Source organism: Talpa occidentalis, unplaced genomic scaffold (genome assembly GCF_014898055.3).
Source record: "Talpa occidentalis isolate TD23 unplaced genomic scaffold, MPIMG_talOcc4v2.1 talOcc4.8, whole genome shotgun sequence".
Taxonomy (NCBI): domain Eukaryota; kingdom Metazoa; phylum Chordata; class Mammalia; order Eulipotyphla; family Talpidae; genus Talpa; species Talpa occidentalis.
In genome coordinates, this window is record NW_023605194.1 from 54,524,409 (window position 1) to 54,668,587 (window position 144,179).

Genomic DNA, 144,179 nt, shown 5'->3' on the forward strand with positions numbered 1-144,179 from the left:
TGATTCAAAATACATATGACGGGGCCTCACCGGTGGCTCATTTGGGTTGAATATAGTGCTATGAAGCTGTCCGTAGCCTCTGCAGTGCGTGTTCGATTCCCAGCTGGCCAGGGAGATACCCACATGGTGCAGCAGACCTCTCTTGTCTTGCAGCTGCCCCCCTCAGCAGTGTATTTCGGTCCATCTGCCTGTTCTGCTCCCCATTCTGTCTCTGGTGAATCCTCTCACCCTCCCACGCCTCTGGCCTAGACCCCAGTTCTTGTATGAAAATAAAATAGATCCAAAAAAAAAAAAAAACCCAAATACATGTGAGTACTTTTTAAATTTTGTTTTGCCTGGCAGGTGATCTTCTGGTTTATCTTATTTCGATAGATTTACAGGCTTCTCAGTTTCCTTTCATTAGCACTCTCATTTCCCCTATCAGTATCCACCACAGCTTAAGCAAAATTAACTACAAGTTTGGGCGCTCAAGAGATATAATATTTATGAATTCAGAGGCAGATATATTGATATCTGCAGTTGGCATCAATGCGTATATTAAAAGTTTATGTGGAATTAAAATTTAGATTACTATTATTTGTAAACTATGTGAAGAAATGCTTGTTTTGGAGGAAAAAAAAATAAACAGGTCCTCCCTGGCGGTGCAAGGGGTTGGGTGCCAGCACTACGAAGCTGTCCTCAGCCACTGCAGCACGAGTTTGATCCCCAGCCTGGTTGCTGGCCCTCAGGGTGCAGCAGACCTCTTCTGTCTTACCCGCTGCTCCCCTCAGCAGTGTATTTCAGTAGATCTGCCTGTTTTGCAGGCAGATCCTCTCACCCCCTGTGCCTCTGGCCTGTACCCCAGTTATTGTATGCATATTTCTGACAAAACTTTGCCCGATTGCCTATCATACTTCCCAGTAACAGTTTGAATTGTAGATTTGAACAGGCATTTGAATCATTTAACATTTCCCTAGTAAGCATCTCTAAAAGATATACATTGGAGAAAGAGAGATTAAACAATTTGCCTGAGATGATTTAGCTTAACAAAAAAGAGATAAATAACTGTCTTTGCTTATATTCTCTTGGTAACGATCTCGTTTCTATTTTACATAAGCATGTCTTTTAACAGAATCAGTGGCCACATGGTTAGTTGTATTAGTCATTTCAAACATCATTAAAAGATTGAGTTTATAATTATGATAATAGAAGCCTGTTGACTGTTCTTCTTTACTACATAACTCTATCCCTTATTCCAGGAGTTGGATGGATGTGGAAGAAAGTAGGTGAACAAAATTAAAAACAAAGCAAACAAATTTTTAAATCTGGTCTGGATTTCAGTAGTTTGTAGTTAATGATAGACATTTAATATATGTTTAAGTACATTGAATTAAGATGGTATTAAAATTTTAATAGTTTTCAGAATCAAATTAACCTCTTCATTTTATTAGCTATTTCAGGGAGAAAGCGACAGTATAAATAATACTCTGGAATCCTTGCAATTTAGCAAGACTGATAAAAAAGAAAGGACTTTCCTTTCCATAATAATACAAATATGATGAAAATAATAGATACCACCTTCTATATGCCAACTACTTTTCTAAAAGCTACTTTGAGCAAAAACCTCATTAGGAAGCTATATGATTATTCATGTTCTACAGATGAGGATACTGAGGTTTAGAGAAGTTCATTAACTCACACAATGTTAAGTGACAGAGCTCAACCAGTGTTGGCATTTTTAATATAAGCATTTATTCGGTTGGTTTCACTTATAAGTGGAATATAAAGAAATTGAACAAAAGGTCAAGAAAAAAGACAAACTTGAAAGCTGACCATAGATCTGAGGCATACAGCAAGGGAGAGGGATCAAACAGGGGAGGGAGGAGCACAAGGAACTATGGTGATGAATCATGGGGCCTATGGTGGTGGGAGACTATGGGGACTACACTTGAGAGGAGGAAATAATTACAGTAAAAAATGAACAATATAAGAAGATATATAAATAAATTTAGGGGGGAAAGATTGACAGTTCCAAAAAAACCCCAAAGCAAAACAAACATTCATTTCAAATATAGTTATTTATTTGTAATACATGTGGCAGTATTTTTTCTCAAATAGTGTACATATATTTAATTCATACAGATATATTAGGACTTTAACATTCACTAGTGTAAGGGGCAGGAATGGGCACAGTGCATGTTTTCTGATCCAGCAGACTGGGTAAAGGAGGAGTCAGAGTCCTGGAGCCCTCAGTGGCTTTTGCAGGCTTTTATTGGGATTTACTGGGTATACAGCAGGCAAGGGTGCTGGGGGGCCGGGAGGCTGGCAGGCCTCCCAGCCCCCAGCCAGTCTTCACTGTGGGCTCCCCGGCCTTCTCTCACGTTCTCTTTGCTCGTCTCATGACACTGTTTCTCTCTCGGCGTCTGCTGCTTCTTTCTCGGCTTCTCTTTCGGCTTCTGCTGGCGTCCCCATGACGCCGCCCTTAAAAAGCCCAGTCTTAGCCCAGGTGAATCCCATCTACCTATGCCCACACCCTACTCCAGGTGCCCGCCATCAGGCATGCTTTCAGGACCGCAAGGATCCATCATCTATCCTGATGGCAGGAGGGCAGAAAAGCCTGACATTTTTCCTTACCCTACAACTAGGCATTGTATAAAATTTTGAAGCTATAATGTTGAACAAGATAGGTGGTATTTTCATTTAACCTACAATCTAGTGAAGAAATTTAAATTTTGAGTCCATCGTTAGATGTATGCTACCAGTAACCCTGATAACTGATGGCTGAAATGGAATTATTTGTAGGGACCAATATTACAAGGTCAACTTTCTCCTCCTTGTCTGATCTCATTTGTTCTACAAAACTTTGACTAACTTGTCAGGCTATTTTAGTCTTTCTTACTTTAAATTCGTTTGTGGTAAATTTCACTTAACTGATAGTCTTTGTATTCTGTCAGTACTGTTTTATATTGTTATCTGAAGGTTTTGTGTATGAATATCTTATATGTTCCCAGCGGTTACAGGTTTTTGGATATTTTATGATTCTTCAGTGTTTTCTCTCTACCTGTCAGAATAAATGGCAGAATTTTAATTAGGTTTGACTGATGGTGGCATCTCAGTTTAATAACACAGTTCCTTTATCATTTTGGCAAATGTTCTTTTGATTGAATAGAATTATATAATAATTATTTTGCATCACCCCTGATGCAAAAGCATATATGCAACAATAATGATCAAAAATGTAATTATCAAAGTTTAATTACTTGTTTTGAGTTTTCACTCCAGATTTATCAACCTGATTTTTAAAACAAATTAGCCCAGTAAAGCCTGGATTCTCATACAAATTAAATTGGTAAAGTTTAGGATAAATATTTGGTACAATTTGATGATTAGGATATAGGATATAAATTAAGCTTTTTGTTTCAGTAAGGCTACCAATTTCCCTTCTCTGTATACAGAGTAAAGCTACAAAAATAAAGCATAGGAAAATAGTTGCAATGAAACATGTACTTGAAACCTGGAAAACTTCCATGTCTTGAAAAGCAAAAATAAAACTGCTTTTTGAAGTTGAAGGCCTCAACAAAATTAACTTCTTTCTTTTACACCTGTCTGCTTGCTACTATAATTGTTTTCAGAAATAGATGGCACACATTTGTTTATACACTGGACTACTTGAGCAGAAAGCAGAGAGGCAGGTGGTCACGATTATAGTGATTGCTTAAATCTTGGACTCCATCTCTATCCTCCCTGACCTTGTTAAGTCTAATGCTGAGGGGATCTTGAAGATTTGCTTTGACTGGAGACCCATTCAGTGCCTTGGGGAGGAGAGTGCATGTCAGTCTTAATGAAAAGCACACTGCTTGTGTAGCTTGCATTAGAGTAGCCTTAATTTGACAAAAGTGACCTTGTGCTGCACATATATATATATATATATATATTTTTTTTTTTTGCCTGTTTTTTCTTTTCCCATTGCGACCTATTTAAACTCTGACTCCATCTAGAAGTCACTATTTCCAACCTTAAAAAATGTGTTTCTCATTTATATAGAACAAATATAGGGGCATAATTCAAAAATTAGTAGTATCTAAAGCTGAGTCCCAGTGATGCTAGTTAGTAGAAAGCTTATTAGACTAGAGCAAGAGGTAATTCTTGAATATAGACTTGGTGACTGATTATTTTGAGATTATCACAACACAACTGAAGAATCTACCAAAAACCTAAGTGTTCAGGAATTATGGATTAAGACCCTAGTTTATAATTAAGGCCATTTTGTAAAGAACTTCCATCCCCTGATGAATGGTATGAAAAAAAGAAGAGTGTGAGATTCATAAAAGGGATCAATAAACTTTAGATTGTGCATGTGAGACAGAGAGACAGACAGAGAGAGAGAGAGAGAGAGAGAGAGAGAGAGAGAGATGCTGAGAGAGAGAGAAGAGAGAAGAGAGAAAAGAGAGGGAGAGAGAAGGGGGGCCAGAAGGAGGGAAAGAGAAATGACACTAGAACAAAAATAAATTTTATGGGGCCTCCACTGTGACGCAGTGGGTTGAGCGCAGCACTGTGAAGCTGTCCGCATGCAGCCTCTGTAGCGTGGGTTTGATTCCCGGCAGGCCAGGTTGCTACCCACATAGTGTGGCAAATCTCTCCTGTCTTGCCCGCTGCTCCCTTCAGCAGTATTTTCAGTCATCTGCCTGTTCTGCTCCCCACTCTGTCTCTGGTGAATTCTCTCACCCTCCCGTGCTTCTGGCCTGTACCCCAGTTCTTGTAGAAATAAATAAATCTTTAAAAAATAAATTTTACAATATATGGTTTGGGTTTGTATCAAAAGCTTACTATATATTTAAAGTTTATGGTATATATTTGTGCTTCATTCAACTATGGTTTTTATACCTTATTAGATGGCTTCAAATTTTCTTAAACATGTTTTTTGTCCATAAGTGTTTGTGTTTCATTATCTTCTGTCTATTGGGAATACAGTCAGCTATAAGTGACCAAAAACTAAAAATTCAAGAGCTAAACAAGATAGAAATGACTCATTCTTACATATGTGAAATGTAGAAATAATTCATCTAAGACTGGTACAGAGAATTCAATATCATCAGGGACACAACTCCTTCACCCTTATCACTTGGCCACTCTCAACACACAGCTCTCCCCACATAGGGCAAGATGATTCACGAAATTGAGGCATCATATCACATTCCTAATATGAGAACAAAGAAGGCAGAAGGTACCCTAACCCTTTCTACCCTGTAGTCTTATGTGATCATTCTGCTGACATCATTGGGTCAGTCCTCAATTACATTCTCCAATTTGCTGACAGTTGTGTGTGTGTGTGTGTGTGTGGTTTTTTTTTTTAAGATTTATTTATTTATTTATACAAGAACAGGGGTAAAGGCCAGGTACACGGGAGGGTGAAAGGATTCACTAGAGACAGAGTGGGGAGCAGAACAGGTAGATCAACTGAAATACACTGCTGAGGGGAGCAGTGGGCGAGACAGGAGAGGTCTGCCGCACTGTGTGGGACCCTTGCAGGCTGGCCAGGATCGAACTGGTGCTACAGAGTCTGCAGACAGCTTCACAGCGCGGTGCTCAACTGCCTGTGCTACCAGAGGAGGCCCAATTGTTGTGTGTGTGTTTTTTGCGGGGAGGGTGGGGGATTCGGAAATGCCCTTTTGTCTTTTAGTGTCCTGAAGCTCAAGCAAAATCTGTTTTTCAGTAGTTGATTATTTTGTGGTATCTTCCCCACCAGGTGGGTTGTAATGCAGCATGGCTTGTCACTGCCAAATCACAATAGAAAACTAAATTTGTAATCAAGGGGGAAATGGGTGTTTTCGTCTGTTAATGGCACAGCTAAGTGAATCTTTTTAGAGTAGTGTATTGTTCACCTTGTATCAAGCCTGCTGAAATTATATGTTGGAAATAAAATGCTTGGAAGGTGAAAAAAAAATCTGTGTTTTCCCTAAGTCATAAAGAGGGAGAATAGATATTTGGGAACAAACTAGTCTCTGACATAGCTTCATAAATTTTTGGGATATATAGCTCCCTAGGATTTCCTAGTGACATGCAAAAATCACTCATACATTTTGCATTCCATAAACTACTGCAGACAAAGAAGAAAAGAAAGCTTTAGCAAAGCTTTCTCCTACTAGTTTTGCTAGATTTATACTAATATAAATCTCACATTTTTTATAATCTGTATATAAATTTATAATTATATATACTTATTAATACATATCAGATTGAAGAAAAACTAAACTGAAATTTTGAGATTTCTGGAACACAAGTTTATAGTGTTGCTGTTGCAATATAATCGTTTGCAATATAAGATACTTCTATAAAACACTGCATTAGAAATAGCCATTCTGCATATAATATTTTGAAAACCTGTAGCTAGTGCTTAAATAATAAATTTGAAAATTGCATATTAATCTAAAATTTGGTTTTGAAAAGAAAACATCCAACTCAAAACTTTAAGAATAGTATTCTACATCTCTCTCTTTAATCAGTAATATGGAAGACAATTTATGGCAAATGAATATGAGTGCTCTACCCCATTGGGCTTCTTTTACTTTGACTTCAATTTTGACAGTAAAAAACTCCAAATGAGGTACAGAATACTTAATCACAAATTCTATCAATATGAGCTAAATGTCTATATTTTCTAAAAAATTAAGGAAGTGAGGAAAATATTAATATCATATATACTGCAAGTGTGACTTGCTGTCTCTAGAGATTAAGACATTACAGTCTGAACCTTAGGGAAACAAGTGATGGAATTTTAAAGACTAGAGAACAAATTGATTTTGTAATGTTCTGAGAATACTACTCAAGTGACATGAATTATTTTAAAAGATTATTGTGAAATATGTGAAATTTAGAGGGTAGTTATGATTTAACCAGCTATTTATAAATGTTTTGGTCATTATAGGTGACATTATTCTCTGTCTCTCATTGGTGGGAACACACCTACTGAAGACCTCATGTCTTCTGGTGTTTTCAGTCCCAGAATGGCATATAAGGTGAGGGACTATTGGGGATTACGTATAGTATACCATACTCTTTGAAAGATAAACGGAAGATCCCTAAAATTTACCCATAAGCATCTCATTTTCTCAGGGCTGGTCAACTTCTTGGTGGATTAGTCAACTCCATACAGGTTGTACAAGTCTGATTTTATTTTATAGATATAGGAAAAAATAGAAATGGAGATTATTAGGGGGCGAGGGAGGGAGATGGATCAAAATGAGGGTGGGAAGAGCACAAGGGACTATGGTGATGGTACACAGGTGAATTGGTGGTGGAAATTCTATGGGGACTACACGTGAGAAAAGAAAGTAAAGATTGTAAAAAACAAAACCAAAAAAATTATGATGTAAAATATATATAAGCAAAATAAATTATTTAAAAAAAGAAAAAAAATGGAGACTATAATTTTATAGGTTTGAGGAGACCATACCTCAGGTCATCAATGTGATGTAACATCTTCATACTCAAAATTATAGCCAAAATTTCACTTTCATTTTCCCCTTTATTCCAAAGAATAAATCCTATCTAGTGTTAAACCCTACCACTTTGATAGTCTTGTGACTTGATAGAATATTAGAATTGTCATTTGCTGAGTCCTCATTTTGTGCTAGGCTGACAAATATAATTTTGTAAGTTACATTTCAATATCAGGAAGGTGTTTTCAGATGGGAGATTAAGACACAGTGAAGTTAGGAAACTTCTTGAACTGGGACTTTAGAACTTCTACTTTGAATCCAGCCAGGTCTGTCTGACACCATAGCTAAACACAGCATTTTTAAACGATAGCTTTTAGGGTAGAAAACACTTTTGAAGACTTTTTGAAATGAAGATTTAGAATGATAATATGATTTAGGTTCAATTACAAGGTGTCTACTGTGGAGATAAAATTTTATTTCACTATATTTCTCTTAATTTGTTTCCAGTCATAATTCATCTTCAAGAAAGTTTATCTAGAGGGGGGCGGAGCAACATGGCGGCGAGGAGACTCTGCAAGTAAGATCTCCCATTAAAAAAAGTTAATAGGGAGGAAAAGCGGCAGGTCCCAGTGAGAACCGGGACACGGAAGATAAACGGGTGACTCCAGCAAACTACCCGAAGAAGAAAGTGGCCATAAAAGAGGACTAGAAGGGAGGGAAGCGCAGAACCCTGCTCCCCTCTCCCGCCCACAGAGGCGGCACTCTCCGACCAGCAGAGAGGGAGAAAAACAACAAACCAAAACAACCAACAAGAACAAACGACGCAGCAAGCGGGACCGTGAGTGGAAAGGAACTATTACAGCCACCACACCCCGTGAACGGGAGCTGAGGCGAACCCTGCAGGATTCGCCGCGGCGAGCGAACGGCTCCGGGCGCCATTAGAGAAGAACAAAGACCCCGGGAGACGCGCACACAGCCCGGGCTGCCAGTAAGCTTGCGCGGAAACACGGCGCGCTAGGGGAGCTTGAAAAGCAAGTGCAGACCGGAATCGCGGCTGCCCAGGTCCCCGCGCCTGCGACCTAGGCTTGCGGGGAGACGACCTAGGCTTGCGGGGAGACGCGCGGAGGTCCTCACTGAGGTGAAGGTCCCTCCCTGAGTGAGCAGGAACCAGGCACCCGGGCACGGGAGCGGTGCAAAAGGCGCCATTTCTGCACCACTGAACTGGGCTACAGCCCGCATCCTGGAACTGAGGGCTTTGAACTGAGACCCGGGGCACGAAAATTCGGGGCGTGGGTTCTCCACGACGGTGGGGCACAAGGCAGACACAGCACCCCAAAGCTGTTGAGGTGTACCCTACCATTCCCACTCTGTTCCCTGTCCCACGGGGTGGGGGGGACGAAAAACAGCCCCCAAGGACAATAGGAGAGATCTCTGGCGCCACCTAGCGACCAGGAAAAAAAAAAGTCACTAACACCCTATAAAACAGGACATTTCTTAAGTCTGCTTGAAAAGGGCAGAAGGTTTCTGGAGGACCCAGTGGCCAGCCGGGAAGTTATTCCACGCCAGGCCCCTTCCGACCAGCAGTCTGAGCCCACAGAGGGAGCAGGCACCCACGTCCGGGGCAGACCGGGGGCGCAGAAGAGTGTGCCTGAAACCGGAGGCGCAGGGACTGCACCCCGCTTCGCCATTTGAGAACAGGGACATTTCTTCAGTAAAAACTGCCTAAAACCAGCAGAAAGCTCCCCCAGAAGACAGAGATGGCTCCTGGAAGAGCCAGAGGGGAGCGGAGAAGTTCACCCAAGATGTCAGTCAGTCCGAGCAACACAGTGTCCCAACGCATACGACAAATTAGAAAACAGACAGTAGGGAGTAGAAGAACCACACGCAACCTAACAACTCCTCAGGAAAGAAGCACACCACAAAAAGAAAACCACTCCCCAGATTGCAACGACAGCAACTTGGAAGAACTTCTGAGCCTTCCAGAAAGAGAATTTAAAATTGCCATGATTAAAAAAGTGATAGATCAGAAGAAGGAAATTGAGTCCCTAAAGAGGGAAGTAAGAGAAATGCAGGAGATCAAAGAATTAATGGAGGAACTAAAGAACTCTGGGAAAAGCAATGAAAGCAGAATAGATGAAATGGAAGAACGAATAAGTAATCTTGAAGACACAGAAATAAAAAGAACCAAAACAGAAAAGGAAAGAGAAGTACGAAGGAAAAAGAATGAAGAAAGACTTAGGGAACTATCTGACTCCATGAGGAAAGGAAATATAAGAGTTATAGGAATTCCAGAAGGAGAGGAGAGAGATGTAGGAACAGAGAAAATATTCATGGATATAATTGAAGAGAACTTCCAAATGAGAAGAAGGAGCTGAAAATTGATATACAAGAAGAAGAAGAACACCAAACTTCCACGACGAAAGGAAAAACACAGCAAGACACATAATAGTAAAGCTCCCAAGAATCCAGGACAAGGAAAAAATAATGAAGCTGACAAGAGGGAAGAAACAGATAACATTCAAAGGAAAACCAATCAGGCTGACATCAGACTTCTCTGAAGAAACATTACGGGCAAGGAGAGAGTGGAGGGACATAGTCAACAGACTCCAAGAAAACAGATGCCAATCAAGAATACTCTATCCCGCAAAGCTCTCTTTCCTCCATGAAGAAAGAATATGGACCTTCCCAGACAAAGAGAAACTCCGGAATTTCATTGCGACAAACCCCCACTCCAAAAAATACTACAAGGAATCCTAAAGCCAGAACCTCAGAGGGACGAATAACAACGAAAGAAGACCAAAAAAAAAAGTTATTAAAGAAGAAATAAATAAAATCAAAGGAAAGACAAACATAATGGCAAATACAGATGCTAACATATCAATATTAACTCTAAATGTAAATGGACTAAACTCTTCAATAAAAAGACACAGAGTTGCAGCCTGGATTAAGAAACAAAACCCAACCTTTTGCTGTCTCCAGGAAACACATTTAGCTACAAAAGATAAAAATAGGCTCAAAGTCAAAGGATGGAAAACAATCCTACAGCAAATGGGCCAAAAAAAGAAAGCAGGAACAGCTATACTTATATCAGATAAAACAGACTTCAAACTCAAAAAATAAAAGAGACCCCAATGGTCACTACATTATGATTAAGGGGACAATACTTCAAGAAGAAATAACACTCATTAACATATACTCACCAAACGAAAGAGCACCAAACTATATCAGACAACTGTTGTCCTCTCTGAAAACAGACATCAGAGAAAACATATATGTAGTGGGAGACTTCAACACACCACTATCAACAATGGATAGATCAACAAGACAAAAAATAAGTAAAGAAACTAAAGCTCTAAATAAGGACCTAGAGCATTTGGGCTTAACAGACATCTATAGAACACTAAACCCAAAAAAAACGGAGTACACATTTTTCTCAAGCGCACACGGATCATTCTCCAGGATCGATCACATACTGGGGCACAAGACAAACATCAACAGATACACCAAGATTGAAATCATACCAACCATCTTTTCTGACCACGAAGGCATCAAACTAGAAATAAATCATAAAAAGAAGGCAAGGAACTATCCTACCTCATGGAGATTAAAAGCCACATTACTGGAAGACCACTGGACTAACGAGGAGATCAAAGAAGAAATTAAAAAATTCTTTGAATTGAATGACAGGAGGACACCAATATCCTAAATGTATGGGATGCAGCAAAAGCAGTAATAAGAGGAAAATATATAGCAATAGAAGCTCACATCAAAAACAAGAAAGAACTCAAAGAACAACCTAATCTCGAAGCTCAAAGATCTAGAAAAAGAACAACAAAAAAACCCAGAACCAGTAGAAGAAAAGAAATAATAAAAACCAAAAGCAGAAATAAATGAAATTGAAACTAAAAAAACAATCCAAAAGATCAATGAAACCAAGAGCTGGTTCTTTGAAAAATAAATAAAATAGACAAACCCCTAGCCAGGCTCACAAAGGAAAAAGGGAGAAAGCACAAATACACAGAATCATAAATGAAAGAGGAGAAATCACAACGGACACAGCAGAAATCAAAAGAATAATCAGTAACTACTATGAACAGTTATATGGAAACAAGTTCAACAATCTAGAGGAGATGGACAATTCCTACAACTCTACAATCACCCAAAGCTAGATAAAGAAGAAATAGAACACCTAAACAGACCAATTACAAGCAGCGAAATTGAAATGGTAATTAAAAACCTCCCCAAAAACAAAAGCCCAGGACCTGATGGATTTACAAATGAATTCTACCAAACATTCAGAGACGAATTAGTGCCTATCCTTCACAAACTCTTCCAAAAAATTGAGAAGGAAGGACAATACCAAACACGTTCTATGAAGCCAATATTACACTAATACCAAAACCGAATAAGGACAACAAAAAAAGGAAAAACTATAGCCAATCTCCCTAATGAACACTGATGCAAAAATCCTCAATAAAATTTTAGCTATCAGAATCCAACAATGTATCCATAAGATAATTCACCACGACCAAGTTGGATTCATTCCAGGGCACAAGGATGGTTTAACATCCGAAATCAATCAACGTTATCCAACACATCAACAAAAAGAAATATAAAAACCATATGATAATATCAATAGATGCTGAGAAAGCTTTCGACAAAGTGCAACACCCATTCATGATAAAAGCCCTTGAAATTCTGGGATACAAGGAACATACCTCAACATCATAAAGGCCATCTATGACAAGCCACAGCCAGTATCATTCTCAATGGTGAAAAGCTGAAGCAATTCATTAAGATCTGGAACAAGACAAGGATGTCCACTCTCACCACTGCTTTTCAATATAATACTGGAAGTCCTAGCCAGAGCAATAAGACAAGAGAAAGACATCCAAGGAATCCAAATAGGAAAAGAAGAAGTCAAACTATCACTATTTGCAGATGATATGATATATACATAGAGAACCCAAAATCTCCACAGAAAAACTAATTCAACTCATCAGTCAGTTCAGTAAAGTGGCAGGATACAAAATCAACACGCAAAAGTCAGTAGCCTTCCTATACACAAACAATAAATCTGAAGAAGAAGAAAAAAAAAAAACCACCCCGTTTATTATTGAAACAAAAAAAATCAAATATTTGGGAATAATCTAACAAAAGAGGTAAAGGATCTATACAAAGAAAACTATAAACACTGTTAAAAGAAATAGAAGAAGACACAAAGAAATGGAAAGACATCCCTGCTCATGGATTGGAAGAATAACATTATTAAAATGGCCATCCTACCAAAAGCAATATACAGATTCAATGCTATTCCAATCAAAATCTCAATGGCATTCTTCAAAGAAATAGAACAATTATTGATGAAATTCATATGGAATCACCAAACCCCGAATAGCAAAGCTCTACTGAAAAAAAAAGAAGGAAATGGAGGCATCAAACTCCAGACTTCAAACTATACTACAAAGCCATAATCATCAAAACTGCATGGTATTGGAACAAGAACAGACATACAGACCAATGGAATCGAATAGAAAATCCAGAAATAAACCCACAGATTTATGGTCAACTAATCTTTGACAAAGGAGCAAAGACTATGCATTGGAGCAAAGAAAGTTTGTTCAATAAATGGTGCTGGGAAAACTGGGTCGCTACATGCAAAAGAATGAAGCTTGACCACTACCTCACACCATACACAAAAATCAACTCAAAATGGATTAAAGAACTAGACATAAGACCTGAAACCATAAAATACATAGAAGGAAATATAGGCGAAACACTACGGGATTTGCACATCAAAGACATCTTTACAGACACATCACCCAAAGCAGTGATAGTGAAGACAAAGATAAACAGCTGGGACTACATCAATTAAAGAGCTTCTGCACAGCAAAGAGACAATAACAAAAACAAAGAGAAACCCACCAACTGGGAGAACATTTTGCACCCAACACTAATGATAAAGGACTGATCACAAAAATCTGCAAAGAGCTGATGAGACTCAGCAACAACAAGAAATAATCCAGTCAAAAAATGGGCAGAAGAGCTAAAAAGAAACTTCTCTGAAGAGGAAATGCAAATGGCCAACAGACATATGAAAAAATGTTCAACATCACTTGCAATCAGGGAAATGCAAATCAAAACTACATGAGATACCATCTCACACCAATGAGAATGGCACATATTAAAAAAACTAGCAACAACAAATGTTGGCGAGGATGTGGAGAAAAAGGAACTCTTCTGCACTGTTGGTGGGAGTGCAAACTGGTCCAACCACTATGGAGAGCTGTGTGGAGATTTCTGGACCTACTAAACATAGAGCTTCCATATGATCCAGCAATTCCACTCCTAGGTATTTACCCAAAGGACACAGAAACATCAATTCCAAAGAGCACCTGCACCCCTATGTTTATAGCAGCACTGTTTACAATAGCTAAGCTTTGGAAACAACCCAAATGCCCAAAAGTAGATGACTGGATCAAGAAGATGTGGTACATATATACCATGGAATATTACTCAGCATTCAAAAAAATTAAACACATGCAATTTGCAGCAACATGGATGGCACTGGAAGGGATCATGCTCAGCGAAATAAGCCAAAAAGAAAAAGAAAAATACCGGATGGTCTCACTCATAGCAGGAATCTAGAAAACTTAAATAAGGGACCAGGAAAATGAATATAAGAAAGTGAAAATCAAAATCAACAAAAAACTATGAACCAGAGACACTTTTTGGGGGTGGGGGGCGGGAGGGGAAGGATTGGGTCAGAATGGGGCATTTGCAATTGTATGGGGGAATATAATAAAATTTAAGATAAAAAAAAAAAAAAAAAAAAAAAGAAAGTTTATCTATGTAAGCATGGTTTTCTCTAATATAAATCTGTGTGGTCTATTGATAATCTTAACAAAGAGAGTGGACTCTATATTGTGGAAGGAATCTTTATATTGAGATAGGAATCTTGAAAAATGAAAGAACACGAGTTACCCATGGTTCTCTGGCTTGTGTATTATTCCTATGCTGTTGTGCTTTGACCCCACAAATGTCCTCACTCTCTGTGGTAGCCTCAACTGTACCTTCATATTTCTAGGGTATGTTTTGGTTTTGTTTTATTTTTCCTTTGTTTTGTTACATTATATCCACATATGAATGACATTATCTGGTATTTGTCTTTTTTCTTTATGTAATCCCCTCCAGTTCTATTCATGTTATTGTAAATGTTAAGATTTTATCTGTTTCTTTTTTTAAAATAAATGGGTAGTATTACATTGTGTATAATACCAAATCTTCTTAATCCTCTCATTTGTGGTAGGGCACTTAGGTTGTTTCCATACCTTGGCTATTACGAATAGGGCTGCAATGAAGATAGGATGCAATATCCCTTCAAAATAGTGTTTTTGTATCCTTCAGGTAGATACTTAGAAATGGAATTGCTGGATTAGATGGTAATCTATTTTTAATATGTTGAGAAAATTCTATACTCTTTTCCATGGGAGTTTTACCTTTTTCTGCATATTCTCACCAATATTTGTCTCTGATTTTGTGATGGGGGCCATCCTTACAGGTGATAAATTATAATGAACATTTTTTTTCATGTGTTGGCTATCTGTATCTCTTCATTGGAGATATGTCTGTTTACCTCTTCTGCCTATTTTTTATCGGGTTTTAATTTTTTGTTGACTTATATGAGTTCTTTATACATCCTGGATATTAGCCCCTTTTCACATGTATGATGTGCAACTATTTTCTCCTATTCAATAGGGTGTCTTTTTGCTTTATTTTATATTTTAAAATTAATTTAATTATTTTTTAAAATTGAAGTAATATTGTATTATATTATTGTTGGTGTTTTTGAAGTATAGAATTCCCCTCAGTTATTACTACCTTAGTTTCTTTTGCAGAAACTTTTTCATTTATGTAGTCCCAGATGTTTAAATTTGCCTTTGGAACTCTTCTGGAGCAGTTGCTGATGAGATCTGATGTCTAGTGGGTTGTTCAGTTCACTCTGAGCTGCAGAATACACTCAATGTTGTGTCTCTGTGCTTAACTGTTGGATGTTTCTTTCGGGAGCAAAAGGTGTAACTTCCACTATTATCATCTTGGTGGCATTTAACCCCTAAACACTGAAAACATAAGTTTGATTCCAGGGCAATCTTTAGTCCCTGGAAGAACTTCCTTATATACTTGCTGCTGAAGTAGAGATCAATGGGCAATGATTGACTCTCTCAAGGACAGAGGCAGTTGTAAAAGTTTTTGATGGGGATGACCAGTCCCAGCCCTTTGGTCGTCTGCCCTTCCTCTACTCCATTCGCATGTCTGCCATGGCCAGGCAGGCTGCAGGGCCAAAGGCTTGCTGGGACCCCAGTGCATTGGTGGTGAAAGCACCATGTGTTGGGCCGAGGCCACCAATGGTGGATTGGTTTTGAGTCTTTATGGTTATTGATGATCCTGCTGTCACAGCTGGAAACCATCCTATTCTCATCCAAATGTACCAGATGAAGAACTTGAGATTGTAGAGATTTGTTGGTTTTGCTGGGATTCATTGGTCTCCTTGGTTCATAGCAGGACTGTATGGATTTTGAATGGTTATGACCAGGCTTTACCAGTATGCCAGAAGAGTTTTGGCAACAGTTGCTTTGTGTTGAGCTTAAAAACTAGACGAAGGTAAGGTTAAAGGCCAGTAGGTGAAAATACATAAACATTCCACATACTCTTATGTTCTTGATAATTCTTAGTTTCTGACAAAGGACTCAACTTTAATTCAATAGGAAAAAGCTGTTCAACATCTTTTTTTTTTTTTTTTAGATTTATTTATTTATTTATACAAGCACTGGGTACAGTCAGAGGCGCAGGAGGGTGAGAGAATTCACCAGGGCCAGAGCGGGGAGTAGAACAGGCAGACTGACAAAGCACACTGCTGAGGGGAGCAGCAGGAGGCAGGAGAGGTCTGCGCGCCATGTGGGACTCTCACCGGTGGCCAGGGATCTAACCGGCGCAGCAGAGGCTGCAGGCAGCTTCGCAACCCATTGCTCAACCGCTGTGCCACTGGGGAGGCCCTGTTCAACATTTCTTAAATCATATATTTATCACAGTAATAGTGAATACATTAATAAGACTATTGTATGGGAGTTGCCTTGAAGCTTTCTTTGGAAAGGAAAAAGCAGTATGAACTAAAAGAAAATATATCAATGCCCATCATTAATTACTCTATTTTTGTACAGAAGATGCTGATAGAGCCAAGGTTAAGTAAGGGGAAATCTTACAAAGGTTTGCAATACTAAGTAATATAGAAAGTAACAGTGTTATATAGACATTAGGGAAAATCTAATGCTAATTTTCTTTACTCTCAATATATTTAAAATTAGTTAAAGGCTGTAGAAGATGGGAATTCCATACACATAAAGCTTACTTCTCTTCACAACTGTAAGAAGTTATTCCATACTATGTGAATCAGTGTCTTGTGGGCTAATATCACAGGATATAAAATAATGAAGCAGGTAGTTTACGGACATGGGTGATTTGGTGGAGGGAATAAAAAAAGAAAGAATGTGACCTATACAACTTATGTCTAATTATAATCCTATTTCTGTTTTCAGCACTATAGCCCACAGTAACTGCTAGATTTCTTGGTGTGTGTATAATTAGAATTTTCTAACAAATATGGGCTCTATGACATATAAATTTACTTTAGAGGACGTTGGGGCAATAAAGGCATGCAGGGCAGCTGTCAAGGTGAAGTACTCTTTGTTACTGGCAGCTAAAACTGTCATCTGTCCAGAAGGATAGTTCTTTCTATTTGGATGAGACATGTCCTATAGTTTATGGTTTTAAAATAAGGATTCTAAGAAATCTGTGTGTTGAATTTCCAGAACTTGCCATCTTTGACAAGTCCTGAAAGTCTTATACTTTCCTACTAGTAATGTCAAATTGGAGCCAATATCCAAATCTCTGAAAAATGGAAATGTTTATGAGTGGAGATTGGGATTTGCAGTGTCTAAGGCAGATGTCCTGATCTGCAGAGTATGATTTGTGAAGAAGCTTGTTTGTACATAGGCAACTTCAACAGGATGATCCAAGATAGGCAGCAGCAGGGATGAATTTATCTTTGCCCTGAATAGTAGAATAACAAATGTGCCATTTAAAACTGAGGTTTACTATGAATTAGAAAATTATGTAAGACTATCTTAATGGTTAAAATGACAAAAGGATTACAATTCTATATTAATATTTAAGGTTGTTAATGAAATTTAAAATATTTGAAGATCATTACAAATTATTTCCTTGAATGACACTGGACAATAGAGCCAATTAGTGATAATTTTAACTGCTGACACACGAACTCAGACTACATGCCAGACTCTGTCCTGAGTACTTTATTAGCTTATTTATAATTGTCATGTAAGATATATTAGGGCTTTAAGAAATTAAATCGTTTGCCTATGATTATTAATTCAGTAAGTGATGTTCTGGAACTCACACTGGTCAAATTCAAAAAGCCCACATTCTTCATGACTACCCTGCTTATTACTTACATCCTATTATATACCTTCTGCTTAGGTTTTATAAAGCGATGCTTATAAGGCATGGAGGATTTTTGTAAATTGGATGGGATCAGATCTGTTTTACATAGGGATGGTGCTATTTGAATAATGACTCAAAGCTATCCTCTGCATTTTTTCTACATATATTCTCTCTTAAAACAGTGTAGTCAGAAGATGGCTATGTTGGCAAACTAAATGTATAATTTAGTTGTTCAATTAGATGCTGCTTATCCAACAAGGAGGTTAAGCATTGTGACTATCCCTTTGAAAGGATCTGGAGATGTGAGAACTTCTATACTGGCCACACCTGAAACCAAAGTTGAGGCTTACTTTTAATCTAAGCTACTTGACTGAGTCACTGCACCATACTACAGGATATATTTGCACTTGCATTTTCTTTCATTAGAAAATTTCTTTGCACATAGCTTCCACTTATTCACACCCTGAACATCGAAAGTGTGATCAAGTCCCATCGGCCTACTCTGATGGTTTTCCTATCTTAATTCTTATCACTGAAAGAATATGCCCCTGTGCATCTAAGACCTCAGCTAATGACTTTCTTGTATTGTTTTGACTTTTTATAAAAAGAAAAACACTGTAAATTCAGGAAATGTCAGGAACATATATGTGTCATACAGAGATATTGATAAGACATTATATATTTTGGCAATAGTCCTCATACAGTTTTAGACATATCATAAGGTAAAACAAAGACTTGTTGAATGGTGAATTCTTAAAAATGTGCTCATTTATATGTTTATTTCAAAACTGGACTCCATATAGCTTTCCCCTACCCTAGGTGATTTAGGCATAAATCCTTTGTGACCTCCCAAGATCTCATTCAGCACAAAGATTGCAATATCATGAAAAGCTGAGATATTTTGTATGAAGAAATGTCTTTTAAATGGATGCAATTTAAATCTTATATTCTTCCTCTCTGATTTTCTCTTGCTAAATGGGCTCTTAGTATATATTTCTGTATTGGGATGACCCTTGTTCCTTGCGCTTTTTTTCATACAAACTGTTTGTAGTATTCTGTTTATAACCTGCTATTCCCTAGGAAGAGGTAGTGGATTTTAAGTGAAGAGCTTTTAGAGACCATCTTCATGAGGAAAATTATTTCCACCTTTTCAAGTAACAAATTTCATTTTATTTTGATTCTCCAGGTTCCTCCTACATTAAATGTTTGCAATTACTTTTCTATCAACATATATGAGTGTTGTGATTTTTCAAGACACCCAAATCTGCTGAGCTGACAAGTCCTCAGTTATTGGCAAGGTAGATAAACAAACTCAGGTTGCTTTTGTGGTTGATAAAACTGCTCCATTTTGTTTCTTAGGCATCCCTTTTGCAAACCATCACTACACCATTTGAGAGTTTCTTATAAAACATGCACCATTCAAGGATCTGTGGCAACAACATTTCAAATCTAAAAAGGCCCCTGCCCTCGGAAGGCAGATGAACAATTGATGCCAACAATGAAAATATAATAAATCTCTACGCTCTCTTAAGCACTGTTCTGAAATTAAAACTTCTTTTGTAATTCATCTTCTGGCAAAACCTGATTTGAATTAATGAAAATCTGTTTATAATAATTAAATTATGATGCATATTCATAAATTTTATTGTAGAAATATTAATATGCTTGATTTGGGGTTGCTGCCCCGGGTCCTATAGGGATGCCACGAAAGTAGAATACATGTATTATATTATTTTTCTAAAATTATAGAACCCTTTTTCAGATATATTTGTAAGAGTTTCAGATAAATGATTGTGACCTGTATAATAGGGTAGTGCTAAATCCTATGAAGAAATATTAAGTAGAGAAAAATTATAGGAAGGACTCTTCCCTTCCTTGCATTTTAGTTCTTTGATGCTTGTTACTTTCACAGCTCTCTGATATCTTTCAAATAAGATTTAATTTTTATTATGCATTTTTGTTTCATAGTAGGAATTTTGGATTACTCAGAAACTGAATCCTGATACATGATATTTTAAAAATATGTCATAGATGAACAAAAGTTAAATATCGTCAAATTCAAACATGTGGCTATATCTAAGATTTATTTTAAACACCATAGCCAGGAGAGTCTTGATTCCCAATATTATTGATTTTATTTTTCTCATTAGCACTAAATATCACTAAGTCGCTCTAATTACAAGGATGATAGACTGTGTCTAATTTTTCTCTTATTCCTGGGATATTATTCCTCTGAGAATTCCCTCAGCAGGATTCAGGTATCTTGTGACAGATCTGGGAAATAGGGCTGAGTTCATGTTTTTTCTCTCTCTATTTGTGGTTGAGAAACATATTCTTGAATTTTTAAAATCACTCTATGTTTGTAAAGTATTCTTTACACTGAAGTTAGTTTTATTCTAAAATAAAATCCTCTGTTCATTTAAGTTGATATATATCCATATTCACATATGTGTATATATAGCCACACACACAAACATATGCACACATTCACACATATCAGCTCTTTGACCTTGGGCAATTCAAACTTAGTGAGTTTTTTTTTAATTCATCTTTAATTGAGAATGATAAATAAACTTTCCTGCCAATATTACTCTTTTTACTGCTATTACTATTGCATTTTAGTGATTTCTGCCTCACTGGACTGTTTTGAATATAAAATGCAGGAATGAATATAAAAATCCTATACCAATGCTGTTTTTTTTTTTTTAAAGATTTATTTATTTATTTATTTAAACACTGGGTACAGTCAGAAGCACAGGAGGGTGAGAGAATTCACCAGAGCCAGAGTGGAGAGCAGAACAGGCAGATTGACGAATACACTGCTGAGGGGAGCAGCGGGCAGCAGGAGAGGTCTGCATAGCATGTGGGACCCTTGTCCAGTGGTGGGGGATTGAACCCATGCTGCAGAGGCTGCGGGCAGCTTCGCAACCCAGTGCTCAACCACTGCCCCACTGGGAGGCTCCCAATGCTGTTTTTTAATGTTATTTATGGTTCTTGTGATTAGTGAAATAGATAAGTGAATTACCTAGGAATATTCCAAAAGACAAGGTCGGGTGTGGGTGGCATGGCTATAAATGATAATAATTATATAAGGAATGTTTATCAACTCTAGAAAGTAATGATTTACAACAGGTAACATATTTATAAATATGTAAGTGTTAAGGCAGCGACAATGTTAGAATTGATGTAAGGAAATAAAGGTTATTAGATCAGCTTACCAAATAGCATAAAACATAAAAACTTCAAAAATTTTAAGACATTTTACACATGCTTGTACTTCTTTGATGACAAAAGAACACAATTATAACAAAACATCAGAAAGATACAAGGGATTTTTATTCACTCTTACCTAGAGCCATTTTATATCAAAAAACAAAGATTAAAAGAATAGAAAAAAAGTCTGGTATATATATTTTATTTTCTTGTATTTTACAATACTGTTGTCATATCAAACAAAATAAACTTAAAAATCAGATATAGTCTAGATTTATTTTCTACCTAATTTTTAAGTATTAGACAGGTTAGTGATGAAATATTAAAAGATGGTTTAAACTCCTAATTTTGAATTCTGTTTATAATAAAACATTCTTTTTGTTTGTTTCTAGCACACTGAAGAGGCAAAAGTTACTTCGAACACCCAAATGGTATATTTTTAACATTAATTGAAAGCAACAATAATAGCAAATTGATTTGCCATAGCTGCCTACTTATTAAGCCTGTGTAAGTATATTCACTGCTATTTTGAAATGATAATTAGCATTGCAGTCATACGAATATAGCTTTTATAATGATAGCAAGACTGTTTCGCTGTTGTGGGAGAAAGAAATCTAAACTGGACAGACAGACACTGGGTTCTGACACTCTGCCACTAATTATATGGGTGTTTGTGCAAATCCCTTAACCTCACTAGAATTTTGCTCCTATGTTGAGCAAAAGACAAGCTTGCGTAGACAACTTTCAAAGTTTCTTCTGGTCTAAAATTGTTTTAATTTTATAAACCAAGTACCCAGATATGCAAATAAGTAATTCCCCACTCTGTGAATCAACTTAAACTCTATTAAGCACTTCTGGCTGATACTTGACAGTATAATTTTCATTTATGCTCACTAGATTTTGTCTTGTGACATTTAAACACAATTAGATAATGATTATCCCTTCTCTCTCATTCATTGTAACTCGGGTGGCATCTAAATTGTTACAGTGCCATGTGAGTTCCTTGATCATTTGTGTCTGGCAATGTCGGCATCTGCTGAAATGCACATGATCTCCCCACCTGGTTCATAGGTGTTGAGGAATTCTGTGCTGATGTCCGCTGAGAAATCTGAATTAACACCTACAACTTCCTTTATGCTCTCTTATAAAGCCACATGGAAACATGTTTATGTTGCCTGGGCAAGTTTCAGTTTACATACACCTCAGGATTATATTTTAGAACATGAATGTCCAATGAAAGTCCTGAATCTGGGTTTGAGAAGCAGGGCAAGACTTCTGCATTCTCAGGGGCTCAGGCTTCTTGGGGGATATTTTACCCCTGACTAGAGCAGAGCTGGAGGGCTAGGCAGGCAGCAGCTCTGTTCAGCTACTCTGTCACAGCCTGATTTTCTTGCTCCCTTGCTCTATCTCCTTTTTCTTCTCTTAGAAGGATCTCTGTTCAATCTGAGAAAGGGAGGAGGGTATAGAGAACAGCAGGCATTCTGTAATACTATTATTAGACCAGGGACTTGGATCTACGAAACGAAACATTTGTGACTCAAAAATCCTTTCGTTTTGAAATACGCTATCATGGGTATCAGAATTCTCTCTTAAAACTGAGTGTCGAGCAGTGACTCATGTATTACTGTGTATTTTTGTAGTAAAGATATTTTCCTGAGGGTACTGTGAGGGTGGAGGATTTTGCTTCTTAAAACTAGGAAGGGCTTTGTGTGTAAACAGGCATTTATATTCACATACCAGTTCATACTTGGAAATAATATCTTTTCACATAAATTTCAATGTTTTATACTTTTGTTTGAATTTTTTATTATAAGCTTCTTTTGATAAATGATTCCTTTTAAAGGGCTAATATATTCATAAGAGTAATAGAAATAGAATTTTTTTTTTGCTTTTCTATTTCATTTATTTGTCTACTAAATAAAATTTTTAAAAATATATTTCTGGCATCATGTGACAGACTATTTTATATTATAATGTATTAGTTTCTGAACGTATAAAGGCCTTGCAAAAGAATCTATAAAAGAATGCTTTAAAAAGTTGTTCATGGATACAAAAGAAATACAAGTATCAATTAAGAAATAAAAGTTTGCCAACATTATTTTTGGTCAATTAAAAAATATTGAAACTTCAAAGGCTGACACCCTGCAAGGCAATTTGCTACAAGTAAAAAGCTTAACAAGTTTAAACTCCCTGAATCTATGATTACTCTTCCAGGAATTTATCAAAAGGAAATAATTAAATAAGCTCACAAAGACTTATGTACAAGAATGGCTGCAGAGATAACCTAAATGTTTACTTACAAGATACAGATTAAATAAGTTCATAACATTTATATAATGGAACACCAGTAGTGTTTCAATGTAATGATTTAAATCTAAATTTATTAGCTTGAAAAATTCTTTCAAATATAAGTGAAAAAATTTAAAAGGTATATATCAAAAGAATATGTGTGGGATAATTTAATTTTACTAATAGAAAAAAGATGAAAATGATTTTAAAAAGTAGTATTATGGGTTAGTTTCACTTTATTCTTTTTTTCTTTTTTTCTCTTTATTTATTTATTATTATTTATTTATTTATATATTTTTAAACAATATTTGCCTTCTCCTACCCCCTCAGATTGAGTCCCCATAGGCACCCTCGTACCTTCACCACCGTCCCTTCCCTCTGATCCCTCTCCCTCCTCCTCCCTTGCAGTATGTCTCTGATTTATAGTTATCTGTTTTTGCTTTGTTGTATTTTGTTTTGTTTTTAAAGTTTATCAATAGTGCAAAATTCTGAGGATAACTAGTCATAATAAATATTATCTTTTATGTTGTAGTCCTGAATAGACATTGGAAATTGTGAAGTTATTTCATTTTCAATACTTCTGGAAACAGAATACTTTATACACTCTTTACCATATAAAATTTAGTGATTTGGGTCTAAAATATTGCAAATTAGAATTATAACTAAATGCCATTTAGTACTCAGAATGACCAATGAAATGAAAAAGAGTGAAAATAACAAAATTCGGTAAGGATGAGGAATAATTGAAGTTTGCCTTCATTGCTATTAGAAAGGGAGACTGAAAAAAAAAGCTTTGGAGAATTCTTTTGACATTTTCTTATAATGTAAAAAATATACTTACCTACCCATCTATTCCCAAATTTTTATTCAAGGAAAATGAGTACATACATCATTAAAAAAAAAACCGACCATGTGTGTGGTTCATAGTGACTTATTTATAATGGTACAAACTGCATATACCATAAAATTTTCAGCAGTAGGAGAATGAATAAGCAAACTGTGATGCATTTATATAATAGAGTACTATTCAGCTGTGAATATGAATTCTATTGGCATAAATAAGAATATGAGTAAACCTCAAAATATTATGTTGAACAAAAAAGTCAATTGCAAGAGTTCATTTATTATGAATAAATTTATGAAAACATCTTTATATTATATTCACTTACAATGTGTCATATATTTTGATCATATCAGTGACTTTTTAAATTTAAAATATGTATGCAATATATATGTGTGCATTTGTCAAAACTCTTCAAATTATACTCTTAGGATGTTTTTGGATTTATTTTATGCAAATCATAAAAGTTAATAGACTGAAAAACATTTTAAGTGTGTACATTCATTTTTATATACTCACACATACACACTTAGCTAACTAAGTACAGTTAACAAATTTTATATGAATAGCTAGGTAAATGAGTCAGTATCGTTAAAGAAATCTGATTTGTGTGTTTGGGCAAAAGACTTAGCATTTTTAAGCTCAGTTTCCACCAACTCTAAAATGAATAAAATAGCACTTTACTTAGTTTTTGTGTAATCATTGTTCTCAGTTATAATGGACAAAGTGCTGTCTCTGGCAGTAGTTCTCAGTATATCACAACAAAATCTATTGCAACAATGTAGTATTTCTAGAGCTCTTCTTTCCCATCTCTTACTTCTGCTCATTTCTTGCCACAGTGCTAAGCATGTATTTGATAATAAGTATTTATGGAATGAGTAATTAACTATCAGAAAATTGTGATGAAATTATATACAATATATGTGGCATTTGGGAATTTTAAGGTCAAAATGGAGATAAAGTATGACTGAAGTATGTACAATAACTCACTACCCAAATTATCTTATTATATATAGAAGTCATTAATGGGTATATTAACTAATGTAATGAGTTAATATACTATGTGACTCCCCGAGTAGTGCTGTGAAAAGTACATATCAATTAACAATTTGTAAAAATTAAAAAGAAAACCTTCAGAATGGCATCATTAAATATGTATAAGCCCCTAATAAATCAGAGATAATGAATGCTATACTTCAAACAACCAACTTTGAAAATCTCAAGAGAATATTTATAGTGAATTATGACCATCTTGGAAAGAGAGGCCATGGCAGGGGCCATGGGCAGTGATTTATTAAAGTCCTTACTTTGTGTGAGAAGTTGTGTCCTTCAGTCAGATGCTCATAAAAATAAGGCAACTTGATTTTTCTGAAAACTTTAAGAGCCTGGCTACTGGTCATTTCCTGTTCAAATATTCATATTAACAGACTGAAGCTTTAATTCTAAAAATACACACTAAAGTAAGCTACACAAATTCCAATCATAGAAACAACACTTACTTGGAAATTTAAATTACTATAAAAGTGTAAATGGAGTAAATAAAATATTTGAACACCTACAGGATTCAGAGGAACAGACAGAAATTAGGAAAGAAAGGGAAACATGCAGGGAGAACAAGTAGAACACTTTTGCATTTACTTCTTTTAAATTCCTACAGTGTGGGAAATATTTAGAAATGAATGTAACTGTTGTAATCATGGTGTGGGCATATCACTCTAGAGCAAAAGCTTCTTTAACCAAAGCTCCCCAAATGAAAAGTGTTCGGTGTTGAGCACCTGAACTCCAATTAATATTTCAATAGGTTCTCTTGACTCCATACATAAATATACTTTTGTGAAGTGATTGAAGAAATAGACTTTGAAGACAGTACCTATCTTTGGTTCATCAGAAAATGATACATTTCTTCTTGAGTAGAATGGGTGATGAATGTGAACAAGGTGCTTCAGTTATAAACAGTGAAAATGTGAGTACAAGAACTATAGCAGAATTAGCAGGAGTGCAATTCGATCTTAGAACAATACGTTGTTACATTGGTATGGGAAGTGGTTATTACAATAAGCCATTCAAGATTCAATTTCAATATTTGAACTTGACATATATTTTGTAAAGTTACTTATCACTAAGTCTCAGTTACCTCAATCACAGAGTAGGAAAGAATAGTGCATCTTATGACTACTGTGTGTATTTGTGCATATACTATGTATAAAATTCTTAACATAGTGACTAGGATTGTATCAGATAGTTATTATTGCTCCAGAACAAATGAAAAACCCAGTGGCTACAAACAGCAGTCATTAATTACCATGAATTGCATGGCAAAGGGTCAGGTGATCTCAGCTGGACTCAAAGATTTTGTACTCTTTGAGGGAGGTCAGGTCTTCTTGGACAGCCTTGAGTGACATGAGTGTGGACACTTGGTTATGCTCCACATGTTTTTCTTCTTTCAGAAGATTTGTTCTCATGGCAATGGCAACAGTGCAAGAAGGGAGGCAATAATATACAAAGTCTCTCAAATCTTAGACTTGAAAATGGCATTTAAATATAGCAGAAAATGGCATTTAAAGATTTATTCATTTATCCATACAAGCACTGGGTACAGTCAGAAGCGGGGAAGGGTGAGAGAATTCACCAGAGTCAGAGCGGAGAGCAGAGCAGGCAAACTGACAAAGTACACTGCTGAGGGGAGCAGCGGAGGCAGGAGAGGTCTGCATGCCATGTGGGACCCTCACTGGTGGCTGGGGCACCCTGCACTGTAACCCCAGTCCCCAGTGCTCCTCCCCCCCTCCCTCTGATTCCTCTCCCACCTCCTCCCCTGCAGGATGTCTCTGATTTATAATTGTCTGTTTTTTGTTTTTTTGTGTTTTGTACTGTTACTGTTTTTTTTTTACACTGGTGTGTTATTTGGTTCCCCTATATTCCTCTTATAAGTGAAACCATCTGATATTTTCTTTTTCCTTCTCACTTATTTCACTGAGCATAATTCTAGCTCCATCTGCGTTGCTTTGCAGGCTCCGTGGGAACTAAGATACATATTGATAGATTGGGAAACTAGGCACCACCTCCTTAATAATAGAAACTAACAAGTCATATAGAAGGGTAGGCATACTCAGAGATAGAAAGAAAAGGAGTCATTAATGTAGTCAGTCTACCATAAAGAAAGTACTCAAGAAATCATTACCATTCCTGCAGAACATGGATTTTCAGTAAAATCTACTGTTGATGACAAATTTGGCAATTTTTTTCATATATCTATGAAAATTTACTTGTATTACTCTTTTAATTGGTATTTATTTTGATCATCACATACTTTTTTTTCATTAAAAGTGCATGGCACTGATATATAAGAGGAAAAAAATACATACTTCTCCCCAGACTGTCCCTGGCCAGGGAAATGCAAATCAAAATGACAATGAGGGCCTCCCAGGTGGCGCAGCGGTTGAGCTCTGGGTTGGGAGGCTGACCACAGCCTCTGCAGTGCCTGTTTGATCCCCAGCCACCAGTGAGGGTCCCACATGGCATGCAGACCTCTCCTGCCTCCGCTGCTCCCCTCAGCAGTGTACTTTGTCAGTTTGCCTGCTCTGCTCTCTGCTCTGACTCTGGTGAATTCTCTCACCCTTCCCCTCTTCTGACTGTACCCAGTGCTTGTATGGATAAATGAATAAATCTTTAAAAAACAAAACAAAACAAAAACAACTGTTAAAAAAATGACAATGAGATACCACTTAATACTGATGACTATAATAACAAATGCCAACAATGATATACGTGTTGGTGAGAATGTGGAGAAATCTAACTAACATATTGTTGGTGGGAATATTAAACACTGGTTTGAAAAACCAGTCTAGAAATCCCTTGAAAGTTAAATATAGAGGGCTTCCCTGGTGATGCAAGGGGTTAAGCACAGAACTGTGAGGCTGTCCACAACCACTGCAGCAGAGTTTGATCCCCACCCGGCCAGGGAGCAACCCATATGGCACAGCAGCACAGCAGACCTCTCCTGTCTCATCTTCCCCTCCCTTACCACCCCCTCCAATCCCCCCAGCTCCAGTCCCCTCAGCAGTGTATTTCAGTCAGTCTGCCTGTTCTGTTCCCCACTCTGTTTCTGGTGAATCCTCTCACCCCCCGCACCTCTGGCCTGTACCCCAGTTCTTGTATGCATAAATAAATAAATCTTTAAAAAAAGTTAAATATAGTTATCATGTGACCCAATGTTTCAGTCTCCTATGGCTGCTGCAGAAATTATACAGACTTACTTACTTTATGAAAACAAATTTATTATCTTAATTTTCTGTAGGTCAGAAGTCTCACATTGTTCTCACCAAACTAAAATCTAGGTGTTGGCAAGTCTCTATTTCTTATAGAAGCTCTAGAGGAGAGTGCGTTTTCTTGGCTTTTCCAACTTCTAGAAGGTGTCCACATTCTTTGGCTTATGCCCAGGCTCTCAGGCTCCCATCTTCAAAGCAAGTAATATTGGATTGAGTCCTTCTCACACTGAATCATTTTAATCTCATCTGCCACTTTTTTTCACTTTTAAGCACTCTTATTATATTGGACCATTTGACTAATCTAGGGTAATCTCCTGATTTTCAGGTCAAATTATTATCAACCATAATTTTATCTGTAACCTTAATTCTCCTTTTCCATTTACCATAACATAGTCATAGTTTCTAGGGATTAGGACATGGACATATTTGGTGGACCTTTATATTATGTCTACTACAGTTGTAATTCCAATCCTAGGTGTATATGTGAGAGAACTGAAAACATATATCCAGTAAAACTCATACACAGTTGTTCATAGTAGCATTATTCAAAATAGCCAAAGATTGGATACAACCAGACTATGCATTCACTGATGAATGGATAAACCATTTATGTAGTGTGGCCTTTACACGATGAAAAATTCACATTCAGAATTTGGACAATCACAGAATGCTGCATGGAGGATATAAAATTTAAGCCGAACTTTGGAAGAAGCATAAAACAGATGGAACAGAATTAATGATTTTTTTTCTTAAACTAAATGAACGTTTTAATTATAAGGTGTTATCACTCAAAATTACCACTGCACCAAGACTCTCAATATAGATATGACAGTGTAAGTCATTATCCAATTTCAGTATACATGTGTTTTCTTTAATAGAGCAGTATATTATTATTCACATCAAATAAGATGTGTGTTCTGTGATTGGGGTGTTAAGGGATAATAGAAGCCAGAGCTGCTTCTGTTTGTGAAGAGCATCTTAATCCTACTTCCTTTAAATAAAATAGAATAGATCAGCTATTGTTAAAGAAAATATTCACAGAATCTACTCTTTTTTCAAACTATGCATTTTGTACTTTAATCACACTTTGAGTATTTGCAAATGTCTGTAAATCTGACAAATACAGATAGTTATTTGCATTTGCCCTTTTTTTGTTCTTTCACCCTTTCACAAGCAAGTACTCTCTTTACCTATGGGGAACCAAGTAAAGATTCATCTATTTATTATTTATTATTTTTTATATTGTGGCTATTTTTGTTCAGTTTGCTCAATTGTGTTTGTTCTTCAGCAATATAGAGTATTTCTGAAATTTTCCATGCAAATGAGAGAAAAAAAAACACTGATGCAATTGGTACTTGGCATAATCTTGGAAAGGGTGAATATATATGGCTTTCTTGATATCGTGAAAGATGAGTAAGTTGTAAGACAAACCTCTAAACCTGAACTTATAAATCGGGAATTGGTAATTGCTCCATTTTTGTTGTTACCTGCTTCTTCAGTGGTAGTTGATTTGAATCTTTCACTGTTTCATAAAAACTTTATAAAGCAGACTTCATGAAATTGAAGTTAGAGTAGCAAAAAGAGACAAGTTACATCACAGTAAAGCAAATGGTGAAGATACGGAGTAATTCATCGACTCATTCTTTCTGTGGAAGTGAAACTATTATTATTTCTGGCAGATTACCTAACCCTGCAGAAAATGCAGACTGTGTATTTGAAATCCAAATGAGTTTTCTGAAAATTCATCACAGAGGTTCGATGAAGACATGCCTCATCAGTATTCAGCACTTCTGTCTTAAGATGAAAGAGTAGAAGAATCTCCTCAGGTGGAGAAAAAATAGAAGTTACTTTATCTGAGCACAAAAGCTGCCACCGTTTACTCATACTCAACTCCCATTGACTTCAATCAACTTCACCCTCTCAGCAAGAACTTGTCTGCGGGATAGAAATTTGTACTTCACTAATAGTATTACAAGGGGATCAAGGCTTTCATAATGAGTTTAACAATTTGGACACAGAAAAAATTCTTTGGGCAATGGAAAGTCCTAGAAATTCTGCTGGTTTTAGTGAATTTTATCTTTTCTGGAGATGGAATATTTTAAAGTAAGGGGTTATATTCATATGAAAGTTTAGTTTCTTGGACCGCCATGCTCTAGTACACAAATGGTTTCTGCTTATAGGTCGAAGATGGGGTATTTGTGTTTCCACATCATGAATTTGAATTATAATGGATTTGATGATAAGAACAGCAACATTCTTGACTTCAATTCTCTTAGCGTCCTTGCTTTTTTCTCTTCCTCCCCTGCCATTCCAATTTATTAAAAGAGAGTGAATAATAATTATGATTTTTGAATTTACCCTGGATCAAGTAGTGTGCTAGTTAGTTTTATATTTATTGTTTTGTTATTTCTTACTAAATCACTTGATGTAAGAAACTCAAGGCCAGAAAGCAACTTTCCCATTCACATACCAAGAGATATGGGATATAGGAAATCAAACTTAAGTCAACTTGAAATCAGCCATGTTAATTTATCAGTTAATTGAGGCAACTTTTGGGCCTCCCCGGTGGTGCAGTGGGTTGAGCGCTGTGCTGTGAAGCTGTCCGCAGCTTCTTGCAGTGCAGGTTCGATTCCTGGCTGGCGAGGGACAGACCCACATGGTGCAGCAGACCTTTTCTGTCTTGCCTGCTGCTCCCCTCAGCAGTGTCTTCAGTCTGTCTGTCTGTTCTGCTCCCTGCTCTGTCTCTGGTGAATCCTCTCACCCTCCTACACCTATACCCCAGTTCTTGTATAAATAAATAAAAGTCTAAAAAAAAAAAAGAAAATAACTACAACTGATATTAAAAAATTATTTAAAAAAATTGAAGCAACTGAATCTCTAATTTCTCTTCTGTTTAGATCAGTTGAATGTAAGTCCTTTTTTCCTGATACCCAAGTTTATATAAAGGAGCAGCACCAGTGTTTTAAGTACAGCTCCATAGGTGGACCTATCACATCTAAAGTACATGAAGTGGTTTGAACAAAACTAGACCAAGTTTCAGCAGAGGGGGTGGGCTCTGTGCAGTGAATAGCAGAGCTGGACTCTGGATCCCAGGCTCCCTGTCTTAAGTGAGGCTATTCTTCAAGTCAGGAGATGTGGAGCTCACCACATAGCCACCTTGGCAGACAGCAAGACGGCAGCAGTCCTTCCTGGTGACGTGATGAGGTGATGCAGTCTCCTGGATTCTGGACACGGTGTCTTCCTGTCTCCTACCAGACCAGACACCCCTCGGGCTGTCAGGATGTGATGTTCTCCCAAGCTGAGTAGTAGCAGGGCGAGAATTACAGCCTCCCAGAAGCCTTGGAAAGCCTTGAGGAACCTCCAGGACCCAAGCTCAGACCCCTCACTTTTAGGCATAGGACTTATAAACTAAAACCACCAGATAAAAGGTATCCTGTCTGATCTCAACTATGGGATATGAGAGAAAGAGCCAAGGCATAGCCAAATTTGCCTTTTGAAGAAGCTATATCAACAACAACAAAAAAGTTTTCTCTGGGCAAATTAGTATCTTCAAAGAAAAGACAGATGTCAAGGTTTATGACATTGCTAAAACTTCCAGAACCCAGAAGATAAGGCTGTGATCAAGAGTAAATTTTAACAAATCTCCTGTTTTTCTCAGTGCATAGACAACATTAAATAGGTTAACTGAACACCTTTCCAGATTCTCTGTAAAAAGTCCTTGAAAATGTAAATTGTTTTCCTTGAAGGCTATGTAAAATTATCATCCTGATGTTCAGAGATCAAGCAGCTTTTCACAGAGCAATCCAGAGGCTGTTCATGGGCTTAAGTCCTCAGTCTTGATTCTTTAATAAGCTCACTTCCTTTTGTTTGGCTCAAATTATTTGTCAGCAGGATAACTAATGGGGGTGTGGGGAATGACTATACTCCAACTGGACAAGGTATCATCTCATCCTGACAGTGCCAGACAAAAGACCTCATGAGACCTGAGGGTGAATGGAGCTCAGAAGCCCCGATGGAGAAGAGGGCATTGGCTAATGTGCTTGGTTCCACTGGACCTCAAAATTGAGAGGGAGAAAGGGTAAGAAAAATATTCTGCATTTGGTCTAAGCCAAGTGCCCACCACCTTTCAGGGTGATTTACTGGCCTATATACATGTTATGAAAAGCCATTGTAAACCTCTCTATATAAAGGAAGAAGTTGTATACATTGTAAAAGCCGTTTTATAAATGGCAATTAACAGCAATAATAATCTTATAGAAAAGAAATGTCCTCTTTCAATATGGACTGATTAGACTTTCTAAATGCATATTTTAGTGGGTTAGAAGAGATGGAACACAGGCCCTAGGGAAGGAGTTTTACCTTCTAGACTGGTCATATTTAGAGATATAATTTTTATGTTATTACTGTTGCCTTACGCATGAATTTTTATACCTAGGTTATGTTACCCATCATCTTATCTCATATGTTCTATGCATTTCATTTTACTTTATTGTGCAAATAGTATATGTAATGGACAAATGAATCCTACTTTGCATTTAATCTTTCTAGATATTAATGAGGTTGCCAGGCGATGTAAGAGCTATTGTAAACTAATACGTTTTGTCAACTTTGTGTTAAAATGTTCAGGAAAGACTACCTTCTGAAAGGAACTGTGGAAGTGACAAAAAGTTATTTTTTGTCAGATTAATTTTAATACCCATGGATTCTATTAGAATTTCTCCTAAATTTCTTAAAGAATTTAGACTCTGGAATTTGGCTGCTTAGATTATAGTCTTGGTTCAATAACTTGCTTAGAACACTTCAAATCTTTCTTAACCATGAAATGAAGATGATAATATTACCTGCCTCAGTTATTCTGAGAGTTAAGACAAAGTATAAAATAAACCTAAAGACTTAAAGTGGTTACTGGTTTATAGTAACTTCTCAGTATGAATAATCCATTCTTTCAGTTCTGTGTGGCAGAGTGTAGCATGATTTTAGCAGAATATAGCAACAAATGACTCTGAGAAATAGACTCTTAACCCGTTAAGAGATAGGATCAAATTCGCTATGTAAGACAGAACCATTTATGGTTATCCTTCAGAGGAGAAGTGTGCATGAGGAATCTTGTGGCAAAGCTTGTATCAAACTTGAGGTTGCTGTGATAGTTCAAGAAAGCTTTGATGTGATCCCACATGAAATGTTAGAAATGGGATGTATTAGAGTGGCATGAACATGAAGGAACATGGCCCGTGATGCATTGAAAATAGGTGTTGAGAAAGGGAGTGAGATCAGAAATAAGTCTTTTTTTTTTCTTGTTTGGATAACTAAATAGATACAAGTGCTAAGACAGTAAACGCAAAACACAAGGCAATTTTGGTGCATTGATTATAAATAATACAAGTTTTAAATATGTTAAAATATGATTCCTAAGAAACCTTCAAACAGATATGTGCAATACGCTGTTGGAGGTAAGTGGCAGGAGTTTGGAAGACTGGCTTGATGTAACTGATTGAAATTCATCCAGAACATAATGACAGCTAAAGAATGGATCAGACCACTGAACTAGTGAGCACAATGCAGATGAAGGGTGGAATTGCAAGAGGTGAGAGGAAGAACATGTTTAAGAAAATTCTGAGCCATCCCTTACTCAGAAGAGAATGAGGTTATAGAAAGTCAAAAGTGTGAGCAAAGTTTTAAAATTAAATTAGTACACAATTGTGTGAAATTTTGCAGAGAGGAAGTAAGATAACTGAAAAGACCCATTGGATTTTGTGACAATAGATGTCACTGATCACCTTAGTGAATGCAGGGCCAGGGAGTGAGATGAACAGAAAGCAGATTGCAGAATTTGTGAAGGAACAAGAAGGAAGCAACTGGAAACATTAATGAAGATCAATAATTTTTTCAGAAGCTTAACAAATGAGAGAGGAGTCATTTGCTAGACGAAACCTCACAGTTGAGGATGTAGTTTTATTCTGTTTGTTTTATACTTTAAAAATGAGTGTACAGACTATGGAAATGAGACTGTCAGGCAGATCAATTCACAGGAGAAAGGGCTTGTTTTATCATATCAGTGATATTTAAAGAAATCATTTTATTTTTATTCAGTTGCCTACCCATTTTCTTCATCTCAATATTCCCTCCCTCTTCTTTAATTCTTTCCCCCTTAGCTCTTCTTGGTGCATTTATGCTTACTGTGGCACTTATACTTTGCTGTTAACGTGTCCGTTAGTACCCCCATTCATTTGGAGCTCTCCTATTGCCTACCCTGCTCTCTCAGAGATTTTGCAAGATTCCTATCACTATTTTGATGATTTTTTTCCCTGCCGTTGTGACATTGTTGGTAATGTTGAATTGATGGTGATGGATAATACTGGTATTTTATTCCGGTAGCACTTGTGTGGTTTATCAGTTATAGTCAGTGCTTGTACTCAACCCAGTGACCTATGGAGAAACCTGGTTGCCAAATACTTGAATTAAGGGTGGATATAGTTGCATAGTATTTTGATACTATTTAAATAATAGTTTCGAAGCAAAAAGACACACAGCAAGGTATACACAAAAAACCTGAAACAGAACCTCAAGGGCAAAAATTATGTAACAATTCAACACTGCTATCTCTATTTTCACTTTCAGATCATCTTTTTTGGGAAGAATATGGCAGTCTTAGCAGTAAAATGCTTAAACCATCAGGGGAAATCAAAAGCTCTAAATGGAAACCCATTTTATAAGTGCTTCAGAAAGTGATCAGAAAATAATGTTTTTAATATGCTCTTGTCTCTGAGATTGTGAGCTGCTGATGTAGATGGAAGACAAATAGCTGCTTTTTCTCTCTGGACCATTGTGCTGCACATTGAGTACACTAAGTACATTTCACTGCTTTGCAGCAACAGAGGAATTGTAGGACACTTTCTTAGTTTCAGAACAGACACCCCATGACCGTCAGAGCCACTACTCATGATTACATACAATTTCTAAGAAAAATGCGGTGCTCAGATGCAATTCAATTTCAACCATAGGATGTTTCTCCTAGCAGCATGGTCACATACTATTGTGGGGGATATTGCATGTTAGCTAAAGGGGCAACCTGTAACACAAGCAAATAGGAAATACATCTCTGATGAAAAAAGATTCTTAGAAAACCTCGTCTATGTATATTTATTTTTACAGTTAAAAATATACAGTGGAAGACCTAAATTTATGGTCTGGAAGAAATGGTAAAAACCAAGTTTAAACAGCAGGCGTGCATTCATCCCGGTCTAGTTCCCAGTGTGGACTTTGGCTGTTACTCTGTGGGACCCAGGGCTAATTACCTAACCTCCCTGTGCTGTAATTTCTTCAGCTACATAAGACTATGATATTTATCTCATAGGGTTATAATGAGGCTTATCATCTAGTATGCAATTAAATTCCTCCAATTATTCCTGACTCTTTCTCCCATGCTATTCATTCGTGGAGATACATACAGAGAGATGAAGAAGGTGTGGTGGGACTCAGGAAACAAGAAATACAGCCCTAAACAGTTACTAAAGGAGATGGCAGGCTTTAGGAAAACCAGAAAGATCTTTGTTCGCTTCTGCATCTGCTCTTACTGAATTTTGCATGGTAATTCTCACATGCTATACTATTATTTTGACATTCAGACATCATAGGACATGACATATTTATTTTTGTTGGGGTAAAGATACCTTGGCTCTTGGCCCTTTCTCGGAAGTATTAACACTTTTTAATTCCCTGAACTTGATACCAAAAAGACATATTTATCATTGGTGTAGGAGGTTTATATCTTTGTTCCCTATATTAAATGCTGGAATCAATCAAGTGAAGTCTTTGTAACATACAGCCTCTTATACCAGAGACCTATTTATTAGAGTGGAGTGGACATGCTTCAGGCTCCTGTTCGTAAGGTGAGATATGGTCTGAGCATCCATCTTTCCCCCAGTGGATGTGTCTGGTGGTTAATATAGTGATAGTGATTCTTAAAATCAAGTTCAAAATGTCATGCAAATGAATAAAATTTGGATTGTACTAACCTCAGCCAAAACCGTTGTCCAAAACTGAGTCTTATCATGCTACTATGATATTCATTTTTTTTGCATTATATTTTATTGTGGCTATGTAGGTTTACTATGTATGACTTAGAGATATAGGTTCACGTATCTTGAGATGTATGTTGCTTCACCATGCCCACCACCAAAGCACACATAAACCTACACCATAGGGGCCTCCCTGGTAGTGCAAGGGGTTAAGACACAACCTATGAAGCTATAGGCAGCCACTGCAGCATGAGTTGATCCCTGGCCAGGGAGCTACCCACATGACACAACAGACCTCTTCTGACTCTCCTGCTGCTCCCCTCGGTATTTCAGTTAATCTACCTACCTGTTCTGTTCTCCACTCTGTCTCTGGTGAATGCTCTCACCCCCAACTCCTTTGGCCTGTACCCCAGTTCTTGTGTGCATAAATGAATAAATCTTTAAAAAAAAAACAACACCTCCATCTTAGATCACTGGGATCCCTCTCCTTTTTCTTCTTGTTTCTCAGACACTGCTTCTAACAGTCTCAAATTAGTCAGTTTCCAAGGTTTGTTTGGTTTAGTTTTTTGTCTGTTCCATTATCTTATTTCTTTGTAGTTCACATGAATGAAGTCATGTTTTGATCAACCTCCCTCTGAGTTATTTCACTTAACATAATCCCCTCCACCTTTATTCATGTTATTGCAAATAGTAAGGTTTCATCTTTTTTTTTTTTTCAATAGCTGAGTGGTATTCTATACTGAATAATAACACATCTTTATTCATTCATCTATCATTGAACACATGAGTGGTTTCCATACCTTGGCTGTTGCAAATAGTGCTTAATGAAGATAGGAGTGTTTGCTTCTATGTATTTTATTGTTTCTGGTTTTACATCCAAATCTTTAATCCATTTTGAATTAATACTAGTGCATGATGTGAGACATTGCTCTGTTTTCACTTTTTGTGTATATGGCTATCAAATTTTTCCATCACCATTTGTTGAAGAGACTTTCTTTTCTTTAATTATATACTCCTAACTCCTTTGTTGTAGATTAGCTGTCTAGATAAATGTGGGTTTGTTTAGGGGCTCTCAATTTGACTCCATTGCTCTGTGTCTACTTTTTATTCCAAAACCATGCTGTTTTGAAACTACAGCTTTGTAGTATAGTTAGAAGTCTGGGAGAGTGATGCATCTGTTCTTTTTTGTTAGGGTTGTTTTGGATACAGGTGGTATTTTGTGGTTTCATAAAAATTTCAGTTAGAATTGCTCCATCTCCTTGAAGAAAGTCATTGAAACTTTGACAGGGTTTGCATTGGGATTGAATGGATCTGTTTATTGCTTTGGGTAAGGTGACATTTTCACAATATAAATTCTTCCAATCCATGAGCATGGAATATCTTTACATTTCTTGTGTATTATATATCTTTAAATAATGTTTTATGGTCTTTGTTGTATAGTTCTTTCTCTTCCTTTGTTAGGTTTATTTCTAGATTTTTAGTTCTTTTTGATGCAGTAGTAAATGGGATTGTTTTCTTGGTTGCTTTCTCTCTTACTGTGTTGTTTGCCCAGGTGGAGCTATGGTTTTGTTTGATTTGAACTTATTTTATTTTTTGCTTTGCTGACTTCTGGTTTCTGTGGGTACTGAGACCTGGCTTTATAGTTGTTGAATCAGTAGTTTGAGGAACCAGGAGGGTTCCCACTTTCATTGTAAATGTGTTTGGATGGGTACCTGGTTTGTGGTACTGCCAGTATCTCTCCTCTGTGGGTCTCCATATCTGAAATTTTATAGTCTGTTCACTCTCAGTGTGCTTTAGGAGGATGAGTGCAATTTAGAGTGCCACCTTTGCTCTTTTCCTTATTAGGGACCTGGTTGTATAGAGCATCGTAGCCTCCCCATGTGTGTTTTCCCTCTTTCTTTTCTTTTTTTTTTAAGATTTATTTATTTATACAAAACCGGGGTGTAGGCCAGATGTGCGGGAGGGTGAGAGAATGAGAGAATTCACCAGAGACAGAGTGGGGAGCAGAACAGGCAGACTGATGAAATACACCGCTGAAGGGAGCAGCAGGTGAGACAGGAGAGGTCTGCTGTGCCATATGTGTTTCTCCCCAGCGGGCTGAGATCGAACCCACGTTGCAGAGGCTGCGGGCAGCTTCCCAGTGCGCGCTCAACCTCCTGTGCCACCAGGGAGGCCCTGTTTTCCCTCTTTAAAAGATGTGTCACCACACCATTTTTGCTGTCCCTTCCATAAAGCATCTGACTGAATTATCAGTTCTGTAGGTTGGTTGGTTGTTTCCTTTCAGGTGTTTCTCTCACTTCGAGTTCAATAAAGCATGAATCTCCTCAGTTGATCTTTGATGTGTAAGTGGTATTTCAGATACATCCCAAGCCAAGGGACTTTCTGGGTGTAGTATCCCTCTGATTAATAAGTTAGATGTTCTTCTTAGAAACAAAACAAGGAATCTTCTTTATTGCCTCTTGGTAAGTCAGTCTGATTTCATTTCTTGTTTTTCTCTCTTGGTTCTCTGACCCATCTTCCTCTTCTGTTTTATGCATAAAGGAGAATAGACCAATTTTTAAGAGACTTAATTATCTTCTTCTCTCTTGATAAATTTAGTAACACTAAGCACTAGAATTTTCCCCCCACTAATTAACAGGTGCTCAATACAATTTCCAGATTAATTTTGCTTTTATAAAGGATTACTTAAAACTCATGAGCACATTAAGCATATTAGGAACATGTTCTTTTTTCTTTTTTTTTCCCCCCATGATGAAGAACCTCTTCCCCATATCTATTAAGGCATAGGAGTATCTTAATACATAACAATGACTGCCTTTCACAGGTTTTTTTTTTTTTTTTTGATGAAGCTTCTTGGAAGTTAATTGCCTTTTGCAGTAGCTGCTTATGTGCAGTAACCATGGCCTTCCAAGAGCCAAAAATGGATGGATGAATAAAACATAGGCATTCACTATGGAGTAGTCTTAATATGCTAAATGCAAAATCAAGGCCACTGATTGATAAAATCTGTAGTTGTAATAGGCATGTATCCCACTTAATAGATAATATGGAGTGTAATTAAGATGAAGATATTAAAGAATTCAAGGGAGAGTAAAAAAAAAAAGGGGAAATGTTGAGGATGAAGAGCAGTTGAGATCAACCTTAAGAGCAGGTTAAGTGAACTAAGTTGTGCAATTGGCTGTGAGAGTTTCTATCTCCCACTGGAGGGGATTTCCAGCAGGCTTTGTTTGAACATTAAGGAGCCTTGGCCCAGAGCCTAGAGAAAATGCATGTTTCATGCATTAAGAAAGCCAGGTAGGCAGTGGCTATTACATTAATACTCTTTTTCAATTCAGCCTCCATATAGTAGGGAAAAAACCTTGTGTATTCCTTAAAATACAAGACAAACAATCCTTGTATCTCCCTCTCTTCTCCACCTAAGGGGAAAAGAGAGACTGTCTTGATGCCAGCAATAGTGCATAAATATATTCTGGGAAGAAAACCTTGTGATCTTATCAATTTGGCTCTGATTTTATTAATAACACATTGATAACTCCAAAATCTCCCCTTGCTCTAATACCTTTAAACTTCAAATTTAAATATATTTGTGTAAATCCAACCCACTATTAACATTTAATAAGAAAAATGCAAGGTTACCAGGTGAGCCAAAATATGTTTATTAGAGAATAGCAGAGAAATTTGTGGGACACAGATTTAGGTAGAAACCTAAAACATGTTCCAAAGATGAACAAAAGGATTATTTTAATGGAAATAAAAGAGGAAATGAAGTGCGTTTCTAAAGTAAACTTGTGTTAAAATCTTAAATTCTTCTTGGTTATGCACAATTAGTTGTTGATTCTATCCTCCGGAAAAAAAAGGTCACAATCATCAAAACTTTCAATCAGAGATTTCAGTTCTCCTGCTTATTTCCCAAACATGTTGAAATAATTACTGTTTGACCAGTCCAAACATCTGGCCTAATTTAAGAAAAGACAGCAAAGGGGGTTGTCTGCAATGGTTGCCCCAATCCTATTTTAAAATGATAACACTTCTGCTATCTTTTCACACCACCAGTATCCAATTTATTAATTGGAATTTTTGAATTGCCATTCAGCTACATTTATCTGTTTCTTTAAACATTTGTAAAATATACAACAGTTCATATTGTTTTAAAAATCTCTATATAGTTTAGTTGGCTAGCCCTCATTTTATCTTACTAATAATTTTTTTAAGGTTTGTTGTGTTTGTTTTCTATAATAGATATACCCATATCCAAAGTTGATGCATACCAGGGCAGAGAAAGGAACATCCCTCATCTGGCTGAAAAGATTGAAAGGAGAGTTTATACCAGAAATTGGGCTTTTGGTAAAGGTGGCATTGGGTGAATTTACTTTTGACACATTAGCTGTCAGTGAACTGGCTTACTCTCTGTAACCTTAGGAACTAAATTTAAAAGGTTGCCTCCTGCCTTTTATAAGAGTATTCTTTTTCCCCAAATAAGAGCCTGTTTTCAGGCAAGTGGAATAAAATCATGTGAGAGGAGAGAGTTCAAAATAATAGGGGGACTGGTATACTGCATATTGTTATTAACAACTAGAAAAAACTGTGTGAATATAAAAATGAACTCTCCTATTAGATTAAAAAGTACAGAACCATATGATTAAAGAGTCAGTATTACAAAGATCTTATGACTTCAAGCGACATGTTTGGAATTCAAAAAGGATAGTAGCAAGGATGATTTTAAAGCTCACTGAAAATCGGCATCTTTTCCATTAAAAGGGCTTGTTTTTCTTCTGGTTGCAAAAGAAAACCTTGTTGGAATAGTGACAGACTGTCAGTAGCAACTGTTGCTAAGAACAGGAGTACAGCACAGACAAAACTGATTATGGTTTGGGCTGGGATGATAACTACCATTTGAAGTCCTTCTTCTGGAAGGCACATTAGCTTCTTCGAAGTGAGAGCATTCAGAGATGGAGACATACAACATTCTACTTCTTTTCCACAAGTTACTAGCGCCTAACTTAACACTCAATGGTTTGCAAATGTAGGTTGATTTCCCTCTTGCTATGTTATATATTTATTTCTCCATCAATTGCTGGGTGGGCATAGAAAATTAAAACCCAAAAGAAATTATTTTACAGGTTACTTGTATTACTATTCTTTTAAAATATGGTGGAATTATTGATTGAATGTGATTTAAAAGAAAAAAAAACTGTTAATTTTATAATAGATATACATTTAACTCCTCAGATTTATCTGTTGTGTTCATCAGAAAGGGTGAAATTGGAAAAATAATTCAGAGCTATACAATGCAAAACTAAGTTTTTCTAGGAGAAAATAAATTTGATAAGGCAGAAGTGTTTTTAAGATTCTGGTTAGAAATTCTTCAGGTTGTCTAACAGCGTAGTCTAAGTTGACAGTACAGTCTCATAAAAGCATAAGAAAATATAGAGTGGTTATGTAAAATATAAGTCAAAGAGATGGACTGTGAGAGAAATGTTAGAAAGCAAGGAAATTCAGTCCATGTGAAACCTTTGCATTAGTCCTTAGAAATTCAGCAACCAAACTCATTCTATCAACATAAAAGGACATTTTCCCCTTATTTCCTTTACATCAATGATAGGGCAAATCTGACTAAATCCACACATTTTCTCTCCACTTGGAAAACCATATTGCCATTTTTGATTTCAGGGTGAGAGTGCCATTGGTGTTTTCCCTCAGTTTGGGACCTTGGCTATCCTTGTAGAGAGTTCTAAGGTTTAGTTTCATTGTTTCTCATTTGTTCCTGAAGTGTTTTATACACTTAGCTATGCTGACCCCTGTATACTTTCTATCAGTTCTTTGAATATCATCAGTTTAGAGTCTGAGGATATAAGAAGACATTTACTTGTTTCATTTAATTTAAACTTGGCATTTTAAAAGAGAATTTCTTTCTAAGCATGTATATCCACACTCTGCTGTCCTCTTTGCTGAATTGTTTTATTGTTATTAACAGGCGCCAAGGACTTTTCTCAGCTTTTTCATTTCTATCACTCTTCTCCACAACTTATACAATCTGTTAGATGTTTTATATTCACCCAGTATACAGCATTTTGAATTTTAATGGAATATTTATGCTCTGCTTATTTCTCCTATCTCCTGAAGAGTGTCTCCTGAAGAGTTATGGATATGGTTATAAAATCCAATAAAGATGCATTTGTCAAACTGATTTATTTTCCAAACTCTGTCCCTGTTAAATTCATAAAAGAAACCAGATTTCCACAGATATTTGATTACTGTAGTGGAAATGATAAGAAGTGCAAGAGTCAGTCAGGCACAGATATTAAAAAGAGCCACACAAGAAAAGGCTCTGTCACTTATACTAAATCGTTCCTTCTCAAGAGATGAGGCAAGTACATAAGTAGAACAATTAATCATAAAGCATGTTAAATCATCAGGCATGATAAAAGTTGGACTTTATGAGTCATGATAATTAGTTCGGAGAAATAGAAGGTATAACTAAATGAGAAGAACTCGCAACCGGATAAGTTCATTTCAATTATGAATTCAGCAGTCAAAGCAAATACTTTACAGAAAAAAAAATGGTCTCCTAGATTTATTTAGTGATTACTGTAAAACCTACGTTTTTAAGTCATGAGCTTTCAGCACTACCGTGTGATTTTATATACCACTTGATAAGTAAATCAATAACTGGTCAAAACCTCAAAGAGATTTGTCCTCTTATTTCTTCTGTCTCCTTTTCTTGTCATCTTATTTCCACAAAATTCAATGCCAGTTTTTCTTTTGTCCCCTGGCTATTCCATGCAGTAGGGTCACAATAATAATAATAATAATAATAAAAATTGTACCACCCTGGTTCATCTGTCACAAGCAAAAATAGCTGGAAATATCCAGTTTGAATTTTTCCTTACAACCAGAGAGGGTAACTCAGATGTCTTAAGTGTGTTTCTAATAAACTGTGACTACTAATTTTTTAAAAATATTTTTAGTGTGTTAATTTTGGTTGTGACATGGCTTCCACTATTGAAGTGTACCAATCCACCCCTTCTGGCATTGATGCCACTGACTGCTAATTTTTTTCCAGTTTATATTTTTTGTCTTTTCCCCTGTCATTTAAGATGTAATCCATTCATTCTCTGGTTACTGTGTTCACTCCACTGGGGAAGTTGTTACCATTGTGCTTCTTTCTTCACCGTGTTTGCTCCTAGGTTAGACAGTTATGAGCATTTGCTATTTATGAAATTGACCGAACCATTTTTTTGGCCCAACTTCAATAGGCACTGTGTTGCATTTCTTTTCTTTCTTTCTTTTTCTTTTTTTAAAGGTTTATTTATTTATGCATACAAGAACTGGGGTACAGACCAGAGGTGGGGATGAGAGGATTCACCAGAGATAGAGTGGGGAGCAGAATAGGCAGATCCACTGAAATACACTGCTGAGGGGAGTAGCAAGTGAGACAGGAGAGGTCTGCTGCTCCCTAGCTAGCTGGGGATTGAACATGTTGCTGCAGAGGCTGCGGATAGCTTCACAGTGCTGTGCTTAACCCCTTGTGCCACCAGGGAGGACCTGTATCTCTTTTTTTAACCTGTTTTTCCATTTGAAATCCTCTTTACACTTTGAAGAGACTTTGAAGATACAGCTTGTTGACACATTCCTTTTTGTCACCTCAGTTTTCCAGGACTCCCTTACAAGTGACTGTGGGCTGGGCCAAAAGATAATCCTATTGACACAGATTTGATCATTTTCAATCTTTTTACATTGTCCATGAACCAAACTTTCTCCATTTTTTCTCCTTTTACACCCAGACAAGCCATATTGGGTTCTCTTTTTGGGTAAGTTTAGTGAGCCTTTATTGTCTGATAGATTAGAGGTGAACTACCTAAAAGTATTAGCTGTAATGATCCCAGGAGTTAGTAACAAGATTGAGTTTTATTTCTTTTCGTGTGTTGGGTCAAATAAAAAGCCAAGTATACAGTCAAGGTCTGGGGAACAACTGTTTTTGTCATATATATATAATATTACATATATAACACATATATAACACATATAACATATATAATATAACATATATAACACACACATATAAAACATATATAACATATATAACATATATAATATAACATATATATATAATTTAATTCTGTGTTACCTTTATTCTATAGATGTGATATTACAAACCAGAAGTATTTGCTAATTACTGAAATATTTCCAATAGTTTCATATACATGTAATTGGTGCTCCTATGTTTTATCATCATGTGAAAAAATAAGGCAGTTGTTCATAAACATTTGTGTCCCTCAAACCCCCTAATTTGAAACATTAAATGTCTTTTGGAATTCATGTTTAATTTTTCATATGATAAGCTAGACCTGATTAAATTAGGGTGGAATTGTAAATTGCAGAACTATTATAATACATTTAACCTTTATCTTTAAAAGTGTTTTACCATAATTTTCATCAAAATAACTTCAAATCAGGATAGCTTTAATCTTTGTTTTGATGATAAGGAAGTAAGGGAGAGGGAGAGGTTAATTGAGTCATCTGGAACTGTACAGAAAGTCAATAGCGAAACTTGAACCGAAAATAATACCTACTCCCCCAGTCAATTGATTAAAATACTACCTTCTTCTATTCTGTTTACTTCTCTACTGAGTGGGAATAACTAACTTAAAGGAAAATCACAGTTTGAGAGTTTTAGCCTTTTATAACATATTCTTAAAAACACAAAAGAAAAAAAATATAAACTAGTAAAAATACTATGATGCTTATGTGACCTAGAGATTATCTATATAGTTTTTCAAAGACATTGTGAAATTCAAAACAGTTGAGTCTCATAGCAAACACTTTTTGGAGCAACATGTTTATAGTTATCTCTATTTCTACCTCTGCATCCATTTCTATAATCTCAAATTCACACCCATTCAGATTCTTGAAGAATCAGTTGAACAGAGTTAGGAAAATGTCTTAAAGTTTTTATTTGAGTGGATACACATGAACAACCTAATACTCTTCTAAATCCATTCTTTGATTAAATGTTTATTTAGCACCTATTATGTGTAGATATTATTCTGTGTGTTTGTTATTGGAAACATGTAATTAAAAATACAGTCCTGGGAAAATTATTTACTTAAAAATCTCTTCAAAATTGAAGGGAATTTGTAGAGATTTGAGTGCATCTTGAGAGTCAGTTTTGCATAAATTTTATTAATCCTTTTTTTGGTTCCTTTTGATTTTTCTATCTCATTTATAAGCTCTTCTTCAAGTGATTGATTAAAATACTACCTTCTTCTGTTCTGAATTTTGCCCTCAGTACCATGTCAGAAAATATATGAACTCACTGCCCTTTTCCAGTGTTTTATACCTAAATTGTCAATTCCCAATTATTTGCTTCTCTTTGGTCTGACTTACGATATCAATTTTCCTCCTTTTATTAGCTTTGTTTCAGATTATCTATTCTATTTTATCTTTGCCTTTGTTCTTTTTTTGATGAATATTTCTTTGAAACATCCCTGAGATCAAGGCAATAACACTTGGCTTGATAGCACAGAGTTTGGTTAGAAGTCTATTTTCTTTTGAAAAATAGTCATTTCTAGAAAGTGTTGTTCATAAAACTAACTTTTGGTTTTGAGTAGAATTTTTTTTCAACTTTTGCATTAGGTATATTTTAAGAACCCATATGCTTTATAATTCATTGTAAGCACTTATTTATTTTATTTTTCTGGGGGGAAATATCTACGAAAATGATTCCGAGAACCCAGTATGAAACTTGATATCTCATTTTCAGGTGGGGAAAAATATTCTGTTTGATTTCTTTTTAACCTACTGAGAAAAAGAATCTAAGATTTCTAAAACTTAAACCAGAGTATAGTGACATTTGGCTCCACTAAAATTAATATGTCTTTTTAAGTTGCAAGTTTTAAAGGATAGACATATTTACAGTTGATGTTATTTTGGAATGCAGTTTAAAGGGAGACTAAAACTGAATAGATTGATGATAAGATACACTATTTTTTTCGTAAATCTTCCAATAGTAATAGTTATTGGTCCTTTCTTTAAAAATGTATTAAAATTTATATGAATACTAGTTCAGAAGCAAATAAGTAACTCTTACATCCTTTATAAATGAAAATTTCTGCTGACATATGTCAACTGAAGTTCCTTTTTTTAAATTAATTTATTTATTTATACAAGCAGTGGGTACAGTCAGAAGTACGGGAGGGTGAGAGAATTCACCAGAGCCAGAGTGGGGAACAGAACTGGCAGATTGATGAAATATGCGGCAGGAGAGGTCTGCGCACCATGTGAGACCCTCGCCAGTGGCTGGGGATTGAACCAGTGCTGCAGAGGCTGTGGGCAGCTTCACAGCCCAGCGCTCAACCGCTGCGCCACCAGGGGAGGCCCTCAACTGAAGTTCTTATAATTGTGAATTTTATAAGTAAATTACAAAGGAAAATGCATTCAAATTATAAGGAAATATTATAATGTCATCAAATATAATAATGTGTTGGTGTGAAACTGGAAAAGCACAAGTACTTGGTTTCTTTCAGTCAACTCCCCAAAGATCAGGGCATTTCCCCATATGTCAGGCTTTAACTTCAAAACCAGTCATGACTCCCAGTGTAGCAACAGGAAGAGGTATGGAGAGAAACTGGAACCATCTCTCAGGGCAAGTACATAGATTTAGCAATTATACTTAAAAGGAAACAAATTTCAAAGCACAGATAATTTATGAATCTTTCTAATGGAGCAAAATAATCAAGTTGACAAGAAATGATCTCTGTCGTTTTCATGTGGCTGAAAGCTACTTCCTCAAATATTCCCCCAAGACTCTTGGTTTTCCTGGTGCCTCTCTAACTGATCCCTTCAACTCTTGGGTGACTTCACATGAAAATGACAAAGGTTCATTTCTGCTTTGAGGGTGATTCTCCTCTTTTAAGCACTTCTGCTTCTGTAGCTTCACCTCTTTATCCAGGGTTGTCTCATTATTTTGACTGAGATTCATAGTCATATCTTTCAAGTTCACTTCTTGTAAACAACCCCCCCCTGCCCCCGCCATGCCTTACAGGCTTATGATCCTGCTCCTCCTTTACTCCTCTGGGCATCAGTAGCTTCTGAGACTTGGGCTTACTGCTTTGGTCAGTGTCCTCATGCTGACAATTCCAGCTCAAGCATTTCCTCATCTCTATTAAAATATGACTGTTCATACAGACTGTTCATACAATACAGAGGTCACCTGTAATTTTAACCTTATTTATCATAAGACAACCTTTATTCTGAACATTTAACGTTTATAAATGGATCTAGGTAAAACTCACCATTTATTTTACCTTGGAATCAAGTCCTTGGTAAATAAGCTATAATCCTACATGAAAGCTATTGCATTGTTGTTTAAGATTTTAGACAAAACTTATATAGAATACATTTTTCCTACTTGGACTTGGTTTGCAAATTGGAGATACATAAAATGGGAAGGAAATAGTTTCCAGATCTGAATTTTGGGTATAGTCTTTCTTTTTTTTTTTTAAAGATTTTATTTATGCATATAAGAACTGGGGTGTAAGTTGGGGTGTGGGAGGTGAGAGGATTCACCAGAGAGATTGGGGAGCAGAACAGGAGAATCTACTGAAATACACTGCTGAGGGGAGCAGTGGGCGAAGCAGGAGAGGTCTGCTGCCCCTTTTGGGTTGCTCCCTGGCAAGGCGGGGGATTGAACTCATGCTGCAGTGGCTGACGATAGCTTGATAGTGTTGTGTTTAACCCCTGCACCATCAGGGAGGCCCAGTTGGGTACTACCTAAAATAGGGAAAAATAAAGAAGGCATAGGGAAGAAATATGAGACATACCAGGGATGAAATACATATAGGGGTGAGCATGATGATACATACAATTTCTAGGCCTTCTCCCATGATTAGAATATGTGCCATTAACTTTTATATGCCTTAACTTTGGCCTTTTTGTGGGTATGGTCACTTGAAATTACTGAATGATGCATAAACATTCTACCTTTGGTCATGTTTGACACAATTTACTAATTGAGAAGAAATGATTGGTAATTGAAAAATAAACATGTCTCACATCAGCTAAGAAGGATTCAAAGTAACAAAATGCAATAATATTTTCAGTTGTTTTAAAATAGTTGTTTTTAAATGTTGCAATTGTTTTCAAAACTCTGTAAAACATTGCCTTGTAAGAATAGTGAATGATAGAACCATAATCTTAGTCCTATGATCTTAGTGACTTGGATATAAACTAAAGCTAAAGCAACTTCCATTTTTTTGGTGTGTATCATTGTGCACTTTTCCCATCAAGGACACCATCTTAGAAGTTATCCTGTCCTGTGAGAGAGCAGAACTTTTTTCCATGCTGTTCTATGGAGTCATTCAAGTAGTTTAATCAGTTCTTGGTTGGGGGGAAGGAGGATGTGAGAAATAAACCCAAGCCTCTGTATTTCTGCTACTTGCCCCAAAAGAGATAAGCTGGTATTGATACAGCCTTTAGCATCAAGGGAGAGTCTAATTTTGCCAGTCAGATAAATACTGAGAGGACTAAGAACTAACCTTCCACCCTAGTTCTTCCCTTGCAGTAAGGTGAGGGCTAGTTCTGAGCTAAATATTTAAGTGATGCTGGAATCCCTTCTTATCCAACTGTTCACTAATTTTTTTAAGAGATTTATTTTTATTTACACAAGAGCTGGGGTACAGGCCAGAGTCGTGGGAGGGTGAGAGAATTCACAAGAGACAGAGCGGGGAGCAGAACAGGCAGACAGACCGAAGGCACTGCTGAGAACAGTGGGCAAAACAGGAGAGGTCTGCTGTGCCATGTGGGTTTCTCCCTGACTGGCTGGGAATCGAACCAGCACCACGGAGGCTGTGGACAACTTCACAGCACAGCACTCAACCCACTGCTCCACTGGGGAGGCCCCACTAAGTGTAATATTGTGGGGAAAGGGCTGTATGTGTGGCAACTAAACAAACTGTTCTCATTGATATTGATAAATCCTCTGTTGGCATGGAACGTTAGTAATTCTGGAAGACAGCTGCCTCTTTTCAATTCTTCCTTTCACTCACCTAAGACATGAGCTCAATGTGTGCTTAGTTACTTCAGAATTATAAATATGTAAAAAATCTCAGTGATTAAAATGATAAGACAGTAAATAGGTTGTGACTTCCAGCTTCTGGGTCTCCATGGTTTAGAACTTGATTTTGATGTTTTTTTTTTAAGATTTATTTATTTATACAAGCACTGGGGTACAGGCCAGAGGCATGGGAGGGTGAGAGGATTCACCAGAGACAGAACAGGGAGCAGAACAAGCAGACTGACAAAATACACTGCTGAGGGGAGCAGCGGGTGAGACAGGAGAGTTCCACCACGCCATGTGGGATTCTCGCCGGCCTGCTGGGATCGAACCTGTGCTGCAGAGGCTGCACAGCTTTACAGAGCGGTGCTCAACTGCCTGTGCCACCAGGGAGGCCCTCGATGTTGTATTTTGAACCACACTTCTGGAGAGTTTGTTTTAGCAGGAACAATGGACAATGTCCATAACTGTAGAGAGAAAGGAAGCTTTCAGTGGACCAGTCCATCTTTCTGGTTTCTTCTCTGCAAAGCTGTATTAAGAAGGCCTGCTCCCACTTGAACTGGGTAATTATGTATGGAGTTCTTTAATTTATTATTAAATTAAAGGCGAGCAAAATAATGAGCTTAGCTCAGTCAGTGGGATATAGATTAGAATTACCATGTACATTGTGTCTCCTGTGATCCTATTTTGTGCTCCAGCAAATGTTGGAATCTATTAATTATATAATAAATGCAAGTTTACTTTTTGATGGGGGGAGTTTTTGTTATGTTTCATAAAAATTTGTACATCTGAATGTAAGAAAATTTAAATTGTTGAGGAAATGTCTCATTTTCCTTGTCAATTTTAACTATTTTTGACAAAATAACTGTAATTCTAGCTCTTAATAAGTATAATTATACCTCTTTGCTCCAAAGTGGAAAGGTTCTGACTTCACATTTCTTTATGAAGAATTTATAAGGTATTAGTTTTGATCTGAGTTAGGAATTTCTCTCTTCATAACAGACTTTCATATTGCTGGTCTTAGTGTTGATGATCTAATTTTTTTATTTAAACTATATGTTAGACATATTGAATAGGGAATAATCATGATTTATTAATACCTACCAACTTTTCAAAGCCAAAGAATGTTTTTTCTCTCAAGTGAAACAATCATTTCAGACTGAATAATAATGTAGATAGACAAGAGTAAATTGAGACATTATTTCTGCTCATATAAGTTATTCTTATCGAGAATTAATTTAGGATTGTTCTCTCAATTACATTAAGTATTAACTAGACCTATGTAATCTATGATTTATGACATGAGTACTAAACTTTATGCACATACATTTAGAATAAATTAGTATGATTTTAAATGTTTTTTCTATCAAAGTTATGATCTTTAGTTGGCAAAACACGTTTTGAAGTGTTCAGCCATCTTTCTGGAATATTTAAGTGGCTATTATTTATTAACTTATAAACTTTCAAATGATTTCAAGAATAAAGATTAAGACAAAAAATGGAAGTGATACAATTTACTAAATTTAGCTCTTGAGAGTCACATGAATGTGGATATTGTTGGTGACTTTTTACTATTCTTAGCTGCTGGAAAAGGTTTCAGAAATATTGAAATGAGAAGAAAGGCCTGGATCATAATGAACTCAAGTTTCTCCTCTAAGAGACTATTTCTAAACTTTTGTTATTGTTTGAAGTCAAGAAAAACATTAGTATAGCTTTTATGTCTTGTGTTTTTAGTACAGTTGCAGAGTGACTATTACATTTATTTTAAAGAACCAACAGATTATAGGGTGTTGGAGGTGAACAAACTTGTTTCTCTTCTGTAATTGGAAACCAGGCTTGGAATCACCACTCTCTTTTCTACTGGGCATCTTTCTGGCTAATTTGGAGATGGGTTCTTAAAATCATTTATTGAAATCTGCAAAATTATTTAGAGACAATGTTCCCAGGAGCAGCTTCTGGTCTTAGAGTTGCAGTAATCTAGTGGTCATGATTTGGGTTTTGAAGTCAAAATCTTGGGTTTGTTTGAATTATTATCTTCGTGACATTGGAGAATCTCCCAACGTCTCAGTGTCTTCATCTATAAAATGAGAAAAAAAGCATCAGGGAAAAGTTAAGATGAATCCTCTGGAGCTGGATTGAATTACTGGTGTCAATATGAAGTCATGATTGTTTGTGTGTGTGTGTGTGTGTGTGTGTGTGTGTGTGTGTGTGTGTGTAGATAGATGGATAGAGAAATATGTAAGTAAGTACTCTAAAGAATATACACAATTTTTTACTAGCCCTTAGAAGCCTAGAAGTAATGAAACCTCACTACTAATAAGTACACATAGGTTCTATAACTTGACTTTTATATTCCATTTTCCACTAAATGAACCTAAGATTGTTTGGAGAATGCCTGATTAGGGCTGTGGCTTAGAAAATGTAAGATTAATCTCATACATCAAGCTCTTAAAAAATAAAAAACGATGAAAAATGATGAAGACAAGTCAAAAGAACATGGAAGTCACAATGAGGGGCCCTTGATGTGACAATGCTTTGTAATCTCTAGAACAAATAATTTATGAGTTCATATTAGTATTATTAAATAATTGAATAAACAAATAAGTGGGGTGAAAGGAAATCTTTGCTGTATAGTAGAATGTAGAAGCATACTACTAATAGAAAAATAGCAAAGACCACAGTAATACAGTTTCTTAGAAAAATCATTAATGACATTATATGTAGCACATGAAAATTTGGTCAGAAATAAGATATTTGCATATTCCCAAAGTATACCCATCAGACATTTATTAAAATTCAATTAAATATTCATTATAATGAAGAAGCCTAATAAATACCACCTATGTTAGCATCTTTGACCAAGAGACAAGTCAGCATGATGAGCCTTCTGATAGGTCCACATCATTTCTGTGGTATTTTTGCTAAAACCAGTAACCTGACTTTAATCATAAAGAAATACCAGACAAACCGAAATTGAGAGATATTCTACAAAATAGCCAGAAGTCCTCAAATTTGTCAATGTTAAGAAGGACAAAAGATCTGATAACTATTCTAGGGCAAGGGAGAATAAGGGGACATGATATCTTTGTGCAAAGCATGACTCTGGTTGGATCCTGGATGTGGAAAAGCACTGTAGGAAAAGTGACAAAATTTGCGTAAGTTCTATAGATCAGATAATACTGTTGTATAGATATTAATTTCTTGATTTTGGTTAGTACTGTGGTTATATAAACTGAATCTCTCTCTTCATAACAGACTTTTACATTGGTTTTGATGACCTTAACTTTTTTAAAAATTTAAACTATGTTAAACATATTGAAGAATCTGGATTCAGAGTATGCAGAAACTTCCTGTACTGGTTTTACAATTTTTTAAGTGTAAAATTATTTTAAAATGAAAAGTTAAAAAAAATAATTGCTGTTGAAGATGTTGCTTTGTGGCAAAATGTAAGCATGTAATCTACCAGAGCACATAGGAAGTGCTTATTATTATTATAATTTTCTTTTGTCCTGAGGTATTTATTTATATATCCTCCAGAGGGCTCTAGAGTGCCAGACAAAAGAGAAAGAGTGCAAATAGTAGTTTATTGACATGTTTTATGAGAAAAGAGAATCAAGTAATTTAAAGTACATTTAAACTACCTTGGCTCACAAATGACTGTCAAAAGTACCTCATTTTGTTACTTTGATTTTCTTTCTTTGTTTTTTTTTTTTTAAGATTTATTTATTTATTTATACAAGCACTGGGTACAGTCAGAAGCACAGGAGGGTGAGAGAATTCACCAGAGCCAGAGCGGGGAGCAGAGCAGGCAGACTGATGAAGTACACTGCTGAGGGGAGTAGTGGGCACGGTAGGAAAGGTCTGCGCACCATGTTGGACCCTCTCCTGTGGTCGGGGATTGAACCAGCACTGTAGAGGCTGTGGGCAGCTTCGCAGCCCAGCACTCAACTGCTGCACCACCAGGGAGGCCCCTCAACACTCCTAATTCTTGTGACTATATTATGAATTATAATTTTATTGCTAGTCTACATATGAGAAAACTGAGACACAGAGAGATTAAATAATATACAAATGTCACCAAGTTCAGAGTTGAGATAAGATTTGACTCCATACTGTCTTTTTCCAGAACTCATGCTCATAATCATGCATTAGAGTCTTTGCAATGATAAAGGCAGTCCACAAGTGCAACAAAAGGCAGTATAACAAAAAACTCTATGATCTTTTATGTGTATAATAAATTGTCATAAACTTAGTGACTTAAAACATTATTTCTTTATCTCACAGTTTTTGTCATGGTTTAGCTGAGTTCTCTTCTTGGGGGTCTCACAAGATTGAAATCAATATGTTGACACGCTGTGTTTCTCTTTGGGAGTTGAGAAAGCAAATGTTTCCTTGTAGCTGTAAGACTTGAGGCCCCTTTTGTTTTCCTGCTTGTTCAGTGGGGCTACATTCAGATCTTGGGACTTCTCTTGGCTCTCTCATACTTCAGTGCCACTGACTTTAGGAAAGAGTAAATTTATTTAAATGACTTATTTGGATTACCCATATAGATAGTCGCCCTTTTGTTGAACTGGCTAGCAACAAGTAAGGGTTTATGTTCCTCCTAAATGTATTTATTTATTTATTTATTTGTTTATTTTTGGACCCTCACAGTTTTATTTCAAGTCATAGAATGCTTAAAAATCAACGTTATAATCTGCTTGGAATTTTGTTGGAACATAGGAAAATGCTTTCAGTTTTGCTTAACACCCTCAAGTTTTACTCCAGAGTATGTCGAGTTGCTTGGATAAGCAGTCCAATAAAGATGGCTGAGACAGGAGGTGGACTCTGGACTTCCCTGCAGGCAAGAAGGGGGATTTATCCTACTTAGCTTGAAGGTGTTTTTTCTCATGACTATCCATAGACGTCTAAAGAGCTTCCTCCAGGATGAGGTCAGACATTCACATCTGTGTGACTATAGCCAATTTTAGGGCAGCAAGGCTTTTTCTTACATCTGGGCTTGGAATGGCTTTCTCTTTGTAGGTGTGGCCACACACTTTATTTTTCACAGCTTCTTCATTTCTAGGTTTGTGGTGAAGTAGATGAAGTTGGTCTGACTTTGGGTCACAATCATATCTTCATCTACTCCTATTCTACCTGCCTCTCTGTCTGCTTGAAGACAAAATCACTTCTTCAGGTCTTCAACTATTGTTTATTTTTTAAAAATTTTTTTCTAAAGATTTATTTATTTATGCATACAAGAACTGGGGTACAGGCCAGAGATGTGGGGGTGAGAGGATTCACCAGAGACAGAGTGGGGAGCAGAACAGGCAGATTGACTGAGGGGAGCAGCAGGTGAGAAAGGAGAGGTCTGCTGCACCATGTGTGTCACCTCCCTGGCTAGGGATCGAACTCATGCTGTAGTGGCCGCTGATAGCTTTATAGTGCTGTGTCTTAACCCCTTGTACAACCAGGGAGGCCTCTCCACCTATTGTTTAAATTGAACAAAGTTTTCATTTTGAAAGTCTGTATCAGAACTCTTATTCTGTACAGCCCAAAATTTCTTGTCCGCTAATAATTTTAGATCTGGTATTTTTTCTGGATGTTCTTCTTTTACATGATTTATCATAGGCTGAACAACCTTAAATGCAAATTATAGCATTATAGCGAATTTAGTCATTGCCTTGTCCATATTTTATTCACTACTCACTTCAGTCTGACCCAAAGATCCAAAACAACAGTAGAAGTGGTATCCACTCCAGAGCTGATGCAGGATTGGAAGTTTTTCAAGGAGGAAAGAAACTGTTTTCCTCTGCTGAATGATATAAAACCAGTTGAACCTGAATTTGAACTGGAATGCCCTGGCATTTTGAAATTATTACCTGGCTGCCCAACTGAGCTCCATCTATCTGTACCCTGACTTGCCCACTTGGACCCCAGCTCCTTCTTTCTCCCCTTAAATTTAAATGATGAAGTCCTACTCTCTACTGTTAATAATTTGATAATTTGGAGATAGGTCCTTTAAAGAGAAAATTAAGTTCCTCTTACAAGTAGAGGAGACTAGGATACACATAATATACAGACAGGGGATGGCCATATGGAGACTGAATTAGAAGAAGACCATCTACAGGCAAGGAACAAAGTTTCAGAATAAAACCAACTCTGCTGACAACTACATCTCAGATTTCCAGCCTCTAGAACTGTAAAAAAATTACATTATTTTTAAGTCACCTGGTCAATGCTATTGTGTTGTGACAGCCCTAGCAAACTACTACTGTAGTTTAATCACCAACTTGTTATATCAGGCATGAGTCCCCTGAACCTGAAGAGTGGGATTATACAAGGTGTGCATACCAGTGGATGAGAAACTTGAGGACCATCTTAGATTCTGTTTACCTCATCCATGTATGGATGCTACTGTCTAATCATATGTTTGTTTCCAGTGATAAGGAAGAGAAGTTCTAACTCAACAGTGTAAGCAGGATGGATTCATAGAGGAGTTAGGATTTTAGTTGAAACTTAATGGAAAAGTAATATGTCAAGAGCTTATTCAGAAGAATATACCTTAGTCTCCAAGGTCATTAAAACAAATCAAAAACTTTTATAGCAATGGCAGATTTTCCCATTTAGACTGCTGGGTAAAGACCATGCATATTTGGTTGGTAAAGTTTTGCTATGTCTTCAACATTATTCATATTCAAAACTTCATCTCTTAACCTAATATTTCAATGTTCAGTCTATATTTTAGGCTCACAGGTTAGCTCAGAATCATCTGTTGATCAGATTATCCCCTTGACTCTTAAGAAACAGATTTCTCTGATTTATTTGGCAAGCATTATGCATAAAATTGAATTCTCCATAAAAAAGACTTGCAGGAAAATTTAAGAAAGGAAAAGCATAAATAAGATGGGATCAGGAAAAATAATGATAAATCAGATGAAGTTGTCATTAGTGGCTTGGTGTTTTTCTCTGCCTCGTTTCTACTTCTAGGAACTTTTCTCTTACTGTTCTTCCCCCATTTTTTTTTTTTTTGGTCAAATAACACAACATATTTTCAAAAAAAAATCAATAATAATCGCCAACAATTTTATTTTCAATCGCCAACAATTTTATTTTATTTTTAAAGAAGATGGAATCTTGTCTTTTTTTAAATATTTATTTATTTATGCATACAAGAGTTGGGGTACAGGCCAGAGGTGTGGGGGAGTGAGAGGATTCACCAGAGACAGAGTGGGGAACAGAACAGGCAGACTGACTGAAATACATTGCTAAGGGGAACAGTGGGCGAGTCAGGAGAGGTCTGCTGTGCCATGTGGGTAGCTCCCTGGCTGGTCAGGGATCGAACTTGTGCTGCAGAGGCTGTGGATAGCTTCATAAGTTGTGTCTTAACCCCTTGCAACACCAGGGAGGCCCAACAGTACAATTTTAATGAGACCGGAATGTCTTACTTATCTTGAACCCTTAGACTGGCTAGAAAATCCTTCGGATTAGGTCACACAGCAATTGTTGCACAAGCAATTGTTTGAGAAATCAGCAGGAGACGTAACATACTGATTATAGGACAGATGGGTATGAACATTTATCTAAGGCAGAGTCAGGAACCAATTATATCTGACAAGGACTGGACTAGTTTAAGCTTTTCAGCATCAATAGAATGTTTTTCTTTCAAATCATGTGATTTTGCTCTTCCCTGTCCACAATCCTACTGCATTTTTGTTCCTTCTGGGACACATTTTAGCTTTCTACCTAAATCAGTGTACCCTGAATTGCAATTTTCTGCTATTCGCAAATGAACTCATTTTGGATTGCCTGCTAACCTTGCTGTTCTCTTATTAAAAGTTAACAACTTCTTTCTCAATAAGGAGTTCCAAATAGGATTTTCTGTTGTGAAAATCTCAGATGTCTGCCTACCAAGGTAAGGGAGAAATTTTCTGGTATTTTTTTCCTTCTTACATTTTCATTCAACTCCTGACAAATCCTATTGCTGGTACCTTGGCATCTAGGATGCCCAAGTTCAGAGCTGCTTCCAAGCAACCTATAGTGTCAATAGTAAGATACATGTATTTATTCACAAAGGAGAATTTTTATATAATTTTATTTTTGCAGAAAATGGCTTTGATTAATTGGATTTTCATGACTATTTCTAATTAAGAGTTTTCTATCAAAATCTACCTCTGGATAAAGTCAATTAGCAAACATGTATGATCAGTCCAATTAGCAGCTGAATTTGGGATGAATTCTATATGATAAATGTGCTGTCTAATCCACTTATTTAAGGACTAGTTATGGTTTATCTCTAGAACCTTATGTATACCATATCCTCAATAACATAATTTAATTCAGCATGGTTTCATTCAGTGTTATTTAGTCATAACATTTATGAAAGAAAAAATAACATTTATGAAAGAAAAAATATCCCAGATGGCATTGAACAAAATTACATTGTTTGAGGATCTGGCTTTGTCGTACATTATTTTGCTTAAACTCATAGTTTCCTAGTATCTATTGATGACTTTACGTGAGCACTCACAGTATTGAGTTGTATCTTCTTGGTTACATAAAAGGGTAAGATTTCTTTCTGCCTTTGCAATCACTTAACAAATTGCCAGTAATGTATATCTCATTCTGGTTGAAATTTCTATATAAAAGAGCTTTTGTCCTCTTCTCTCTTTGTGGAGAGATTTTCTGGATTGGGAAGAAAGATTATGTTTTTAATTATATTTGTCCAACAGTCCTTTGGATAAAAACCATAATGGCTGATATTTATTTATCACTTAGCACTGCTTGGTGTTAGATGATTCCTGGGCAATATTTACAAAGTCAACCGGATAGGAAGTTAAGACACAAGCATTGAAGCCATGCAGTAAGAATCATCTACACAGATTTCACAAGTATTGTATTGCCCCTCACCTCCTACACAAAACAGGATGGTTCTAGTTCATAATATTAGTCAGCAGAGTTCTCATCAAAAATAGTAGCCACTCTATTAGGTTATATAAGCCTAGTGTGATGTTTCTATTTGCTATAATAACTTTGAAAGACAATCTCCTTTAGCGTGAATTACTTTCATTTGTTGGTCTACAGGTAACATTTAATTATCTGCTCTGTATCTGTATCAGCTCTTAAATTGGTGAGGAGATGATGAACGCATTGAGAAAGTGCCCTATTACCTTCATTTGAATGTAAATTTCACTAATCTAATTTTCTGCTGGGCTCCAGAAATCTTTAGACTTTTTTCCTCTTTAGATGCATGCACAGTCCATTTTAATTTCCAGTTGGTCAGCATATTTCTGGGAAAGGATTTTGAAACTTGTCTCTTTGAATGGGTAATAGGAAAAAAAAGAAAAGATCTTAAGACTTGCTGAATATGTTTTGGGCTTGGATCCAGATATTTTTGCATAGGCTAATGAGGCTTCAGACCCATAGGTAGAGTCCTTACCCAGCATGAATAATAAGCCCATTCTACTTCTGGAGGGGTAGCTCTCTGAGTGTGGGATGTTGGAAAAAATTAATTAATTCTTCTAGGTTTTATTTTCCAACATTGCAAATTTGTGGTGTGGAAAGAATTGCAGAGAATGAAATGATTTCCAAAGTCTTGTGTTTCTTTTTCCATAGACGATCATATTTATTTTTAAAATTTATTTATTTATACATATTTTGCATCATTGTTCATTTTTAATCAATGTATGCTTTCTTTTCTCAGGTGTCGTCCCCATAGAATTTCCACCACCAATTCACCCGTGCACCACCACCACAGTCCCCTGTGCTCCTCCCTCCCTCTTTCCTCTCCCTCTCACTCTGATTATTCTCCCTCGCCATCCCCTACAGGATGTCCCTGGTTTAATTGTCTGTTTGTTTTGTTTTGTTGTGTTGTGTATTATTATTTTTTCCCTGATGTCTTATTTGGTTCCCCTACATTCCTCCTATAAGTGAAATCATCCAGTATATTTCAACTGAGAATAATTCCTTCTAGCTCCATCCATGTTGTTGTGAATGGCATTACTTTATCTTTTTTGATTGCTGAATAGTATTCCATTGTGTATAATACCACATCTTCTTGATCCAGTCATCTATTTTGGGGTATTTGGGTTGTTTCCAGGTTTTCCAAAGTCTTGTTTAGGGATGTTGGGATTGGAAAGTGATTGGCGGTTGGGCTGTATTCTTATAGAAAAAGAATCTTTAAAATATAAATAGATTAAGATACGAAAAGCTCAGGTAAAAATCTAAAACAAATGGGATGACATTAAACCAAAGAGCTTCAACACACTAAAGGAACAATCAGTATATTGAAAAAGTAACCTACAGAATGGGAGAAAAAATTTTCAAACCATATGTCTGATAAAAATTCAAACACAGTAACCCTATTGGTTTTTTTTTTAATTTTTCTTTTCATATTATCTTTTTTTTTTAGATTGAGGTAACATTGTATTATATAACATTATATAAGTTTCAGGCATGATCATTAAAAATAAACTTGTGTATATACTACATTAATTTTACCACAAAAAGTCAAATTCTATTTTTTACATACAATTGACAGCTTATTTAAATGAGGTCAGAAGAGAGTGCCAACACATGTGCAATCAGCAAACTACAGGACTCCTTGCATCTTACAAAGGAAGTGATACTGCTTTCTTCCCCAGTGTAGAGAAGAAGGCATCTCTGCCCTGTAGCCTCAACAAAGAACAGGAGACTACTATATTTTCCAAATTCATTTTGTTGTTGCTTCTGAATACCCTATTTCATTGGTGGAATAACTCATCATTTTTGTTTGAGATCGATAGGGGCTACTATCCAAATGTGTAAAGAACTCCTACAACTCAATGGCAAAAAGGCAAATAAGCCAACGTAAAAGTGGGCAAAGGAACTGAATAGACATTTTGTTTTCAGAAGATGTACGAAGGGTTAATAGGTATATTAAAAAGTGCTTACCTATTAATAGTCAAACATGCAAATCAAACATCAATGATATATCACTTCACACCCATTAGGAAGATTAGATAAAAAGATGAGAGAAAATGCTGTGGAGGATGTGAATAGAAAGAAACCCATGTCTGCTGTTGGTGTGAATGTAAATTGGTGTAGTCATTATGGAAAAAGAGTACAGAGGTTTCTCAAAAAATTGAAAATTAAACTACCATATGATCTAGCAATGTCACTCTCAGGTATATATCATGTGCAATTCCCAAATGAACATATTTAGGGTTACCTTAACCCTATTGTTCTCTTAGTAAAGTTTACTGTATGTGCGTGCACCCACACATGCATACATTAAAATATTAAGCTACAAAAATGAAAGCCTGCTATTTGTGACAATGTGGATAAATCTGAGAGCGATATGTTTAGTGAAATAAGTCAGACAAAATTACTGTATGGTATTTTATATGTGGAATATAAAAAATATAGATTTTATAGAAACAATAGAGTGTTGTTATTAGGGAACAGGAATGTGATGTAGGTCAAAGGGTACAAATTTTCAGTTGTAAGAAGAAAAAATTGTAAGGACCATATGTACAGCATGATGACTCAGTTGAAAAATGCAGTATTGTATGTAGTAGTCTCCCCTTATTCATCGTTTCATTTTCTACAGTTTCAGTGATCCATGACCAGATGTGGCAGGGAAATAATAAGTACAATAAGGCTTTGAGAAAGTGAGAGAGGCCACATTCATGTAACATACAGTGTGTTGTCATAATTGTTCTATTTATTATTAGGAATTATTGTTAATCTTCTACTGTGCCTAATCTAGAAATTAAACTTTACCATAGATACATTTCTATGAGAAAAAAGCCTACATACATATCTTATATTTATATATATAAAGTTTGGTACTTTCCAAGATTTCAGGCATCAGTTGGTGTCTTGGAACATACCCTGCAGATAGGGGAGACTAAATATTTCATACAAATTAGATAAAGGGTGAATCCTGAGGTATTAGTTATTGACATAAGTAATCCACTCATTTTTTTTTTCAGTGTTCAACCAGTTGATGATTTCTAAAAAATAAATTTCAGACTAAATATATTAGTCAATTCAAGGGATGTTGACTCAATAAGTCTATGTAAGCTAGTCAATTCATCAGTATGATGACTGAAGATATGGTAATTTTGTCCAATCATATATACAATAAAGTTTAATTTACAATTTCTGTGTGGAGTTTAACAACAATAATTCATAATAAAATAGAATAACATTATACTATAATAAAAGTTATGTGATTGTGTTCTTTCTCAAAATATCTTACTGTACACAATATTTTTAGATGGCAGTTGACTTCAGGTGATTTTGTGGTTGCAGAAAGTGAAACTGCAGACAGATAATGTGGGATTCCTGTAGTCCAATTATTCACTGGACTAGTTCTGTTAATATTCATGAATCTTTTGAATTTGCTCCATACTCCTTATTTGCACTGAACTTTAAATCATTACCCATTTTTACTGCTCATTGTGTCCTCTTATTGGTGGCAACCTGAGTGCACATAAGATCTATTTGTTGAGGCTGAAAAATTCCAGCAAGGAAGATAAACATCAGTATCTAAGTGGAATAATATTTCTTTCTTGATAATGCTCTAGGACTACCGTAAAAGTGTTTTGAGAAGATTTAATCTTTCCCTTTGATTGTAGCTCAAAAGGGTAGGAATGGACCCTAAATATTAACCTATAAACAGGTATTTAATACACATTGAATGTTTATTCATTTCAATCATTCAACAGCTGCTCAAACACTAAGGCCTGTTGTCAACTTCTCTCAGTCCAGATTTTGCCCTGTCATGTGTAATCTGTGTAATTTAGGTGATTCCCTTAAATTATCTTTGTTTCTTTGAAATACTATGTATATTAGAGGATCAAATTATATTACGGTGTATATAGCTCATAGAAACACTCAAAAAATACAATTATATTATGTACTGAAGATCATACTAGAAAATGTGATGAATATAAGGTTCCTTTCAGAAATGATCCTTACCTCTAGTAGTTTATAATTTAAATAGGGGATGCATATACATAAATATCCAATCCCATCATGGCTGGAAGTGTTGGTTTTTCTGCTTTCTGCTGTATCTGTCCTTCCTCCAACCACACAAAATGTACAAAGGCATTGATAACTAATGTAAATTTCACTAAAATTTCCTTTAGCAACTGGAGAAGATTACATAGTACGTTGTATGTTCACCAGTTAGCCATTTCTCATCTTAGTTTCTTTTCAGCCATACGAGTGCTAATTCAATTTTCTTCTCTTCTGCTGTGTCTCCAAAGTCTCTTTCTAATAAGGATAATCAGTTTTTGTTCTGTACACTCTACAAAGCAAAGTAAAATCCCAGAAATTGGAAAATGTTTCTTCTTATTCCACAGAGGAACCAGTCCATTCACCCCAGATAAAAAGTTGTATATAGAAGAAATGAGTGTTGTGTGACTCCATAGACCAAAAGTTTATTGCTGATGGCGATGTCATTTTTGGAGTCTGTGGGTGTGGAGTGTGGGGTCCTTGGGTTCACTCTGGGAAAGATTTCACCAGAGCTCCCCTTTCAGCAACACGCAGCAAGTTTCACAGGTGAGTTTTCTCCACGAGACAAAGATGTTAGTTATATTTAAAAAGCAAGTTTATTAGAAAAAGTAGAAAAAGGACAGAAGAGTAAAAGACACTTGCATAGACACAAGCAGGCAGGAAGAGCTGCCCCTAAAGGGACAGGTTTGCTGAGATAGGCCTGCATGGTTGCAGGCATGGGGGCCTTAAGGAGAGTAGCCTCTCCTGAGGAAGGTCAGTGAAGAAAAGTCTGGGAACAGGTCATGGGCAGGCAGGAGGCTGCTGCCCAACAGAGGGAGAGAGTTGGTGAAAAGAAGCAACTGCATAGTCACAGGTGGGCAGGACTGCTGCTCCTTCATGGGGCAGCATTAGGTTTTATCTTCTTCTTTTGTTTGGGAGGGGCTCATCTTTGTGGGTAGATGGTTTGTTCCTTAATCTCCATATCTTCACCTTCAGGTCTGTGCTCCTGACACTCCCTACAGTAGCCTGATAGTTTCTATAGTTGGATTAATGGCTGTGTTAATTCCTTCTACCCCACCTCCTTGTGTGAGACAGGTTCATGACCTTCTGATGTCTCCTTTCCAGTTTTTCTATTCTTACTCTCCATCTTTGGGAGTAAGTGACAATTCAGAAAAGTGGATTTTGAAAAATGAATACAATTTCTATGTGTGAAAATGGATGGGATGAGGATGGGAAATGAGAAGAGACTCAGGCTATTTAAAAAAGAACTGAAATCATATGGAAACAGAGTGAAATGGTGGGTTGTATATGAAAGAACCAGTGTGCAATTCAACATGTACCACACTTTGCATAACACAAGCCTGCATCACAGTAGAGAGAGAAGACTCACCCAAATAAAATAATTCAAGAATATTACAAAACAGTGAGTGAATATCCAGTGATTTGGGACAATAAGATTCTAGAGGGAAAGATATGTGAGTGTAGTCATCAGAAGAAAATAATGAATGTCTTGAGTTAGGGCTTGGACTTGAAGAATGGTTAAGTTGTGGAAGAACCACAGCAAATTAATCTCAAAGGCCGTTGTATTTAACCTTTCCCCATAGAATGTTAGGGAATGTTAATTCTCTAGATTTTCCACAAAATAAAGTATTTCCCTGGCTGTTTTAATTTCCTGAGATTGCCCTAATAAAGTACCACACATTTGGATGGGTTAAAACAGCAGAGATTTATTTTCTGAATTTCTGGAGGCTAGACTTCCACAGCATCAAGACAAAACATGTAAGACCTTTAATGGAAGGAACTTTAATACAATTAGTGAACAATACAGAAAAGACAAAGAATGCAGTTTCTAAATCAAGCACCCGGTGTTACACATCCCCTCATGGGTAAAAGTCAACCCAAACAGGATTGGCCCAGAGCAAGGCCTGAAAGCCTGCCACAAGTCTAAAGCACCTTCTGGGGGGGACCCAGAGAAAAAGGTCAGAAACAGCCAGACAAGTCTGGAACAAAAAGAAAAAAATCAAAATCAAGTTAAAAGCTGCCATTGTTAACCTCCCCTCGGGTCTCTCACCCACATCTGTTTCAACCAGTCCAGGACCAAGAAGCAACAACCAGTCCAGGACCAAGAAGCAAGCACAGTTTCTTTACATATCTCTCTGCTCCATGTGTCTTCTCTAGGTCTCCTCATTGCTCTCCATCATGCTTCCTTCCTTCCTCAGTTTCTTCCGAAGCTTCTTCTCTTCTTTTTAGCTCCACCCTCCCTTGGGTGGGGCAGGGAGCCTGGAACTTCCCCCTTTCCTGGGGACCACCCTGTTACATTCCCACTGTTATCTTCCCTTTGGTGTATATTTGTCCAAGCTTCCCTTCTCTTAGAGGGACACCAGACCTAGCCTGCCCTAATCTAGAATGAATTCTTTGTAACTTCATTATGTCTTCTCTCTTAGCTTGAAATGCTATAATAATAAAATACTATAGATTAGATGCTTCAATAACAGAAATTAATTTTCTCACAAATAATGGGGTTGAGAAATCCAAGATCAAAGTTCTTGTTGATTCTGTTTCTAGTGATAATGCTCTCCTGGGCTACCAGATAGCCACTTGTTGTGCTCTTAATAGTAGAGAGACAGAAGGGCTGGAGTGGGGAGAGTGCTTTATTAGATACAGTCATCCTATTAAATCAGGTTTCACCCTTTTGAATTCATATAACCTCAGTTACTTCCTTATTTCAAGTACAATCACAATGGAGGTTAGGGGCTTCAACATTTGAATTTTGAAAGAAAACAGTTCAGTCCATAGTAGCAACAAAAATTTTATTTCCAATAATACCACATTCATAGGTACCAGGGCTTGGGCATCAACAAATCTTTTTTAGGACACAGTTCAACTTAAGACAATGGTCATATAAACTGGACATAGTGTTTATAGGTGTTTTAGACTTTTATATTGAAAGCTAGCAAGTTTTAGGTTCTGAAAAATCTTAGAAAAATAAAAACAAAAATTTTGTATTTTCAAAAATTACATGTCCATAAAATTACCTTTAAGATTATAAACAGAGAAATTAATTCAATCTGAGAAATAAACTGTTGAGAAGAGTGACCTAGGATATTTTAAAGTTGAGAGATTGCTCTTGCCTACATTTCTGTAAGATTAGGAGCTGTTAGATAATATAAACTGTGCAATAACCCAGAAACTCAGATCATGAGAAAAAAAATTTAAAATCCAACAGGTAGTGAACGTAAAATTTCTGCCCCTGAAATTTCTTTGCTATCAATGTCAAGGTTAGTTGATGGTAGCCTACCTAACATACCCCCTTCCCACTAAATCCTCACAAATATCCTCAAATTGCATGTCATTTTGAAAATGGCACCATTCCTTCATATTTATTTCCATAGACATATTTTGTTTGTATAGTTTTTTTGGTAGTTGTGGAAATGGAAGACGATGACTGAGTTTTATGACTGTTTTGACATGGTGCAGCTTCAGGACAACCTATGCACAAACAGAAAGGCAGGAGCAGCCAGGAGAGCATAGGCTGTGGGATGATCTTCCATAGGGTATGAAATGTGACTTTCATTCTTACATCTCAAGGACAAGGAGATCGCAGCAGATTTAAGAACATGAGGCCAAAGGAAGTGGGACTTGTTGATTGAAAGAACTCTTTGAGAACTAACACTTTGTGGCTTATTTTTTTGTGAAATTGAAACTAAATGCACAGTTACATTTAGATAATTATTTGGAGTCAGATCGTTATGACATTCTTTGTTCATGTTTCCCAATTTCTTTTTACTATTATTATTATCTTAGTTTTGTATATTTTTACATCATTTTTTCATTTTTTGCACAATGTATTCATTTTCATCTCGGTTATAGTCCCCATACAATTCCCACCCCCCACCCCCCTTGTTTTGATCCTACTCTTCCCCCCTACCCCCCACCCCCACCATAGTGTGTCTCTGGTTTGTAGTTGCTTGTTGATTTTGATTTTTACTTTATTATAATTATTCTTTTTCCTGGTCCCTTATTTAGGTTTTATAAATTCCTGCTATGAGTGAGACCATCTGGTATTTTTCTTTTTCTTTCTGGCTTATTTTGCTGAGCACAATCCCTTCCAGCTCCATCTATGTTGCTGCAAATGACATGAGTTTATCTTTTTGATTGCTGAGTAATATTCCATTGTGTATATATACCACATCTTCTTGATCCAGTCATCTATTTTGGGGCATTTGGGTTGTTTCCATAGCTTAGCTATTGTAAATAGTGGTGCTATAAACATAGGGGTGCAGGTGTCCTTTTGAATTAATGTTTCTGTGTCCTTTAATACCTACAAAAATCTACAAAGAACTGATAAGACTCAACATAAACAAAGTAAAAAATTTAGTCAAAAATGGGCAGAAGAGCTGAAAAGAAACTTCTCCAAAGAAGAAAGCAAATGGCCAACAGGCCTATGAAAAATGTTCAGCATCACTTGTAATCAGGGAAATGCAAATCAAAACTACACCAGTGAGAATGGCACATATTAAAAAAAAAAAAAACAAAAGAAACAAACTAGCAACAACAAATGTTGGCAAGGATGTGGAGAAAAAGGAACTCCTGCACTGCTGGTGGGAGTGCAAACTGGTCCAGCCACTATGGAGAGCTGTGTGGAGATTCCTCAACCTGTTAAAGATAGAGCTTCCATATGATCCAGCAATTCCACTCCTAGGTATTTACCCAAAGGACACATCTTCCCCAATTTCTTGTGGCCATGACCAGAGAATCAACCTGGTAACTACTTTACATATTTGTCATTTTCAAAAGCCAGGTTCATTCATTCTTTTTTTTTTTTTTTAAAGATTTATTTATTTATTTTATACACGCACTGGGTATAGTCAGAAGCGGGGGAGGGTGAGAGAATTCACCAGAGCCAGAGCGGGGAGCAGAGCAGGCAGAAGGACCAAAGTACACTGCTGAGGGGAGCAGCGGGTGGCAGGAGAGGTCTGCGCGCCATGCGGGACCCTGCTCTGGTGGCGGGGAGCAGCCAGGGATTGAACCGGCGCTGCAGAGGCTGCGGGCAGCTTCGCAACCCAGCGCGAAGCCGCTGCGCCACCGGGGAGGCCCGTCATTCATTCTTAATTTGTAAGACTAAAGGTTAACTTTGACTTCTGTTTTACTATCTATAAAGAAACACTGGTGATTAACTGGAAAAAAACACTAAGATATCGAAGGATAATTGCTTAAAATCAGAAATTGTTAGGGGCCTCCCCTGGTGGCGCAGGCAGTTGAGCGCCACACTGTGAAGCTGCCTGTAGCCTCTTCAGCGCTGGTTTGATCCCGGCTGGCCAGCGAGGGTCCCACATGGTGCCGCAGACCTCTCCTGTCTCGCCCACTGCTCCACTCAGCAGTGTGTTTCAGTCAGTCTGCCTGTTCTGTTCCCCACTCTGTCTCTGGTGAATCCTCTCATCCTCCCCCGCATCTGGCCTGTACCCGGGTTCTTGTATCAATAAATCTTTAAAAAAAAAAAATCAGGAATTGTTAGATCTAGACATATTCAACCTCCAAAACAATTAACGGCAAAGCCACATGTTTTTCATGTGACCACGATTAATTTCATTAAAATAGTTGTCTGTCATAAATGAAAGACTAAACATCTCTCATCTCTTTAAAAGAAAATGATAGAAACAAGGGAAACATTATAGCTAGGTCTTGATACCAAACCTACTTTGAATAGACCAGAGAACAAATAGATAACCTCATAGGATTGACTATTCAAAGTAAAAATGAATTTATCATTAGCAATTGGAATACACATATTTCAGAGAGGAATGCAAGAAGGGAGTCACAGCTCAATTCTCTCAATTATAGAAATGAGAAAAAGAAAATCTAGCTAGAATAATAAAATTAGTACACATTGATGCCATACTTGTTTGTGCCAGGTATTTTTGCTATCTTTAGTATTTGATATTCATAGCAACCAAGTAAGGTTTTTAAAAATATCATAATTTTACAGAGGAAGAAATTTAATTTAAATTTTTTCATAGTTTACACAGCGAGTGAGAGTGACAGCTTGAATTTAAATCCAGTTTTTCTTCAAGTTTTCTTCACGTTTTAGGATGAAATATTTTTTCCCAAGGCTTAAACAAAACATACATCTCTTGATATCTAGTGTGATACTTTTTCTTGTTTTGCTGCATTTTTGGAAGATTATTATGCTAAATTATTGATCCTAAAATCATCCCACTGACCCATTCACTCCATGTATCAAATAAAACAGTATATATAAAGGAGCATGTAAGTATTTACATATACAGTAGCACAAAAACAGCATTTCTAAAGAAAGGAAATCCTAAATGAATGATGAACTGTTATGTTAAAAAGAAAAGCATGAACAAATTATTCTGTGTAGTATTCTAGTACTTATCAGATATTTTAAAGTACACTTGTTTTCTAATGTGGCCTCCGAAGGGCAGCTGGATTAAGTAAATAAGCATTACTCTCTAAAACTTTATTTTAGCAGATGCTGACTTAGCACAATGCTATTTTTAGTGGAAATATTCATGTTTTTCTATATAATGCTCAATAGGAAATATTGCATACATGACTTTACACAACAGTTTTTACCTACTACTGAGGAAATTCTTGATCTTTATATTCAGAATAGTAACTGATGATTCTATTGTGCCTTCAGGGCTGTAATTCACTTCAGGGTCTTCTGCTGACTTTATACAGTGCAAGCAAGAATATTATCTGAGTGCTTTATAATTGACTTCAACATCCTGAGGCTAAATTTAAAGCTTAGGAGTATTTATTCTAAGGAGATCTCTCCTCTCCACCTCCCGCCCAAATTAGAGAACAAAAACAACTTACAAGATATTTGGAAGCTGTCATCTAATTATTTAGACATTTGTGGAATAAGGACGGTGCAACAATCTTATGTTTCAACTAGCCTATAGTACACAGGTTGCTTAATCAAACACTAATATTGGAAATGTGGTTAACTTCTACATCAGATTACCCTCCATAATGTACATGGGCCTTGTTGAAGACCTTAAGAGGAAAAACTGAGCTTTCCTGGAGAAGATTTTTAGCCTTGAGTCTGAAGTTTAAAATTCTTCCTGATTTTCCAACTTCCTGGCCTTTGTTATAAGGATTTAAAACTTTTTAATGTCCACAATCATGAGCTAATTAGTTCAAATAAATGAAATATATGTGTGTGTATATATATATTTGTCACATATAATATCCACATATGCACATGTATATATATATATATATATATACACACACACACACATATATACACATATATATATATATACGATGAGGTTTTAGAGTTATATGCTAACTTTTCAGATTTGGATGACAGTGATGACAATTACATTTGAAGTGTTTTGAAAGGTTGTTAATCCCAACCTTGTGGTAGAAAATGAGGAAGCAGATTAAAAAGTGGAAAAATTTTGGCCCCTACCAGTGAGAAGTATAGTGATACAGTTAAATTTCAGGGCTTATAAAACTGGTAGAGGGTGGCCCATGCCTTTACTCTGCTCATAGCCATGCTTTGCCATATATGTTCCAAACATTCTGTAACCCCGCAAGTCCACTCAATCCACATAGTGGGGATTAATATATCAAGAATTCTTGAGCATTGAACCTTGCAGTTTCTACCCTCGCAGAATCCCTTTATTCATTTCTAATTAGTAAGACTGTGACAAGAACTTTGATTGGCTCATCTTTAATCAGATACCATCTCTAGACCTCTTCATATCTTCCAGGAGGTAGAGGCTTGTAAGATTTTTGCAGTTATTCTATGATAAAAGTAGGGAAAGGACCCATGTGGGTGACAACTCTAGAATATTCTTGATACAGAATAAGAATTGACTAATTTTGCTCTGAATTTGTATAAAATGTTTCAGAGATTGAGCTTTATGTCTTTTATGGTCTACAGAAATTGTACTAATTAAATGACAACTGAATATGAATTAAATATAAAATATTCAGATGAGTGATTGGTTTTAGATTAGGATTGGAATGAATAAAAGGACATAGGGTTTATATATAGGTAGATTGGATTTTATATCCAATCTCAACTAGAACAGCAGGAATCCCAACTTTGACCTATGGAGACCAAAAAAGATCAAAGGTAGATATAGAATATTTGGTGGAATTATTAGTGGATTAAAAATTAAAAAACTTGAATCAGGTTTCCTTTTAAAGCTGAGTGATCCTGGTTATTCAATATGGCACTTTATGGTTTTTTTTTTTTGTAAATAAAAATATTTTAGCAAATGTCCATCTAAAATTTTGATTTTATTATTTAAAATGCAAAGATTACTTTCCTTATTCATAAAAGTTTGAAGTGGGCTAAATGTAGTTATTTTAATCAAAGGAGGATTTTCAAATACTGTAAGTTCTGCATTAAGGAATCATGAATTGAAATATATATATTTCAATCTCTTTTTGTACACAGCTGGCTAAGTGAAGAGAGAAGACTTTTTTTTTTTTTTTTTTTTGCCTTTCAACCCTTTTCTACTGAAGACCTTGCCTATTCAAAGTTATCTTTCATTGTGGTGCAACACTGCTCACTATACTCCACCTTCTCAGTCATTACTTGTCTGTCTATACCAAAAGATAAACATAGTTTCAAGAATGAAGTTGAATTCCTCAGAGAGAACCAGATCGATAGCACTGATAGAGTTTGAATTTGCACATGCTATTTTCTTTGCCACGATACCACTTACTATTTTATATGCCTAACAAATTTCTTCTTGTCTCTGAAGATTTTAGTCAAGCATCAACTTAATTATTTAAGGACGTGCCTATCTTCTCCTTCTGGACTGTGAACTGCTTGAGCACAGGATTTTAGTCTTAGTGATCTTCATTTCCCAGCATTAAACATGCTGTCCCAAGCTTAGAACATTCAATTAATGCTTAGTGGTGTTCACTGTTTGTCTGCATCAGAGTCCTCTGTAAAAAGACAGAGCTATGAGAGAGAGAGAGAGAGAGAGAGAGAGAGAGAGAGAGAGAGAGAGAGAGAGAGAGTATGAGAGAGAGAGAGAGAGAGAGAGAGAGAGAGAGAGAGAAAGAAGGAATAATCAGGTACCTGCAAAGTATATAGTGACTGGAGGCTAAGGAACTCAAAATGATACTGAAAAGGAAAAACCACTTGCAAATCATATTACAGTAGGTTTTAAGTAAGGCAGTCACTTAGATAGTCAGTGTTATGTTAGGATCATGCTGACACTGGTCAAGTAAATCTGGCCCAGATTAATATGTTGGTTTTGTATAAGCAGAATTAGTAGAGAAAGATCTTTGGCAAATGAAAATGGTTTACTCAAGTCTCCTTTCTTCCTCTTGCTGTCTCAAATGAAAGATGCCAACTAAGGGAACTAGTGCTTAGGCTTATTTTGTCTTAATACCTTAATTTATGTAAATAAAATAACTTGTAGAAGCCAAGAGTGGAAAATGTTAAAAAAAATATAATTTGGGGAATAGTAAATCAATGTGGGTAAGCCAAGATCAGTTGGCAATACTGAAAATAAAAACCTGGAGCATAAAAGAAACTTAAACCTGGGAGAAGATTGATTGCAAAATGAGAGGTTATAGGGGATATGTTGTCAATTGTAAGTTGTGAGAATGGACCAAGCTAGGTTAAAGGAATAGGGTCAGGCCTGGCATACGTGAATTAGAAAACAAAGGAACATGAACTTGGAGAGTAAGTCAGAAATGCAACCCCCATACCCTACATAAAGTATAATTGATAAGTGTTAGTAGGGGCCGGTGACATCTATGATTGTAAAACCAGGAAAGTAACATGGCTTACAGTCCCTCAAAAAGTTTTGATATAAAAAAGCTAGATCAAAAACACTGACTGCCTATTTAGTTTTCTCACTTATGATATACTCTTAAAATACACAGACAATACAGTATCACAGCATCAATCACATGCTTAGTCAAGGTGAGGATGAAATGTGACAAGTTCCAAATGGACTGAGTAATGATAATAACAAGATCATATTGCTTTATAAATTTTCATTCAGCAGCAAATGGGGAAAACCTGCTTTTGATACTAAACATATCAATAATGAAATCTGTGGACCATACATAATAATGTAATGATAATGTATATCTACATAGGGACTTTCATATCAACAGCACAAATGAATTATTAGTGGCACCATCATTTCCCCGAATTTGCAAAACGGTGGTGCCTTCCAGAACAGAATAGTTGTTTCTTTCTTTCTTTTTATTAAAGATTTCTTTTTATTTATTTATGCATACAAGAACTAGGGTATAGGCCAGAGGTACGGGGTGGGAAGCATGGTGAGAGGATTTACCAGATACAGGGTGGGTAGCAGAACCAGTGGATCTACTGAAATACGCTGCTGAGGGGAGCAGCAGGCAAGACAGGAGAGGTCTGCTGGGCTATGTGGGTCACCTCCCTGGCTGGGAATCCAACTCAGGCTGCAGTGGCTGGCGATAGCTTGATAGCACTGAGGCTTTAACCCCTGTACCACCGAGGAGGCCCAGGAGAACAGATAATTGTTTTTTTGACATTTTCTTCTTATTTATATATGTATTCTTTACATATATAAATTACATAAGTTACATTGTTCATTTTTGTACAAGTATACTTTCTTCTCTCAGGTGTAGTCCCTGTAAAATTCCCACCACCAATTCACCCATGAACCATCACTATAGAACATTTTATGACTTGACCTACACAACAACTGCTTCAGTTTATTTGGAGGATGAATTCCTTTCAACCCTGTAGCTTATCCTCATGATCCTGGTTCATTTTCTTGCTCTTGAAATTATTTTCCTTGCTAATATACTGAAGAAGCATTGAAATTGCTTCTTGATCCCTAGGCTTCTAGGTTTGTGGAGCTAAGTTACAAATATAGAAGCAAGTATATATAGATATATGTTTATTATGTATGTATGCATATAAATGTGCATTAAAGCTTTTTTGAAGTATGAAACATACCATACAATTCACCCATTTAAACTGTATACATTTCAATGATTTTTAGTATTTCCACTGAGTTGTGCAACTTTCAGAATATAGTTTTAAAGTTCCTTTCATTTTTTTCAGGTTGTAGAATATGGTAACTGGATATAAATCTGCAAAAGTGAAAATTGCAACAGCAGAGATCATCACTTGAATCTGCTACTTTCAAACATGTCACCTTATTTAGACATCCAACAAGTGTGTTGTAGGTGTTGATTCAACTTAAAATGAATGGATAATTGTGCAAAAGTAAAATTCTATATCTAAATTGAAATAATTGGCATAACCAAGATTTGATTTAATGTCCTGTTAGTGCAATGCTACCATTTTTTATTGTCTTACATTAAAAAATGTATTTCCTCAGTGATACAAAGATTCACACTACAGAATTTACTGGTCTAATATTTCTGTCAATGTAATGCCTTCTGGCTTCATTTATTAGTGTGTGTATATGTTTTGTCTAAATGATCATTTAATGTCTCCTTTTAATGATAGCTACTCTGATTCTACTTCTACACATTATCTTAAAACAATAACGTGTGGATAGCTTCACAGTGCTGTGCTTAACCCCTTGTGCCACCATGGAGGTCTCTGTCTTGCTTTGTTTATTGAAATGCCCACTCCTACATGCTCCCTCCCATTCTATAAATCTCTCCTCTCTGATTGCTGTGCATCCACTGAATATGCAGCAGGTCCGAAGCAAGGCCATGCTTTCCTAAAGAACTTAGGTCATCACGATGGGTAGCATATTAGTTTGAAAACAAGATACCTTCTTCCAATGCTTTGATTTAGAATTATCCATAATATTTGCTTAATTTTAAATTTAACATAATAAAAAATGTGTAGCAAATCTTATGCCATACATGCAGAAGAAGTCAGGGTTTAAAATGTTGAAAACAGTGCCTCCCCTGGTCGCAGTGGTTGAGTCCTGGGCTGTGAAGCTGCCCGCAGCCTCTGCAGCGCTGGTTTGATCCCCAGCTGCCGGGCAAGGGTCCCACATGGCGTGCAGACCTCTCCTGCCACCTGCTGCTCCCCTCAGCAGTGTATTTCGTCGCTCTGCCTATTCTGCTCCCCGCTCTGGCTCTGGTGAATTCTCTCACCCTCCCGCTCTTCTGACTGTACCCAGTGCTTGTATAAATAAATAAATAAATCTTTAAAAAAAAATGCTGAAAACAATCCCTCTTCTGAATACTCTGTACCCAAGAGTGTAGAGATGGTTTCTTTTGTGCAGTATCTTGAGATGAGAGATGAGTATCATTCACTGCTTTCTATTCCTCTCATGAGAACTCTTCTCTTTTCATTTTTTTTTCCTTTAGGTGTTTTTTTCTTTTTTAAGATTGATTTATTTATACAAGAACTGGGGTACAGTCAGAGGTGTGAGAGGGTGAGAGAATTCAAGCCAGAGACAGAGCGGGGAGCAGAACAGGCAGACGGACCAAAGACACAGCTGAGGGGAGCAGTGGGCAAGGCAGGAGAGGTCTGCCACGCCATGTAGGTTTCTTCCTGGTGGGCCAGGAATTGAACCCGCGTTGCAGAGGCTGCGGACAACTTCACAGAGAGGTGCTCAACCCACTGCGCCACCAAGGAGGCCCCCCTTTAAGTGTTTTAACCATTAAGTCATGGAAATAATATTAGGTAATTTCCACCAGTGATGATTAGACTTTCTTTATTCACTCAGAAGTGTTAGCATTGGCTTGACAATGCTAAGCCATCTAAGAATAGGAGCAGATAATCTTAAATCTCATGCCATGAATAGCCTAAAAATTAGATGTTTTTAAACATATACAAAGGAGACCATGAGGTGTATGTCGTTGAAGGCCAAGGATACTCTTAGGAAGGTACTTATTTTGAGAGACAGCAGCATGTATTAGCTTCATGTAGTAGGGAGGCAATAATTTAAAATACAACAGATTGAATCAAACAGATTATACTTCAGATGTGCCACCTAAAAACTTTTGTCCTTAGCCATAAAGAAAAGAAAATGTGAAAAAAAAAAATGAGATTTACCCACCAAAACTCATGGAACATGAATAGTACTGTTCAAACAGTGTACTGTGAGGGGAACATGCCTCATTTTAGGGAAGGCCTGTTAGAGCTTACTGAAAAGAAAGAAGAATGGCTAGGGGGGTTGGGATGGAGAGGGTCCACTCTAGCTCCAATAGATTAGTTTTCCAGGAACCTGGGTTCACAAAGAGTCAAACCCAGAATGCAGAAGTGCATCATGGCTGTGTGACTACCAGAGTATGCAATGCAAAATTTGATATGCTGATTATTCAGAGCACAGTAGGATTGGAAAAGAGATAAATGGACTAATTGATTTTTTAAGAACTGAATATCTCAGGAATTGGGTGGAGCAACATGGCGGCGAGGAGACGCTGCGAGTAAGATCTCCCATTAAAAAAAGTTAATAGGGAGGAAAAGCGGCTGGTCCCAGTGAGAACTGGGACACGGAAGATAAACGGGTGATTCCAGCAAACTGCCCGAAGAAGAAAGTTGCCATGAAAGAGGACCAGAAGGGAGGGAAGCGCAGAACCCTGCTCCCCTCCCCCACCCACAGAGGCGGCACTCTCCGACCAGCAGAGAGGAGGGAAACAACAAACTAAAACGACCAGCAAGAACAAACTATGCAGCAAGCGGGACTGTGAGTGGAAAGGAACTATTGCAGCCACCACACCCCGTGAACGGGAGCTGTGGAGAACCCTGCAGGATTCGCCGCAGCGGTGAGCGAACGGCTCTGGGCGCGATTAGAGAACAGACTCTGGAGACCCGCACACAGCCCTGGGCCAGCCGGTAAGCTTGCGCGGAAAAGCGGCGCACTTAGCGTGCTTGAAAAGCAAACGCGGATCGGGATCGCAGCTGCCCAGGTCCCTGCGCCTGCGACCTAGGCTTGCGGGGAGAGGCGCAGAGGCCCTCACTGAGGTGAAAGTCCCTCACTGAGTAAGCAGGAACCAGGCGCCCAGGCACGGGAGCGGGTGCAAAAGGCGCCATTCCCGCGCCACTGAACTGGGCTACAGCCCGCGTCCTGGACCTGAGGGCTTTGGAACTAAGACCCGGGGCACAAAATTCGGGGCATGGGTTCTCCACGACGGTGGGGCACAAGGCAGACACAGCACCCCAAAGCCGTTGAGGTTTACCCTACCATTCCCGCTCTGTTCCCTGTCCCACGGGGTGGGGGGAGGCAAAAAACAGCCCCCCAAAGGACAATAGGAGAGATCTCTGGCGCCACCTAGCGACCAGAAAAAAAAAGCCACTAACACCCCATAGAACAGGGCAATTTCTTAAGACTGCTTGAAAAGGGCAGAAGGCTCCCGGAGGAGACAGTGGCCAGCTGGGAAGTTAGCCCACACCAGGCCCCTTCCGACCAGCAGTCTGAGCCACAGAGGGAAGAGGCACCCACGGCCGGGGCAGACCGGGCGCGCAGAAGAGTGTGCCTGAGACCGGATGCACAGGGACTGTGTCCCGCGTCGCCATTTTAGAACAGGGACATTTCTTCAGTAAAGACTGCCTGAAACCAGCAGAAAGCTCCCTCAGAAGCCAGAGATGGCTCCTGGAGGAGCCAGAGGGGAGCGGAGAAGTTCACCCAAGATGCCGGCCAGTCCGAGCAACACAGTGTCCCAATGCATACAACAAATTAGAAAACAGACAGTAGGGAGTAGAAGAACCACACGCAACCTAACAACTCCTCAGGAAAAAAGCACACCACAAAAAGAAAACCACCCCCCAGATTACAACGACAGTAACTTGGAAGAACTTCTGAGACTTCCAGAAAGAGAATTTAAAATTGCCATGATTAAAAAAGTGACAGAAGTCATAAAGGAAAACAATGATATGAGAAAAATAATCAACGATCAGAAGAATGAAATTGAGTCCCTAAAGAGGGAAGCAAAAGAAATGCAGGAGATCAAAGAATTAATGGAGGAACTAAAGAACTCTGGGAAAAGCAATGAAAGCAGAATAGATGAAATGGAAGAATGAATAAGTACTCTTGAAGACACAGAAATAAAAAGAACCAAAACAGAAAAGGAAAGAGAGGTACGAAGGAAAAAGAACAAAGAAAGACTTCAGGAACTATCTGACTCCATGAGGAAAGGAAATATAAGAGTTATAGGAATTCCAGAAGGAGAGGAGAGAGATGTAGGAACAGAGAAAATATTCCAGGAGATAATTGAAGAGAACTTCCCAAACGCGAAGAAGAAGCTGAAAATTGATATACAAGAAGCAAGAAGAACACCAATCTTCCACGATGAAAGGAAAAATACAGCAAGACACATAATAGTAAAGCTCCCAAGAATCCGGGACAAGGAAAAAATAATGAAGCTGACAAGAGGGAAGAAACAGATAACATTCAAAGGAAAACCAATCAGACTGACATCAGACTTCTCTGAAAAAACACTACGGGCAAGGAGAGAGTGGAGGGACATAGTCAACAGACTCCAAGAAAACAGATGCCAACCAATAATACTGTATCCGCAAAGCTCTCCTTCCTCTATGAAGAAAGAATAAGGACCTTCCCAGACAAACAGAAACTCTGGAATTTCATTACGACTAAACCCCCACTCCAAAAAATACTACAAGGAATCCTAAAGCCAGAACCTCAGAGGGACGAATAACAACAAAAGAAGGCCAAAAAAAAAAGTTATTAAAAGAATAAATAAATGAAATCAAAGGAAAGACAAACACAATGGCAAATACAGAAGCTAACATATCAATATTAAGTCTAAATGTAAATGGACTAAACTCTTCAATAAAAAGACACAGAGTTGCAGCCTGGATTAAGAAACAAAACCCAACCTTTTGCTGTCTCCAGGAAACACATTTAGCTACAAAAGATAAAAATAGGCTCAAAGTTAAAGGATGGAAAACAATCCTACAAGCAAATGGACCAAAAGAAAGCAGGGAACAGCTATACTTATATCAGATAAAACAGACTTCAAACTCAAAAAAATAAAAAGAGACCCCAATGGTCACTACATTATGATCAAGGGGACAATACTTCAGAAGAAATAACACTCATTAACATATACTCACCAAACGAAAGAGCACCAAAATATATCAGACAACTGTTGTCCTCTCTGAAAACAGACATCAGAGAAAACACATACGTAGTGGATACTTCAACACACCACTATCAACAATGGATAGATCAACAAAACAAAAATAAGTAAAGCACTAAAGCTCTAAAATAAGGACCTAGAGCATTTGGGGAAAAACAGACATCTGATAGAACACTAAACCCCAAAAAACGAGTACACATTTTCTCAGTGCACACAGATCATTCTCCAGGATCGAGCACATAACTGGGGCACAAGACAAACATCAACAGATACACTAAGACTGAAATTATACCAACCATCTTCTCTGACCATGAAGGCATCAAACTAGAAATAAGCCATAAAAAGAAGGCAAGGAACTTTCCTACCTCATGGAGACTAAAAACCACACTACTGGAAGACCACTGGACTAATGAGGAGATCAATGAAGAAATTAAAAAATTCTTTGAATTGAATGACAAGGAGGACACCAATATCCTAAATGTATGGGATGCAGCAAAAGCAGTAATAAGAGGAAATCATATAGCAATAGAAGCTCACATCAAGAAACAAGAAGGAACTCAAAGAAACAACCTAATCTCGAAGCTCAAAGATCTAGAAAAAGAACAACAAAAAAAACCCAAAAACCAGTAGAAGAAAAAGAAATAATAAAAACCAAAGCAGAAATAAATGAAATTGAAACTAAAAATACAATCCAAAAGATCAATGAAACCAAGAGCTGGTTCTTGAAAAAATCAATAAAATAGACAAACCCCTAGCCAGGCTCACAAAGGAAAAAAAGGGAGAAAGCACAAATAAACAGGATCAGAAATGAAAGAGGAGAAATCACAACGGACACAGCAGAAATCAAAAGAATAATCAGTAACTACTATGAACAGTTATATGGAAACAAGTTCAACAATCTAGAGGAGATGGACAATTCCTACAACTCTACATCACCCAAAGCTAGATAAAGAAGAAATAGAACACCTAAACAGACCAATTACAAGCAGCGAAATTGAAATGGTAATCAAAAATCTCCCCAAAAACAAAAGCCCAGGACCTGATGGATTTACAAATAAATTCTACCAAATGTTTAGAAATGAATTAGTGCCTATCCTTCACAAACTCTTCCAAAAAATTGAGAAGGAAGGGACAATACCAACACGTTCTATGAAGCCAACATTACACTAATACCAAAACCAAACAAGACAACACAAAAAAAGAAACTAAGGCCAATCTCCTAATGAACACTGATGCAAAAATCCTCAATAAAATTTTAGCTATCAGAATCCAAATGGTATCCATAAGATAATTCACCACAACCAAGTAGGATTCATTCCAGGGACACAAGGATGGTTTAACATCCGAAAATCAATCAATGTTATCCAAACATCAACAAAAAGAATATAAAAACCATATGATAATATCAATAGATGCTGAGAAAGCTTTCAACAAAGTACAACATGCATTCATGATAAAAGCCCTAGAAATTCTTGGGATACAAGGAACATACCTCAACATCATAAAGGCCATCTATGACAAGCCAATAGCCAGTATCATTCTCAATGGTGAAAAGCTGAAAGCAATTCCATTAAGATCTGGAACAAGACAAGGATGTCCACTCTCACCACTGCTTTTCAATATAATACTGGAAGTCCTAGCCAGAGCAATAAGACAAGAGAAAGACATACAAGGAATCCAAATAGGAAAAGAAGAAGTCAAACTATCACTATTTGCAGATGATATGATAATATACATAGAGAACCCCAAAAACTCCACAGAAAAACTAATTCAACTCATCAATCAGTTCAGTAAAGTGGCAGGATACAAAATCAACATGCAAACGTCAGTAGCCTTCCTATACACAAACAATAAATCTGAAGAAGAAGAGATCAAAAAAACCATCCTTTTTTTATTAAAACAAAAAAAATCAAATATTTGGGAATAAATCTAACAAAAGAGGTAAAGGACCTATACAAAGAAAACTATAAAACACTGTTAAAATAGAAGAAGACACAAAGAAATGGAAAGACATCCCCTGCTCATGGATTGGAAGAATAAACATTATTAAAATGGCCATCCTACTAAAAGCAATATACAGATTCAATGCTATTCCAATCAAAATTTCAATGTCATTCTTCAAAGAAATAGAACAATTATTGATGAAATACATATGGAATCACAAAAAAACCCGAATAGCCAAAGCTCTCCTGAAAAACAAAGAAGAGAATGGAGGCATCACACTCCCAGACTTCAAACTATACTACAAAGCCATAATCATCAAAACTGCATGGTATTGGAACAAGAACAGACATACAGACCAATGGAATCAAATAGAAAATCCAGAAATAAACCCACAGATGTATGGTCAACTAATCTTTGACAAAGGAGCAAAGACTATGCATTGGAGCAAAGAAAGTTTGTTCAATAAATGGTGCTGGGAAAACTGGGTCGCTACATGCAAAAGAATGAAGCTTGACCACTACCTCACACCATACACAAAAATCAACTCAAAATGGATTAAAGAACTAGACATAAGACCTGAAACCATAAAATACATAGAAGGAAATATAGGCGAAACACTATGTGATTTGCACATCAAAGACATCTTTACAGACACATCACCCAAAGCAGTGATAGTGAAGGCAAAGATAAACAGCTGGGACTACATCAAATTAAAGAGCTTCTGCACAGCAAAAGAGACAATAACAAAAACGAAGAGAAACCCCACCAACTGGGAGAACATTTTTGCACCCAACACTAATGATAAAGGACTGATCACAAAAATCTGCAAAGAGCTGATGAGACTCAACAACAACAAAGAAAATAATCCAGTCAAAAAATGGGCAGAAGAGCTAAAAAGAAACTTCTCCAAAGAGGAAATGCAAATGGCCAACAGGCATATGAAAAAATGTTCAACATCACTTGTAATCAGGGAAATGCAAATCAAAACTACCATGAGATACCATCTTACACCAGTGAGAATGGCACATATTAAAAAAACTAGCAACAACAAATGTTGGTGAGGGTGTGGAGAAAAAGGAACTCTCCTGCCCTGCTGGTGGGAGTGTAAACTGGTCCAACCACTATGGAGAGCTGTGTGGAGATTTCTTGACCTACTAAACATAGAGCTTCCATATGATCCAGCAATTCCACTCCTATGTATTTACCCAAATGACACAGAAACATCAATTCCAAAGAACACCTGCACCCCTATGTTTATAGCAGCACTGTTTACAATAGCTAAGCTTTGGAAACAGCCCAAATGCCCAAAAATAGATGACTGGATCAAGAAGATGTGGTACATATATACCATGGAATATTACTCAGCATTCAAAAAAGATAAACACATGCAATTTGCAGCAGCATGGATGGCGCTGGAAGGGATCATGCTCAGCGAAATAAGCCAAAAAGAAAAAGAAAAATACCGGATGGTCTCACTCATAGCAGGAATCTAGAAAACTTAAATAAGGGACCAGGAAAATGAATAACTATAAGAAAGTGAAAATCAAAATCAACAAAAAACTATGAACCAGAGACACTCTATGGGGGGTGGGGGGCGGGAGGGAGGGATTGGGGTCAGAATGGGGGGGTTGCAATTGTATGGGGAATATAAAAATAAAATTTATTATTTAAAAAAAAAAGAACTGAATATCTCATTCAAGCTTCAGAAAAAAATTTCGGGAGAGTCACTTGCATACATGTTATGTTGTCCAAGAACCTGTACTATAGTTTATTTATTTTTTTTAAATATTTATTTATTTATTTATACAAGCACTGGGTATAGTCCGAAGTGCAGGAGGGTGAGAGCATTTACCAGAGCCAAAGCAGGGAGTAGAGCAGGTAGACTGACGAAGTACACTGCTGAGGGGAGCAGCGGGCACTGCAGGAGAGGTCTGTCGTGCCATGTGGGACCCTCGCCGGGCATCCGGCGCTGCAGAGGCTGAGGGCAGCTTCTCAGCCCAGCGGTCAACCGCTGCACCACCGGGGAGGCCCATGTACTATAGTTTAAATAATTTGGCCAATTTGCTCATTTTTCTTTTTCCTAGTAGTTACTAAAACTGGGATTTAACCTTGGTATTTTTGATTCCATGGCTTTATTCCTTTTTACTTACATATTAAAAAAATAATTTTATGTACTTGCTTTCTAGTGAATTTTCTGCCAAAATGTTTATATTGTACTTTTATTATGGAACAGGAGTAGAATTCAGAGATACTATGATCATTTTATGTCCTATGTACTAGCTGTAGGTGGATATAAGATCCTTTTTATTTTAATAACGTGATTGATGACTCCGTATTTTTAACTTCACGCAGGAAATATCCTGTTATTAGGGCGAACTTGCCTGGGATAATGCCTTTTCAGTTTTCTGACCCCAATAATTTACTATTAAATGTTCCTTCCTATTCACTGAAGCAGACACATGAGCATGCCAGCTTGTGGATGTTTACATTTAAAAGGACCCCTGTCCAACCCTTTAGGCAGAGACTTGCTGCTGAAAGGCAGAAAATAAGCAGGGGCCCTTTCCATCTCAACCCCACTGTCAAAGCTTCTTAGAACTCACATGTGAGAAACGATATTGATATAACTTGTGTCCTTTTATAGGACAAAACTTGAGGAAACAGAACCAAAGAATTGTGTTTTGCCAGATGAACTATTGTTGAAAAGAATCAGCAGGTTCCGGTTGGAAATAGTACAGGTATCTGCTGAGATAAGGTCTTTGCTGGGACTAGTGGCCTTTTGGACAGGGTAAGGGAGAGGAAAGAAAAGAAAGAGGCTTTTCCTCACCCAACCTCTTAACTTTAGTCACTTGAGAGGTGTGGGATTGAAGGGCTTGAGATACATTATTGACTTTCTAAAAACTGTATACCTCTGTATTATATGAAATTGAATGGAAACATGAATTTTCTATAAAGTAAAATTAGGTTTATAAACAACGTAAAAAGATTCAGACTCAGCTAAGGTTGTTCCTTATTACTTTAAGAATGGCAACCCAGATGTCATGGCTCTGCATTTCATAATCACAGTACCTTAGAGAGCCCTGTGACCGCCAGTGGTGCCAGGGTGTTGGAGAAGAGAATTTTGGAGTACATATTGAGCTTATAACAGGCCTTTGGGTCATGATGCATCCCCCTGGGAGTGGAGAAAGGAGGTCTTGCTGTCTTTTTTTTTTTTGTTTTTTGTTTTTTTATTTTTTATTTATTTATACAAGCACTGGGTACAGTCAGAAGCACGGGAGAGTGAGAGGTTTCACCAGAGCCAGAGGGGAGAACAGAACAGGTAGACTGATGAAGTACACAGCTGAGGGGAGCAGCAGGCAGCAGGAGAGGTCTGCGCGCCATGTGGGACCCTTGCTGGGGGGCTGGGATTCGAACCAGTGCCTCAGAGGCTGTGGGCAGCTTTGCAACCCAGCGCTCAACTGCTCTGCCATGGGGGAGGCCCCTTGCTGTCCTTTTTTATATAACAATCCCATTTTAGACTGTCCTAAAGTCTCAGAGAAGTTACATGACGTTCAATTCTAAGAGACACGGTGGTTAGGATGTTGCGATTCCTTCTTTTTTTTTTTTTTTTAAAGAGGCATGTATTATTTATTTATTTGTTTGTTTGTTCGTTTGTTTGTTTATACATTCACTGGGTACAGTCAGAAGCGCGGGAGGGTGAGAGAATTCACCAGAGCCAGAGCGGGGAGCAGAGCAGGCAGAAGGACCGAAGTACATTGCTGAGGGGAGCAGCGGGCGGCAGGAGAGGTCTGCGCGCCATGTGGGACCCTCCTTCTGTGGCCTGGGAGCAGCCGGGGATCGAACCGGCGCCGCAGAGGCAGCAGGCAGCTTCGCAACCCAACCCAGCGCTCAACCGCTGCGCCACCGGGGAGGCCCGCGATTCCTTCTTTTTTAAAGCAAAGGTTCCTACTCTTTCTCAAGTAACAACCAGGAACAGAAATAAATGGCTTAGAGAAGAAGAATTCTAAGCCAAGTTAAAACAATATATATTATAGTTGCATGTAATGTATTATGTGGCTGTCATGCTGCATTGGCTTTTAAAAATGGTAAGAAATTGATCCAGTCATCTATTTTTGGGCATTTGGGTTGTTTCCAGGTTATACCTATTGTAAATAATGCTGCAATAAACATAGGGGTACAGGTGTTCTTTTGAATCAATGTTTTTGTGTTCTTTGGGTAGATGCCTAGCAGTGGAATTGCCAGGTCAAATGGTCGCTCCATTTTTAGTAGGCTGAAGAACCTCCAGACAGCTTTCCATAGTGGTTGGACCAATTTGCACTCCCACCAGCAATGTAGGAGAGTTCCTTTTTCACCATATCCTTGCCAACATTTGTTGTTGCTTGCTTTTTTGATATGTGCCATTCTTACTGGATCAAGAAGATGTGGCATATATACACAATGGAATATTATTCAGCAATCAAAAAAAGATAAATTCATGCCATTTGCAGCAAGTTGGATGGAAGTAGAAGGAATTATGCTCAGTGAAATAAGCCAAAAGGAAAAAGAAAAATACTGGATGGTTTCACTCATAGCAGGAATATAGGGGAACCAAATACGACATCAGTGTAAAAAAATAATAACAGTACAAAACACAACAAAGAAAAAACAGACAATTATAAACCAGAGACATCCTGCAGGGGAAGAGGAGGGAGAGGGATCAGAGGGAGGGAGGGAGGGAGGGAGGGAGGAGCACAGGGGACTGAGGTGATGGTGCACGGGTGCATTGGTGAAGGAAACTCTATGGGGACTATACCTGAAGCAGCTGGGGGAAGCAAATATTGTTTAAAAATGAACAATGATGTAAAAAAATAAATAAATAATGTGCTATACATATAAAAAAATAAAAATGGTAAGAAATTAAACTTCACTCTTACATATGAAATTATACTTTAAGGAGAGTACTGAATTGAATTCACTTTTCCCTCAGGGACATAGCTAACAAGGACAGAGCTAGTCTCATGCTTTGCTCTAGGGAGAAAAACTGAGTGAAGTCCAGGTAGGGGCAGGACTCAGGGGATCCTGTGAAGTAGGGTGAAACTGGAGTATCTCATGATTGCTGGGATTCAGTGCTGATTGAACATGACAGATGAAACACAGAATGAAATCATCTCTGGGCACAGGAGGCTGCAGCCATGGGAGAAACCATGGTTCATACCCACACACAGGAGGTTAGAACTGGTTGCTGTGGATCTAACATTGGGAGATATGGGTGAGATTCCCACGGTGGCCCAGGTGGACATGACCCACAAAGAAGAAGACAAAGCTCAGAAAGACATGGCTGCTCACCTCCATTTCCCCCCAGAGGGTGGATATGGGACTGAAAGGACATTGTGAAGCCACATTGGAATGTACCAAGGTTACACTGAAAGTTCAGCCCAAAGACTGCAGAGATATGGGTCTGAAACTTGGGAGAAGGGCTATCAGTGGTCATATTGGCATGAACAAGCCGGTGCACAACACTCACCAGAATGGACACCTTCAGCACCCACTCCCCGTTTAGATAAGACCCACCTACAGGTTAGTTCTCTCTGACATGTAACTCCATCTACTGAAAAAGCAGAAGGTCTGCACACTACATATTGAGAAAAGAAACAATGGTGAAACAAACAAAAAACAACAAGTAATGGCAACCTCAGTGCTCAGAGGAACCCTGCAGCACACAGAAAACAATGACAAGCATGTGGAAGATCTTTTCTCCCTATCAGATACAGAGTTCAAAATTGCCATGATAAATTCAAAGATGGAAGAAGATACAAAAAGCTAACCAAAAACATACAAGAAAAAGCAGAAAAACTGATGCATGACCTGAAATAGAATTAACAAACAGAATATCGAATTTGAAGCTCTAAGTAAGAAAATAATAGAGATGCAGGATGTAAAAAGATCAATAGAAGAGAGAAAAAAATTAGAGAAAGTTAGGGATATAGAATACACCAAAGAGAAGATTGAATCAAGGATGTGAAGATGATAAGGCAATAGAATCCAGGTGAAAAAAGAAAGATTGAAACACAATGAAAAAAATAAAATAGGTTGAGAACTATTTGATGAACAGAAAGTGAAGGAGTTTGCCAACACTAGACATGCCCTCCCAGAAAAGATGAAAGGAGATCTTGTATCTCAGTCTAAAGAAGAATAAATAAATAAACAAATAAATCTTTAAAGAAGAATACCCACAAACAGTTGAAAAAGGGAATAGAGCCACAAAATTAAGGACAAAATGGCAATAACAGACTTTTCTATATCAATAACCACTCAATGCAAATGGACTAAAGTCACCAATTAAAAGGTATATGGTGGTTGGACTTGTAACAGAATCCAATTTTCTGCTGCCTCTAGGAAATACACCTGAGTGCAAAATAGAAACAGTTTTTTTTTTTGATTTATTTTTTATAGTTTTTTTTTTAAGATTTATTTTTTATTTACACAAGAGCTGGAGTACAGGCCTGAGTCACTGGAGGGTGAGAGGATTCACCAGAGACAGAGCGGGGAGCAGAACAGGCAGATGTACCAAAAACACTGCAGAGGGGAGCAGTGGGCAAGACAGGAGAAGTCTGCCTCGCCATGTGGGATTCTCCCTGGCTGGCCTGGAATTGAACCGGCGCTGCGGAGGCTACGGACAGCTACACAGCACTGTGCTCAACCCGCTGCACCATCGGGGAGGCCCTAAACATAGTTTTTAGTAACGCGTTAGAAAAAAATCCTACAAGTAGATGAGATACAAGAAAAGGGCAACAATAATTATATCAGTTCAAATAGATTTATCAGTTATTAGACAAAATAGCTAAAAAAATGCAACAAGAGATAGGGATGAACACTATATAATGATTAAGGCAACACATCAGGAAGACATAATTTATCAATGCACACTGGAAATTTATAAGACAGTTACTATTACATCTTAAAACAGACATTGTTAAAAACATTAATCACTGGAACATCAATACCCAGTTACACCAATGGACAGATCAACCCCACAGAAAATAAATAAGGACACAATAGCTTCAAAAAAGACTTTGTCTTAATAGACATTTATAGAGCACAGCACTCCCAAAAAGCTGAAGATATATATAATGGAGTACTAATGAGCTTTAAAAAGACAAACTCTTACCTTTTGTGACAATATCAATGGAACTGGAAGGGATTATGCAAAGTGAAATAAAACAGAAAGACAGATACCATACGATGTCACTTATATGTGGAATGTAGAAAAATAAATCAAAGTGTGGGGTAAAGTCATACTACTAATAAATCTTAGAAATCTGACTTAGGCAACTAGTGGGGGATGGAGAGGGCAAGGAGTAGAACAAAGTGTGGAGGGAGCTAGAGAACTATGATGTTAAACTACCTATGCTTAATGGTTGGTGTGGTGTAGTAACAACACCTGAAGGGGGAGATCCTATACCTCTAAAACATAGTATTGTAAAGTTTTTATTATGTACTGCAATAAAATAAATCAAATAAAAAGAAATTTCCCATAGGGCCCTCCCTGGTGGTGCAAGGGGTTAAGATGCAGCACTATGAAGCTATCTGCAGCCACTGCACCACAACTTCGATTCTTGCCACGGAGGTAACCCACTCCTGACTCACCTGCTGCTTCCCTCAGCAATGTATTTCAGTAGATCTGCCTGTTTGGCTCCCCACTCTATCTCTGGTGAATCGTCTCACCCCCCACGCCTTTGGCCTGTACCCCAATTCTGGTATGAATCGATAAATAAATCTTTAAAAAAAAAAGAAATTTCCCATAGTCTTGGCCATTGGCAATATAGCAATAGTTTAATCTATTTTTGGCTATTTGTCTATCATGATACTCCAATATACAATATATTGAGTATTTTAATGCTATTCAGTAATAACTAATCCTCAAAATAAGCTTATGTATCATTTTAAAGAAATTATAACTTTTTTCTTGTGTAATAAATTTAATTTAGAAATAAAGTGAGAAATTAGAAAATGAAAATGTGTCAATTAAAAAAAAAGCAATATATCTTTGACCCAATTTATGGGAACCTCAACAGTTTATTTCTTTTTTTTTTTTTAAGAATTTTTTTATAGAGGCATGTTTTTATTTATTTGTTTGTTTGTTTTTGTTTATACACGCACTGGGTACTAATTAAATATATTATTGCATTTGACCTTGAACACCTTTGAAAATGCAACACTGAGAACAGGTTACACTGTGATGATATAGCAGTAAATTTTTAGAGACATTTTATCTTAATGTATTAGGCCTTGGTAATTGGCAATAAATGCTTTTGAAATTGTACCTTTATATTGTTAGTTTAATAGTTAATGATAATAAAAGTCTACTGTCTCATCAAGTAAGATCCTTTGAGAATCCAGTGTTAGCTAGATATAGCATTAAATAAGATGCTTTCCTATTAAGAAAGATTCTTGATTTTACTGGGCTTTGGCATATAAAGTAATTTTTCTTCTCCTGAAGCAAGCCAGTGAGTGGACGTGTGGTTTGATGTTTAAATTTGAGGCTGCTGTGTTATCACAGTCAGACAGCTGGGAGTCCAGGTAAAATGTCAGTGTCAGGCATATCACTTGTGTCCTGTGGGAAGAAGTGGCAGCCAGAGCAGTTCAATCATAACCATGTAAAATATTGTGCCGGCCGGAATGAGGGATGAAAGTGATTCTTGCTAATTCATTGAATGTTGCCATCAATGTGACTTTAATAAAATACAGAGGCAGAAAAAGAGGGCTTCAGCTACTGCAGTGGGTAAGCATAGAGTAACTTAACAACTTGGTGATGCTATAGAAAGTTATAGGAAAAAGTGTTAGAATTTTATAGGAATCTATGCAAAATAGTGTTAGAATTTTAGAGGTTAAAGGTGAATCACAGCTTGTTTATATATTCACCCATGGAAGCACATTTGGGTAGCCAGGAATTCTTTCCATACTAAAGTAGTTAGAGTTCACATGAACTCTATGCCTCTGAGGGTTGAGGGGCCTTCTATACCACTGAGTTTCTTCACTGATACACCTAGTCATGTCCAGGTCTCTTAATCTACGTGGCCGTTGAGAATTAGGGACACTGCTTTAATTTCATTTATTCTATATGGCTGTTATGCCACTGTCTATTGTTTTGGGTCATCCATGAGCACATAGATTATTCAAAAACTTGTAGGTTCACCTTACTTTTAAATTCAGTTGTGTGTGTCTTTAGACTCAATGTTTCGAACTGTCCCATACCTCTGTGTATCTAACAGACTAAACATCCCTGCCTCCCCACATGCATGGAATTTCAGACTCAGGATGAAATCGTGAACTCCAGAATTTCACCTCATTCTTCATCATTCTGTTCCATTGTATCTAGAAGGCAGACCATAGAAACAAAACTATTTTCAAACCTTGACATTAAATGGAATTTGCCTTGCTAAGACTCGGACTTTCTTGGGATCTTTCACCCATTTCAATCCTATTTCTTTCTTTGGTATAGCATGTGTATCTTAGACTTGTTCCTCCATTGTATGTTGGAATCCATAACTTGTCTGATTTCCCAAGTTCACAGTGAGAGAGGGATTTTATTTTACATAGTGAGTCAGATCTTGAGGCTCATTTTATTCATTTTAGATTTTATTTCTTTTTTTTTAAGGTTTATTTTATTTTCATGCATACAAGAGCTGGGGTACAGGCCAGAGGTGAGGGGTGGTGATGAGAGGATTCACCAGAGACAGAGCAGAGAACAGAACAGGCAGATTGACTGAAAAACACTGCTGAGGGGAGCAGCAGGTGAGTCAGGAGAGGTCTGCTGTGCCATGTGGGTTGCTCCCTCGCTGGGGATCGTTATCTTGCTGCAGTGGCTGCGGTTAGCTTCATAGGTTGCATCTTATTAACACCTTGTGCCACCAGGGAGGCCCCCAATTTAGATTTTGTTTATGAAAGTTTGAACTTGAGATTTTAGAATTGATGATTTATTTTTATGAGTGTTGGGATAAATGGATGAATTAGGGGGTGGGTCAGAAGCAAAATGTATGGATCGAATTTTGTTCCTTAAAATTCATATGTCAAAGCCCTCCCCACAATGTGATGACACCATTGGAGCTAACTAGGTTTAGGTGTGATCAGGAGGGTGGGCCATCATAGTGCATTTGATGTCTGTGTAAAGAGACAGCAGGGAGCTTGTTTCTTTTTTCTCTTTCTGTGATGTGAAGACAGAGAGAGATCTGTTGGAGATCCCTAAGGCATGCAGTGCTGAGACAAGGAGAACATCAAGGTCGTGGCTAAAAAACGGATCAGCCCGGGTCAGAGGACTGGCCCGTGTACAGTTCCGAATGTTCTTTCTTGTGTGTGTGAAGCTATGTCTAGGGGACAAACTAGATTAGAAAAAGAAACAGAATAACCTGATGGTGCAGAACCTTAGTGGTGAATGTGTGCCCCGACAAGGCCAAATGCTAAGAGAATACTTCATTGTCTAGAAACTAACCCAAGGGGTTGGGGGGCTGTTTGTATCAATAAAAACTAGTTGCACCAGGCACTCGGGATGCTTGAGCACAAATGAGAGGCCTCGCATCCCCTGGCTCCCGCTTAAACTCTATTTTGTGTCTATCATTTCTTGGTAATTTCTAAGGCTCAATCAGATTCCTCTCTCAACCCTGTTCACCAGAGCTGAACTCTGGCAGAGATCATTGAGTATTAGTGTGTTGCAGTATGCACACAGTATTTTTAAGTGTGTTTTTTTTTTTGTGTGTGTGTGTATGTGTGTCTATGTGTATGTTTATTAGGACTATAAATAGAAGCAATAGGATGACACAGAAAGTTCATTTCAACCATGTAAAAGTTGAAACAAGATTTTATGCTTATCTGATTTTCAGAACATGCAAAAGACAACCCTCCCATTTAATTCTAAGTTTAATTACAGGACTGTTTTGTATTAATTATTTACTTTCCAGATCATAATTTATATGCTTATATTTTTATGTACACAAAACTTGAGATTCAAACTTAGATATCTATGTACATAAGAGGAAATGAAATACAATCTGACTATTTTTTTTTTTAAAGATTTATTTTTTTATTTATACAAGCACTGTGTACAGTCAGAAGCTGGGGTGGGAGGGGTGAGAGAATTCACCAGAGCCAGAGCCGGGAGCAGAGCAGGCAGAAGGACCGAAGTACACTGCTGAGGGGAGCAGCGGGCAGCAGGAGAGGTCTGTGCACCATGTGGGACCCTCCTCTGGTGGCCGGGGAGCGGCCGGGGATCGAACTGGCACTGCTGAGGCTGCGGGCAGCTTCGCAACCCAGCGCTCAACCGCTGCGCCACTGGGGAGGCCCCCACAATCTGACTATTCTTGAATGTGAACATAACTTAAATCACTTTCATGGGTATAGCAGAAGTTAATAGGGTCATTAAACCACAGATGGGTCACTTAAAGACATGATAAATATGAGAAAAGAGAGATGTTGAAACGACTAGAAAGTTTTTCTAGAACAGAGGTTTGTAATTAGAGCTGTGGGGTCAGAGTGCCCAAATTTGAAGCCTGTCTCTTTCGTCCATACTGTATGCATGACAGGGGGAATTTGCTCAATTTTTCTGTATTACTTTCTATATCTGTAAAATGGAGATAATACTTATAGTGCCTGCCTTGCAAATAAGTAGAGGTAACTCTACAAATCTAAAGAGGACTATAGAACCTTTTTTTTGTAATTTTGATACTATAACTCAATAGGCAACAGAACCAGATTAGAAAGAACAGTTATATCTTTTTTCATTTGTTCATTTATTGTTCACAGATAATTAATTACATATTTTGGTGTCTTTGAGTTTAATTGCCCTGGGTAAAAGTAAACAAGTGAGTGTTTAGAGTTTCCACTGTCCTCACTCTCTTGAATTACAGTGAAAAGGTATAAAGGAAATATTTGTTATTTTCAGTAGTGCATAAAATGAAGTTATTGCACAAGTCTGATCATTTGAAGTCTCTTGGAAGTTTTTTTAAATGCAATATCTAACTAAAATGTCTAGCTAAGGAATATGACTTGGGAATTTTGACCTAATATCTCATAAGGAAGTATAAAAACAAGTTGTTGGTTTCTCAGTGACAATGGTAACAAAAAATTAATTATGAAAAAGGGAAAAACCCTATTCCTATGGAAAAGTTAAAACAAAATCTAAATTAAGATTCCAACAGTGTGTTGAATAAGTGGACTCATCTAGGAAATGAACCTGAGCAACTGACTTGGGTATGGGTCACAAAATAAATGAGCATATATCACAAAATGCTGCATATTAAATGTGAGTGTGAATATTCAAAATATGGACTGAAGAAATTTCAGAAGCTTTGTGGTGTAAATTACCTGAAAATTCATTGTTTAATTGTTGCTGTTTATATATATATAAACAATACCCAAAGATTTATGTTTTCTGCAAATTTTATAATTTAGCATCTTTTCACTCTTCTGTGAAATATATTATTTTTAAACAAATAACATAAATTTTATTTTATGTCTGTTGTTGGTATTGGTGCTATCTCAAAGACAAATCTAGATTGACTTGATAAATCATGAATTAGATGCAGTCACTCAATTAGCATGTGGATAGCATTATGGAGAAATATACTGCATTTAATATAAATGCTTTTTAGTATGTGGTTGACATAATCTTGTCGCTCTACATTTAAAGCTAGACTAAATCATACTTTAAAGCATTCTCTTTTTTCAGCATAATGAATTGTATTTAAATGTAAATTTGGTTTTATAAAGCTTAGGAAATATAATTTTTAGGCACATTGAAATTTGAAAAAGATAATAAAATGAACTGCTGTATAGAGCATGAATAATCCTTCAAGTCTTAATTAAAGAAAGGGTATGTTAGTTGTTATAAAAATGTCATAGTTATGACAAATCCAGAAATAAGTTAATTGTAATAAAGAAAAAGGAAAGGCATGTCATTGTCAAATTCATATGAAAGGAAGAAATTAGCTGATTAAAGTTAGTGAGGGAAACCTGCTGATGGAAGTTTAAAAAGGTCTCTTTAATAACATTATTCATTATTTTCCAAAGTTCTTACTGAAGTCTAAAACTCCTATAAGATAAGATAAAAAGATAATATATGCACTAGGTCAAAATGATTTTTCCTTAAAGAAATGAGCTAAATATATTATGTCTGGATTTTCTAGGGGGAGGGTTAAATCTGCCTGTTTATTACTTATGTGAGAAACTCTGTGGATAATGGCCAAAGAAAGTTCATAATGACAATAATTGTAGTTAACAAGAATGTAGGTTGCAGAGTGAAGAATAAGGATCCTGAAAATAATCAGATAGAACTCTAAAGGTATCCAGAATGGGCATTTCCAAAATTTTTCACTTTGGTATCGAGTAATTTCCAGCTGAGGCCCATTAAGGCCCTGCAGACACAGAAGAAACTAACCACTCCCTTAATAAGACAGAAGAATTAAAATCTAGAATTAAGACTTATACCACAAATAACTTTTATTGGAGAAACATGTCTATATGACAGGGCAAATATCTAACTACAGAGAATCTGGATTTCTTCAACCACCAAAAGAAAGTGGGGAAAAAACCTCAATTTGTAGAGTACACAGCTTGCTACCGAATGACTATTGGTTTAATGAGGAAATCAAAGAAGAAATTTAAATTTATAGGAGACAAAAATAAAGACACTAGATGTCTGGGACACAATAAAAGTGGTACTAAGGGGAAGTATATAGCAATATAGCCTGTATCAAGAAACAACAAATACCTCAAACAAATTGTCTATCCTTACACCTCAAGGAAGTAGGAAAAGAACCAATGAAACTGAAAGTCAGCAAAAAGGGGGAAATAATAAAAAAATGGAACTAAAATTAACAAATTAAATATTAAAAGACAGCCCAAAGATCAGTGAAACTAAAATCTATTTCTTTGAAAATATAAATTAGACAAACTTTTAGCTTGACTCACTAAAGGAAAAAGAGAAAAAAACTCTAATAAATAAATAGAATAAATAAACTCTAATAAATAAATAACTCTAATAAATAAATAGAATCAGAAAAGTTTCAACAGACTTTTCAGAGATACAGAGGAAAAAGAGACTATTATGATGGATTTTATGCTCACAAATCAGATAACCTAGAAGAAATGAACTAAATTTAAGAAGCAGGCAACCTTCCAAGAATGATTCAGGATTGAGAAGCTGAACCAATGTCACCTCAATAAACAAATACATGCATACATACATACATAAACTTTTTAAAAATGAGAACTTTACCAGAAAAATATAGAATTAGAAATTTTAAAGCACCTAGTAAAACATTTGATGTTTAAAAATGTTACCCTTCTTCGTTGGAGAAAATATTTGGACATCACATATCCAACAAGGGGATGTGCCCACAATGTTAAAGGAATTCATGTAACTCAACAAAAAGAAAAAAAATAGCCCAATCAAAAAGTGAGCAGTATACGTAAGTGGACTTTTCCAGAGAAGACATACAGATGGCCAATTGGCACATGACAAAATGCTCATTATCACTTACCATCAGGAAAATGCAAATCAAAACTATAGTGAGTTACCACTTCTCACCTGTGAGAAGGGTCCACATCAAAACCAACCAAGCAAACAAAACTAACATTTCTTGCCATATCTTTATAGCTGAAACTGAGCATTATTTTATTCTGTCTTGTAAATGTCTTTTAGCTGTGATCTGGGACATGTAAGATCATTTGATTACTGAGTTGTGACTTCTATTATTTGCTTTTCCATAAAGATGGTTTTATTTTTTGAGTAAGTTCACCTATAATACTTGCCCATTTCATATATCATATTATTAGCACTTTCCAGAGAAAAAATATGTTTTACTCTGGAATAGACTTTCACTGACTACTTAGTAAATTAACCTTGAAATATTTCCTTTTGATTTACTAGTTTCTAAAAATAAAAATATTTAAAAATAAAAACAGATGTGGAGGAGGAAGCTGCCTCTTTCTCCTGTGGATAAGCAGATAAAATCCAATTTCTCTATTTCTCAAATGTAATATAGACTTTGAAATATATGTGTGGAATATTTGACCTGGGTTTCATTACATCACCCTAGAGGTGACATTTGGGCTATGGGGAACAATGTCGTCATTTGTTACTTTTTAACTGAATTGAGATGATCTGGTTTTGATCCAGAACACTTTGTGCATATTCAGGATAAAGTTAACAGAGGTGAATATTAAAACTTCAGCAAAGATGAGTAAAGAGTAGGTCAAAATAAAATGCATGATAATTACTATCTAGCTCAAAGCTGGAGCAGCAACACTGATGACACTGAGCTTTTGAAATAGCTTAGTTTTTGCTTAGATCATTTGACTATATATCATATAACTTTGTCAGAACATCAGAATATTAATACATGATATAAATTGCTAATGTAGGGGGTGAATAGCAAATAACAAACATAATTTTAATGTATGGGAGATATTCAGAAAGCTGAGTAACTTTCAGAAATGACCCAAGTCATAATTTTAATTATTATCTCCAGATAAAGACAAAAGAAGATGGTGTGTGTGTGTCGGGGGAGAGGTGGGAGGATGGTTAGGGGAGGGTGTCAGGAGAAGCATGTAAATAGGGTAATGATTTTATGCTGCTTTAGGTCTTTGCCTTAAAATAATGTCTTTGCCTTATCCATTGATAATAGTTTCTAGAGATTCAGAACCATCCTGCTCTTCCTATACAGAGAAGCAGACTATGATACAAATGAAGGTGTACATTTACATTTACAAATGTAATGTGCAAAATTACAACTAACTTCTACTTGATTTTCAGCACTTCTCTCCAATCGTCTGTGTTTCTTTTTCCTTACTTTCTTGTTTTTATTTTTTTAAAGATTTATTTATTTATACAAGAACCGGGGTACAGGCCAGGCATGTGGGGGGTGAGAGGATTCACCAGAGACAGTGGGGAACAGAACAGGCAGATTGACTGAAATACACTGCTGAGGGGAGCAGCAGGAGAGACAGGAGAGGTCTGCGGTGCCATGTGGGTATCTCCCTGGCTGGCTGGAAATTGAACTGGCACTGCAGAGGCTGTGGACAGCTTCACAGTGCTGTGCTCAACTGCCTGTGCCACCAGGAAGGCCCACTTTCTTTTTTGAAAAAACAGGTCAAGTTAATCTTGAGGCTGGAGAGTCTTATTTAGGGGTGGCAAATTTTATCTCCTCCACTAATATTTGGTTTATTTACCTGTAATCTAATCTGAATTGCATTAATATTCTGCTATAATTATCAAGAGCAATAAATTGAATTCTGTTGAATTAATTTCTTATTGGTAGGGATAGAGGGGGGGATTTCTTCATTCCCCTCTAGGTTTTCTTGGGCTGGTCAAATAATTAAAACAGCATCAAACAAATTAGCAGCAGAAAAAAAGAATCCATTTAATTACATACATATGGGAAATTTACATCGATTATGAGGATTCCAGTATATATATCCTGAGCTAAGAAATGGCAGAGAGACCTGGCGTTTCAAGGAGTGAGAGGGGAGAGGACTCACATGATAAGGAGAGGGTGACTCATCTGACGAAAACCAGATGTTCTGTGTATGTTTGCCCTGCCATTTAGGTATATTTCTCTGATAGAAAGGTCATTTCTGGAGATAACCTTAAATCTGGGTAACTCCCACTTTTCATTTTCTTGGTAGTTAAGGGAGTAATAATAGTTTCTCTTGAGCCTGCAAGGCCTCAATTGACCTCAGCTCAAAATAATCCATGAGCCAAAGTGAAACCTTTTGGGAAGGTCTGTTCTGAACACCTTTAGTTCCTATAGTTTTAGGTCATACTGAGTTTTAATTCCACCTTTATAAAGAATATTGTATCATTAAACGGATGATGTTTACATTTTGTAAAGACCTGGTACTGTAATAACTATGTTTAGTTTCCTAAAGCAGTAGGAATGTTGTATTTAGTTACTGTTCATTCATCTTTTACTATTTTCATAAGTAGTAGGTCCAGTACAGATTCCATTCAAAAATAATATTCTATAAAGCAACACCTCTAATACTCAAATTTTATTACATGGCTGCTTGCTGACTTAATGCTTACTGGCAGCTAAAAAAAAAAAAAATTTGAAGGTCTGACCCCTGTGGACTGGCTATTGGAAAATGTAGTTTGCTGTTTTTATGAAGTCAGAGGAATCAGTTTAAAATAAAGTTCAAAGAGTTGTCAGGTTAAATACTGCAAAAATGTTGGAGAGTATTTTTCATTGAAATAACTACTGTTTGATGAAATTGAACAGAATTTTAAGATCACACAGCTAGAATCCAGTTTCATTTTAGTCCTGTGGTAAGAAATCCTATTAACAAAATATTTGAAGTTCATCTAAAATATGTAATTTCAAAGCAGTCATATTGATCACAACATAAAATTACTTAAGAAATATATCAAAAAATATATCAAAAATATATCAAAATATATCAAAAAATGTGTCAAATGTAAACAGGAAGTAACTGTTTACATTGAATGAAAAATATTCAAAAGCCATGCACCTGTATAATGGCAATGCTTTCCTATATCATGTAGCATGTTATATTGCAGGGCTATTAATATATATTGTAGTTTTTATATTGCAAGGCTATTAATGTATACTTTTGTGTTTATGAGAATTCAGGTTAGAGCTAACATCTGGTGTCTCATATTTTCAGTTTTTGAGATATTAATGTCATATGGCATAGGATTTAATAATTGTTGCTATAACTGAAGATTTTTCCCTCTGATTTGACTCTTTATGGTATGAAAAGATCTAGAACTTTGCATTTCTTTGGGCTTTTGGGAATATTGCAGATGAACAGATGAGGGTGATAGGAGCATTTTTTAAATTATTGTATTTTCTGTTTCCTCCAGCTGTCCTAATTTGGTGCTTTGGGAAATGTACAACTGCATCCATACCATTTGTCTGAGATTAAGATCCTGAAAATTTTGGCCAATATATAGTGGTACTTTTTTCCTAAGAAAAGTTACATTGAGACATTTGGTTTAATATGGTGGCTTGGACATACACTTTCATGTTCCCTCATGAAATCCCACTAAAGAAAGAAAAAATGTTTGTAAGATGTGTATTTTGACAATGACAAAGAGAATATGAGAAGAGAGAAAAAAACAATAAAAAATTGGAAATTCAGAATGGTTAAAAGTGTGATTAATTTAGTATGTTCAAAAGAGTTGGGTAAAGTCAAGTTATTTATCCCATAGAATCCCTCAAAGTCCCAGTAATTGGTAGGATTCAAGACTTCTGTCAATGATAGATAAAGGTGGAGCTGTTTTAAGATCTATTTACAAAGCAAAGCCATAATCATCAAAACTGCATGGTATTGGAACAAGAACAGACATACAGACCAATGGAATCGAATAGAAAATCCAGAAATAAACCCACAGATTTATGGTCAACTAATCTTTGACAAAGGAGCAAAGACTATGCATTGGAGCAAAGAAAGTTTGTTCAATAAATGGTGCTGGGAAAACTGGGTCGCTACATGCAAAAGAATGAAGCTTGACCACTACCTCACACCATACACAAAAATCAACTCAAAATGGATTAAAGAACTAGACATAAGACCTGAAACCATAAAATACATAGAAGGAAATATAGGCGAAACACTACGGGATTTGCACATCAAAGACATCTTTACAGACACATCACCCAAAGCAGTGATAGTGAAGAGAAAGATAAACAGCTGGGACTACATCAAATTAAAGAGCTTCTGCACAGCAAAAGAGACAATAACAAAAACAAAGAGAAACCCCACCAACTGGGAGAACATTTTTGCACCCAACACTAATGATAAAGGACTGATCACAAAAATCTGCAAAGAGCTGATGAGACTCAGCAACAACAAAGAAAATAATCCAGTCAAAAAATGGGCAGAAGAGCTAAAAAGAAACTTCTCTGAAGAGGAAATGCAAATGGCCAACAGACATATGAAAAAATGTTCAACATCACTTGTCATCAGGGAAATGCAAATCAAAACTACCATGAGATACCATCTCACACCAGTGAGAATGGCACATATTAAAAAAACTAGCAACAACAAATGTTGGCGAGGATGTGGAGAAAAAGGAACTCTTGTGCACTGTTGGTGGGAGTGCAAACTGGTCCAACCACTATGGAGAGCTGTGTGGAGATTTCTGGACCTACTAAACATAGAGCTTCCATATGATCCAGCAATTCCACTCCTAGGTATTTACCCAAAGGACACAGAAACATCAATTCCAAAGAGCACCTGCACTCCTATGTTTATAGCAGCACTGTTTACAATAGCTAAGCTTTGGAAACAACCCAAATGCCCAAAAATAGATGACTGGATCAAGAAGATGTGGTACATATATACCATGGAATATTACTCAGCATTCAAAAAAGATAAACACATGCAATTTGCAGCAACATGGATGGCACTGGAAGGGATCATGCTCAGCGAAATAAGCCAAAAAGAAAAAGAAAAATACCGGATGGTCTCACTCATAGCAGGAATCTAGAAAACTTAAATCCTCTCCCTACTTTGAAACCTATGTCACTGCAGACTCTTCTTATCCTGGCAACCTTCTAAAGGTATGGAGACTTACCTGAAAAGTATGTTTGAAAAGTGTAAAGAGGTCTTTAGACTAGAGGACAGAAGGCAAAATGAAAGGTACTGACAATGGGAATAAAGTGAAAGTTTATATAATGTGTGTGTATATATATGTGTGTATATATATGCTCATTTGGTTTTTGGAAAACTGGAAACAAAGTTTATCTTATTAATAGGTGATAAAGCAATTTTAGATGGGAGTCTTATCATCACAAGGAAAAGAGAATTAATGGTATTGAGGTAAGTTTCTTTCCCAATGAATCAGAATACTTCAGCAAACTTTGCAATCATCACGGCTTATCAATGGACATGGAAACTTTAATCTAAGTTAAAATGAGCCACTCTTATAAAAGCAAATAGCCAAAGATCTCCAAACATTTGAAGAAACCACAAATATGCAAGCCAAAGAAAAGTAATAAATCAACTTGATTTTTTTCTGTTAAAAATAAAAGTTTTCTATAAACTATAAAAGATAGAATACAATGAGATGTTGGGGAGAATAGATAAAAATCATTTTGAATCATAGAGCATGTAGGGAGGAGATGGTGGTGTGGTAGAGAGAAAGGAAATAAAAAAACATCTGACTTGGATTGATTTTCTGTTTGCACAGTGGCAAGGGACAAAGGAGAGTGAAAGTTCCTCATTCTGTACTCATTCATGTTCAGCAGAGTCTTTCATTGGCAGGACATTGCCTGTCCTTTAGTATTTGTACCTTGGGACACCTTTGTGTATGAGAGGATGAAGATGGGATATTGAAACCATAGAGACAATAATTTTAGACTCAGCACTGTATTGTTCTAATTTCACAAGGTAGTTGTACAATTTGGGGATCTCCTCTTGTCTCTTGCTTCCAGATACTCAATTAGTTATAAAGCAGACAGCTTAATGTGGCCATCCTTTAGTCATTAAGTAAATGTCCTATATGATGTGTATGTGTGCCCATGAAAACATTTGCATGTACATGTCATTCAAATGAATCCCTCAGTAGTTAATCACAACCAAGGGATTCTATTTCAGGTGAAATTTTACCCTGGGTCACCTAGTTTTAAGGGATAAATGGAGCTGGATCTTATGAATGTCATGTCTCAAAGGCACCAAATAGACTTTACCTTCCTTTAAGTTCAGATGATATCCTCTGGTGTTTCACTTCCAGAAGGCCCCTACTGTAAAGAGGATCCCTTTTAGGAGTAGATGAAGACCATATATATATATCAGAAAGTACTTTTAGTGATTCTTCAGATGTAATAAAACAAAGATATAGCATATACATTTTAAATCTTTTAGTTTTAATCTGTTTATTTTTTTCATTATATTCTTTCCTGTTCTTCTAACTCTTAATATTTTTAGTGTGTGTAGAATGTAGAATTGCTACCAATGCTATTAAATTCATGTACTTTCCTCCTACTTGGAACTTTAATGACTTACTTTTATCGATGTTTTTACTCTGTTGCAGCAGCTCATTTACATGCATATTTCTGAAATGATTTTCCTGCCTTAGATTTGGAGAGCAATTAGGTGATATTAAATCGACAGATATTATTAAAATAATAATTGCAGAATATATTGTCAATAATCTTCCTCTTAGAAACTTAAGTACTATTTATGTCACCTCATCATACCATAATCCACAAAATTATAGAGGAAAGGGGTTATCAGTGGAGAAATAGGAGATTGATTAAAATGGGAAAATAATTTTAAACCAAGATCTATTGAAACTAAAAATATTTATTGTGTACCAAACAGATCCTTCTTTATTACAAAGTAAACAAAATAAATTCTTATGGAAAAAATTAAGTCCTTTGTATCATTGTTATGCTTTAAAGTATATTTTAAAAAGTTGCTTCAAAAGTGCTTTGGTAATGTAATATAGTTAGGGAACATAAAAGATACAACTAATGTCAATGAGAAATGATACACTATAACTGCTTGTTCTCAATTTGTCTCATTCAAAACTGAAAAGACAATTCCTTGGGAGTGGACGGACACTAATATTTGAAATAACATTGTTGCTGAATAATATACTTCCTTGACAGAAGCTTAACAATGTGTAAACATAATACATGAGGTATTGTTTTGCTCTTTGGTCCATGAAATTTTTTAAGATAAAATATGTTAAGGGCCTCCCGGGTGGTGCAGTGGATTGAGCACAGCGCTGTGAAGCTATCTGCAACTTCTGCAGCGTGGGTTCAATTTCTGGCCAGCCAGGGAGATACCCGCATGGTGGGGCAGACCTCTTCTGTCACAACCACAGCTCCCTTCAGCAGTGTTTTCCATCCATCTGCCTGTTCTGTTCCCTTCTCTGTCTCTGGTGAACTCTCTCACCCTCCTGCACCTCTGGCCAGTACCCCAGCTCTTGTATAAGTAAATAAATCTTTAAAAAATTGTTAATATTAGGAAAACAACAAGATGCTGTTATTTTTTAGAATCATGGGTCTATTTAATAGCATGTTAAATAAATACCTTATAATATTTTAATAGATGTTATAAAGAAACATTACATTGACCCTATGTAATCTTAGATAAATAGATTAAATGTTTAGCTACTTATATGCTCCATTTTTTTATTGGGTATCAACTATCCAGGAAGCAGGCTGAGAAAACTGCACAGAGAGCATTGATGTCTTATTCAAAAGTGGTCCAGGAGTATGAAAAACAAGTACATACCAAAAGGTGAAGCAGATTTTTGCAGAGAACAATGGACTGATGAACTACTCCCAAAATGCATAAGTGGGTTTGGTCAAATAATAGTTTCTCCCCAGTAAGAATACTTAGCAGCATTTGTCCAGCTAGATATCAAAATTCTATGGACAATATTGTATAATGTGGTTTCCATTCATACTTTTTTTGAATGGCTATGATTCTTGTGATTCCTCTAACCCACTCTAACCTCTGTCTTGGGTGCATGTGACATTGATGAACTTGTTCAGAGGTCTATGGATTAAGAACACATTAGGATTTATAGTACAACATAAAATATTAGACTCCCAGTCTGAGCCTGTGATCAAAGAAGATTTTTGTGGGGTCTTTGAAGGGGATTTTGCATTTAGGTAGTACATAATTTTTTTTAAGATTTATTTATTCATGCATACAAGAACCAGGGTACAGGCCAGATGTGTCAGGGGTGAAAGGATTCACCAGAGACAGAGCAGGCAACAGAACAGGCAGACTGACTGAAATACACTGCTGAGGGGTGCAGCAGACAAGACCAGAGAGGTCTGCCACGCCATGTGGGTATCTCCCAGGCCAGCCAGGATGAAAGCTGTGCTACAGAGGCTGAAGACAGCTTCACAGCATTGTGCTCAACCACCTGTGCCACCCAGGAAGCCCACATAAATATTTTTAAAAGAGCATAAACTATGGCAGATTGCATTAATATCATCAATTAGTGGTATCCCAACATTTAATATCCCTAGGCCCTGTGAAGGTAATCAAGTAATTTCTTGGTGGCCCTCCCTCCCCCACATTAGTGAAATTATATTTAAGCAGATAAGGTACTTTTTAAAAAAATTTGGGTTCGACAGTAGGGATACGTGGACTGAAGAATACAGTTTAAATAAAACTGTTGGAGAATATGAACTGATACATTATCCTCTTTATTCTTAATGGCTATTTTTCATACTTTAGTTTCTTTTACTCAACTATTTTCTTTCAGGATCTATTTAAAGATATTTCTGATAAAAAACTGGGATCTAATAACAAGAAAGGTTTAGGTTGAAATGGGACACATCATCTTCTAAGCTTTTACTGCCAGTCATGGTTATTTTGCACCAGGGTCATTCACTCGATAACTGCAATGTCTTCACACTGAGTGACCATGAGGGTCATTGCTGAGTATGAAGCAGTGATATGGGTGTACGCAAGTCCCCTCTATCCCAAGGCAAAGAAAATCTCCAATGTGTGAACACAGATATTTCTGAGGCTTCATCTGAGTTGCCAAAGATAAAGATACCTGTGAACCAGAAGAGTTGTGTATGTAGATACTCTGAAAAAAACATCAGAAATAAATGCAACTTCCCTCTTTTTGATGGGGAAAATATCAGTCAAGTAATTATAGTGTACTTGCTACTCTGTAGTTGGATTAAAGGGCAATGTAAAGAAATTTAAAAAAAAAATCACAAAATTGTCAAAGGAAAAGCATCTCGTCATGACTAAGCTAAAAGGAAATGTCTTCTAAATGCCATGTGGAGGAAAAGTATTCTTGATGGTCAGTGTTATTTGTAAAACAGAAGCTAAAAGAGTAGTCAGTACTCTCCTTTATTGATCTATAACTGTAGAAGTTCTTCATGACAGAGGAAAAAAAGTGAAGTACATGTAAAACTGCAACAGACATTAATTAAAATCTGGAAATTAGATGTTGAGAACAATAATAACAATGATAATATAAATCCGAAGAGTGGGAATTTTGCATTTTATGTCAGCTGGTTGTTTAAAAATGATTTTATAAGATTTCTCTTCTTCAGATATAGTCACTTAGTCACTATTTGGAGGAATAATTAAATTTAAGTCTCATCCAAATAGTCAAAAGGGCTCTTATGCAGACCAGAATCCCATAAGTGTGATGAGAATATATGTTTTAAAATGAAGACAGTGCTACAGTGCCTCCAGAATTCTTCTGAGCTTAGAAGTTACATCTTCTCATGACAGAGAGCTAAAATATTCTCCTAAGTATCTGGGGAGATCTCCTTGGGGGTCCTTAGTATAAGTTAGTTTTCAAAATTTTTAAATGGATTTCTGAAGTTGGGTTTAAATTGATGGTATTTCACACTCACAGCATTCTTTGTTCCTAAGAGACAAAATGTTCCTTGATTTTTCTCTTTTTTAATTTATTTTTAAGGATTAACATTTTTTCTAAATTATTAAACACTGCGAAAATTTTTAAGATTGTGAATCATGATAACTGAGTGTGCTCTATACAGCAAATTTAACAGAAGAGACAAATATAATACCAGGCTTTCCTTATTAGTTTTTTTCCTCACTTTTTAAAAGAAGCTGTAGATGCTTGTCAGGACTCATGAATGCCCGGAATTGAATACAATATTTACTCAACTAATATTTGGATGGTAAAGTTGTATGGACTAGAGTAAAAAGGATACAATTTCCAAATTGAATATGATCCTTTTTTTAACCTATAATCTAATTCTATTTTTCACTTGTTATTTAACTTCAAATAATTTTCAATTGTGAAATAGAGGTAAAACAACACAAATGGTGAATTGACGTATTAGAAAAGATATCTTTAGGGCCTTCCTGGTGGCGCAGGGGGTTAAGACTCAACCTGTGAAGCTATCCTCAGCCACTGCAAGAAGAGTTCGATCCCGGGACAGGGAGATACCCACATGGCACAGCAGACCTCTCCTAACTTACCCACTGCTCCTCTCGGCAGTGTATTTTGGTCGATCGGCTTGTTCTGTTCCCCACTCTGTCTCTGCTGAATCCTCTCACCCCCCCCAAATCTGGCCTGTACCCTGTTCTTCTATGTATAAATAAATAAATCTTTTTGAAAGAAATCTTTAAGAAGCAGTAATGAAAATGTTTTACCATGTATTTAAAGTTTATCTTTCTGCAACTGAAAGTGAAAGCTGCATAAAAAATGGGTTGAAATTTTCTATTAAAAAGCTGTTGTTAAAATACTGTACCTGCTAGATTTAAAGAAATATGCCCACTTGAATATTCTAAACTAAAAATTTACATGACACTGAACTCACTTCTTTTGCAAATTTCAATCTGCATGGAATAAGAGGCAGAGATTATTTGGAGGCCAGTGAATTTCTCTGTGGAGTCTTTGAGTTTAATTATTTAATTAGGCTTGGTTCAGTGCTAAATATGTATTCTGAAGGGCGCAAATCATGGGTCTGCACATAGGCAATTGACAGATAAGTATATCTTCAAGCCAACGAAGGGGGAAAAGTGAGTTAGAACTGTGTTTCCAAAGCTGAACTTGTTAAGCCAGTGGCCAACATAAAATTTAAAAGCTAGATAAATCCCTCTTGCATTGGCTGAAACAAAAATTATTTGAATTGCAGAAGATTATGACGGTTAGGAAACAAGGAAAGAAAGTAATAACTATCGAGCATGGATTCCATTAGCCAGCCAGGTGCTGCAGTAAGTATATTACACGCAGCATTTCATTCAATCCTCATAACAATATCATGAGATAAGCACTGTTGTTATTCTCATAGCTGAGAAGATTTTGAAGGGCAAATGATTTTACCAAGGTAATTAGTGAATCCAGATGTTGAGTGAAAATTGGCCTACACAGTATATTTTACAAATGATTCTGATATACACTCATTTTAGGGAACCACATTTCAGAGCTGAAGTGAATTCCTTAATAATCATTGACAGGAAAGCTGGGGCTTGCATCCAAGTCAAGTAAAAGGAAGAAAAATCAGAGATTTACTGAGGAGTGTTTTCTTAAGATGATAACATGTTTAAATGGATCAGGGTAGGGCCAGAGTTCAATCCAGTTTGTGGAACTGGGCAAACTGCCTGCTCCTCAGTCATCAATTCCTTTGATGGAAATGCTTATAAAATGCCCTTATTACAAAGACCTATAAGTTTGCCAGTGTAGCCTAATGTATCTTTGCTATCTCTAGATGGTGTCCTCTGCACCATCAGTTGCACCTGATCATAGGCAAAGAAGTATAAACTCTTAGCTATGTGTTTAAAACCACTATCAAATAACTTTAATACTTTTATCATTTCTTTTTTCACTTTATCTTTGAATACCCTTTTTCTTCCTTCTAACAAAATTAGATTCTAATAAATAAGAAAACTAATCGACACAGCTTTATGTTTGGCAAGTGCTTATATATTCTTCAGTGTTTGGTCCCTTTACACAAGCCATTTGAAAGGAACTGTTTTAAAATGACTCAGTGAAAATCCCAAGTGCCAAATGGCCACAAGACTGTAGTGACAGAGGCATTATTTGAACACAAAAACTATTTTGCCTGCCATACTCCCGGTAAGTTAACCAGTTATCTGCTTTTCCAGTAAAGTCATCATTTATATATGTTGCTTGGCATAATTATAATTAGTGATACTACTTCAGGTCTTTTTCTTAAAGATCAAATTTGTGTTTGTGGATTAGCTTTCCATTCCTGCTGAGACAAATTACCACAAATTTAGTATGGTAGATAACATAAACTTACACAGTTCTGAAGGTAAGAATCCAAAACAAGTTTCACAGACCAGAAGGCTGCGTTCCTTCTGGAGGTTCCAGTAGACAATCTGCTTTTTGCCTTTCACCCTTCTGGAGATGATGTGCATTCATTGTTTCATGGTCCCTTCCATCATCTTCCATGTGAATCCCTCCAACCTCTGCTTCCATCCTCACATATTTTCTTACTTGACCACTTGCTACCCTCTTATAAGAACTGTTGGCCTTAGAGAGATGACTCCAACAGCAAAGGAAGCAAAAGACAAAATAAGCAAATGGAACTATATCAAATTAAAAAGCATCTGTACTGCAAAAGAAATGTACATCAAAACAAAAAGACACTCTGATAAGGGATTAATACCAAAGATATGCAAAGATCTCACACAATTCAACAAAAACAAATCAAACAACCAGTCAAAAAATGGGCAGAAGAGCTAAAAAGACACTGCTAGAAAGAATAAATGCAAATGACCAGCAGTCTGAGAAAATGTTCATCATCTCTTATAATCAGAGGATACAAATCAAAACCATGATAAGTGTAACCTCCTTATACTTGTGAGAATGACCCTTTTAAAACAAAAAAAAAAAAAAAAAACCAGAAACAACATGTGCTGGTAAAGATGTGGTGAAAAAAGAATGTTTTACACTTGGTAGGAATGTAAACTTGTCTAGTCAGTATGGAAAGCTGTGTGGAGGTTCCTTAAAAACCTAAAAATGGGTCATAAGGCAGATCTTCATTTGTAAGATGCTTATAAAGGAGTAACAAATTGGATTTAGCAAGAAGTCTAAAAATAACATGATTTTTTTTCCTTAAAAACAAATAGATAGTATATGTGAGACTTCTCATGCACTTAGATAATTTAAGTAAGAGTGCACCCTGGAACAAGAGAAATGGTTATAGTAGAAAACTTTGGTCATTTGTACTGAAACTTGACTGAATTTTCAACTGTAGAGACCTTCTTCTGCAAAACATTGAATAAAAAGTTAAACAGCACATTAAGTAAATTCGTAATATGCTTGTTGCAAATTAAACGCAATTACTCTGATAAAGGGGAGTAAAGTTTCTCTAAAAGTTATCTGTTAATTTTAAGGAGAATAAATTTATTATTTGAAATAACCTCTGTAATATAGATGGACACTCCTCTATAAAGCTAACAATAATTATTTCCAGATTCTAGGGAAGCATTCAGCATTTAGTGATTTTCCTCCTCTTTTGTTTCCATCACTTTTAAGTTTTTCCCAAGTCAGTTTGGGCAATAGAGATGAACTTGGTTTTCTGTTGTTTTCAAAGCAGTGTTTTATTATTTAGAAATTGGTTATCATAAGGTGCTATGATGCTGGTTGCCATAATTAAAGTAAGTTAGTAACAAATATAATTAGCAGAAGAATGCAGTATCCAATTTTTCTAAGTCAAACTCTGAGAAGCACATCAGCTTATTTTTTCCCCTAAAGATTTCTTTGTTTATGCATATAAGAAGAACTGGGGTACAGGCCAGAGGTAGGCAGGGGGGTGAGAGGATTCACCAGAGACAGAGTGGGGAACAATATATGCAGATCTACTGAAATACACTGCTTAGGGGAGCATTGGACGAGTCAGGAGAGGTCTGCTGCACCATATGGTTAGCTCTCTGACCGGCCAAGGAAAAAAAGCTTGCTGCAGTAGCTGAAGATAGCTTCATAGGTTGTGTATTAACCCCTTATACCTCCAGGGATTCCCACATCAGCTTCTTAGAGAGGTATATGTGTGTGTTTTGGTAAATGATTCTATACAATTGTAAATATATAGGAAAAGTAAAATTTTGCACTGAATATGTTGTTTAAATACCTAGTTATTGCCCATATTTTAAATGGAACCACATACAGATATCCACCATTCTGTAAAAATGAAATGTTACTATTTAGTATGATTTTGTAGGTTTTTTTTTTTTTTTATCTAAGAATGCTCAAAAAGTTTCCCTATATAAATGAATGGTAATAGCATTCTAAAAGCCCCCAAATAACCTAGCAAATCATACTAAGAACAATGTTCTTTCACATGGCTGGAGAAATTATACCTTATGAAATACCAAATTACAATACAACTTTAACACTTAACTACTTAGAAATAAGTCTTGTTAAGATGTGACTCCGTGAAGAACTCTACTTATCTAATTTGGCCATAGATGAGTACTAGACTTTATGGTTTATACAGTGAGACCTTGCTCTATACAGTGGTTTATTTATTTATTTATTGAAATATTTATTTATTTATTTATTTATTTATTTATTTATTTATTTATTTATTTATTTATTTATTTATTTATACAAGCACTGGGTACAGTCAGAAGCGCGGGAGGGTGAGAGAATTTACCAGAGCCAGAGCGGGGAACAGAACAGGCAGACTGACGAAGTACACTGCTGAGGGGAGCAGCGGGCATGGCAGGAAAGATCTGCGTGCCATGTGGGCCCCTCACCAGCAGCTGGGGATTGAACTGGCACTGCAGAGGCTGCAGGGAGCTTCGCAGCCCAGTGCTCAACTGCTGTGCCACTAGGGGAGGCCCAGTTTATTTATTTTTTTAATTATTTATTTTTGCATACAAGAGCTGGGATACAGGCCAGAGGTGTGGGGGTGGGGGTGGAGGTGGGAGTTGAGAGGATTCACCAGAGCAGAGTGGGGAACAGAACAGGTAAATTGACCGAGGTACACTGCTGAGAGGAACAGCGGGCAAGTCAGGAGAGGTCTGTTGTGCCATGTGGGTAGCTCCCTGGCTGGGGATCAAACTCATGCTGCAGTGGCTGCAGATAGCTTCATAGGTTGCATCTTAACCCTTGCACCACCAGGGAAGCCCTCTATACAGTGGTTTATATGTGAGACCTTCTCACGGTAATATTTAAAATGTTTCTTTGGATTTTAAGAATATATGAAAAGAGCTTATGAAATAATGGGAATACAGCATTTTTAACCTCAGTGATTTATAGGTTGGGAGTCCATGTAATTTATTTTCCTAATGAGGACACCACTACAGTCATTTGGGACACAGGCAATAGGATTAAGTTGGGACTGTCCTGGGCAAATCAGTTACATGATTGCGTTTCAGTGGATCAGTAATCCTCTGAACTAGATGAAACTGTGTTTTTATGTTCACATGGGCATTTAGGAATCAATGGAGAACACCAAAAGTTTTATATAACTTTTAAAAGATGTCTGTTTCCAAAGAAAGATTACGAACTCCTGATTTGATTTATCTGGTTTCTAAGAAATAGAAGAATATTGGAACAACAGGGAAGGTCTCTCAGAGAATATGAATGAGCTGCACAAATAAGCTGCACAAAAATTGGTCTATGAGCCCATTTATATGTGAACACATTAATTATAGTGAATACTGTCAATATTTTGTTGACTCCATTTTACATAGTCAATTTATAAGTCACTGAAATTTTATCACTTCAATTATTAATGTATTTTTAAAAAATCAAATAATGGTAAATAAAGCTTATTTTTTTAGATTCACACAAATTCCACATAAATTCTAGTGAAGATGGTGGTTTAGATAATGGGGCCAAGAACTAGATACAACTTTGTGTGAGTACCTTTGGAATCCTTAACTATTTGTGTAAGTCATTCATTTATTCTAAGTCATAGTTTCCTTATCTGTGAAATGCAGAGGGTAAGTACCTCTTTGTATATTTGTAATAGAGATTAAGCTAACCCAGAAAAGCTGCACTGGGGACAATGTCTAGGACTTTATAAGTACACTAAAATATTGGATCTTAATATTACTGTTATAATACATTGTGTATATACAAACTGTACAGTTGTCATTCTCTTCCTCACAGGTTTTTTGAAAAGGGAGAGGTCATTTCTCTTAATCAGGATTCTTTAAGTTTAATAACTGTTCCATTGCAGAGTGTCAAGATTCTGGAAATCCAAATAATTTATTTTAATTTAGACTGAAAATAAAATCTTAGGATTTTCAATTAAACAGCGAGTTCAGATACCAATAACTGGGTGGTTATATATACACCACCATTTACTTTTTTCCTCTGGCATTTTTCTCCTTTTTTTCCCCAAGGCAAAATATTCTATTAATACACCTCCAAAATGCTTACCATTTTATTTATATTAGTCACAGCACACTCTGTCCAGGTTATCATTTTAAACTATTAAAAAGACAATATGTTGCTCCCTAGGAATTTATTAACATTATAATACCCTTAGAAGATTTGCAGATAATTTTGAGTCTGTTGAAATATTTATATATGCTAAGTAAGAGAGGGAATCTTAAATCATTTAATTTCTCCCTTGTTTATAAAAGAAGCATAAGTTCATTGTATAAAATTTAAATAAATCAGACAGGTGACAAAAAAGAAATCTCTCAATCCTATGGTTTGAGAACTGATTTTCCTATAAGTAGGTCTTTCCATGTCCCGAATAACTAAATGAAGAATATAGGAGGTTAAGAGATGAAAGTTATCCTATATTGGTCTCCATGCCAATTGGTTGAGATTACAAAAGGGTCAGTTTTAATCTGATTAGAGTGCAAGGATTTCACGAGGTTTTATAGATAAAAAATTCCCAATTCTCTTCCACCTATACCACCCTGCCCTTAATATTACATTCGTAGTTTTCCTCCTCCCACCTGTTAGGTTAGTGACAGAGTACCTATAATTGCCACTCTTGTTTGAGAGATCTCTGATCCTTGCTTGTACTAATGTGTTCTTGTACTTAATGATCTTCTGCACCACTTACAAGCTCTAAAAAACAAATTTATACATCTTAAAAAACTTTGTCAAACCCTAACAGTCACCCATGTATGTATTTATATACATATGTATGTATGTATATGGAAAATAGATGATCTTCACCTTTCTGCTCATCTCTAGCCTATTCATGAGATTCTGTAACTGATTCTAAGGTCTTATGCATTTTTTTTAAGAGAGGAACTCTATTTATTTAATTAGCTCAAACAGAAAACAAGAAAGCAAAGTCCTTATTTTACCTGATATGTTAATGAACACTGAATAGGGGAGCATGTTTGGAATATAGCCCCTTTCATTAAGCACCTTATTTTATTATTAGACTTCTGCATGGTTATTGCTAATACAATTAAACCTATGCCTTTATGACAGGCACTATTAATACATTTTCTTTAATCAATTATCAATTTGTAAGGAATGTGGAAGGCTAATTTCTGCTGCAAATATTGGACCCATGACAGTAAAGCATTATTACAGAGTTGCGTTAGATGGATTCATGTTTTTGACAACTTAAAATATCTTAACTAGCATGTGCATGTAAGGAAAGCTTTTGTGAATTAGTACTTTTATGTCAGGGCTATGACCATCACAATTAGCAGCTCATAAACTTTCATAACTCCGCAGTGTCAATTTCATCAAGGTCAATGTCTTAAATTCCAAATCAAAGCTTAAATAATCTGGCTTAACTCGCTCTCATCTCCTACTACTAGTATAATGTCTCTGAAACTTCATCACAACTGTATGGTTACTGCATAGAAATCACACAAGAATATATTTGATATAAAAAAAGTTTAGAAAATTAGTACAATGCAAAAGGAAATGATCTTATACACATACCTTTTGGATTCTTGTCACCAAACTAAAGAACTATAGCATTTACAAATAGCCCTTTTAGTTATATATTTTATGCATAGAATTAAAGTATAATACTTTTTTTGTTTCATATATTTTATGGAGGCCTTTTTGCCACCTTCAAGTTAGTTACATCTCTTGCACCCTTGTGTATGTCCTATCCCCTTTACAGTATTTGTCAGTGCAGGTGTGATTAATTGTCCTACTTATAAATTCCATACTAGATAGTAAAAATCATAGCAGAAAAATAGCATGCTGTATTGTCTACTGCATCCACAGTGCCTTAGAGTGTAATATACACCAACTCCTCAAAAAAACATGGTTGAAAAGAAATTAATCACCTATTGCTTTTCTGTCAATTATTTAAGTGTCCCAAAGATACTTAAAGCTTGATCTGAAGCTGAAGTAATGAGCTCCCAGGCCTCTCTTTATGGTCTCCCCAGTATTATCCTACTTTAGTCTTCATTTATATAGCAGCACCACACATGGAAACATGGGTGTCTTTCTTCACTCCTTGACCTTTTCACCTCAAGACTTACTTCCTATGCATGTTGAGCTTCCCACCTTGTCTCTCTGCCTCCTGCTCCCAGGCCCCTGCATCTCTTATCTAGCCAATAGAATAATCTTCTGATTAGACTTGATAAAGAAGGTATTACTAGATGAGAAGAAAGAAGAGAGAAACTATGTATATATACACAGTTTATGTGTGTGTGTGTGTGTGTGCGTGTTTGTGTGTGTGTATAGACATCAAGGTTCTTGGTGCCTTTTACCTTTGTATTGCTTTCAATAGTTGCTGAATTCAGTACCTAGGATGGTTGGGCTTTGACAAACACTAATTTTGAAAACAACAACAATAACAACAAAACCTCTTACAGTCTTTTATGAGGCAGAATTGTTCAAAAAACCTAGAGGTGTTTTTGGTATCCTTCGATGTACAGTTCAAATTAATTGATTTTAGGTATAAATAAAAATAATTAAAATATCTTATTGAAGACCCTGACTGTGTGTTTCTGAGATACATTGTCAAACCTTTCTGTTTATCTCTGCTGTACATTATCTGAAATTTTCATTTGTTTTTTTGTTTTTCATTTCTTCATGTTTACTTATCTTCACTTTAACCTCTCAACTGTTAGCTACTTATTGGTCTATCTGACAGCATTATGGGTTGGCTGTCTATAAAAAAGAGAGGTGACAAATTCCACCCATTCATGATGTCTCTTGATTTCGCTTTTTCCCTCTCTTCCCAACCTCATTCACAGACATATGCACATGTGTGAAATCACATGTACACACATCCTTGCACATATATACTATTTACAATATGTTAGACACTTGATATAATTAGGGAACACTAAGCTATTGAGGTGAATCTAATGCCTCTTAATCCTATCCTATTGCAACAGACCTGTAATTGGATAAAACAATCCTGCCATTAAAATGAGAATAACTGGACACAATATAAAGTGAACTCATGATGGTGAATTTAAGCAAATCTATCTAAGTGGATAGTTCTCATGGATACTGATGAAAACAGTGAACTTTGTTTAACTGGAAAACTGGAAATAAACTGTTTGGAAGGAAGTAAGAATTAATAGGAGAAATAAATGAAATCAACAGTTGTCTGTTATAAAAGATAGGTTGACAGATTAAAGTGGCCTCACTTTATTTTCTGAGGAAAGGTTTCAGGCTTATTTTGGGCTGAATGTATGTCTGCATCTTCTGTATTGGGATGATATAAGCATCAAAGAGGGTGTGTATTATGGGCCATCCATTTGTAGCCTTATTAAATTATAACTTTGCTGGGCTAATTGATTGAATGCTGAAAAATCCCAACTCTTTGAGATGATGAAATTTTGGAACCAGAGGGCTTTCATTAATCTTCAGCTCGGCTTGTCAGACAGCACTGCTGACAATTAAATCATTTGCCACAAGGCAACTTTGTTCCAAATTGTGTGAGTTGTCTCCATGTTCCTTCTTCAAGTTCTCTTCTCTGCCAACCTTCTTGACAGAAAAACTTGTAATTATAATTAATTCTTTCAATCTGCCATTTCGAGGGCAAAGAAGTGTAATTTGAGGTCTAATTTTTAAATATTGGTCAGACAGATCCAGAATAACTTCCTCATTTCAAGGTTAAACAAAAATCTATACAATTTAAGTGACTTGTCTAAGGAAAAACAGCTAATTCATGCTAAGTCTCTTTCTCCTGGTCTAGTACTATTCTAGCCCACCAAGTGTCCCACCAAAACTTCCTTACTTCTCTCTTGAATAGAACAGGTTGATGTGGCAGTTCACATACTCGGTGCAATCATCAGATCACATTCACTATTAGTGATTGCTGACTTGGACTTAAATCAAACAAGTTACCCAACTGACAAAAAGTCATGACCTCCCCTTGTCTCACATTCAGTAACATGTCAAAAAGAATTCAAAGCAGCTTTTTTATTAGCAGCAGCTCACATTTTATAAATACTATATTACAGGTATTGTTGCTGCTCTCAAGCAGCAGCCTGCATTGTGTAGCCTGCTCCAAGGTATATTTTCCATATATCTCAGAAGATAGAGAGCCAGGTTATATAATCATGTTCTCGTTTCCTTTTAAAATCTCATTTTACCTAAAATTCCTCTCTTGAGATGTAATTCCTCTGCTTTGCTTTCCCCAAGTCATTGTCATTCATTACCAAGCAAGAACCCCTAGGCCTACTCCTCTGGCCACTTATGGGATTTTGGGCTATAGCAACTCTGTTTACAACACAGAAAATGGATCCAAGTCCATTTTCTTCATCTGTTCCCTATAACTTCTAGGGAATAATCATTGCCTCCTTTTCAAATAGAATGGAAAAATAAAAATGCCCACCAGATAGGTATTTAAAACTCTGAGCACAAATTTAATGGACTTCTTATTGTCATGATTTCTCTAAGTTATAAATCTGGTCACAACTTGATAATGTCTTTTATGTTTTTAAAATATTTTTTCTCAACAAGCTCTATGATTTATGCCTATAAATGAAGGTTCGAGGTAATGTGCTAAAGCAGATTAACAGGAATAATATTTTACTATTATATGTGATTTTTAAAAGCTATTATAAGATTAAGTAATTTATTTTAACCAGTTCCAAAGGCACCATGCCTTGGTTAATCAAATGCTCGGAAAAATATTTAAAGTCTATTAGAGCCCATAAAGTCATCACCTATTTAGTAAATGAGCACTGCATTCGATAATGAGCATGTGATAATGATTGTAATGAGCAAGTGCCTAAACAACGAAAATCAAATGAATAATTTCAGTGTTATCTCCCTTCAAGCATGAGTTCCATGAACAAAAGGGACATGTCACCTTCCCACTGATATACCATTATATTCTTAGTTCTAAGTCAAATGACCAAATAGTATGGGATATCTACATCTGTCTGTAGCAGATATTTCTTAGGACAAATGTTAAACATAAAAGTGTTAAAAAATATTTCTTAGGACATATGTTGACAAAATACCAACTTTATGATGTAAAAATGAGTTCATTGAGTCCTAATGAATACCTTTAAAGTATTTTCCAAATTATGTCTTTTAAGGAAGCACTATCAAAATATGATTTAAAGTAACCCCAAATGCTCCCACATGTGATGTTTGTGCCTCGTAGTTAACCAGTTATCTTAATTGCCATTTCAATGAACTTGCTGGAAGCTTGGTGACACTAACAAATGAACTGAAAAAAATTCAAGGGAAAAATGACTGAAAGGTAGGACTGATATCGTGATTCCCAAAGAATAAATTTCAATCCCACGCTTGTTATATTGTTCATGAAATGTTAGCCAAGTGCCTTAGATTACTGAAGACTTCAGGCTGCTTATACTAGAACAACTGCATAAAATGTAAGGTAAAATTTAGCATCTAAAGAACAGGTGCAAATTGTACAACATTAACATTTAAGTCAGGTAGCAAAATGTTATATACATGTGATAGTAATCTTTATTTTTTTTAAATATTTTTTTATTTATGCATATAAGAACTGGGGTACAGGCTAGAAGTGTGGGAGGGTGGGGAGAGAAGATTTACCAGAGACAGAGGGGGGAACAGAACAGGCAGACTGACTGAAATACACTGCTGAGGGGAGCAGCAGATGAGACAGGAGAGGTCTGCTGCACCCTTTGGTAGCTCCCTGGCCAGCCTGGGATCAAACTGGTGCTGCAGAGACTGTGGATAGCTTCACAGTGCTGTGCTTAACCCCTTACGCCACCAGGGAGGCCCTTGATGGTAACCTTTAAATTGACCTTGATCCTTGTTACTCGTGTAGTTACTGTAAGGAATAATCAATCACTTTAACAACAAGAATAATTGAGCAGAATAAATTTTTGAATGTAGATTCTTACAAATTCTAACAAGGGCTATTGCATGCATATGCTAATGTATATTCATTAGAGTTCAGAAATTAGGAGCATGAGGAAGCATTATAGTGGGTATTTTTTAATCATCTCATCATTCATTATTTTTTTCATAAAAATGCTTACTGTTTATTATGTGGCAGCTGCTGGGTATTGTGCTGGGTGTGTTTCAGAGGTGTGTTTCTCTTATACTGAGATTTCATTCTTGTAAGTGGAGATGATCATAAAGTAGCATGGCGATTTCAAATAGTGACATATACTATGAAAGTAACAAAGGTGATAATAGAGAAAAGCAGGTACAGATGCCTTTCATTGAGATGTAAAGAAATGGTACTTTAACAATGATGACATTAGTATTGACAATTAAGTGACAACAAGCAACAATGGAGATATGGTTCTGTAAGCATAGGGGCTAAAGTAAAGTGGGCACAGTAAAGACTATGAGGCAGAAAGGATCTTTGCATATATGAGAAACAAAATTAAAGATAATGTATCTCTAGATAGTCACAAAGAACAGTATAAAGGTTGGCAGGAACTGGGTATGGTGTAGATTTGGATTTTAATCTAAGAGCAATGGGAAACCACTGGTAATCAATGTTATGGTTTATTGTTGTTTTGTTGGTGGTGATTATTTTATACTCTTGGACCTCAGGCACTGAGAGTTGAATTAATCATAATCTTCAGCAATTAATGCCTCTCTCAATTAATTTACTAATCCTCATATCTCTTTAATCTCATTCTTATTTTTCACTCTTTATTAAAGGTTAAAGAGAAACTATTCATGAATGTGCAAAAATCATGAGACAAACTTGATTAATACAAAAGTTTAACACTTCTGTGTAAGAGAATGAAAAGATGAGTCACAGAGTAGAAGAAAATATTTGTAAATCATCACTGACAAAGAACGGTGTCTGGGATACTCAAAGAACTCTCAAGATGAAACAATAAGGAAAAAAAAATCCCATTTTTAAAATGAATAAGAGATTTGAATAAGCACTTCCCAAAAGAAGATCTTTGGATAGAAAATAAGCAAATGAAAAGATGCTCAGTATCAACAATTAGACATGTTGAGATTAAAACCATATTGAGTTACTTTTATATACTCATAAGTCTGTCTTAAATAAAACATAAAACTGGGCTACGTACTGGTAAATCTGTGGAATTATGTGAACAATCAATTAGATGGGAATCTTAAATGTCACATTCTGGAAATATTTGTAGTTTCTTACAAAGTTAAATATATACCTACCATATGATATGATCATCATCCTTCTACAAACCTTCCTAAGAAAAATGACAACTTATCTTAAAGAAAAACCTCTTGCAAATGTTTATGGCAGATTTATTTATTTGCTATTGAGTAGTAAAAATTTGGAAGTAATTCAGATGCCCTTTAAGTAATAAGGGAATTGTCAATATCCTTGAGCCAAAGGCCACCAGGAGCAAATGGTCTTTTTTGAACACATTAAGGAAATAAGGGAGAATGCTCATCACATCACTATGGTGCATCTCAGCCTAGGGTATTAGAAATTGTTTGATTGGGTCTTTGGTCAGGCAAATATGGAGAGGATGAAAAGAAGTAGAAGTTCACAGCAGATGAGGTATAATAATAGTGTGGGGGCAATTGATTAACATTTCAATACATCTTACCTGTAGAGTGAGCAGACAAGAATAGGTTAAACTGAAACTGATAAGGATATAGCAGTTACTAATTTAATGAGAGTGTGCTATTTTGTAATTGGCACAGTAACTTTGAAGTGATTATTCTATAAGATTGTTTATGTCTAACAGGAGACCAACTAGGCTTAGATGTAAACACAGAATCTTTTTTTTAAAGATTTATTTAATTATGCATACAAGAAGTGGGGTACAGGCCAGAGGTGTGGGGGTAGTGGTGTGAGGATTCACCAGAGAGAGAATGGGGAGCAGAACAGGCAGATCTACTGAATACACTGCTAAGAGGAGCAGTGGGTGAGTCAGGAGAGGTCTGCTGCACCCTGTGGGTCACCTCCCTGGCCGGGGATCGAACTGTGCTACAGTAGCTGCAGATAGCTTCGTAGCGCTGATGCTGAACCCCTTGTGCCACCAGAGAGACCCCACAGGATCATTTTGTAATAACACTGAGGCCTCGAGGTGAACACCAGATCAGTTCCTAGACTTCAAGGGCTGATTTTTTTAAATAAATTATTTTATTTTATATAATTCTTTCATCATTTTTCATTTTTGCATAATGTATGCATTTTCATTTTGGTTATATTCCCCATACAATTCCCACCCCCTTTTTCTGATCCTAATCCCTCTTCTCTTCCCCCTGCCATCCACTGTAGTGTGTCTCTGGTCTATAGTTGCTTGTTGATTTTTATATTTATTTTATTGCAAGTAGTCTTATTCTGGTCTCTTATTTAGGTTTCTAAATTACTGCTATGAGTGAGACCATCTGGTATTTTTCTTTTTCTTTCTGGCTTATTTCACTGAACATGATCCCTTTCATCTCCATCCATGTTGCTGCAAATTGCGTGAGTTTATCTTTTTTGATTGCTTAGTAATATTCCATTGTGTATATGTACCACATCTTCTTGATCCAGTCATCTATTTTTGGGCATTTGGGTTGTTTCCATAGCTTACCTATTGTAAATAGTGCTGCAGGTGCCCTTTTGAATTAATGTTTCTGTGTCCTTTGGGTAAGTACCTTGGGGTGGAGTTGCTGGATCATATGGAAGCTCTATCTTTAGTAGGTTAAGAAATCTCCACACAGTTTTCCATAGTGGTTGGACCAGTTTGCACTTCCACCGGCAGTGCAGGAGAGCTCCTTTTTCTCCACATCCTTGCCAACATTTGTTGTTGCTAGTTTTTTTAGTATGTGCCATTCTCACTGGTGTGAGATGGTATCTCATTGTATTTTTGATTTGCATTTCCCTGATGACAAGTGATGTTGAACATTTTTTCATGTGCCTGCTGGCCATTTGCATTTCCTCTTTGGAGAAGTATCTTTTTAGCTCTTCTGCCCATTTTTGGACTGGATTATTTTCTTTGGTTTTTTTTTTTTTTTTGAGTCTCATCAGCTCTTTGTAGATTTTTGTGATCAGTCCTTTATCATTAGTGTTGTGTGCAAAAATGTTCTCCCAGTCGGTGGGGTTTCTTTGTTTTGGTTATTGTCTCTTTTGCTGTGCAGTAGTTCTTTAATTTGATGTAGTCCCAGCTGTTTATCTTTGCCTTCACTATCACTGCTTTGGGTGACGTGTCTGTAAATATGTCCTTGAGGTGCATGTCATGTAATGTTTCGCCTATATCTCCTTCTATATATTTTATGGTTTCAAGTCTTATGTCTAGTTCTTTAATCCATTTTGAGTTGGTTCAAGGGTTGATTTTTATCTCTCTCAGGATGAGCAAACAGGTATATTCTTCCAATATAATACTATCCATTACACATCAACTGATAACATTTTGCTAAGTGAAAGAAGCTGAACTGAAATATGACATATTACCTGATTTCATTTATTAAACATAGGAAAGAGAAAAATAAAAGGAGGGAGAGAGATTAGTGGCTGCCAAGAGTAGTTTTGGGCATAGAGGTTGTTACAATGGTATAGTATGTGGGATATTTAGGAGGTGGGACTGGTGATAGACATATGACTATGTATTTGCTAAAAATTGCTCAACCATTATGGGATCTACAGCAAATGAATCCAACTTTATTATAAATTAATAATATAATCACATTTAAGCAAGTAGAGAAGAAACTAAGTAACTGAAAACATTTTGTCTAAATAATATAAAACTAAGGATAAAAAGAAGTATAAACAAATAATAAACCCTCATTTGTAAACTTGATATTCTCAGGAATCTAGGTTAGGAATTCTGAGGTTACTTTATTTGTTGTTTTAACCTCTCAGTTACCTATCTCACCTATAAAAATAGGAACTATTTTACATAGGTTATTGTATGGATGCAAGAAGGTAATAATAACAAACTTAAAATACCTGGCAAATAGTGTGTTTTCAGTAAATATAGTTGACCTTTTTTTAATTGTTAGAAAAACTCCAGTTATTAGAACTAAGGAAAACATTGCACTGGGCAAAGATAAAGAAAGAAGACTTTATTCCAAACTATTGCAAATGCTTGAGACTGAACTGAACTCTGTTGAAACAAAAGATTGGATTATTGTTAAATATTTGAAGTGGGGGTGAGTTTGGAAGAGGATGAACACACATCACCTCTGTTTGCTAATTGGCCCTCCCCAAAAGTAAAGAAAATTTTCTTGTATGCTCACTTGGAGAAAGGCACTCATGAAGTTAGGCTTGTATTTGCTCACACACAGGGAGACACATGTTCTGTCTTTGAAGAATGGTTCCCAGGTCCTTGAGAAAGATATTCCCTGCACAGCAATCTGGCAAGAGGCTTTCTAGGTTGCATTTCACAGAAGCAGAGAAAGACTCTTTAATGACAACTTTTCTCTAAGAAAAAGGAAGTCATTGGCCTAGCGTTAGGGAGAAATTTGCCAAAAGTTTAATAAAGCTGAAGGAGATTAAAATTTTCTTAGTCACAGCATTTTTTAAAAAATAGGTTCCTGCCTATTGATTTCAGTTTGTACCTTGGTTGGGGTTTTTCCCAAGGGAAGGTACCGAAAATGGTAGTAAACTTATGGTGTACATCCCACTCTCACTGACAAAGTGAATATCTACAAACCCACCAATTGGTGTCCTTTGTCCTCCAAGGGGACTCAGAGGTCAGGAGTTGGGGATCTGATCTAGGTGAAGGAAGGTGATAAGTAAGTAAGATGGGCAAGTCTCGGCTTACCTACTGCTATGGGGTGAATTATGTCACCCCAAATGTTCAAGTCTACACCTCCAGTACCTCAGAATAAGATTTAATTTGGAAAGACTTTATATAATCTCAAAGCCCTTTAATTTGTCTCATCTACTCTTTGCTTCTCAACTTATCCTCTGAAGTAATTCTGAGTCAATTTATATCACCCTGACTTGAACATCTAACTCAAGCCTTGTTTGGTTTGAACTTTCAAGAGTTAGGAGGGCTCAAAGGGTCCACTGGAGTGTTTACTCTAGGGCTTTTAATACCTAATCTCTCCAAAGATGTTAACAACCTGTAATTCTTGAAATTAAAAAAAAAAAAAAAAAGCCCAGATGGGGTAAGAAAGTGCCTTTTTTGGGCCTCCCTGGTGGTGGAAGGGATTAAGATGCAACCTATGAAGCTGTCCACAGCCACTGTAGCACAAGTTCGAGTCCCCTGCCAGCCAGGGAGCAACCCACATGGCACAGCAGACCTCTCCTGTCTCACCCACTGCTCCCCTCAGCAGTATATTTCAGTCAGTCCGCCTGTTCTGCTCCCCACTCTGTCTCTGGTGAATCCTCTCACCACCCCCCATACCTCTGGCCTGTACCCCAGCTTCTTGTATGCATAAATAAATAAATCTTTAAAAAAAGAAAAGAAAATGTCTTTTTTGTTGTTACTGTTTTGTTTTTTACAATGATTTATAGTATGAAATCTATGACTGTTTGTAGATGAGAAAAGTATAGCACAGATCCCAAACCACTTATTTTGGGATCTTCTATATGACTCTATCATTAGGAATGATAAGGAAATGTCTCTTCAGGAATTATTCACCTGGAATAGAGGGCAGATTAAGTAATAATTTATAGTTACTCATTAAATGTTCTTACAGGCCTTCATTTATTTAATTCTTAACAAATGCCTATAATGTATGCAGCGAATGAAGCTAAACAGACTAAGGTATATTGTACATAGATCCTTCATGTACTAACTCTGTGACCCAGAACAAATTATTTAATTTTCAATTCTATGGTAAGTATAAATTAGGGAAATAGTAATACCTACCTGTCTGTATTATGTCTGGATTATGTCTCCCCCATTCATATGTTGAAGTCCTAACTCTCACTGCTACAGAATAAAACCTTTAGAAAGGTAATTAAGGCAAAATGATGTCATCTGGATGTGCTAAGCCATTGTGATTAATGTTCTCAGAAGAAAAGGTGATCAGGACACACACAAATGGAAGACCATGTGCAAACACTGGTGTAGAACTGCCATCTATAAGCCAAAGATAAAACCAACTCAGTCAATATATTGAACTTGAGCTTTTAGCTTATAGTACTGTGAGGAAATAAATTTCTGTTGTTTAAGCTTCCCAGTCTGCTGTGCTTTGTTTTGGCAATAGCCCTTTATGATGAATAGATGACCTTAACAAATAACAGGAATATTATTAAGTAAGAAAATGAATGTAGAGCATTTTTTCAACATCATAAAACTAATCTCTGTACTCCTGTCTTCTTCTAACCTAGCCTTACCATTCTGTCAGACAATCTTGACATAGACTCCACCCTTCATTTATCCCCCTATTGAAACATACTTTTAAGGTTTTTGGTTTTTCTGAATAGAATTCTTTATCATGGCTTTCCCAAGGCAAATAAATATCCCTGACATTCCCTCCCACCCACACCTACATTCACACATTTCTAGTCTTGTCTATTATTCTTTTTGGATTGCATGCTGATTCCTAACTACACCCCCATATCTCACAGCTTTGTGCTTTGCTTATACCTTTGTCTCTGGGTAAATGTTCATGTAAGCTCTTCATCAGCAATAGAGTTTGTTCCCATTATTTAAAGTTCAGGGCAAATGCAGTCTCTTTTGTAGAATGATTTAAGGGTCTGACAATGAGGTGATTTTCTCACCTATGTATCCTGAAGATGTCTTTTAATGTAGTGTCTTTGTTCTGTTTTGTATTTCTATCATCTCAATACTCAGTTGATGAGGATTCTCCTTCAGGTGAGGACATGTGATTCACTTTATCTTTGAATCTTTTTCAGCATATTATAAAAAACACAGAAATTCACATCTTGTCAAATTGAGTTCAATCACTAGATTTGTGCATGATTTGGAGAATAAAAAATAAAGTGTAGAAGAATGATAATAAATCTGATAGAGATTTTTCGAGATGTTGCCATTTTCCATTTATTTTCAATAAAATCTTTATACATAGGAAAAATCATTATTCTAATTTTCATTATTCTAATTTTCATTATGTGGATTGAATTGTTTTTATAAATAAGCAACAGCACATTATGTGGGTAACTATTAAAATGTCTTTTTTTGTGTTATGAATATGGTCAGAAAAATAATTATTTGAAGGTAGTGACAGCCAGATAATCTCTTAAATCCTACTTATTTTCCATGTGATATTTTGTAAGTCTATCTAGTAGCATTTTAATATTTATGACTGCTAATTTATTAGTAGAATCATGATTAAAAAACTGTAAAATACATTTAACTTTAACAAAAAAATAAAAGATAAACACACACACATACACAATCATTTGTTTTTTTTTTAAAATCACCTCATAGTGTGATAGGTGTACTAAAACAAAGTGAAAAACACCACCACCTTAATTTCCATATTCTGACTTTATGGTTTCTTTTCACTAAATACCCCTGATAGTCAAACATCATTTTCTACTTATTTCTAAAGGAAAAGCAATATTGTCAATATTGCATTAGGTATTTGTCTGATTGGAATCTTCTATGGTTATACAATTTGGAGTCTAATTTCAGGCAAAATTTAATATGACTATTAGTTGGGAGATATTTGTCTTGTAATATAAGTCTAAATTTCTAAAACCCATGAGATTACTAGATCTTAAAAAAGAAAAATTGTTTCTATAACTAATAAGACTATGGCTTCTATGTTTTATGTTTATAATCTAGACTGTACAACACCTTGTAGAATCAAATATAATCTAGGGAGGTATATTCTTATCATTTGCTACCAACCTTACTGAGTTGTCTATTTTTGAAAGTATTCTAGGTGGCTGTTCTTTCTCTTATTACTGAGTTATAATAAAGCTGACATCATGGTTACTCTGTCACTGATCTCTGACCTCAGTGGATTGCTGGAGTCTTCTGTAATTGAGAAGCATTTATTCTGTAACAGTTTGCAAACCTTGTTTCATTGTTTTTGTATTGCTCTCACAATGACTTCCTGAGAGACTCCCTTGAATATGTAAATAAAATGAAGTTTAATTATCTAGACTTAGAAAGATGATCATACTCCTGAGAACAAGAATGTAGAGAAGTGAACATTCAGGCTCTGATAGGAAAATTATAAAATATTACAGAGCAATTTGATAGTATCTCTTAAATTTAGAAATGTTAATCTTTTCCATCTAACATTTCTAACTAATAAACTATTTCATAGAAAATAAACACATGACAAAAATATCAATGCTATTTACAGCATTGTTTATGATAGTAAAAAATCAAATTTAAATTTAAATATCCATTGATATGGTTAAATATGTATAGTCATTAAATAAGTGATTAATTATATAAATGAAAGATGATTCAGATAATATATATACTTATTCACCATCCTGGAAAGTTTTCACAGATAAAGGAATATACACATTTGTGCGTGTGCATGCGTGTGTGTGTGTGTGTGTGTAATCTATATAGATATATAGATATACATATGTAAGTAGTAGTTGAATAATTTACAGTTGTAAAATAGCCTAAACAGTTTAAGGAAATGTGAATTTTCTAACCATCCCTTCATGTGTATGGTATACACTTTTTCCCATTGGAAAAGGTTTAGGAAGATACAGGACAATGTTAGATTTTAACATGAGTAAGCTTTTTCTTGCATTTGAAACAGGTAGGAAATAAATCAAAAACATTGGATATATTTGCTATACAAAGTTACTTTTAGAAGAAATAATGCTTTGGGGTGGATTCTAGACTATAGGTTTAAAAACTATACACAAGTACTTTTTTTTTAATTTTATTGTGTGGTCTAAATATTTTTAATATTAAAAATGTGTTTAGATTAAAACTCCATTAGAAATTATATGGGAATAGGAATAAAAAAAACTTGAATTTTATTTCTATTTTTACCATTAAATTTTTATGAGCATTTGTATCCCTATTGTCAGATGAGAATGATAAGATGTCTTACAACACAGAAAATTTTTATGAGCTCAAATGAGATTCTGTGGGTAAAAATACTTCAAAAACTAATGCAGGGCCTTCCTGATGGCTCAAGGAGTTAAGTACAGCACTTGAAGCTATCTGCAGTCTCTGCAGTACTAGTTTGATCCCCCTGCTGGCCAGGGAGCTACCCACATGGCACAGCAGACCTCTCATCTTTGGCCCACTGCTCCCCTGAGCAGTGAATCTAAGTCAGTCCGCTTGTTCTGTTCCCCAATCTGTTCCTGGTGTATTCTCTCACCCCACCCACTTGCACCTCTGGCCTGTACTCCAGTTCTTGTGTGCATAAATAAATAAATCTTTAAAAAAAAAAAAAAACTAAAGCTAAACAAATGCAAAGTGCATTTTTCCGAAGTTACATGCCAAAAATAAAATTAACAGTATTTATTACTTATGAAAATATATACTTAAGTTCAATGAATAGTTTAAAAATCTTATTGCTAGTGTTTTCTGTTTTAAAAATATTCAATTTATTTCTGGGTGCTTAGTAATGTATGATACTAACTCTTGCTAACGTTGCACTCTTGAACATTCCTGCTTTATAATTCTATGGAACTGAAAGATTAAACTGACTGGGAAAATACAAGATAACCTGTCTCTTTTCTGCTTTGTTGCTTTCTATGTAGTCATCACTTCCTGCATATGTATTAAGTAAAACTAAAAAGCGTTTTGAGGTACTTAAGTATACTGATGACTCAGTCAACTTTTCCAAAGAGACTGAATATTTTCTCTTGCCCATAATATTACTCTGGTGTCTTATGTCACTTTATCAGCCTATTGAAACTACACTATCTGCCCAATGAATGAACATTAATTCCTCTTCTTTTCTTGCCAATTGATGGAGGCATGTTTTGCTCAAGTAGTATATTCCTTATAGAGAATTTTATTCTAAATAAAGATGAGGACTTACAGAAGAGAAAATAGCAAGCAAAAAAAATCAAGGAATTTTGTAAAACATTTTGGAAAGAGAGAGTAAACAAATTTTGTGAACTATAAATTAGTCTAATTTATTTTCTGCTACATACATTCTCTGCATCTTCTACCTCCTCTCTCATTAGAACACAATACAGCAAGCTAAACCAAATCTTTCTCTTCCTTCTCTGCCATTTACATCGACTTTTTATTACAACTGCATATGAGGATATAATTAAAGTATGTGGAAATTCAAAATGGAACATTGTGTTAAAAGAAGTCAACATAGGGCCTCCCCGGTGGCGCAGCGGTTGAGCGCTGGGTTGCGAAACTGCCCGCAGCCTCTGCAGCGCCGGTTCGATCCCCGGCTGCTCCCCGGCCACCGGAGGAGGATTCCACATGGTGCGCAGACCTCTCCTGCCGCCCGCTGCTCCCCTCAGCAGTGTACTTCGGTCCTTCTGCCTGCTCTGCTCCCCGCTCTGGCTCTGGTTAATTCTCTCACCCTCCCGCGCTTCTGACTGTACCCAGTGCATGTATAAACAAAACAAACAAACAAATAAAATAAATAAATAAATAAATAAAACATGCCTCTATTAAAAAAAAAAAAAAAAAGAAGTCAACATAAATGTATTAATATATTACAGTGTTGGTAATAGTGGGATAAGAATAATGAGGAACAGAAATAGGTACCTGCCAAGGATTTTATAATTTAATTTAATGGGGGGAGGGGGTGAGTCACCGTTTTTTTGTTTTTTTTTGCCTTTTACAGGTTTACTGGATTTTGTCTTTTAATCTAAAAAGTAATTTTAATTGAGGCATAGATGAAAACAATTTTTAAAAAAAAGTTTGTCACAATCTGTTCATTTAGTGGAGAGTTTCTTTTATTTGGCAGAGGAAATACTGCAACAATGAACTTGCCTGGAAAAATACATCAATCATCTAGAAGGCAAATACTTCCACACCAGAAGCCAGTCTGACCTAGAGGTAATGGTTATGATGGATAACAGCAGTTGTATTATCTTAAGCTTAACAGCCTACTTTTTTCAAGGTGCATTGATAAGATTAATTGAAAGTTACCCAAGAATCTCGTTGTTAAATACAAAGTATGCTTTAATGACAGTGGATGTTGCTTTTGACTCATTGGTGCTTCGCATACTTTTTGTTTTAGAATAATTCTGGCTATCAGTTGAGATTGATTTGACTCTGTGATTATGAGAGAACAATTTCAAAGATGTGGAATAATACGTACTGCATGACCCTGGCACAAAATATTAAGTCAATGTATATCTGTTGAATAAATAAGTGAAATAATGAAACTATTAAAAGTACACACATATATGGGCCTCCCTGGTGGCGCAGCAGTTGAGCGCCTGGCTGCAAAGCTGTCCACAGCCTCTGCAGCACCGGTTCAATCCCCGGCCGCCAGTGAGGGTCCCACGTGGCACACAGACCTCTCCTGCCGTGCCCACTGCTCCCCTCAGCAGTGTGTTTTGTCAGTCTGCCTATTCTGTTCCCCCGCTCTGTCTCTGCTGGATTCTCTCACCCTCCTGCGCTTCTGACTGTACCCAGTGCTTGCATAAATAAATAAATAAATCTTTTTAAAAAGTATACACATATAGATTATTTGGTACCATCCTGTAAAGGCAGGACTGGACACAGTGCAGGTTTTCTGATCCCATGCAGACCGGGTAAAGGAGGAGTCAGAGTCCTCAGTGGTTTTTTGCAGGTCTTTTATTGGGGTTCACCAGGCATATGGCAGGCAGGGGTGCTGGCTGGGGGGCTGGGAGGCTGGCAGGCCCAGCAAGTCTTTACTCTATCTGGGCTATCTGGCGTTCGTTCTGCTGCTTCTCGGCTTCTGCTTCGGCTTCTGCTGCTGCTACTGGCGTCCCGGTGACACCGCCCTTAAAAGCACAGTCTTAGCTCACCTGAATCCCATCTACCTATGTCCACACCCTATTCCAGGTGCCCACCATCAGGCATGCATTCAGGACAAGGATCCATCATCTATCCTGATGGCGGAAGGGCAGAAAAGCCTGAAATTTTCTTTACCCTTCACATCCTCATGTTATTAATTCAATAAATCTGTGTTTGCCACCAGTGTAATTCCAGTAACCATACATTTTTGGGGTCCACAACTTTAGAAGACTGATTCATTAAAGTTTTGTTGCTTTCTTCCTGGTTCTGTTTTAAGAACTACTGTCAAATACTGGTTATGTGCCCATTAGAGCCATTTCCAACTTGTTCTTTATTATCTAGTTATTCTCTAAAAGAATATCAACAAGTTTGTGCACAAAGGAAATTAGACCTAAAGAGGCTGAGTCAGCAGATCAGAGGCCTGCTGTGAAAAAGGCACCCTATAGTCAGCCCTGTCCTGTTGTCATTGCCCAGTTGTCATTGCCCATCTGAAGTCTAGAACCCTTTCCCCTGCCCCCAGAAAGTTACAGACCCAGTGTCCAATAAAACCAGGCATTTCATTATGCTAGATTTTTATCTCTTATTAATATTCTTGCCTTCCTTACACAGATTGCCTCTGATATAGAGATAATGATCCCCTGAGTTTAAAGCATGCATACAATTTATCATAGGCCTTCAAAAATGAATGATGTGATTGTCTTAGTGACTTTTTTTTTTAATTATATACTGAGAAACCCTACCTATCCCAATGTTGCATAAGCAGGACCCTAAATCAGGGGAGACAGGAAGCAGCTGGCTGAAACCTTTTCCCCTTCAGACTGTTCTCTACCATTTAATCTTCATTTTGACTCTCAGAATAAAAATTTTTCTTTCTTCCACACAGTGGTGGTTATTTTTTTAGTCATCACTATTTCAACTGTAGCTACTGCTTTGATGAATGAGCAGTTAATTCAAATATGTATAAGTCTGTGAATAGTACATTGAAATTACTCTTATGGGCTTCCTTTTGGAATGTGAGTATATGCTTTGCTGGATTGGCAGGATTTCATAAAGGGGATGAAAATAACCATATTTTATTGTATTCTATGTGACCTGATCTTGTAACATTGGTATTTAAATCAGTTGAGATTTGAATATTGTGAGGGCCTGAGAAGGAACAAAGTATGAGAAACAAGATTGAAAGAGCTATCATTGGAATAGTTAATGTAATTCCTACTATAGAAAATTAGTAATAGTGACTGATGTAGTTTTTGGAGTTGATGGGTTTGGAGAGCATGGTTCTTGGATTCACTCTCGGAGAGGTTTCACCAGAGCTCCCCTTTCAGCGGCATATGGCGAGTTTCCCAGGCAAGATTCTCCACGAGACAGAGATGTTAGTTTTATTTATTTATTTATTCATTCATTCATTCATTTATTTATACAAGCACTGGGTACAGTCAGAAGCACAGGAGGGTGAGAGAATTCACCAGAGATAGAGTGGGGAACAGAACAGGCAGAAGGACCGAAGTACACTGCTGAGGGGAGCAGCGGGCAGCAGGAGAGGTCTGCGCACCATGTGGGACCCTTGCTGGCAGCCCAGCGCTGCAGAGGCTTCGAGCAGCTTTGCAGCCCAGCACTCAACCGCTGTGCCACCAGGGGAGGCCCGTTAGTTATATTTAAAAGAGCAGGTGTATTAGGGAAAGGGACAGAACAGTAAAGGACTCTTGCATAGACACAAGCAGGTAGGAAGAGTTGCCCTGAAAGGGACAAGTTTGCTGAGAGAGGCCTGCATGGTTGCAGGTGGGCGGCCTTGAGGAGAGCTGCCTCCGCTGAGGGAGGTCAGTGAGGAGAAGCCCCGGCATGGTACAGGTCATGGGCAGGTAGGAGGGTACTGCCCTGTGGAGGGAGAGAGTTGGTGAAAAGAAGCACTTGCATAGTCACAGGTGGGCAGAAGGACTTCTCTTTGGGAGAGGCTCATTCCTTCATGTAGTGGCCTGTTTGTTGTTGACTTTGAATAAACTATGTAGAATTTGAGAGGGGCCAGATTTCTACATTGGCCCTTGATCTCCATATCTTTATCTTCAGGTCTGTGCTCCTGACACTGCCTGCAGCAGTGCTTGGGTCTTGTGCTTTGTGATCTAGGCATTGGCACCTAAGGATCTTAGTTCCTGTAGCTGGGTTAATGGGTATCTCAATTCTTTTACCCCCACTTTCAGCTGGTGGCATTGTGTAGCACCTGGTCTTATGATGCCTCTTTTCCATCATCAGTGACTACATAATTATTACTCACAGAAGAGAACACTGAATCATAGAGAATCAAGTGGTTTGTTGTGTTATTTTTTTCCTTCTAGATCATACAGTTAGTACATGGCAGTGCTGAAATTCAGATAGGAGCTAACCCATTTTCGCGATAACTTACTATCTTTACTTGCATTAAGATAATATATTTTCTTAATATAAGGCTTTCAGTTTTCAAAATACAATGCCATCAATGTTCTAAAATTTACTGAAAATAATGAAAATTTAGAAAGTATTGAAAAGTTCTGTCAAAGTTGCTTTCAAAATGTTAACATAATGACACATACAAATATAAAATTAACACGTCAAAATTTTATTTAATTAATTAGTAAGTGAACCAGAAAAGGTAAAAAAAAATATAATGGATTTGGCAATGGCTATTTATAGGAATTATTTGAAAGAAAGTTAGGTTGGATTAATAAAATAGATCAAAACTGGTTTGTGTTTTATCAGGCAATACCAAAATTTTCAGAGCTATGATTTTTACTTCACAAAAACTTACATCTAAACTGGGATCTCTCAAATAGGAAATATCAAAGTGAAAAAAATTCTTTGTCAGTTAAACTATACCCTTGTGTGACACTGAAAGAATGTGGTCCCCCACCCAATTGTCTATTTCCAAATATTAGGTAATTTCCCTTAACTTTAATAAGAAGGGAAAAAATCCATATTTCATTGTTTCCCCTTTACTTATTCATGTTTATATAAATATATGTGTCCACTTCTCCTTATACGGTATTGTGTATACTACTTTGTGTCCTACCTTTTTACTTAAGCATCATAGTAAATATTTCTCAAGCTATGCCAGGATTTAATGGAATATTTCGAACCACTGTAGGGAAGTTCAGGAGAACTGGCCTTGTTGTCTTGAAGATGAGGAAAATGAAGCACATAAACTGTAAATTCCAAGCTCCTGGCAGAGGTTGACAACCCAGATGTATTGACTGCTAACCTTAATTTCTTTGCACTAGACTACATAGCTTAATTTGATCCCTCTTTTTCTCTCTTTCTCATTTGTACCTGTCTTGACATTTCTAATCTTGATTTTGTAAATTTTATGTATATATATTTCAGTGATTATAATTTTATTAGAGAGATTAGGGCACAGTGATAAAATGTTTTATAAATCTAGAATTCTTTCTGTTATGTTTGATTATTTAAACTTAGTTTTTATTTTTTAAAATTGAGGTAATATTGTTTTGCCACACTGTATGATTTAGAGATATAGGACCACATCCTTCAGATGTATGTTACCACACCACACCCATCACCAAAGCATCTAAAGTCCTCAATTATAGCCCATTGTGTCACCTCTACACTTTGCTCTTCCTCTTTCATCTACCCCTCTGGCAGCCACCATTCTATAGTCAGATTTCTAAGGTTTGCTCAGATTTCTAAGGTTTGCTGTTAGTTTGTCTTTATCTGATTCTTTGTGTGATTTCTCTATATTTCACACACAAGTGACACCATGCAGTATTTGTCTTTCTCCTTCTGACTTTTTATTTTTAAAGGTTTATTTATTAATGCACAGAAGGGCTAGGGCATGGGCCAGACATGTGGGGGTGAGAGGATTCACCAGAGACAGAGTGGGGAGCAGAACATGCAGATCTACTGAATACACTACTGAGGCGAGCAGCAGCGAGACAGGAGAAATCTGCTGTGCCATGTGGGTAGCTCCCTAGCCGGGCGATGGAACTCGTGCTGCAGTCACTGCTGCTGTCTTCATAGTGCTGAACCTTAACCCTTGTGCCACCAGGGAGGCCCTCCTTCTGACTTATTTGACTAATGTACTCCTCACCAGTTCCATCCATGTTGTTGCAAAAGACAAGTTCATCTCTTAATTTATGGCAGATTAGTATTCCATTGTGTCTATAGACCATGTTTTCCTCATCCACTCATCTGCCTTTGGGTACTAAGACTGCTTCTATAACTTGACTATTGCAAATAGTGCCATAATAAGCCATCTATAGACCATGTTTTCCTCATCCACTCATCTGCCTTTGGGTACTAAGACTGCTTCTATAACTTGACTATTGCAAATAGTGCCATAATAAGCCACTATTGCAAATAGTGCCATTATAAGCCATCTAACTCAGGGTGGAAAATTAAGAATATATCCAGAAGTGATCATTTAAAGGAAAAAAGGCCAAAATGTCCATTAAGCTTTAGAGAACAATTATTAGTTACCCTTGGAAATCCACTTATTTATTCATTTTTTTTGTGTGGGATCCTTGCCGGCAGCTGGGGAGCCAACTGGTGCTGCAGAGGCACCCATAATAGGGACCAGTGTGCATATGGTCCCTAGAATTAGTGTTTTTGCATTCTCCAGGTAGAAAAATAGGAGTGAAATTGTTCTATCATATGGTAAATATTTTTAATATTTTGAGAAACTCCATACTGTTTTCTATAGAAGCTGGATCAGTCTATACTCCCACCAACAGTGTGTGCTGTTTCCTTTTTCTCCACATCTTCACCAACACTTGCTGTTTCTGGCCTTTTGGATATGAGTCATTCTCACAGGTGTGAGGTGGTATCTCACTGTGGTTTTGGTCTGCATTTCTCTGACAATAAATAATGATGAACATCTTTTTAATGTGCCTGTTGGCACCTGTATATCTTCTTTGGAGATATGCCTACTTAGCTCATCTGCCCAATTTTTAATTGGTTTACTTCTTGTCAGATTCTTTTCACTGTTGATAAGTTGTATTTTGAATTAAATGGGCTAATGCCTGAAAGGAGATTGATTGATTAAATTTTGTCTTTTGTATTTATTTGAGCAACATTTGTAGGTATATAAAATCAACCTCAATATTTATTGATTATAAATTTAATATTTGTAATATTTGTTAGCAATCTTTGTAAATCATAAAAAAATTATCTGCAATTTAAATCCTCTTTAAGTCATTTATTGTCCATATCTTTTGACATACATTCTTTTTTTTTTAAGATTTATTTATTTTTATACAAGAGCTGGGGTACAGGCCAGAGGGGCGGGAGGGTGAGAGGATTCACCAGAGACAGAGTGGGGAGCAGAACAGACAGATTTCAGAAATACACTGCTGAGGGGAGCAGCGGGTGCGACAGAAGAGGTCTGCCACACCATGTGGGAATCTCCCTGGCCGGCCGGGAATAGAACCCGCGCCGTAGAGGCTGCACAGAGGTTTACAGTGTTTCGCTCAACCCGCTGCACCACTGGGGAGACCCTCTTTTGACATACATTCTTACTGTTTTTTAATGTAGAGATACATTTTTAATGACCTTTAAAAACTGTATTATTTTTTGTTAAGATAGCACTGGTTTACAACACTGTATATGGTCTAAGGATATAAGGTTCAGTCACACCTCTCAAAGGTGATTCAAATGACCATTGAATCTTAAGACATTTTTTCATTCTACTTAGTATGATGTATTTCTCTGAGTGTGTAAGACAAAACAAAAGCACTGTGCATTTGCTATCATGTTTAAAATTACATTTATACAGTCCTCACACAATACCAAAAAATAGACTTTAAGTAATTATCAATAAAGGGGAACATACTTTCTAACAATCAATTTGAGGTTTTTGAGAAAATTGAATGCCATTTCCGACATTGTTTTCTAGGAATTTCAAGAGATACCTGCTGATCTCAGATACTGATTCCTACACTGAACAGTAATGTTTATAAATCAAATTGTTACTTTTCAATCTTATATAAAGAAAATCTTTTGGAACTGGAATTAAAGCCCTCATTATAATGGGGAGTTTAGATAAAACAGCAATTGACTCACAAGGTTTCATGAGCTGTCACAATCTTCATTAGCTCCTCAAAATGCAATGAGAAACAATGTGTTAAAATATTAGTGGATTTCCAGCCTCCCCTGGTGGCGCAGTGGTTGAGCACTGGGATGTGAGGCTGCCTGCAGCCTCTGCAGCACCAGTTGGCTCCCCAGCTGCCTGCAAGGGTCCCACACAAAAAAAATAAATAAATAAGTGGATTTCCAGGGTAACTAATAATTGTTCTCTAAAGCTTAATGGACATTTTGGCCTGTTTTCCTTTAAATGATCACCTCTGGATATATTCTTAATTTTCCACCCTGAGTTAGATGGCTTATAATTTACTCGCTTATTAAAAATCTGAGAAATTAACAAGGAGAGGTTAGTATCACAGATATTGTTCTACATAGCAACATAATTTGGTTATCTGGCAGATGACCCAAAGCAATGTTGCATGATATGTTGATAGTGATTTCTGGTATCTTTTTTATTTATATGGTAGTTTTTTAATTTATTCTGTATATTTTTTATTTATACAGTATTTTATATAGTACATAAAATATAGTGATTTGTAGTAGAAATGGTAAAGGAAAAGAATGAAATGAATTGTCATGTTTGAATTTCAATACCTATTAATGTTATCAAACAATAATTATTCTTCCCCTTTCCAAATGTACCATCTGCTTAAATCATCTTCCAAAATCCCAGTTAAACTAATAGTTATCCATCCAAGCAAAACAATGTAGTTTACCCAAAATTCATGTGACTGAAGGAAAAATATAGTAGTGTGGATGTGCGACCTTACACTTTCCATCAGGTTTAGAAACTTTCTTGGCAGATGTAGGAAATAATGATAACCAATGTTTATTTTTATAATGTATTTAAAGCATCATCAGACCATATATATTAATGCCTATATAGCAATCTTTTTAAATTGAGGTAGTGGCTTATAACATTGTATGTTTTAGGGGTGTAGGTTCACACCTCTTCTAATGCATGTTACCACACCACATTCACCACTGAAACATCAATAATCCTCCACCACAGTCTGTTAGTCTCCTCACCCCTTTGCTCCCGCCCTGTACCTTTTCTGGTAGCCTCGGTTCTACAATCAGATTCCATTGGTGTCTTTTTTTTTTTTTTTTCCTATTCCTTTGGTTTGTTTCTTATATCTACTCATGAGTGAAATCATTCAGTATTTGTCTTTCTCCTTGTAGGTGCATAACCAAGGGGTACCCTGGGACCGCAAAATTGCATGCTTCAAGGGATCTGGCCATCTGTGCACACAAAGACAAAGCATCCTTAATATAAAAGAACTTCAATAGGATTAGTGTGAGTGGAGATTGAAGAAGAAAGGTAGTAGTGTCTCAGTAAAACACTCAAAATGCCCCATCTATATGGGTAAATGCCCAGCTAGCCAGAGTTGGGCAGAAGTGGGGCTTCTGAGGCCTGAAAGGTTGTCACAAGTCAAAGGCACCTTCTGGCTGAGAACCACAGGAAGGAGGCAACAAAAGGGATAAGACAAGTCTGGGATAAAAGGAGCAAAATTGAAGTACAAAGCAACATAACAACTGCCAGTGTCAGCCTCTCCACTTCTCTCACCCTTGTGTCTCTTGCAAATGTCTCTATATACCTCTCTTCAACAGTCTCCTCCAATCCCCCAAGTCCCTGGTGCAGGTCCTAAGTTGAGAAGCAAGAGAGCCCTTCTTCTCCACATGTCTCTCTTGCATCCACCAGTCTTCTGTGCTCTCCAGCTTCACTTAGAGGCTCAGCTCTGCCCACTAGTTCCCAGTAGCTAGTCCAATGTGGCTGTGTGTAAATGGGTTCAGGGAACATGATACCTCTTGATGGAGATGTCTCTTGTTACATTCTGACTTACTTTGCTTAGCATAATCCCCTCCAGTTCCATCTATGTTGTTACAAATGGCAAGATTTTTTTTTATAGCCAATTAAGTATGCCCTGTGTATGTGTACACACACACACACACACACACACACACACACACACACAACATCTTCTTTATCCACTCATCTGTCATTGGGCTCTTAGGTTGTTTATACAACTTGGTTATTGTAAATAGTGCTGCGGTGAACATAGGAATGCATATATTCCTTTAAATTAGCATTTTATTATTCTTCAGATAGATACATAGTTGAGCAATTGTTGCATCAAATGGTAGATCTATTTTTAATATTTTGAGAAACCTTCATTTTGTTTTCCAATGTATAGGTATCTTGTTTAAGGCCACCATGTGGGGTTGGAAATAAGTAGTGTTATAGATTATACCGTCTAAAAATGGCCAAAGTGATATTTCTGGTAATATGGCAAATATACCTTTTCAAGAGGTAGAGTCTATTTCAACCACCACCCCTTATTAGGAATTTAGGTGGGCCTGTGATCACTTTCACCAATATAGTTTGACTGTCAGAAATAATGTTTGTGACATCTCAGACTAGATTATATAAAATACATTATTTCTATTCTCTCCTTGTATGTCAAGATAGTAACCTTGACTATATGGAGAGATCACCTATAGCTATTCTGGCTGAGAGACACAGGTAATGATTCAGGTGACATCTAACATCAGCCTCCAGAGTAAGCAGGTTTAGGCGGACTAAGCAAGTTTTCAAATGATTCCAGCCTTTTTGCCATTAATTCCTCTCCTCTTTCAGTCTTTCCATAGGAGACCCCCCTGTATATCATGGAGCAAATAAAGGCATCTCTAATATATGACATGTAGGATATCCTAACTTTAAGAACCCATGATTCTAATAAATGGTCATCTCAGTTTTAGAGTAAGTTGTTAAGTAGTCCTAGTAAATTGACTAGGCAATCTAATCTTTTTTTTTTTTTAAAGATTTTTTTTAATTTATGAATACAAGATCTGGGTACAGGCCGGATTTGTCGGGTGAGAGGATTTACCAGAGACAGAGTAGGCAGATCTACCGAACAGAACAGAATAGGCAGATCTACCGAAATACACTACTGAGGGGAGCAGCCGGCAAGACAGGAGAGTCTGCTGCGCCATGTGGGTAGCTCCCTGGCCAGCCTGGGTTTGAACTCCTGCTGCAGAGGCTCTTTGCACCACCAGGGAGGCCCTTAATCTTTTTTTAAAAAATATTTTTATTTATTTTTTTAATATATTTTTTACCTTATTCTTCATTTTCTTTCTTTTTTTTTTTTTAACAATGTATAGGCAATCTAATCTTAAGCTAGTATTTTAAAATATGGAAAATACTTTCTCATTTGAGAAAAACAAGGCATAATCTGTATTGCCAATGTTGAAAGAATTAGAAATTTATTCAAGGATAAAAATTATATACACAATTGTAGGCTACAGAAATTTCAAGGTTGGGAGTCTTGTAACCTTTCTTAGTCACTCCATGCCTTCTAATTCTTTCAGGCTCAAGAGGGGAGAAAGATAAAAGGAAACCAGGATAAAGGAAAAATTATTTAACATAGCTAAGGCTTTTGTCATTATTTTTTTCTGTCATGCCATCTGATTGGGAAGATTTCCAAACACCAAATCTTTCCTATTGGAAGGATTAATGAATTTTGTAGAGACCCCAACCTGCCCCCAGTGAAATCTTTTGCATTATACAATTATCTGTCACAGGTGGTGCAGGCTGTGGTTGATTTCTTAAAACCTCTTGAACTTTCTCCCTGCCTGCTGACACACACCAGACTCTTTCTGCTGGAAAAGCACAGACGTCTCAGACAGGATTCTCACAAGCTGATTCAAGAGGGAATACCACTTGATTTGTCCATCCATATTCATCCATTTAAAATGTTTTGTGTTTTTGGGCCTCCCCGTGGCACAGTGGTTGAGCACTGGGTTGCGAAGCTGCCCACAGCCTCTGCAGCACCGGTTCGATCCCTGGCGCCGGGCAAGGGTCCCACATGGCACGCAGACCTCTCCTGCCGCCCGCTGCTCCCCTCAGCAGTGTACTTCGTCAGTCTGCCTGTTCTGCTCTCTGCTCTGGCTCTGGTAAATTCTCTCACCCTCCCTAGCTTCTGACTGTACCCAGTGCTTGTATAAATAAATAAATTTAAAAAAAAAGATTAAGAAAATAAAATGTTTTGCGTTTTTGTTCTCATGTTCCTCAAAGTCAGCATATACCAAAGATATTTTTGTTTTATTTTTTAATTTTTTAACGATTTATTTATTTGTGCATACAAGAGCTGGGGTACAGGCCAGAGATGAGAGGGGTGACAGGATTCACCAGAGACAGAGTGGGGAACAGAACAGGCAGATTGAAGTAGACTGCTGAGGGGAGCAGCAGGCAAGTCAGGAGAGGTCTGCTGCACCATGTGGGTTGCTCCCTGGCCGGCCGGGGATTGAACTCGTGCTGCAGCTGTGGATTACTTCATAGTGCGTGCTAAACCCCTTGCACCATCAGGGAGGCCTCTGATATTTTGTTTTAATTAATAATTAGCAGCACTGATCAGTCCTAGTCCACATATGACCTTTTACATATCAACAATTACCCAGTCCAAGGTTGAGAAGCTTCCTTCTACAGACAACTCCTTCTGTTCAAGTGGTTTACCTGAAACCCCCTTTTATCAAAAGAGGTAGGAGGAAACTCCCCTTCTTTTATGAAAAACGTAAACATATTCAGTTCAACAGGAAAAGGGCATTTGCAGCACACACTACCTGGCAGATGGCTGTATTTCCAGAAACGTCCCAATGAATCTCAACCTTTTTGTCTTTTAGTTGAAGATAATGGCCTAATTATGGAGGTACTGATTTTTGCTACATTTTAGTTCTTTATTTGGAAGAGGAGTGCTTTAAAGTCTATAGTTTTTGGCTCTTGTTAATAGCCAAAATCAGTAAATAGGAAAAATCCCATTTTTTTAACACATTGAAATTATAGTACATGGGGAATCTAACTAAACCTTTCTATGTTTTGAACTCATACAACATTAAAGTGGAATTTTGATGCCACATACATACATATATATATATATATATATTATATATATATATATATGTATGTATCACATGTATCACCTTGGGAGCAGCCTAACCTTTGCAGTTTGCAAAGGGTATAAGGAACAAGGTGGTAGGAGAATTTGAACTTATTCTTGGGTATCTAATGTGAAATACTGAAGTAACTTGATAAGAGTAGAAGAGAGTTTGGGACCATAACATTGATGGTCTTTCCTGGTAAACCCTAAATATATTTTGCAGTTTACATTTGAAAATAATTGAAAACTTACAAGCAAGTTACCAATATAGTATAGAAACATACCAATCCACTTTTCAGATTTTTCTTTTTCTCTCTCGCTCCATAGGTGTGTGTGTGTGTGTGTGTGTTGTGTGTGTTGTGTGGTGTAAACTTTTCTACTTTCTATCTATCATAATTTATCTATCAGATATCTATGGAGTCAGAATTCTAAGATACCTTTTTCTAGCTCTCAGATTCCTGTCTCTTGGTCTTTAAATCAAACATCAATAAAGGTACTGCTGAGAAGAGATTTTTCAGATGTAATTAAAATCCCATTAGTTTACGTTAAGATATAGATGTAGGTTTTATATAATCACATGAGCTCTGTGAAAGTCAGAAGTCAGAGAAGTAGTAGAAGAGGAACCCATAGAAACTCAAGTGTAAGGAGTGTACATGCCACTTTGGTTTGAAAATTGATCACATGCAAAGAAATGTGAGTAGTTTTAAGAATGTTGCTTAGTTGACAGCCAGGGGAATGAGATTTCAGTCTGACAACTGAAACTTGATACACTATGATACTCTTCTTTTTATGAATTATTTGAGAATAAATTATATATATTACTTCCTTAAATACATAATTAGTTGGTTAGAAATCATGCTACATATACATGATACTGTGTACTTATGGAGTGTCATATCTAAACTTACACAATGTCAATCTGTGTCTTATTGGTGACATTGTTTTTGATCATCTGGTCAAGGTATTGTGTTTCACAAAGTATAGTAACTAATTTCCCCTTGAAACTAATAAACAATCTGTCAGAGATACTTTAGAACCATGCAGATGTTCTGCTCACTGTTAAACACCCCCTTCCATGATTTGGCATCTGTTGGTGATGCCTATGTGAAATAATAATTACTTTGATGGTTACAAAGTGATGATTTTCCAACTTCAATCTCCTGTCTACATTGGTCATTCTACTGTAAAGAATACCCCTCTGGTCCTTCTATCTTGGTAACTCATTTTACATCTATTATAAACTCATGTTTTTCTGCCTTTTTATATTATAATTTATTATGCTTTTAATTTTTTGAAGGGGGAACTTAATTTCTCTCAGATTTGGCAAGTGGGAGCCCCGTCAAGCTGATGGCTATGTCCTTGTGACATAGCCTTGTCAATTTTTTGAGAAGTTCCTTCCTGACATAATAAGGTGAGCAGACTTGTCTTGTATAACCCTAACACAGCCTGAAATCAGTCCTTTCCCCAGAACATTTTGGAATCTTCGCTAACTTGAGGATTATACAAATGAAATTGTGCTGTAAGAATATTAGTTTTGAAGTAGAGTTTGAATTAGAATACACTGTGGATGGAATCGGAAGATGGACTATAACACCCAGATTTTTTTTTTATTTATTTTGCCAATAGATCTTAGTTAAATGCTGGGGTGAATTTTATTTCAGAAGATATGAACAAACTACTACTTTTCTTCACTTCATCATAGGAAGATCACTTCATGCCTTTACTACTGTAATTTCTTACAAAAATTGGACATCTGTATACATCAACATTTCTGTTTAGCTATGCACATAGCAAAATAAATATTTAACAACACAGCTTCCTAAATGATCATAGAGTTAGCAGTTTGCAGAGAAGAGCTTTTTGAGGGCAATTAACTTGAAAAGACAATAAAATATTGCATACTAAACTAGTAAAGGCACTGACAGATGGATCGAGGTTTGCAGCCCTATGTGCTAAAAGCTGAGACATGGTTGCATATGGAAGTATCACTGTTCAGTGGGCAATATAAAAAAAAATCATTCTATGGAAGTTTGAGGAAAGCAAAAAGGACTTTATGAATTGCTTATGCTTAGAAATCAGACCTTACCATAAGGATGGATTAGAAGTATACTGGTACCAATTTTAAAGCCTACTGCTTAAGCTTTTGATAACTAATGTATAGTTCTTACTTTTAATCTCATCATCATACTAATATACAATGATTGTTTTTATACTCTTAAGAGTTTTCCCTTTTAGTATTTATTCTTAGTTCTAAAAGGACCCAAAGAAGATAAATAGATAAAAATAGTTATAATAGGACCTGAAGAAGAGAACTATTTAATTTATGGCTGTGGGAGGTATTTATAGAGAGACATTCTACCTTCTGAGCACCATTTTCTTTAAGCAGTGTGATCTTAGGATTAGAGGAGAAAGCAGGCATGATGTTAATTCTTAAAAGTTTCATAGGATATAGAGACCTGAATTAGCTTCAAGATTCTAACTTTAGAAATCATATATTATATAATAGAATATCAATAATAATTTTGAATTCTACATGTTTTATTTATGTACAGACATAGCATAAAACATTTCAATTTACTTTAACCACTTAATCTTAACCTTAAGGCATTATGATTATCCCTACTCTAGAGATGAGGAAACAGATGTGGCATGATGAGTACCTGGCTCAAGGTTCCTCAGCTTTAAGGTTGGAGTGAAAATTTGCACGGGAAGTTCTGACTTTGAATTACTCCATCATTTTAACTATTGAAATCCAACGTTTATTTATTTTTTCCTTTGTGCTCTTTTTTTTTTAAAATTACTATTTTTTTCTTAGCTTGTAGTCATTTTTTGCCAAATAAAATGGATAAATCCCATAAGTCTCCTAACACTTCATTTGCTCATAACTATCACCATAGTCCCTTGTATTCTTCTCTCCCGTTGTGTGTAAGTCACATAGTCTAAATAGTGTTTCATCTTGAGATTCTAAATCAAGGATTAGAAAGGCAAAGTTAAAATGGATATAAATCTCTAGGAAAATGGAAAAGAAACAATAGTTTTATTTTCATTTATGTTTACATTTTAAAAGGACGTTTCATAGGAAAAGGAGAAAGAAAAAAAGAGAGGCACCTGAATAGTCACGGGCGACAGGAGAACTGACAGAAATGATAATTGTATGTATGTAAGAAGCTAACAGTTATGGAGAGATTGTCATTCAGCTTAGCTGAAGAGATTGCAGACAGCATTTAGATGCATAGCAATAGGAAAATTGAGATAAAGATTGTTATCTTTTCTGATTAGTAAAAATGATTTGATGTAGAAATGTAAAAATGGAGGCAATTTTTTTTTTATTTAAAAAATTTTTTAATTTATTTATTATATAGCACTGGGTACAGTCAGAAGCGCGGGAGGGTGAGAGAATTCACCAGAGCCAGAGCGGGAGCAGAACAGGCAGACTGACAATACACTGCTGAGGGGAGCAGTGGGCACCAGGAGAGGTCTGCGCGCCATGTAGGACCCTCGCCTTGCCCTCTGGGGATCGAACCAGCGCTGCAGAGGCTGTGGGCAGCTTCGCAGCCCAGCGCTCAACTGCTGTGCCACCGGGGAGGCCCTAGAAGCAAATTTAATGCTGAGTGTTAGGAGGACCCAGTTGTCAAGTGATTTAACAACATCAGAGATGGAGTATCGGAGCCTAATATACAGTTGATAGAAACTAGAGTGTGTGAATGTTTAAAACACAGGGCACCATTGTGTCCTGAAATAAAGAAAATCAGCATGAAATGAATCTTAATATCTGAACTTGGAAGGTAACTTTCTCTTAAAAAATACAGAGTGGAGGCTCTATAATGGAACAAATGACTCATATTTGAGAAAACTTTTTCTCTCATGTTTATTAAGAAATAATAAGCAGGGCCTCGCTGGTGGCGCAAGGGTTAAGCACCACTCTATGAAGCAATCTGCAACCTCTGCAGCACGAGTTCGATCCCCGGCTGGCCAGGAGCAACCCACATGGTGCAGAAGACCTCTCCTGTCTCTCCCGCTGCTCCCCTCAGCAGTGTATTTCAGTCAATTCTCCAGTTCTGTTCCCAACTGTCTC

At 36.6% G+C, this 144,179-nt stretch overlaps 1 long non-coding RNA gene and 1 pseudogene across 1 annotated transcript; one reads left to right on the plus strand and one right to left on the minus strand.

The window, feature by feature from the left end:
• Positions 1 to 19,134: 19,134 nt before the first annotated feature.
• Positions 19,135 to 73,916, plus strand: LOC129144952 (uncharacterized). Its single transcript, XR_008549810.1, has 3 exons — positions 19,135 to 19,234; positions 21,542 to 21,656; positions 73,648 to 73,916. It is a non-coding gene; the product is annotated as an uncharacterized LOC129144952 (long non-coding RNA).
• Positions 54,479 to 55,480, minus strand: LOC119234013 (E3 SUMO-protein ligase NSE2-like; annotated as a pseudogene).
• Positions 73,917 to 144,179: the final 70,263 nt, after the last annotated feature.